Genomic DNA, 106083 nt, shown 5'->3' on the forward strand with positions numbered 1-106083 from the left:
TTGGCTAACCTGGGCTTCAACCCTGGCGGCTTTTAAAATCCGAGCCCAAAAAATAATTATAGCCCAGCCAGCCATCCAATTGAATATCCTATTATCCTAGTCCTACCCTTCTTAGGAATCCAATTGAATATCCTAGTCGTGCCTTCACGTGGGGAATAAAACTTATAAAATGGAGAATAGGAAAGCTGCAGCCTACAGCACATAGGATAAAATAAAAAAAGATTTTAATGAATGAATCGATAATTAATGATTTTAATTCTATGAAGACTCGAAGGGTGCAACTTATATAGTGTTATTTTGAGAGGTAAGGCTCATTATGTCCCCCCCTTGAGTAGGTGTATTATTAATTTTTTGTTATCAATGAAATTACATCGTAATATCGAATTTTCTATTTACTTAGTATGTTTATATGTAAGTTAAATTTAGCCCAATTAAATTTGAAATCCTAGGTCCGTCCCTAACGTGAACCTCCCATTAATTTATTAGCATAATATTAATTACACATAAAAATGAGTCCTAGCCAAGGAGCCTCAGATATTGCATCAGCTCTTATTTTAAAGTAGATATTTTAGGACATACATATCAAGCAAATAATTTATTTTGGCATTCTCCAATTGCATGCATGCAACGAGAGATTGCCATTAGTCACATGCACTCTTCTTACTCATTGCCCTTGTTCCCCTTGTTAATATATATGTTCCCACTTGTGTTGTTGTTGCCGTTGATGTTGCCAGTTTGATCCCCACCCGTATTATGTATACCACCGGAGTTACAACCTCTGCCGTTGCCACCCCCGTTGTTGGGAACACATTCTGGCTTGCACTTGTTTCTATCTTCAGGATGGGTATCGGTGGCCCAGTTTAGGATCCCTCTGGCCACGCCATGCAATGCACCTTCCAGAGGGGCAATAGGACTAGTGATGACATCGACAGCCCTGTGCGGTTTGTCGATTTTTTTCTCAACATGGTCTCTCACCTTATTTTTCAATTCAGAACTCGTCATAGTCTCACACTGATTAGCTCTCTTTTGGGATCTGTGTGTTTGCTTTGATGGTCAACTTATTGTCTCATGGTCTCCTTTTATAATCTAGACTTAATGAAAAAAAAAAAAAACAAATAAAAGACTTCATGATTGTTACTAATGGCTGGTAGTAGTTGGTTGTTGAATTAATTAGTGGAATTAAATATGTTTGGTACTGTATAAAGCCACTCTTTGTTTTTGCAGTTGGAAGTACGGAACTATTATTCTTCAGTGATATGCTAACCGGAAAAGTAAGACTATCTTTTTAACATTTTTTTTTTTTTTCGAACAGAGTAGATTCATTGATATGAAGGCAGATACAAGATTACACATGAATAACACTGCCCTTAGAGGAGGGTTCTTGCAGACTAGAAAGTAGAAATAAAACAATAAAAACAACTATTGCAAGAACAATGAGCAAACTCCATATGTAATTCAACCTCAGCTCATTCAGAGTTGAAGATGACAGGATCCATAAGAACTCAGGAACCAATGCTAAATAGAAATTGTGTGGAAAACTGTTAAGAAGGTCAATGATTTCCTAATGTTCACAGGATGGATTAGGAAACAAATATGTAATTATGTGCTGTAGAATATTTCTTTTCCTATTGTAATTTAGATTCCTAGAATAGCTTAGCATCATTACAGGAAATCTCTTGTATAAAGTTACAATCTCAGACTCAATGAAAATGATTCAGGCAAATATCTCTCTTCCTTTTTTACATGGTATCAGAGCAGGAAGACATACCCTAGCTCTTTGCCTTTTTTTAGCCGTCTCAATTTTTCTTTCCTCTGCTATTGCTCCTCATCATGGAGCGCGAGCAATCTTCAAAGGAAGACAAGAACAATGAAGGCAAGAACAATGTCGTCGATCCCTTTTTTCTCTACCATTCCGATCATCCAGGTTTGGTCCTTGTTTCCAAGCCTCTCAATGGCGATAATTATTCAACCTGGTGCCGAGCCATGACCATCTCTTTAAACGCCAAATCCAAGTTGGGTTTTATAGATGGTACAATAAAAATGCCGTCTGCCAAGAGCCGTCCGGATGATCATGCTTCATGGAGAAGATGCAACGATATGATTCTCTCGTGGATTCTCAATTCAATCACACCTGATCTTGCAGATAGTGTCATATATTCAACTACAGCCCAGGAGGTTTGGGAAGACCTTCGGGATCGTTTTTCTCAGAGCAACGCCCCTCGTATTTTTCAGATTGAGAGAGACATCGCTTGTCTTTCCCAAGCTCAGATGACTGTTGCAGCATACTATACGAAGCTGAAAGGCTTATGGGATGAACTGGGTTCTTACAATGACACCGTTTGCTCTTGTGGGGCAGATCATAAGCGACGTCAATTGATGCAATTTCTCATGGGCCTAAATGAGTCCTACAAAGCAATCTGAGGGCAGATCTTATTGATGAATCCGCTACCTGATGTTCGCCAGGCCTACTCTTCCATTGTTCAAGAAGAAAAACAGCGCAGCTTAGGTGATGCACGTGAGACAACTGAGACTGCAGCCATGGCCGTTCGACGAGATGAACCTGTAGCTCTAGCAGTTCGACCGGGACAAGGTTCTTCTTCTCGTTCCAACTCCTCCAACCGCAAGCCGTTGCATTGCTCCTACTGTGATAGGGATCATCATGTACGAGACACATGTTGGAAGTTGCATGGGTATCCACCAGGGCATCCGAAACATAAATCAAACCGGTCCAATCGCGGAGGCAATCGTTCTCAGTTCAACAACTCCGACAATTCTGCTCAATCTTCAGTCAATCATGTCAAGGAAGGTCCAACAATGCAGGAGATGCAGTCGGTGATGAATGGACTCTCTGATCTGCAATTTCAACAGATATTATCTATTATGAACAATAAAGGGGCAAATCAATCCTCCAATCCTAAGGCCAATGCTGCTGGTACTCCTTCAGGTTTGTCACAAGCACCGTTGCGCCTCCATCGATTAATCCTCGATAGTGGTGCAACTGATCATATTACCTCTTCTCCAAATTTGCTTGTCAACTGTCGTCAGAACACTGTTTTACCGCCAGTTATTATGCCAAGTGGAGAACAGGCTCCAATCACATCTACTGGAACTTTACCTTTGAACTCTGTTATTTCTCTGAAAAATGTGCTTGGTGTGCCATCTTTTAAGGTGGATTTGATGTCTGTGAGTCAAGTTACAAGAGGTCTCAATTGTTCTATAACCTTTTTTCCCTATTGGTGTATTTTGCAGGACTTGACGACGAAGACCACGATTGGTTTGGGTAAACAACGAGGCGGACTTTATTACTTGGTCGCATTGGCATCAACAACACTGAGCCCTAAATTCAAATCCTCTGCTGCCTTTGCTAGCCATCCATCTTGTTCTCATGTCACCTCCTCCACCGACTTGTGGCATCGCCGATTAGGGCATCTATCTTTCTCTAGATTAGATTTTATGGCAAAAAATTTGCTCAATTTCCCTTTCAAAACCAATAATGCTTGTGATGTTTGTGCACTTGCAAAACAATGTCGACTTCCTTTTTCTGCTAGTTCAATTTTGTCTGTTAGACCGTTTGAGTTAATTCATTGTGATATCTGGGGCCCCTACAAAATTCCTTCTTTTTCTGGTGCTAAATATTTTTTGACAATTGTGGATGATTATTCTCGTTTCACATGGGTATTCTTTATGCAACACAAAAGTGAAACACAACATTTACTTACAAATTTTTTCTCCTTTGTCAAAACTCAATTTGCTGCATCCATTGCTAACATTCGAGTTGATAATGGAGGGGAATTCTCTTCTATGAAAGATTTTTTTCAACAAAATGGCACCACTTATCAACACTCTTGTGTCTATACACCCCAACAAAATGGGGTTGTAGAGCGCAAACATCGTCATATCCTTGAGTCAGCCCGCGCCCTTCGCTTTCAAGCCCATCTCCCTTTGCGTTTTTGGGCAGAATGTGTTCTCACCGCTGTGCATTTGATTAATCATTTGCCCACACCACTTCTTTCCCAACAGACTCCTTTTGAACGCCTTTATGGCAAGGCCCCTTCCTATTCCCATCTTAAGGTTTTCGGGTGTCTTGCATATGCTACTGATGTGCATGTTCCTCATAAATTTGCTCCTAGAGCCAAACGTTGTATTTTCCTTGGTTACCCGGTCGGTCAAAAAGCTTACAAGCTCTATGACCTTACCACTCATAAATTTTTCACCAGTCGTGACATTGTTTTTCATGAAAATATTTTTCCCTATGCGTCTCCTCCATCCATTCCAACACCTCCAGCCCCCGTCCTTCCGCATTTTATATCTGACCCCCCTCTTCCAGACTCATTCCCCACACCCTCCACAACACCATTAGAACCGGTCCATCCTGTCACCCCATTTGAAATGGCCGAGCCGGATTCTCCTTCTGCGTCTCCGGATCCAGCCACCTCCACCTTTGATCAGCCCATTCCTGCCAGCGTCGTTCAGCCCCCTCCCGTACCGGTTTTACGACGTTCTTCACGACATCACAGTCCTCCACGTGCTTTACGTGATTACGTTTGCAACCAAGTGACGTCTCCCAAACCGTCGCCGCCTTCGTCGTCTGGTTCCACCAAAGGTACGCGGTATCCTCTTTGTAACTTTCTCTCTTACCATCGTTACTTACCACAGCATCATTCTTTTGTTGCTACTATTAGTCAGGATGTCGAGCCCAGCTCTTATATAGAGGCTGCTTCCCATTCACACTAGAAGGACGCGATGCAATCTGAATTGGCAACTTTAGAGGCCAATCACACTTGGTCTCTCACTCCCCTCCCTCATGGCAAGACACCCATTGGATGTCGCTGGGTTTATAAAATCAAACGCCACTCAGATGGCACCATAGAGCGTTATAAAGCTCGATTGGTGGCCAAGGGTTACACACAGTTGGAAGGTATCGATTATCATGACACTTTTTCTCCCACTGCTAAAATGATTACTGTTCGTTGTTTATTGGCTCTGGCAGCTGCTCAGGATTGGTCCCTTCACCAATTAGATGTCAACAACGCTTTCCTTCACGGTGATCTCCATGAAGAAATTTATATGTCTCCACCTCCTGGTCTTCAGCGACAGGGGGAGAACTTGGTGTGTCGCCTCAACAAGTCGTTGTATGGTTTAAAGCAAGCTTCTCGTCAATGGTTTGCCAAGTTCTCAACAACAATTCAAGTTGCCGGATATGTTCAGTCCAAAGCAGACTACTCGTTATTCACATGTCGGAATGGAAAGTCCTTTACCGCTCTGTTGATATATGTTGACGATATTCTTATTACGGGTAATGATCTCAAGGCTATATCCACTCTTAAGCAATTTTTGCATAGTCGTTTCCGAATTAAAGATTTGGGTGATTTGAAATATTTTCTGGGCATTGAAGTCTCTCGATCAAAGAGAGGTATTTCTATCTCACATCGGAAATACACTTTGGAAATTCTGAAGGATGGTGGAATTTTGGGTGCTAAACCTGTGAATTTTCCCATGGAGCAAAACATAAAGCTCTCTGATACAGGTGAATTGCTTAGAGATCCATCTCAATATAGGCGACTTGTAGGACGCCTAATTTATTTAACTATTACTCGGCCGGATATCATGTATTCGGTACATGTATTAAGCCGATTCATGCATGCACCACGCAAACCACATATGGAAGCTGCCTTGCGTGTGTTGCGTTATTTGAAAGGTGCTCCAGGACAGGGTTTGTTTTTCTCTTCTCAAAATGATTTGTCTTTGCGAGCCTTTTGTGACTCGGATTGGGCTGGTTGTCCAATGACTCGCAGATCCACTACGGGTTATTGTGTTTTTTTAGGATCTTCACTTGTTTCTTGGCGAACAAAGAGGCAGAAAACAGTGTCACTCTCTTCAGCGGAAGCCGAATATAGAGCCATGACAGGTACATGCTGTGAGTTATCTTGGTTACGTTCATTATTGAAGGATTTACGAATATTGCATCCGAAACCGGCATTGCTACATTGTGATAACAAAGCAGCCTTGCATATAGCAGCCAATCCCGTTTTCCATGAGAGAACCAGGCATATAGAAATGGATTGCCACTTTATTCAGGATAAAATACAGGATGGTTCAGTTGTTACCAAGTTCGTTACTTCAGCAAATCAGCTTGCGGATGTATTCACTAAACCATTGGGAAAGGAACCTTTCTCTACCATGATTCGCAAGTTGGGAGTTCTCGACATTCACTCTCCAACTTGAGGGGGAGTGTTAAGAAGGTCAATGATTTCCTAATGTTCACAGGATGGATTAGGAAACAAATATGTAATTATGTGCTGTAGAATATTTCTTTTCCTATTGTAATTTAGATTCCTAGAATAGCTTAGCATCATTACAGGAAATCTCTTGTATAAAGTTACAATCTCAGACTCAATGAAAATGATTCAGGCAAATATCTCTCTTCCTTTTTTACAAAAACCAACTTTGAAGCATCCTTGGGACTGGAAACACCAAAAAGTGAAAGAGCAATTACCACTCAAATTCCACCTTGACTTTCAAAAGAAGTCATAGTTCCAACAACCCATCACGATCCCACAACACCAAAGGAGCAGATCCCACCAGATCCATCAACTCCACCTCCATGGAAAAGATCTTAGAAAAGCTACCACCAAACCCTTAAAATTCAATAGCACATACAACAAGAGGGCAAAGGTGGAGATCTACCAAGATCAAGCAATATCAACCTTTTGGGCTGATCTTTTTAACTTGTTTGCTATATAAGAGCAATTAATTTCTCCTTATCTAGGTTTGATGCTCATGTGCATACGTAAGCTGTATTACGTAAGTTCGAATAAGCAAGTGTGAAGTCTTCGTCTCCGGGACCTTCAAAGTCTTTTTCAGCTACATGTTTTATATATGGAGTGAAGAAAAGAGTTAATAAAAGCATTAATTGGGGAGGACGAAAGCACATCGTACGTTTGGAAGGACGGACCCCCGGTGTTTCTCTCCTCCACACAATTATTCTTCAATAATGCTAACCGGAAAATTAATATAAGTGGCTGCGTTGCTCTCCAGGATTTGTGTAATCAATTGTATGTAATATTCTTATCTTATGTGTATTAGAGCTTTCTAGGTTTAACAAACCCTAAACACCGATCCTCTCTCTCTCTCTCTCTCTCTCTCTCTCTCCTCCTAACTACGTTTGGGTCTGAGGTTTTAGTCTTATTTTGATAGACCAATATTTACTCTCGTGTGGAAAACTTGTGGTTGCGGATATCCTTGGGTTTTGAATTTGATGTAATTTTGTTTTTGGTCTCTTAGTATTTTCGCCCTTGCTACATAAACGAAAATAAATAAATAAACCTTCATCATCTGAACATGAGAAAAAAGACACCTTTGGGTCATGGCTGGGACTTGCATAACTTATTTTGCCTCTCAGTTGACAAAAAAAGACTTTGACATCCGCTCGAATAACTTACAATATAATTCCTTTCACCACATCATGACAACAGCCTCTACACAAGTTTTAATTTATCAAAATCAAATAACTTACAATGGTATAATTTCGCTATTACATATAAAACACATAGTTTCAATGGCAAATTATGACAATCTTATATTGTATGACCTTCAAGCAACCAATCCCATTTGAGGCCTTAATGATTCTAAAACAATCTGGGTATTTTGGAACCAACACTTTCTCAAAACCATCAAGCAAACCCAGATCCCATTTCAAAGGATACAAAGATTGGAGTGGCAAAGTTTTACTTTTTGTCATCATAAGCACTCTACAAAGCTACACAGTATCACTCTCATTGGTTTGGTATATACTATGTTCTAGAGGGATGGGTCTAGATCTAGAGGCAAGGGCTGGGGGATGGAATGGGTCTGGGTCTGGGGCTGGGGGATGGATCTTGGCTGGGGAGAGAACAAAAAGAATGGGGAGGAGGGGGGAGGGATCTGTGGGGTGGGGGATTGATCTGGGGATGGAGGATTGGTCTGAGGGCATAGGGTGATGGTCACATGGGGAATGGGAGGAGAAGAAAACCCAAGGGGGGCTGGGCTCGAGGGTTTAAAAACAGGAAGGGGGAGGTCGGGGGAGGGGTCTGTGGGGTGGGGGATTGGTATGGGAGTGGAGGGTGGTGGTCATGGGGAATGGGAGGAGAAGAAAAACTCGGAGGAGAGGGGGTGTAGGCTGGGTTTGGGGGATGAAAAATACAGAAGGGGTAGGTGGGGGGAAAGGTCTGTGGGGGTAGAGGATGGTACTATTTTTCTTTAATTTGTTTCAAAAATAATAATTTTTTTTAAATGATTTAATTGAAAATTGGATGAAATGTTGAGGATTTAGACGGTAGGGGGGAAATTGACGAAAAAAAGAAGTTAATATCCTTAATTTTCTATAATAAAAAATAGATATTTATAAAAATACTCAATCCTAGACATGTATTTATAAAAATACCCAAGCACTATTTAAACATAGAAACATACCCAAAATGGGTTTTGGGTATGTGTGTAATGATGGGTTTTGGGTATGTTTATAATGGGTTTTGAGTGTGTGTAATGATGAGTTTTGGGTATGTTTATAAAGTGTTTTGGGTGTTGGGTATTTTTATAATTTCAGCCCCCATTTTGTGTATTTTAGTGAAACTCCAAAAAAAAAATGATATAGGCGGGCAAATCGAAAGTTAGGTACAAGTTTAGGGGGTAAATCACTAGTATACCCTAAAAGAATAGGATTTCTATAAAGAAGAAAAAAAATATAGACTTGTGCATACTTATTATTTGCTATGTTTTTATACCTGCAAAAAAGTGGTCTCTTCAAGCCAACTATTTCCTCTCAACCCATAATCATCAAGTAAAGCTTCCCAACTTTATTCAAATTCTTCAACAATTTCTAGATCATATATGTCACGCCCCAAAATCAGGACACGTGACAGCGGCACGTACCTTGAGGATCCCAAAACTATAACACTTAAGTCTCAGATGTTATACTTCCAAGATTCCCGAAATACGTTAAGTCCTTTTATTTAACTAAAACGAGTTGGATTAGAGTTATTAATGGCAGCGGAAAAATAAATAAAACATTATACAAAGCTTATTGAAAATAGAAACCAACACTAAGAGCATCCGCAATGATACTCTCTATTTCTTAGCTAAAATTTAGCTAAAAATATAATAAAGCTATTTTAGGAGCTCTCTAAAAAATTTCAACTCCAACCATACTCCCTAATTTGGAGAGTCATAAATGCTATAACTCTTTTTTGATTGGTCCATCTCTATTTAAAAATAAAATAAAAAATAGTTAGCATTAAATAAAGGTTTGAAATACTCATTAAATAAGGCAGAATTAAATTATAGGGAGTCACTAGGAGTACTTTCTCTCTCCTCAGATTTAGGAGCTCCTAGAGGACTCCCTATTTTAGGAGGTAGATAGGGAGCATGGTTGGAGTTGCATTTTTACAATTCCTCCCTAAAATTTGTCTAAGGAGGTGATTTAGGGGGGCCATTACGGATGCTCTAAGGTCATGGAATAGTTCCAGTAACCTCAAAAGTTATTTTACTAACCAGTAATTAAAATACACACCAACCCATCCATTATTTTTTATACAGAGAATGGACATGAACAAGAACCACCTCCGAGGAGAAGAAGTCACGAGATGTCGGAGCAGTTATTAATTACACATACAAATGAGGCCTAGCCAAGGAGCCTCAGATATTGCATCAGCTCTTATTTTAAAGTAGATATTTTAGGACATACATATCAAGCATATAATTTATTATGGCATTCTCCAATTACATGCATGCAACGAGAGATTGCCATCAGTGCACATTGTCACGGGATGACTCTTGAACCTCCAACATGCGGGCCGTGACAACATGCACTCTTCTTACTCATTGCCCTTGTTCCCCTTGTTAATAGTTATGTCCCCACCAGTGTTGTTGTTGCCCTGGAAGTTGCCAATTTGATCCCCACTAGAATGCATACCACCGAAGTTAGAGCCCTCGTTTCCTCCGCCACTGCCACCTCCGCCTTTTCCACCTTCGTTGTTGGGAACACTTTCTGGCTTGCACTTTTTTTTATACTCCACAGGGGCAATAGGACTAGTGATGGCATCGACAACCTTGTGCGCATTGTCGATTTCTTTCTCAACAAAGTCTCTCACCTGATCTTTCACTGGAGAAGTCGTCATAGTCTCACACTGGTTAGCTCTCTCTTGGGATCTTTGTGTTTGCTTTGATGATCAACTTATTGTCTCATGGTCTCCTTTTATACTCAAGACTTCATGAAAAACAAAAAAAACAAATAAAAGACTTCAGTAATATGCTAACCGGAAAAGTAAGACTATCTTTTTAACTTGTTTGTTATATACGAGCAATTAATTTCTCTTTATCTAGGTTTGATGCTCATTTGCATACGTAAGCTGTGTTAAGTAAGTTCGAATAAGCAAGTGTGAAATCCTTGACTCCGGGACCTTCAAGTGAAGATTGTAATCCGTTTTAATTGAAAAAGTCATGTCCAGTCCAGCCCACCAAACAGGGCCAAATCTTTTTCAGCTATATATTTTATACATGGAGTGAAGAAAAGAGTTAATAAAAGCATTAATTGGGGAGGACGAAATCACCGGGTGGGTTTGGAAGGACGGAACCCCGGTGTTTCTCTCCTCCACACAATTATTCTTCAGTAATGCTGACCGGATATCCTTGGGTTTTGAATTTGATGTAATTGTTTTTGGTCTGTGTGTCTTTAGCCCTTGCTTAATATAAAAGAATATAAATAAATAAACCTTCATCATCTGAACATGAGAAAAAAGATACCCAAGTTGACAAGAATAGACGTTGACACCCGCTCGAGCTTTCACGATAAGGTTCCATGGCTTTGGCATCTGTAACATTATACCTAAATGACATGTCTCCTTATCACTACACTATCATGTTCATATCATCACTACTCAAGTCTTGATCCATGAACAATAATTGAGGGATCATTTTTTCTCACAATTTTAATTCAAGGTGTATCCTCACCACTATTCTCAAATGTTGCCACATATCCACAAGTTTAACTATAGTTAATCTTTATTCTTATTTATTTGATGACATTGTTACGAGAGAGAAACGATAATTTAATAAGATTTTCCCTGATTTACCTTTATTCTAATCCAGCAAACTTTCCACTTTTCTTAATTAATTACCAAGGAAGTGAACATAAATTTTAACACGTATGGAGCTGGACCATCATTACTCAAAAAATAATTGGTTCATTCGAGACTTTGACATAAATAAATAAAAAAGACTCTTGAACACCACTTTAAAAAAAACCCATAGATTGGCCCGGTCTCCTCTCTCTGTACTCATGACAACAGTCTCTACACAAGTTTTAATTTATCAAAATCAAATAACTTACAATATTATAATTTGGCTATAACATATTTGAATAACACCAAAACACATAGTTTCAATGGCAAATTATGATAATAGCTATTAATTGCAATTGGAAATGAAAACTATTTCCGACCAAGAAAGCATTTTATCGGAAATAGACAACTACTTCCGTCACCGCCAAAATGCCCTAGGAAATGGGGAGGACGAAAGCACGTGGTAAGTTTGGAAGGACCCCCGATGTTTCTCTCCTCCACACAATTATTCTTCAGTAAGGCTAACAGGATGTAATAACATTATAGCTAAATGACATGTGTCCCTACGATCAAGGGTAGAGCTAGAAAATTCATCAAAGAGGGTCAACCTCAAATAATAAAATCATCACAAAACAAGATAAATTTATCTAATAATACAAAGTCTTTAGTAATAACTCATATATGTCATTTCAATACATTCACTATCGTTCATCTCTTGAAATATTTTCATAATCACTTCATTATCAATAATATCAAATTTCAGAATTCAAATAATAAAGAAATCATATAAATATTATTGTTCTTAATTTGAGATAATAAAGAAATCATAAAAATAAAAAAATAAAAAGTGGTTTTGGGTTAGTAATTCTTAAGTTATTAAAAAAGTAAAGAAAAAAAAAAGGAGAATTATAACAGCTTGCTGTGCCTCAGTCAGAAGGGTCAGAATTTAAGAATAAATTATAGGGGTTCTTAGATCTAGTGTCACATCCGTTAACTTCGGAGTTCCTAAAAATCCGAAGCTAGTGAGCTCCCAAAAGGCCTCGTGCTAGATGGAGGTGGGCATGTACATATAAGGCACATCACCCCCTCTCTGTTGGTCGATGTGGGATCTTACAATCCACCCCTCTTAGGGGCCCGACGTCCTCGTCGGCACACTCGCACCACACGGCAGAGTGGCTCTGATACCAAATTGTCACATCCCGGGATCGGCTCCGCCGTAGCACGATATTGTCCACTTTGGGCCCCCTTCTCTGCCCTCACGGTTTTGTTTTTGGGAGCTCACGACCAACTTCCCAGTGGGTCACCCATCCTGGGATTGCTCTGGCCCCCAACTCGCTTAACTTCGGAGTTCCTAAAAATGCGAAGCCAGTGAGCTCCCAAAAGGCCTCGTGCTAGATGGAGGTGGGCATGTACATATAAGGCACATCACCCCCTCTCCGTTGGTCGATGTGGGATCTTACATCTAGGTCCAAAACGATTAACTGTCATTGGGTCTAGTCCTCGTGTTTTTGGTTTTAGATGTAGGTCCTTTCACATTTATTACTTTTTTGTTGTGTCGATTTTACCTTTTAAGGTAAATAAGGAAAACACATTGAAAATTTAAATTTAATGCATTATTTCCTTGAAATTGAATTCCAAATTTTGAATTTTGAATTTTTTTTCCTTGATAATATTTCTAATATATAGATATAATACAATTTAATCAATAAAAAGTAAATTCTCACATATTATACCAATTGATCAGACAAGCACCCACATTAAATTATGTACCTGGCATACAGGTAAATAATGTTAATACATACAGGTATATATGTACCTGCCTTACAGGTAAGTGTTTTTTTTCTTGAGTTTTCTTAAGCAGTTTTTTTCTAGAGGTTCATATTTATATACATACGTACATGTCTTCCATGGATTTTTATCTCAGTTGAGTTTAAAGATCCATACCAAGATATTATATGAGTTCAATTAGCTGGGCAAAAGGGTATAACTACCTAGACTAGAGGTAATTTATGGATTTAATTACCTGGACCAGAGGTAATTTATGGGTTTAATTACCTGAATACTGCATACGAGGTGTATGCATAGGTACCTTACCTATTGTTAAGGTATGAAGTTTTTATGAACTCTTATTACAAATTTTGATGTCAGTATACCTTGGGAAAATTTCAGAATTCAATAAATAGATTTGCAATTAAATTCAAATCAAATATGATAATTAGTATCCTACAAATCAATAACTTACCAGTTTTAGGAATTCATAATTTACCTTATTTATGTTTTAGGTGCATAACTGGAACAAAAAATAAAAAATAAAAATAAAGTAAATATCAATAAATTAAAATAGGCATGTAATCTTATGTGCCGCAAAAGTCAAAGGACTTGGATCAACAACAATTTCTACGTGGATTGCACCCAAAGTCTCTCCTCATAATTGGACTTATGCCAAATTTTTTATAAATTATAAACAAAGGGTAAATATAAACAAACGCATGGTTATTTAGGGAACTTTAGAAGGGTCAGATGACCCTTGTGGGCCTTCATTGGCTCCACCTCTACCTACAATTACACTATCATGTTCGTATCATCACTGCTCAAGTCTTGACAAGAACAATAATTGAGGGAGCATTTTTGCTCACAATTTTAATTCAAGGTTTATCCTCATCACCGTTCTCAAATGTTGCCACATGTCCATATGTTTAATCATAGTTAACTCTTTATTCTTATTTATTTGATGACATTATTATTAGAGAGAAACAATACTTTAATAAGATTTTCTCTTATTTACCTTTATTCTAACCCATCAAACTTTCCACTTTTCTTGATTAATTACCAAGGAAGTGAACATAAAGCCACTCTTTGTTTTTTGCAGTAGTTGGGGAGGACGAAAGCACGTGTTAGCTTTGGAAGTATGGAACCCGGGTGTTTCTCTCCTCCGCACAAGTATTCTTCAGTAATATGCTAACCGGAAAAGTAAGACTATCTTTTTAACTTGTTTGTTATATACGAGCAATTAATTTCTCTTTATCTAGGTTTGATGCTCATTTGCATACGTAAGCTGTGTTAAGTAAGTTCGAATAAGCAAGTGTGAAATCCTTGACTCCGGGACCTTCAAGTGAAGATTGTAATCCGTTTTAATTGAAAAAGTCATGTCCAGTCCAGCCCACCAAACAGAGCCAAATCTTTTTCAGCTATATATTTTATATATGGAGTGAAGAAAAGAGTTAATAAAAGCATTAATTGGGGAGGACGAAATCACCGGGTGGGTTTGGAAGGACGGAACCCCGGTGTTTCTCTCCTCCACACAATTATTCTTCAGTAATGCTGACCGGATATCCTTGGGTTTTGAATTTGATGTAATTGTTTTTGGTCTGTGTGTCTTTAGCCCTTGCTTAACATAAACGAATATAAATAAATAAACCTTCATCATCTGAACATGAGAAAAAAGATACCCAAGTTGACAAGAATAGACGTTGACACCCGCTCGAGCTTTCACGATAAGTTTCCATGGCTTTGGCATATGTAATAATATTATACCTAAATGACATGTGTCCCTATCATTATACTATCATGTTCATATCATCACTACTCAAGTCTTGACATGAACAATAATTGAGGGATCATTTTTGCTCACAATTTTAATTTAAGGTGTATCCTCACCACCATTCTGAAATGTTGCCACATGTCCACAGGTTTAACTATAGTTAACTCTTTATTCTTATTTATTGGATGACATTATTAAGAGAGAGAAACAATAATTTAATAAGATTTTCCCTGATTTATATCTTTACTCTAAGTTATAGTCTAAAATATCGATAATATCGACGAAATATCAAGGATATTATCGTTTTTTCGGGTCATGGATATTTCGTAACGTATTCATACACATATCGTATAAATATCAATAATATCGACGATAATTTCCCTCATACTTCAGCAATATTTTATCAAAATATCGCTATAATATCGAAAATATCGTTGTAGTGGAAGAAAAAAAAAACACAAAGCACACACGCTAAGGGGATTCGAACCCCTGCCATTTCACTCCTCCAATGCCTTAACCACCATGTTGCTTATGTTTTTGTGATAATACGCAAAGGGGAACTCTATGTGGTACTAAGTCACTCGTGTATCTTACCATGCAATGTATAAAGTGTAAAATATTGTATCATTATGTATAAATGATTATGGTGTGTTTAATCTTCTTTCATTAATTACTACATATTTTCTATCCTCACCATGTTTGTCAAGTCGCTATATAATCAACTTAAATCAGTTAAACTCATCATGCAATGCATTTCCTTCCAATTTTTTGTGATAAACTAATAGATAATTGACTAAATAAACATCCTACAAAGTTTCAATAAAAATTTCCAAGTTTTTCTTACAATTTCCGTGGTTTATATTCAACTTTTATCAATATCGATAATGTCCCGATATTTCCATCGAAATTTCCGTATTTTTGGACTACCGATATTTCCGATACCATCGATATTTTAGACATTAATTCTAACCCGTCAAACTTTCCACTTTTCTTAATTAATTACCAAGGAAGTGAACATAAATTTTAACATGTCTGGAGTAGGACCATCATTACTCAAAAAAGAATTGGTTCATGCAAGACTTTGACATAAATAAAAAAAAGACTCTTGAACACCACTTTAAAAAAACCCATAGAGAAATTATAGAATGATACGGTATCACCACGTAAGCTGGTGATACTTCCACTCAAAATTCGCCACGTGTATAATTTATTGACAACTAGATTCACCACTCATTTTAACTCTTATTAAATAAAATTAAAGAGATATAAAAAACTTTAGAAAAAGAAAAAAGAAAACCCCCCAAAAACCACCTGCTTCATCGACGAACTCCAAAAATAGAAAAAAATTTGATTCGGCTATTGGTATATTTTGAAAGCTATGCTACCAAGATTGGATTCCTATTCACCTACCTTATTTGCTTTTCCTGTCAAACATCTCAATCGCCATATATCTTGTAGGACTTTGGAAACTTATTAGATTCCTCAAAACCTTCGTATGAAATTAAATGATTCCATAAATATCGTAAATCCACCCCATCAAATCTTCAATCTAAACCCCTTGAACCCTAATCCCATAATAGTGAGAAAATTCCTTGAACCCTAAACCCATAACAGAGGGGAGGGAGAGATTTAAAAAAAAGAAGAGAAAAACCGATGGGCAGCCATGGCAAAAAGTGTGGAGGAGGAGCTTTGGCGGCGAGCTCAGGGAAGGGGTTGCTAGGGATTTTTATTATTATTGAGTTTTATTTTTTATTTTTTAATGGTTTTAAATTATAAAATTGAACTTTTAAATCCAGCTGTATAAAAAGTTAATTTTTCTTTAAAAAGTTATACACATGGCAAATTTTAAATGGAAGTATCACCAGCTGACGTGGTGATACTGTACTACTCTATAATTTCTCCATAGACTGGCCCGGTCTCCTCCCTCTGTGCTCATGTTTTGGAGTGGTTTTGGAACCATATCCGATGTCTTGTTGGAAGACTTGATGTAGTTCTGCTTTGAAACTTAATAAACCATCGCTTTGTCATTAAAATAAATTATCGAACAAAAAAAGAAAAGACAAAAATAAAAACTTCTGGTTAGCACTTAGCATATATAAAGTCATGAACTCGTGAACTTTACTACTATCCGACTCCCAATGAAATATAGTATTTTCTAGCATTCTTTTATTTGATTTTTGTTTTATTCCTTTCACAACATCATGAGTCATGACAACAGTCTCTACACAAGTCTTAATTTATCAAAGTCAAATAACTTATAATATTATAATTTGGCTATAACATATTTGAATAACACCAAAACACATAGTTGTTTGTGAAGAAGAAGGATGACACTATTTGGTTGTGTATCGATTACAGGCAGCTGAATAGGGTGACAGTGTGTAACCGATATTCTTTTCCTCGAATTGATGACTTGTTCGATCAATTGAGGGGTGTCAAATACTTTTCCAAGATTGATATGAGATCGGGTTACCATCAACACAGAGTCAAAGAAGAAGATATTCCTTAGACGGCATTCAGGACTCGTTACGGCCCTTATGAGTTCTTGGTGATGCCTCTCGGGTTAACGAATGCCCCAGCAGCGTTTATGGATCTCATGAGCAGAGTGTTCCGACCTTACTTGGATAGCTTTGTAATTGTGTTCATAGACGACATCCTTGTATACTCACGAAGTCTAGAGGGTCATAAGAAGCACTTGAGGTTGGTACTGAAGACTTTGAGGAGGAAGCAGCTCCCCGTTGTTTGCATTGTTGGTGGTCCTAATTCGAATGATTATGGCAGTAACAGAATTCTCCACCACACCATTGGATTGTCTGACTTCAGCCAAGAGCTCAGATGCTTCCAAACTGTTACTTGCCACCAGGTTAGCCATGCGTTACGACAAATCATTCATGCATATTCAAACTAACATTCAAATACAATATGATATCCATTGATGTTACGATTGCATGATCTCTAAATGTAAAGTCTCGAGATCTCCTCTCCAAATACTATATATATATGGGTATGTCATAATAATAATATACATGTATATACGATATTATAATATATATAAGATATATAAATATGTTATACATATATAATGTATATGTGTATATACGTGTGTATATGTATATTATAATACATACATGAGTATAATATATATACACACATATATATATTACATATATACACGTATGCTATTATTATAATATTAATATGTATATGTGTATATGGGTATATTATAATAATAATATATGTGTATATACATATATATGTGTATATATATGTGTATATGTGTGTATATATGTACATTATAGTATATGTGTATGTAATTATAGTATTATAATAATAATAATAATAATAGTAATATATGTTATTAGTATTACAATATAATACATGCATTTTATACATTGGTGAGCATGGGACTAGTTAATCATCCATTTTCACATGAGGTTAGTAGTCCTCTTTTAAAGAGGTGTTTTTGGTGGGCCTGGTATTAGCAATTCCATCTAAGACTAGGATTAGATGAACCAAACATGGTACTAAATTTAGTTCAAATCAGGCCAAACCAAGCATGTGTAACAAATGACCCCAAAGTGACTTACCTATTAAATTTTGTAAGTATACAGCTAACCACCCACAAAACCCACTCACTTAGCTTTGGACATGAAACCTCTAAGACCCCTCCACAACTGAAAAGCATCAACAAACGTTTTCCACTTAGTTTTGGTGTTTTTCTAACATTAGATAACTGTACAACCGAGTTGGGACTGAAATTTTGGGCATAGTTGTTGCATGATATATTGCTTGAATTCACGTAATAATTTTGTGTGTCGGTGGTGTGCTGAATCTTGAAGGTAGAATCGGTGGCATGCTGTCAAATACACATGGGGGTTTCAATGGTAGGAGAACTTGCATTTACTATCCCCCCAGAGCCAGTCCTGAGTTTTATAAGGCCCAGGGTGAATGTTTGAAGTATGCCCCTCTATAAAGAGTTGACATATTGTAAGAGAGAGTGTTGTATCTCTAATATATAGGGCCAAGCACAATAGATTAGAGCTCGAGTTAGATCTTTTTTTAAGTACATAGATGAGCGTGGTTCCGCCCAGAAAAGAAAATGAGGCTAAGTCAACCTCTGAAATCTCTGCACAAACGGATCACAAAAACCTAAAAAGTACAAAAACTAAACAAGAACACGAAGAACAATGAAAGAGGTTTGGGAGAAAGAATACTTATATATTGCTCTCGAGAGAACTACACAACTATATGAGATGGTTTAGTCAAATGAGCTTGCTAGCTCATAGACCACGGTATTCACTTCCATGACTTAAGACCACAGACTTTCCTTTTGTTGTATGAGTCTCTCTAGTTAGGATAGCTTGGTTCATGAGAGAGTTTTTAATCCTCAAACGTCCACAAGCCCAGGCTAGAGTTCAAGTTATGTTAAAGAGAATTGTTTTGTCTTTTCTACTATATGTAATAAATCTATGTATGGAGTTCATGCCCAATAATAAAATAACCCGTATTAAAACAGAACAAATAAGATCAAATACCCTAACATAACCTATTACTGTGGTATATTGAAGGGATCATTCCTCAATGCAGCTCTAGGCATCGCTTAATGTTATTAGTTACTTATGCAGCTGTTCCTCCCAAAATAGTTCCTCATGATGCTTGAACTGTTTCTATACTCATTTCTGCTGGTGAAGAATGTATAATTGAGTGGTTCCAATACTAATATAAGAGCGAGACCTTTTCTATAAACCCCGTACCCCTTGAGTATGCATGTTGTGTTAATGTATAAGCATTGAGCTAATTGGTAGTTAGAATAAGTAAGCCCTGTTTTAATTGGATGTAATCAGTTTGTCCTAGAAGATGACAAGTGTAAGGCTGAGATGTTGTGTGTGAGTGTACAGCTAAGGCCTAACGGTCAAGAGCACAGTGCTTGTTGCGTGTTCAATATACTGAAATATACAAAAAAAAGCCTCTCTCTGACTTAGAGAGCTGTGCTGAGCAATTTTGCAGATTCCTTCTCTGCCTATTCTTTTTCATTTTCTTAGTCTGATAACACTATCTATTCTAACATGGCCTCAGAGCCAGGTTCGATCAATTGATTTGGGCGTTTTCTTAGATCTGTGGAATCAAGCTAATCGGTGCTCACTCAAGTTTGTGGAGATCGATTGAAGCTCGTTTTGACATCTTAAACAAATCGGGGTTTGGTTATCTGAGATTAGCAATGTCTGGGTCAGGAGATTCAGAGGTAAGAACTCCGATCTTCTCCGGTGAGAACTATGAGTTCTGGAGAATCAAGATGATAACCATCTTCAAGTCATATGGGCTGTGGACTCTGGTGGAGAAAGGAATTCCGATTCCAGAATCGAAGAAGAAGGCGAATGAGAAGGAAACATCTACAGAGGAAGAGGATGAGAAGATTGCTGCAATTCTTATGAAGGATGCAAAAGCTCTGGGCATTATTCAGAACTCTGTTTCTGACCAGATCTTCCCTCGAATTGCTACTGCCGATTCAGCTAGGATGGCATGGAATTTGCTACATGGAGAGTATCATGGTGGTGACCATGTCCGATCGGTAAAGCTTCAAAACCATAGACGTGAATTTGAGTATACTAGGATGCATGAAAATGAATCTTTGTCTGCATATCTTACTCGGTTGAATGAGCTAATTAATCAAATGAAAACCTATGGTGAGTCTCTGTCCAATGAAAGGCTTGTTCAAAAGGTTCTAATCAGTTTAAATAAGGTGTATGATCCTATTTGTCTGGTGATTGAGAATACAAAGAGTCTGGAAACAGTTGATTTGCAGGAGGTTATTGCTATTTTAAAGAGTCAAGAACAACGGTTTGAGTTACATGATGATGATACGGTTGAGAAGGCATTTGCCTCATTCTCGGTTAACTCTAAAGGTCAGAACAAGGGCGGTTCTTCTTCTGGACAACCAAAGTCTCAGAAAAACTGGAATGGGAAAGGAAAGAAGTGGGAGACAAGGCAGAATGCTGCACAGAATGCACAAACTCAAACAGGAACAAAACCACAGTGTAAGACATGCTCCAAGTTTCACTTTGGTGAGTGTAGATATAAGGGGCAATCCAAATGCTATAATTGTGATAGGTTTGGACATTGGGCAAGAGAATGCACAGCAGGTAAGGGAATTCAGAAGGCAAACTGTGCCAACCAAGCTGAAGTGTCTGGAAATTTGTTTTTTGCAAATAGTGCCATTTCTGATACAAAAGTGAATGGAAACTGGTATATTGACAGTGGGTGTAGTAACCACATGACTGGAAGTGCTGACTTGCTTGTTGATATAAGGACAAATGTGTGTGGAAAGGTGCAAATGCCTACTGGAAATCTGGTGGATGTTGCAGGTATAGGCTCTTTAGAAATTGGCACTAGTGCTGGCAAGAAATACATTAGGGAGGTTATGTTTTTACCTGGATTAAAAGAAAATCTGCTGAGTGTTGGTCAAATGGATGAACATAGGTATCATTTGTTGTTTGGTGGGGGTATGTGCTGCATTTATGATAGTTCCTCCCTTGATAAGTTGGTTCTCAAGGTCAAGATGAAACCTAATAGATGATATCCCCTATCGTTAATGAAATTTGATCAGTTTGCATTAAGGGCTAGTGTGACTGAATGTACTTGGATTTGGCACAAGAGACTCGGTCATCTCAATCTTAGGAGTCTTAGACAGCTTAGAGAGAAAGAGATGGTGCATGGTCTTCCACATCTTGAAGAGGTTAATGGTGTGTGTGAAGGATGCCAATTGGGAAAACAACATAGAGATCGGTTTCCTAAAGAGAAAGCCTGGAGAGCAAGCCATCCATTGGAGCTAATACACACTGATTTGTGTGGCCCTATGCAAAATGAATCGGTTGCAGGTAATAAGTACTTTATGCTGCTAATTGATGATCATACAAGAATGACATGGGTTTATTTTCTAAGACAAAAATCTGAGGCTCTATCTTGTTTTAGAAAATTCCAAGCAATTGTAGAATTACAATGTGATTTCAAAGTGAAATGTCTAAGGAGTGATAGAGGTGGGGAATTTCTCTCAACCGATTTCAACAAGTTCTTGGAGTCTAAAGGCATACAAAGACAGCTATCTATTTCCTATACTCCACAGCAAAATGGAGTAGTAGAGAGGAAAAACAGAACCGTGATAGAAATGGCTAAAACTATGCTTCATGACAAGGGCATGCCATATTTTCTATGGGCAGAGGCGGTACAAACAGCTGTGTATATTCTAAATCGGTCACCTACCAAAGCTCTTGACAATCTAACCCCATTTGAGGCCTATAGTGGCAGAAAACCTGGTCTTGGTCACTTAAAGGTGTTCGAGTCAGTTTGTTATGTGCACATACCAGCTACAATGCGACAGAAGTTGGATGCAAAGAGTGTCATTGGAGTGTTGGTTGGTTATGCAACATGTGAGAAAGGATATAGGGTGTTTGATCCAAGCACCAAGAAGCTGGTTTTGTCAAGGGATGTGGTTTTTGATGAAAACAACGCCTGGAATTGGAAGGAAGCTTCAGGACATTCTGTTGCTGTGACTTGTGTTCTAAACCAATCGGAAAATGGTAGTGAAGTGTCCTCCCAGGAGCAGATTGCAGTAGAACCAAGTCCAGCCAGCCCCTGCACTTCATCTCAAGCTGAAGAACAAGAAAATATCACTCATAAATCTGCAGAAATCTCTCAGCCTTATGATCATACTCCAGTCAAATGGAGAAATATCAGTGACATACTAGCACAATGCAATCTCTGCATTGTGGAACCCGAGAGATATGAAGAAGCTGCCCAAGACCGGGCATGGATAAAAGCTATGGAAGATGAGCTATCCATGATTGAGAAAAATGGGACTTGGGAACTTGTGAATCGGCCAAGCGATAAGCAAGTCATTGGAGTGAAATGGGTGTTCAAAACCAAACTGAATCTGGATGGTTCAGTGCAAAAGAATAAAGCACGATTGGTTGCTAAGGGATATGTGCAGAAACCAGGAATCGATTATAACGAGACTTTTGCTCCGGTTGCTAGATTGGACACAATCCGAACCTTAATAGCTCTTGCTGCACAAAAGGGTTGGAAGCTATTCCAACTAGATGTCAAGTCAGCATTCTTAAATGGAAGGCTGCAAGAAGAAGTGTATGTTGAGCAACCTGAGGGATTTGTGGTTCAAGGCAAAGAAGACAGAGTCTATAGGCTGCACAAGGCTCTCTATGGGTTAAAACAGGCACCTAGGGCCTGGTATGGAGAAATAGACAGCTATTTTGCAGAATGTGGGTTTGAGAAAAGCTTGAGTGAAGCTACTCTCTATACCAAGAAAAGGGGAGAAAACAATATACTAATCGTATCCATCTATGTGGATGATATAGTATACACATGAGACAATCAAGAGATGTTAGATGAATTCAAGAAAGATATGAAAGAGAAGTATGAGATGACAGACTTGGGCCTACTTCACCACTTTCTTGGAATGGGAGTGATCCAAACCGAAACTAGCATCTTTATTCATCAAAGGAAGTATGCCTCTTCCTTGTTGGATAAGTTTGGATTGAAAGAATGCAAATCGGTTTCCATTCCACTTGTGGCTACTGAGAAGCTAAGCAAGGAGGATGGGAGTGGAGCAGCTAGTGAAGAACAATATAGAAAAATTGTGGGCAGTTTGCTATATCTAACTGCTACCAGACCAGATGTGATGTATGCTGCCAGCCTGCTAGCTAGATATACGCACAATCCCACAAACAAGCACTATGGAACAGCTAAGAGGGTGCTTAGATACATTAAAGGGACATTAGACTATGGTTTGATGTATGAGAAGGGCAAGAGGGCTGTTTTAATTGGGTATTGTGATAGTGATTGGGGAGGTTCACTTGAAGATAGCAAAAGCACATCCGGCTATGCTTTTTCTTTTGGCAGTGGAGTTTTTTCATGGGCTTCTGTTAAGCAGAATTGTGTTGCACTCTCAACTACTGAAGCTAAATATGTAAGTGCATCTAAAGCCACAACTCAAGCTATATGGCTCAGATTTGTTTTGGAAGATTTTGGTGAGCTACAAACAGAAGAAACTACCCTAAACTGTGATAACACTTCTGCTATTTCAATCACAAAGAATTCGGTGTTTCATCAGAGGACAAAACACATTGACAGGAGATATCACTTCATCAAGGATGCTCTGCAGCAGGGTGTTATTGATCTGGTATATTGTCCTACCAAAGATCAAGTGGCAGACATATTTACCAAAGCTGTGCCCAAGGACAGATTCAACTATCTCAGAGATAAGCTTGGAGTTATATCAGCTCAAAGCTTAAAGGGGAGTGTTAATGTATAAGCATTGAGCTAATTGGTAGTTAGAATAAGTAAGCCCTGTTTTAATTGGATGTTATCAGTTTGTCCTAGAAGATGACAAGTGTAAGGCTGAGATGGCCTAATGGTCAAGAGCACAGTGCTTGTTGCATGTTCAATATACTGAAATATACAAAAAAAGCCTCTCTCTGACTTAGAGAGCTGTGCTGAGCAATTTTGCAGATTCCTTCTCTGCCTATTCTTCTTCATTTTCTTAGTCTGATAACACTATCTATTCTAACAGTTAAGTTGGAGACGGTAGGTGTTGGACCAATCAGTAGCGGACAACTCGTCCGTCTGTTTCAAGTCTTAAAAATTTATTTTGCTAAGCATCTCCCTTTGGTGTAAAGAAGGAAATTAAAGAGCATGTGGAAGTAATTGATTTTTGAATTTTTGGTACCTGGATTCCGGACTCTCATCTCTCAATTTCTGATATAACATGCACCCTGTTATTTATTTAGGCTGTTATGAAGGACTTGGAAGATGCACAGTTGCAGATAGATGAAGCTATTGCAGTTGCTTTGAAAGAAAGCAAGCCTGTTTACATCAGCATAAGCTGTAACTTACCAGCCATTCCTCATCCATCCTTTCCTCAAGAGCCTGCTCCATTCTTCTTAACTCCCAAGTAATTTTTCTGACTTCTTTAGACAGTAAATTATTCAAGGTATTCAAATACTAAATATTAATACTTTAACCTATCATTATTGTTTTTCTTTTCTTTTTTCAGACTGACTAACCAAGTGTTGGAAATTTGGCTCACATTAAGGTTGCAAGTGAAAGAGGCAGCGACCGGTCGCAATGTTTGGGCGACCGGTCGTTTTGAAGCAGATTCGAGGTCTGGAGAAGAAGTTGGAAAACGAGGCAGGCGACCGGTCGCAAGGTGCAAGCGACCGGTCGTTTTCTGGCAGAGTGCAAAGAGACTGGTCGCCATACGTGATGTGTCGTTTTTCCATGCATTTTTTCAAGGTGCCTTTCACATGTGCTTGTTCCCTACCTAACTCCAAGTGCCTCCAAAGAGTTTTATGGGTTCTAGGAAGTTGGGCAACGTGCCTTAGAAGCTGGAACACCATTTAAATGTTGTTTGTTGTCTTGTACCAAAGGGTTTTCTAGGTGGGAGACAATGGGACAAAAGGTGCATGCTTTATGGCTTGTTTTCTGATTTGCCTAACCTTGTGTTTAGGTGGGTAGCTGAAAGCAAGAACGTGAAGGAGTAATTGCAGCCCTCTACTAAGTCCAAAGATCTGCCTACAAAAGAAAAGAAGATGCAAGACAACTGTGTGGGTGTGGTTAATCTCAAGGAGTGGTCAAGTAGCTGGGAGTTATTGTGTCCAAGAGGTTGAACTTACCAAGGGAGGAAGAGAGACAGAGGGCAATCAGTTCAAGAGAGAGCTGAGTTGAGTCTTGAGTAGTCTAGACACCAAACAAGGGAAACACCAAGTGTGAGAGAGTGTTCACAAGTGCATCAAAGTGTTGAGCAAGGGGTGAGGGAGAAAAGAGAGCTTGGGAGAGAATAGAGTTCTAAGGGGGTTTCTTTGTAAACTAAAGTTGTAACTTATTCTTTCATTAGTGAATTTCTCAAGGGGATCACCAAGAGGATGTAGGCAATTGCTGAACCTCTATAAATTCTTGTGTCACTTTGTGCTTGGTTGGTTTCTCAAGTGTGTGTGTGTGTGATTCATCAATCCTTGTGTGTGTCACAAAGTCCATCAACAACAAGATCATTAGGGGAGTGAGTGAAAGTGTTTGTCCATTTTCACAACACCAAGAAAGCCTGGAGATTGCAGTGGAGGCAACAGCAAACTACTTGAACAAGGCTGTGAAACCAGTTATTGTTTCGGGGCCTCTTCTTAGAGCTGCAAAGGCCTGTAATTCCCTTATTGAGTTGGGAGATGCTTGTGGTTATGCCATGGCGGTCATGCCCTCAGCAAAAGGCCTTATACCAAAGAACCATCCAAATTTCATTGGGACTTACTGGGGTGTAGTAAGCACCCCTTTCTGCGCAGAAGTTGTCGAATCAGCTGACGCTTACCTCTTTGCCAGAGCTATATTTGACGAACTAACCACTGTCGGGTACTCACTTCATGTCAAAATGCAGAAGGCGGTAATCATACAGCCTCAGAGTGTAGTTATTGCAAATGGACCAAGATTTGGGGGCATTCAAATGAGGGACTTTCTCAAAGCACTTGCAAGGCAGCTCGAGTACAATTCAACTGCTTACAAGAACTACAGCCGGATACATGTCTCAGAGGGCCTTCCTTCTCAATGTGATCCCAAGGAGAATCTGAAAGTCAGCATTCTTTTCAAAAACATACAAAACATGTTGTCAAGTAACACCGCGGTGATTGCAGAAGCAGGAGACTCTTGGTTTAATTGCCAGAAGCTGAAACTCCCACAAGGATGCACGTAAGCAAATTGAATATACATTGACTAGTTCTGCAATTAATTTAGAATATATAATGTGGAGATTGAAAATGGATCTGCAGTTATGAGTGTCAAATAAATTATGGATCAATCGGTTGGTCAGTTGGTGCAACTCTAGGATATGCACAGGCTGCACCTAATAAGAGACTAATTAGTTGTATTGGTGATGGGAGCTTCCAGGTATAATTATTCTAACTTGAAGGTTTTCTTTAATTTTCAATAGAGCCCTTCTGTTTCTCTTCACTTCGTTACTAAACTAGATGCCATTGTACTCAAGCACATTATATATCTTACAGATGACAGCACAAGATGTGTCGACTATGCTGCGATGTGGACAACGAAATATCATATTTTTACTTAACAATGGCGGATACACGACAGAAGAAAAGTTCCATTTCGGGCCTTACAACATAATCAAGAACTGGAACTACACTGCCTTGGTTGATGCTATTCACAATGGGGAAGGCAAGTGCTGGACCACCAAGGTGAGCCATGATCTGATAACTGCATTTTCTTAATTAAGTACTACGTACTCAACTGGTAAATAGAAACCATATCCGAAGCAAACGTTAAATTTCCTCGATTTATATTCTTTTAATTTTTAGTTCATTTTGTTTGTAGGTTCATTGTGAGGAGGAGCTTGTTGAAGCAATTAAGACGGCGACTGAGGATAAGGAGGAATGCTTGTGTTTCATAGAGGTTGTTTTACACATGGATGACACAAGCAAGGAGCTAATTCAGTTTGCATGTAGAATAGCTGCCAGAGGCCGCCCACCAAAACCATGATTAAATTAACCTGCAACTAAAACTACTTCAAAACAAAACTTTCTTTTTCCCCCCTTGAAGAATTAAACTAAATAACCCGATGTCATCGGTTCATTAATGATGATGCCCTGTGCTCTCTGACAAACATCTTCAAATCTTTTAAGATGGATTAATTTCTAGCAGCATGTAACATGATATATATATATATATATATATATATATATGTGTGTGTGTGTGTGTGTGTGTGTGTGTGTGTATGTGTGTTAGAAGCTATGTATGTTATAAATCTTAGTTGGTAGGTATTACCAGGAATATGCAATTTGCTTGCAATTGCAACCAAGGGAAATTTAAGGGGTCTGATGGTATGCAGGGTGGCCTTTCCAAATATCTATGGTCTTTTTCTGCATATAATTGCCCTCTTCCAAGTTCTAACTACAGATCTAGACTAGTGCTTGGAAGTACTGTAGGCAGATAAGTGTAGGCCTGGCCTATGTGAAGGAGAGGAGGATTGTGGTTAAAATACAGGGAAGGAAGCAAACAAAAGGCCATAAAAACAGACAAGTTATAGCTCAATTGTGTGCACAAGGTATAACAAGTGTTGAAGTTCATAACCTATATGACCTAATTATCTGTTTGCTTAAACATTTGGTTTTTAAAATTTTCAATTGATAACTGGTACCGTCTTCTTAAACATGTTCTTCGAAACCATACCATTCCAGAGTAAAGGAATGGGTCAACAATGAAGAGATGCAATGAGATTGTGGAAATCAGAGAAGGGGTATGCCATCAACAAATAAATTCACACCCCCTTTTTTGTAACCAAAAAAAAAATTCACACCCAGGTCTTGAGTGTTTTCTCTTTCTTCTTTTTTGATCTTTTGAGGAGGGAAAACTGAACTTGAAACATCTTCCAACATTTTGGAAGGGAAACACTACCACTAGACCAACAAATAGTTGATTTCGCAATGTTTTATAAGTACAAAATGTGAGAATGTGAAGGTAAAGAGTCCCACATTGGAAAGTTAAGAAACCTAGCAAGGGCTTATAAGGAGTTGGGCTACTCCCCTCATTGCCAATTGGTTTTGGGGTGGAACCTCAACTTCCTTCATGGTATCAGAGCAGTTTAGCCCACGTGTGAAAGCCCAATGGTCACACGTGCTCCACGTCACCCAATATGAGTTGTCCACGTGATAGGCTTGAAAATTCGCCACACGTGCGGGGGTGTGTGAGAATGTGAAGGTAAAGAGTCCTGGTTTTGGGGTGGAACCTCAACTTCCTTCACAAAAAACATTTTCTGTTAAAAGTAAGTGACTTGATGAACTAGCTAAATTTCTCTTAATTTACTACATTTTGTTGGATTCGGTCTAGTTTGGGCCATTTTGGGCCTTTTGCTTTTCTTTCCAGTTCTAAACTAATCTTATAACCATTTGGTTGGGGAAAAAAATTTCAATTTCGGATTTTCCTATCTTAGAAAAACCCCTGTATTTGTCATGCCCCAAGATTTATAAGCTAACAAATAGCGACAACCACCACAGCAAATTTGAAAGGCACTAAATTATGCTTAGAGCCAAAGTCTCTTCACACCTAATTACCCGCCAAATCATTTTTGAAAAAAGCCACACACACCTCAATCCCCACAACCCAAATCAATACCCCTCTCTCTCCCAAAAGCTCTTATACCTCCTGAAACAATGTGTATCCACCAAAGAGTTGAAACAAATTCACACCCAAATGCTCATAAACTCCATACATAAACCCAACTTCCTCCTCCCCAAAATCATTGACCTCAAAGACTTCTCCTATGCCTCCATGCTCTTCTCCCACATCCCGGAACCCAACGACTACGCTTTCAACGTCATGATCCGTGGCCTTACCACCACATGGCATAAATACCAACTTTCTCTGGAATTCTATTACCAAATGAAGTCTTTGTGTCTGATGCCCAATAATTTTACGTACCCTTTCGTGTTCATTGCGTGCGCGAATTTGGTTGAGTTGAATCATGGGCGTGCAGCCCATTCGTCGGTGTTTAAGACTGGATTGGATAAGGATGGACATGTGACTCACTCTTTGATTACCATGTATGCTAGGTGTGGTAAATTGGGTTTTGCACGGAAGGTGTTTGATGAAATTTATCAAAGGGACTTGGTTTCGTGGAATTCGATGATTTCCGGGTATTCCAAAATGGGGTATGCGGGTGATGCTGTGCGGTTGTTTCGAGAAATGAGGGATTCGGGGTTTGAGCCTGATGAAATGAGCTTGGTGAGCATTCTTGGAGCGTGCGGGGACCTGGGTGATTTGAGTTTGGGGAGGTGGGTGGAGAGTTTTGTTGTTGAGAATAAGTTGGAGCTGAATTCATATGTTGGGTCTGCATTGATTGGTATGTATGGAAAGTGTGGTGATTTGTCCTCGGCGAGGAGGGTCTTTGATAGTATGAAGAAAAAGGATCGAGTCACCTGGAATGCCATGATAACAGGGCAAGTAACTTTCCCTTGTGTACAATCTTGTTTATATTTACTGTTTACATTCCCTTGCTGCAGGCCTGCAAATTCAATTTGTGGATATGATGGGGTCAGAGCGCACAGGGGAGAATCATGCTATCTGTGTTAAATAATTTGAATGTTAAGTTTTGATGGTTAAAAATTAAAAAGGGAATATAACATTTTGCAGATTGAACAAGGCTGAGGTTTGGAAGTCAACTGGGTTGTAATAATGTTCAGGGTATAAAGAGACTAGGGTTATGTAAAGTTGAGAATTTGACTCTAAATATTAGAAAGGAATGTGGTATCTGAAAACGAAATGTAGCAGCATTGGGATTTTATGCAAGGAAGAAAGAGAAAATAGAACCTTTCAGCGCCTCACACCTAGATACCTTACACCTAGGGCTAGGTTATATCAGGCACTTACTAGATCATGAACCATGAGTATTGCCCTCGTATTTTGATATTTGGGAAATGTCTTTAGATTATCGTATCATGGAAATTCAAGGAATAAAGACAGAAGGATATTTTCGTTAAATGAAACTAGTACTTACATTTGGTTGTGTCATTAGTTTGGAACAAATTGTGGTAGATTGATTTGGGAACACTTGCTTCTACTTATTTTTCATGGAAAAATTAACTATATAAGGGTTTTGAGGTTCCTTCTGGTTGAAAATTTTCTTCCACGGGAATGCAGCTTTTGAGAAGGTGGCTGGGCTCCTTTTGAAAACTGTTATCACTTACCAGCATTTTGGTTTAATGATAAACACAATAGTAACGACAATTATATTCATGATGGTGTTCAATTTGGTACTGCATATGCCCACCTTTCGCAGTACTTTAATAATCCCATTTATCAAAATATGTCTGCAGTGTACTTTTATTGCTTACAAAAGTTTCTTATGCATCTTTTAAACCGTTGACTCTCGAGCCTGGTCAATATTCCCCTTACAGCAACTGGTTAAAGTTAAGCTGTGGTCATTAGATTCTATGGGATGAATTGGATAAGAATGTCCAGTTAATTAACCAACCATTGTATTAATATTTGTATGAATTATCTTCTAGTACATATCTGGAAAGTATAAATCAAGTGTCCTAACTATATGTATTAATTGAGTTTGATGGTATGTTTATCATCATTTTATATACATGACAGGTATGCTCAAAATGGAATGTCCGATGAAGCAATGGTGCTTTTTGATGACATGAAAGAGAGAGGTGTTAATCCTGATGAAATTACTTTGGTTGGAATGTTGTCTGCATGTGCCTCGATCGGTGCCCTAGATTTGGGGAGATGGATTGACAAATATGCATCCGAAAGGGGCATACAACAGGACATTTATGTTGGCACTGCATTAATTGACATGTATGCTAAGTGTGGGAGTTTAGCCAATGCACTAAGAGTTTTTGAAGACATGCCCCAGAAAAATGAGGTCTCGTGGAATGCCATGATATCTGCCCTTGCTTTCCATGGGAGAGCACATGAAGCAATATCCCTATTCAAGAGCATGACAGAAGGTGCTGGGGCTACTCGGCCAAATGACATCACATTTGTGGGAGTGCTTTCTGCATGTGTACATGTTGGATTAGTGGATGAGGGCCGTCAATTGTTTAATTTGATGAGCTCGTCATTTGGTCTTGTCCCGAAAGTAGAGCATTACTCTTGCCTGGTTGACCTTTTGTCACGTGCAGGACTTGTACATGAAGCTTGGGACTTCATTAAGAAAATGCCTGAAAAACCAGATGAAGTCGTACTGGGGGCATTGCTTGGCGCCTGTAAGAAATGTAAAAATGTAGATGTCACTAAGCAGGTAGTGCAGCTGCTTCTCGAATTAGAGCCTTCAAACTCTGGAAACTATGTTATCTCATCAAAGATATATGCGAATTTAAAAATGTGGGATGAGTCAGCAAAGATGAGAGTGTTGATGAAACAGAGGGGTGTCAGCAAGACTCCTGGTTGTAGCTGGATTGGGAATGAGCATCAACTTCATGAGTTTCACTCGGGTGATGGCTCAATAGAAATTCTTCATTTACTTAAGTTATTATATGAGGATCTGAAGAATGAAGGTTACATTCCAAACATTAATTCTGTCTAGAGAAACACGGTTCAAACACTTTCTATGCATCTGGATCTTCTCAACCAAACGACAAGGTTAAAATATGAGTTGCCCGCCAGGTTGGTGAATTCAAGCAACGTTTATCTGTCTTCTGGAAATTTTAGCGACATTTTTAAGGTGTAAAATTTGTCCGATGTCTGGTCTGCAATATATTTTTATTCAAGAATAATTCACTGATTTGTTGTACTGCTTTAACAGGAAGAATTAGGTTTAGCATTACATATGAGGGTTATTAAAACCCTTTTTCTATCACACAGTTGCCCATTATGTTTTGGTTGTTAACTTTCAGCTTAGACATACGGAGAAATGGATATGCTTACTGCAGCTATGGAAGATGGAATGAGACAGGCAATGCGGCATTGCATTTAAAGCTCTAAAGGTGAGAAATGATGCAGTCATTTTTTTGGAGATCTTTATTTCATGTTCCTTTACCTCTTAGTTATGGAACCTTTGTTTAATACTTGCAGGTTACGTTTCCAGAATCGTTATTCTTCCCTCACATATACTGTAGTTTAATAGGCCATGACTGACCTAAAATGATGGTTGGTCGCAGAAATCAGCAATTGGTTGACTAGGATTTACAGGTCACTGCCCTGCAGCATTTGTACAGAGCTCTCTAAACAGATGTAATGCATGATTAAATTTCGTATTCTCATTAAATAGAAGAGGCACAAGGGAATCTTTCGAGTTTTGACGAAGCTAGCGCGGATTGACACGATCAAAACCCTAAGCTTCGTCCTTTGAATCGTAGTCATGGAGGCAGATGTCGACTGCTTGAACTTAGAACCGCACTACATTTGCACCTGGGTTCTCTTTTTGCATTTACTTACCTATTCTTTCTGTATTTTCAACCCTTGATTTACACTACATTGATTCATATTATCAACCCTTGATTAGTTTCTCAAGTCTATTTCTGCATACATAATCTCATAAATCAGAAACTTCAATTCTTGAATCCCTAAATCTCAATTCTTGACTCTCAAATGGGTGTGAGGACAGACAATGTGCTCGCAGGCTGAAAGTCTAGATATCACTACACACCCCACTCATGTCCCCTTACATCTTTATATGCTCTTATGCAGTGTTGAGCTCTTAGTACTTCTAGGTAACGTTTTGTATATCTCAACTTCATAACGAAGTTTTCAAGTTTGAAATTACAAAGATAAACATGAGATGATATTAGATGGTCTTCAAGGCCGTTATACAAGACACTTCTGATATTTTCGCCTGAATTCAAGGGTATTTCCGTACAAGGACTTTACCAATGGCATCCCCGAGGCTTTGGTGGGACCAGCTCCCCCTTCTTTTTCTTTACACCGGACTTTCTTTTGCTTTTCGAAATTCTTTATCCTATCCGCCAAAAAAAAAAACAATTATTCTTGACAACCACCGTTTATGAGAAACACAGCAGAAAGCGCCAGGTGTGTAAAACCAGAGGACCACCATTTCTTTTGCGGAAGCTCCCACTATTGAATTTACTTTCAAGTTTCATCCTAGTCTGTGAAACTGATCCGACGGTGAACAACCCACTTGAGTTTCAGCATGGGCTTCAGCCTTCAGCTTATGTGCAAGAGACAACTAGAAGACGTGCTCTGTTTTCAACTCTTTTTTTTTTATAAGAAAAAATTATAGAATCAGAGTGATTTTTAATTTTATTGTGAGCAATGCTAATTAAGCTCAAAAGATCTTGGCTCTATTAGTGGAGAAACGCTTATTCGTAACGGGTATAGTATTATTTTGCTATCTTTTTGACTAATCACGGCGTGTCACATATGATAACTTTTCAATATAGTAATCTATAATTAGTTGAGAATAACAAAACAATGTTATTCCTGTTTCATACAAGTTTTTCTGCTACTAGTGGGCGTGGCCAGTGTAAATCAATTTCATCCCTAAATCGTAACCAAACCAATTAATCATTGAGCGGTACGTTTGACTTAAAATGAGGGGATAAATCAAACCAACCCACTTGAACGGTTTGTCAATTTAGTAGCTGAACACTATTTTATTATTTTTGACAAAAATAAACAGTATTTTGTTATTATTATTATTATTTTAGTGATTTAGTGCAATTAAAGTATAAAGTTAATTTTATTTTTTTTTGGTAGTATTTTATTTTCTACAAAATACATTTACACATTTTCCAAATTTAATAGTGATTTAAAATAAAACACAACAATTTTATATTTGCAAGTTGAAACAAACACATCAAATATTTCTTACTTCTTATAACCTTATGAAGTTAAAATCATCACCGTAACATTCTCAACAATTGCAAGCACACATAAAGCCACCACCATTATAATTTCCGAATCTCTAGCATCCTATCAACATTCAACATTCCATCAAAGTAATAAATTAACTGCACAATTATATATTAAAGGTGAATGTGTGGAATGAAACACAATAGTAAATGGTCATAACCAATAAGAAAATGCCTAAGAACAAAAATAATAAAATTAACGTAGGTGGTTTGGTTTGTTTAGATTGTTACATATAAGCCAAATCAAATCAAGCCAATCTAATTACGGTTTGATGATTCAATGAAATTGATTAGATTAGTTTAATTTAGCTGATTTGAATAGTTCGACCGGCTTGATGCCCACACCTACTTCACTCATTCAGAAATGTTTGCATATGTCAATGGAAAATACTCGACTTACCACATTTATATACCAGCTTAATTTTCTATATGTATCACAAAATGCACTTTAATTTCCTTGTTTAACTATGGCGTTTTCCTTTCATTTGATTTCAGATCTGTAGGAGATTTTAAGCTGGATGCGAAAATTAATATCTTAACTCTTAAGTATGAATATAAATCACCCACAAAACAAAACTTTAACACAACTTCTTGCTGCTTTTGCCTTGTCAGCCCTCAGATCAGAAGTACAATAAAATTGAAGTGGCATTTACAGAAATATATACAACATGGAGGGCAAAGTTATTGAGCTGTCATATTCTCTACCTATCGGGCCGCTGTTTCCCCCTTTATCTTTTTTGAGTCCTCCAACCTCGAACTTTAAGTTTTGTTTTTTTATGTTTTTCTTCTCATTTGGCTTTTGACCGTTACTTTTTTCGCAACGTCTCTCTGCTTCTCTCTCTGTTTCTCTCTCTCTCTCTCTCTCTGTCTCTCTCTCTCTCAGTGATCAAAGCTCCTTCTCTTATTCCCGCCCGCAATTACCAAGGTATACTTCTTCACTGCAATCCAGTTTGTTGATTTCTATTATTTTCTTTCTATTTGTTGCAAATTATTCGTTAGAACAATCAGCCGAAGCTCGGTTTTTTTTTTTTTTTTTGAGTTTCTTGGGAAGCTGTTGTGCTGTCTTATCAGCATTTTCAGCACTAGATTTAATTTAATTTTTCAAACTATGAAATGGGTTTTCCTTTTTGAATTTCCATGTTCAAGTAGGCTTGATTGGCCTTCATCCTGTTCAAATAAAACATTTGAACTTTTCTGTTTCCCAATTTTTGAAATGGGTTCTCTGGTTTTTTGTTCATATGAACTTTAGGTGAGCATTGAGTCACTTTAATACAAGCTGAAAAAAATTAAATGGCTTCTCATGTTTGTTGTTAGTATTAATTTGGATCTCTTCAGAAAGCATTAATGATATAAATTTCTTTGATTTCCAAGATAGAGCTTTCTTTTTTCTTCTCCATTCATGAGTATTAGTTATTTCCTTTTTATTTTGAAATCTCTGTTTGTCATATCTGCATAATAACATATTGAAATTAGTTTTCTTTTCAAAAAAGAAAGAAGAAGAAAGGGTTTCTTATTTTCTCGCAAAAGTCTAAAACTTTGTTTTCCAGCTTCATATGAACAACTGAAATAAGATTTCAGAGAAGATTTTATTCAAACGTTTTGCTGTGCCCTCTCTCTCTCTCTCTCTCTCTCTCTCTCTCTCCCCCCTTTATCTCCTTTTGCTGTGCCCTTCTCTTATTTTCTCTGAGTTTTTTCCCTTTGTATTTTCCTTTATTTCTTGGTTTGAATTAATGTGACTGTCAACTCATCATAAAATTGTAAATTTTGGAAACCTTAACCTTTATGTGGTGTCCCAGATAATTTTTTTTTCTTAAATTAGCAAAAAATAAGAAAACTGAAATACTATCCCATTATACACCAATAATGAAAGATAAACCTTTCTGTTCAGGGTATGGTAGGAGGTTCTTTGGCAAGTTGTTTCCTAGCCTAGTTCTATGCTTTCTTCCCCAGCTTGACAAAAACTTGTAGCTTAATAGGCCTTTGTAGCAATCATGATTATATATAGTCGTGTGGGGTTTTGACAGAATCTCATCTTCCTGATTGTGCAAGTTTGAGATGTTCTGAAACCTTCCTTGTGACTTGAATATAAAGAAAAGAAAATTACTCAGACCTTTTCCAAGTGTTTTTAGTTCTATAGAAGAATTTAAATAAGTGACAATGTAGTTATTTAAAATTTGATTTCTATGCAGATTATTTCCGGTTGGTTTTTCGTGCTTTGCACATGTGATTGTTCTTCATGTTGGAGTGAGGTCTCTGAAGTCCTCTACTGATCAGCCTCAGAAAACCCTTATGAATCTGGCGAGAAATACACAAGACTACCCTTGTGATTTTGGTTTTGATTCAAGCCTGAAAAATTCATAGGGTGAAAGGAGAAGGTAAGAGGAAACTAGAGATGGGATGCTCTACATCAAAGCTAGATGATGTGGAAGCAGTTCAACTTTGTAAAGATCGAAAGAGATTTATTAAACAGGCTCTTGAGCAAAGAACACGATTTGCCTCTGGACACATTGCCTATATCCAGTCCCTAAAAAGAGTTTCAGCTGCTCTTCGTGATTATGTCGAAGGAGATGAGCCTCGTGAGTTCTTGTTGGAGTCATTCATAACCCCACCTTTCACACCCATTAAGAAAACAAGTCCTGGTTTTATCTCAATTTCATCAAAATCTTTCACACCTACACAAATCCAATCTGAACCCCATTCTTCTGTGAAAATATGTTATCTAAGATCAGGAGGGAACCCAGCAGTTTCAGTTGAAGAGAGGCCTCAATCACCAGAAACAGCCAGAGTTGAAACTTACTCTCCAATCCACCATTTTGGGATGGATGGGTTCTTTGGAATGCAATCTTCACCAATGAATTCTTCATTCTTCTCTTATTCCCCTAACAATAGACCCAACATCCCTCCACCTTCGCCTCAAAATTCTCAATGGGATTTCTTTTGGAACCCATTTTCATCATTAGATTACTATGGTTATCCCACTCGAAGTAGTCTTGATCAGACAGTTATGGATGATGAGATTAGAGGTCTAAGGCAGGTCAGAGAAGAAGAAGGGATCCCTGACTTGGAAGAAGTTGAGACTGAACAGGAGGAATGTGATAACGAGGCAAATGTAGCACAAGAAAAGGATAAAGTTGATCTAAACTGCAACAGAGAAGAAGTTATTATTGAAGATGTTAATGAGGAAGAGGAGGAGGAGGAGGAGGAAATGGATAGCGGAACTGAAATTGAGCATGATGCAAAAATACCATCGCATAGTAGTGTGAGTATAGAGGTGTCAAGATCTCAGAATACAAGACAAGTTGAACCTAGTAACCAAGCAACCGCTGTTGGTAACCAGGAAGCTAAGGAGGAAACGCCAGGCTTTACTGTTTATTTAGACCGAAGGCCAACAAGTATGGCAGAAGTTATCAAGGATTTAGAAACTCAGTTCATGATTGTTTGCAATGCAGCCAATGAGGTCTCAGCATTGTTAGAGGCCAGTAGAGCAGAGTACTCGTCAACCTCCAACGAACTCACAGGTTTGCTTACTTGACTTTTTACTTCACCCATACTGTTATTAGTTCTTGTTATGCCCTTGGCATTTGTGCATAGTTTCCATCAGATGGCTGTTTAGACTTTGGTCATGATATGGCTGTGGAGGGCCGAAAAAAACATGCTTCCAAATGCCTCCAGGCACAAGGATAAGTATCCTCTCTACTAAATTGAACAAGTTGGTCTTCCGAATGAACAACCTGATGGAATCTCCAAATTGAGAGGATCCTAATCCTTGCCTTGCCACTGACTGAAGTAGGGAAACCATAAACCATATGCATGTTCACAAAGTTTAAGAAACTGTTGAGATTCACAAAACGCATACTAACAAAATGTATTGTTGTATGATATGAAACATGACAGCCAATTTATTCACTAGATAATAACATACTTTTGTCAATGATTTATTTAATTTTCAAGAAGCAAAGTGGAAGACATTCCAGAATCTTGCAATCACAAAATCTTCCAAGACTTGTCCAATTAATTTTTCAATAAATAAATGAGGGAAGCCTACTTTCACAAGGAGTATATATTATGATTTTACAAACACAGCGATAACAGATTATATACAGATAATAAATAAAATATGTAGATAACAGATTAGATCTTGTCCTATCTGCTACCTTGTATGTCAATATGCAGTCCAGGGAGGTCAATGTTTCATCAAATCAACTCTTCATTTTGGTTTTCTTATTTTCTTTGAACTTTCAGGTTATTATATAGTAAGTACTTTGTTATTGCAGCCATGAAAATGTTGAACCCAGTAGCTTTATTTCGCACAGCTTCTTCTCGCTCAGCCTCTTCCAGATATTTACTGAATTCTTCGAGTTCTAAAGATGAAGGCTATGAAAGCAGTAGTGACATCTCAGAGGAGCCCTGCATGTTTTCAGGTAGTCACCAATCAACATTGGATAGATTATATGCTTGGGAGAAGAAACTCTATGAGGAAGTCAAGGTATAATTCTAAACTCTACCACATACTTTTTACATATTGCAAATAGCACCTGCTTGTGTTACAAAAATACTTGAATCGTCAAATGGAATTCTCTATGTTTTGTATGCATATGTTACAGTTCATGATATAAATATGTGTTCCCTTATTCTTAAACAAAAAGGAAAATATGAAAAATTGATCTGTGCATCACTACTTACAGTCTGGAGAAAAGGTTCGGATTGCATATGAAAAGAAATTGACGCATCTCCGGAACCAAGATGTAAAAGGAGATGACTATTCTGCATTAGAAAAAACAAGGGCAGCCATTAGAGATCTGCATACTCAGATGAAGGTTTCAATACATTCGGTTGAAGCTATTTCAAAGAGGATTGAGACCTTAAGGGATGAAGAATTGCAGCCTCAACTTTCAGAACTGATACAAGGGTATGTCCTTTAGCTCTTTATCAACCATAGCTAAAATATGTGCTCATTTTTTTCCATGCATAGAATTAGCTTTGAAGCTGACTGCATGGCAGCATATGAGCTCCCACCATGCTTTAAGTAATTATCCCTCTGTATTAATTAATTATCTCCAGGTTAGCAAGGATGTGGAAAGTAATGGCAGAGTGTCATCGGTCACAGAAACGAAGCCTGGATGAAGCCAAGGTTTTACTAGCAGGCACGCCTTCAAAACTGGAAGCTAAAAGACACTCTTCCATTTCAGTTACTGATCCAAACCGGCTAGCACGTTCAGCTGCCAATCTTGAGACAGAGCTGAGGAATTGGCGAGCTTATTTTGAGTCATGGATCGCTTCTCAACGATCCTATGTGCATGCCTTAACAGGGTGGCTGCTCCGTTGCATGAGGGCTGATCCTGATACATCGAAGTTGCCACTCTCTCCCCGTCGCTCAAATGGTGCTCTTCCAATATTTGGAATTTGTATCCAATGGTCAAGGTTTCTGGATGCCATACATGAGACACCGGTGCTGGATGGACTAGATTTTTTTGCAGCCGGTATGGGGTCCCTCTATGCACAACAGCTTAGAGAGGATTCACGCCATGTTAGGGTAGGTTCAAAGAGATTCGGAGCTGGAACACCAGATGAATTTAGTGGGGATATGAAAATTGTGGAGGTCGGTCAAGTTGAACAAGTAATGACTGCAGACAAAATGGCTGAGGTTGCAATAAGGGTACTTTGTGCTGGAATGTCAGTTACTATGAGCTCACTGACACAGTTTTCTATTGCTTCTGCTGATGGATATGCCGAACTTGTGAATCAATGGGACAACGCCAAGGCTAGAGCTGCAATGTAATTTTCTGATGTTTATGGGGTAGTTTAGTGATTAATGGATGTCAATGTAATTATAAATTAATCTATTTTGAATATTAGCATAGAGTTGCTGCCACCTTATCCCTTTTAGCTAGTGCCTGAATCCTGATATAGTTGTGATTTCGCTAGAAGAGCAGAAAAAGAACATTAATTATAACATTCCGTTACAGGAAAGATAATCTGTACATGCCAGGGTTCAGATCTCTGTTCATTGCTTTGGTAACAAAAGTTGGTCAATAACATGCTTGGTTTATAACCTCGGCAAAGTACTCAAAACATAAAGGATCGAACAGCACCACCACCACTGAACAACAAATCCGCTAGTGCAATTCTTTCTTACGTTTTCTAGGAACCTCCATGGTGCAAGGAGTTGCAAGACCCTAGTTCATTTGGACACAAAATGAGGTTCCTAGTCAAATCAGCCACCGGCACCAGAAGTTCAAAACCCTAATGCAGGTGCTCAAACACGACTGGCTAGACGTCAAGCAGATGAATATGACATAATGCCCTTCCAACCTAGCACAATCTCTTTTGTCAAAATACACCCGCCTGACGGGATGGGTTATAGTCTTAGCATTGTGCTTCCTTTTCAAGAAATCCCAATATCAATCAAGAACTTCTATTGAATAACAGCATTACAACCATAATCAATAACAAAGTAACAGGATTTATGTATCAGGACCATATTCCATGATCTCATTCAGAAAATGATGCCCAAGAGGGCCAAGACCTATAAGTATGAAGTTGCATCATGGTCCAACCCTTGAACAATTCAAATTGAACAAAATTTACACTGTCAACATTGGAATCTTACAGGTTAGGAGAATATCGTTCAAGCCCCCAAGTCTACGTTTCTAACTCGATCTTTCCAATAAATCATATCATGTATTTATAAAGGTGCTTATTTTCCAAAATTTCCAACCATATCATACTACAAAAATGAGAGAACGGGATTACAGAAAAAATCTTCCTCATCAGGCTGCTAACCCTGGCTGGTTTTCGTGCAAAAAATTGCTGTTGTTGAGAATATAACTCAGAAAGATAAACCTTTCTTTTTACCTAATCATTTACTCATATCCTTCAACATCATCAAGCTCAATTTCAGCATCATCCGCTCGGGCCATGAGAGTGACGAAAAGTACAACTGAAACCAGCTGTGCTACCAAAAAATATTTGGACCTTCTCTTAAAACTTATCTCCTCTTTTGTTTTTTCCCTTTTGGGTTTGCTTTTGGGCTTAGAACCTGAAAAATAAAATAAGCATAAGAAAATTGCATTTCAGGATAATTAAGTTTCTACTGATATAAGAATATCACATATAGGACTAAAATAATTAAACAAAATTCAATCACATAAACTTCATATGCACGAAAGGTCAAATTATATGTTACTTGATCTTTAGCTCCTGAAGAACTACAATTTACCTTTCATGACCTATCTATATTTTAGATGATATATATCACCCATGTACTGGTTAGTAAGCTCTTACATTAGTGATGCAAGAAAGAGGAATTTGGTCTCACATGATCTCAGATTGCAAACTGTAGCTTCCAGTTAAAGAGAGGCCTAATTGGAATCTCATTCGTGTTTTATACACACAAAACTAAAATACTACTTTTCTGAAAGCAAAAACAGGGTGTTGAAAACTGTTAGTGTGCAAGCCAAGTCGAATCCCAAATTTTCCAGGATACGAAAAGATTCCACTCAAGAAACAAAAATAGAGGGAATTGAGCTGGTTTGGTAAAAGCAAAAAATCCAATACATTATACCGTCCAAAGGAATAAATACAGATATACAAGTCTTGAACATGAAAGTATCTCACTCCAATTTGAAGGACCTCTTCTAGGAGCTGCTGATGAAGGGCTTGCATTAAAGTTTGGGACTGAAGATGAAGAACCTGCATCCACGATCTCCGTCTTAAGCCTATCAACATACCTAACAAGGTTTTCATGTTCTAAAAGCTTGCTCCGCAGCACTGATGTTTCCTAACAGCACATAATTTCAAGAAGCACGGTTAACAAAACTCCTTAAACTAAAAAGATGACAAAATCTGGTATACAACTTGGTGTAGCTCTTAGGCCAAGTTCATTCAGTAAAAACTAATATATTTAAGAGTAATATTAAAAACAAGTTTGGATTCATCCCTGCAATATTGCAAGATCAAATTTCATTTAACTCATGATTATCAAAATAAGCAACCATGCATGATGACAAAACAAAATCAGGAACCAACTCCAACTAAAATCATGTACATAATCACACATCTAAAAGGCGATCCAATGTCACATAGAAAACAGGCTAATGCATGAATAAAGTGAGAAGGAAAGCATTAAAGCAGGGAAATAAAAGAAAAGAAAATATTAACACCAGTGTGCCTTCATAGCATTTCCATGTGTTATAACTTATAATTAACATAGCACAGTAGCAATTGATGTAATTTTAAACTTGATATTTTGTACACTACAATATGTTGCAAATAGTAGGAATGCTGTAATTACTTACTAAAAGTGCCAACACATTGTTTAAGTGTTAAGGCAACATAATAAAAGGGCATGATACTTGAAAAACTAGGTGCTTAGAGTAACTATATAATGTCCAGATCGAACAAAATAATAAGTAACTATATAATGATATCAGTAAATCTGAAAGGGGAAGGGAGGATGGAAAGCATAATTCCAGTTGAGAGATGAACAATGAAGCTATAAATCAAGCACCGGGAAACTAAAATGAAAAGCTGCAAACTTGATTCCTACGCTTTGCTAACTAAAAAGTTCAATCATGGGGCCAAAATATGTGCACAAAACACTAACATCTGAGTGCGAGTTCAGAACCAGTGTCATCTTTCTTTAGTTTAAATTTGCTATTTGGTTCAAGCGGTTGGATTTTGTCAACTAGAACTGTGTCATTTATACACCTGCAGCACCTTTTCCTAAGCTCAAAATGTTCAGTCAGAGTTCCAGAAAAGATACAAAAGCCAATTTTCCCGTTTTGCTTGTTGACGGTTCAACTTGAACCCAAGCCTTTTTAGACAAAAATCTTAATCTCACTGGCCCAAGAAAAATAAACCGATATTTTGAGGTAGAAGCATAAAAGATACCAGTAAACAAAGGTTCACAAAACGTAAAGCAGAAGAATTCTGTTTCCCAGTGTATTATACATATTTTATTAACAGTCCCAACGAAAAAAGTAGCTTATAAAATAAATAAATTTACAGTATGTTTATTCTTTGTATTGTAAGTCACAATCCAGAAACCATTACCAAAATGAGATAATAGAAGTCCTGTTGCCAATCTATCAACATGCTCTGATTGTTGTGCGAAAAAAATGATCTTTAGCTTTATCAATTGTTTTTTGAAATGATCTGGCTTTATCATAAAATTCACTTTCTATGGAAGTATAAATGTCGTAAAATTTAAACAACACTAATGAGTTAGAAGCATTAGAATTTACACAACGTTTCTGTTCAAAAGAGTTTAAAAGCTCAAAATAATTACTAAGCTGATATAGAAAACGGTGCAAACCATAATTTTCAAGGTCATGAAATGATGCAGAATTAAACATGGCAGGCATCTTATTTTACTTTGATTTCCCATTCAAGCAATTAATACTCTATGAGTTTATATGGATTACTCATCCACAAGGAAAGCTCAAAATTCTAGCCAGAAACTGAACTTCTTACAAGATTCAAACTATTTAATTAATATAGTTTAATGTAAATGGTTCTTAACTGCTAATATAAACTTCTCCTCTCTTTGTCTGCAAATGAATAAAATGACTTACTGGTAATGCTTGAAGAGTGATAAGTGCCTGCCCAAGAAAGAGTGCATCCAAACTTGATGGCCTGCACAAAAGGAACGATACAGGTGGATACACAATCAGCAGGGGACTATTAATTGTTACATTGCATGTAAAAGGATATTAATACAAAAGAAAGAAAGTTTAGCAATAACAAGAAGTTCTAAGGACTTCATTATAAAAGGAAATGGAGTATCAATGCGATAGAAAAGCACCTGTTTTCAAATAAAAAGTTCTGTTCCTCCAACCTACTTGACAGGGCTCCAAATGCAAGGCTGGCTCTCTTGTATGTCTGTCCATCAATTTTTCAGATCAATAAAAATATTGTTTCAATAATATACATAACAATGAACAAAAAAACCATATAAAATAACTGCTAGGAGAGAGAGAGAGAGAGAGAGAGAGAGAGAGAGAGAGAGAGAATTTATTACTTAACACAAAGTAGTAGGATATGAAGAAAAAAAACCTGTTCTTCTATTTTCTCAGAATTGTCTTTAGTAATCCCAAGTTCCTGCTTTAGTTTGTGCAGTTGCTTTAAGAATAGAATCTTTCCAATTGGCCATGGGAGATCAGAATAATATATCTTTTCGGCAGAACTACCATCTGTTCCCACCCAGAGTTCATACTTGATTGCATCAGCAAGCCAGGAGCTAATCATTGCCTTTGTAGATATCCATTCCGGAACTGAGTGAAGTTCAGTGTCCAAATCAGCAATGCGATCTTCTTTCAGTCTTTCGATAATGCCACCCTTCTCATTATTATAAGTCACGTACTCACCAGATTCAATATAAGGGATTTTATCTAAAACAAAAGCCACAATCAATATCATCATTTTCGTCTAATGGTAAGATGTGTGCACACACTCACACTGTACTCAAATGTAAATGAAAAATTAAATTTGAAGCTTTTATTGCTACAACAACAGAGCTTAATCCTATAAATAAACTCATTATTATACAAATTCAAATATAATAAGCAGGTGCAAGCAACCCCTCTAGGAACCTTTGTCCAATAAAATTAGATCTGCCTAAATATACAAAGAAACCCATTTAAACTGATACCAAACCCACAAAATCCTATTTATTTTTAGCAACACACATCCCAACCGTACTGCTAATGCATAACAGACACCATCCACAAAACCAAGATATAAGCTCAATTCCCAATAATTTATAAGAAATTTGAATGAAAAACTTCAGATTAGTAGCAGATGGGAATTAGGAACTTCACATCCAAGAAACAAAAAAAAAACCCATATATTATGGAATTATCAACCCAATGCATAAAATCAGTCCGCAAAAAACCTCAATGCATAAAACAAACAAGAACCCAATGTCCAATAAGACCTCCTGGAAAAATCTGACAACCAAAATGACAAACCCTACTAAAACCCAACCATAAAATTCTCAGAAAACGAAAGAAAAACAAGAAGATGCAGAGAAAGCATTGATACCAGAGTCAGGGTAGGTAAGATTGTAATCCAAGTGAAAGGGAACATTAGCAAACTTGAGGTAGAAGAAGACCGGCAAGCATGAAGGGCAAGCAGTAGGCAAGCCAAAACAGGGCTTCCTCACCACGAGAGTGTACTCTTCCATAAAACCTACGAAACCCACTTGGGGCGTTGCCTTTCTGAGCTCAAATCCACAAGCAAAATAGGGTTTTTTTCTCGATGGGGGGTGTTGCACAAAGAGACAGGGACGCAGACGCGGGGGGTTTTTCTTGGGGGTTTTGGAAATTGGGTCTTTGTTAGCCTCTGTTTCACAAATGGGTCATGGAGTCTAAAACGGGTCGGATCCGATTCGGTCCCAAATTAAAATGGGTCAAGGCCCAATGGCATGAATTATTATTATTTTTGTAAAATAGCATAAATAAATGGTGAGCTTGACGACAAAAGACCAATCAGGTGAATTTAGGCACGTTTCTCGCTCATATACAATGTTCGTCAAACTCATGCAGTATTCTAATTTCTAATTCTTTCTATTTTAAATATAATTAAGATAATATATATATATATTTCTTGATTAGATAACTTAATACGTTTCAAATTAACACACGAATATATTCATATAAGAAGTAGCGTCCACGAAACAATTCTTTTATATTCAAAACCTTCACACAATTGTTGCTTGCGAAATAAAAATGATGTATCATATGTGTTTTCAATTGGAGAATATTCCAATTACATATATATATATAAAAGATTAAAGAGTTTTATTCAAATTCTTCAAACACCTAATACACATTTATTAGACCCAAAAAAACACGTAATGCACGTTTCTAGAGTAAATAAGATTTATAACGATATTACTTACCCTAATTTTCATAGTTGATATGCCGTTTTTTCTGTTCAAACTCACGATGTTTAGTTTTCTATTGAATTATTAATTCAATGCATACCCTTAATCCTAAAACAACGTCACTAATGGCACTCCTTTTAATTTTCTAAGAAAATATGATAGTTAAATACAATAGGATAATAATCATTTAGACTTTATCTTCTTTTGTGCATCACCAATTATGCAAAGATGTTCATTAAAAAATGGAAGATACCATTTCCTTTTTCTGCTTACATACGCAAGGTAGCATATGCAAAAGCAACATGCTCTTTAGCACACATTCTTGTTTGTCCATTTTTATTTGCCATTAAAGTCAACCAAACCCAAAGGCTCATAACCCCAATAATATTAGTGTTTTTACTTTTATTTATTATTTTTATACAAGCGATAATAAGAGGGGGAATCGAATTCGAACTTGAGTGGAGAGTGGAAAAATACACCCGCTCTAATCAATTTGGCTAAGGCCATGTTTGTTGTAGTGTTTTTACTATATTCACCTGGAGTTTGGGTTTTACTCTCCTTTCAGTTAAAATCGAAATTAAAAGATGAAAAAATAAAATAAAAAACCCGAAAAGGAAGCAAATTTTAAAAAAGAAATTGAAGTGAAACAGAGCAAAAACCTTATCTGGACTGGAATTAGCGCTTTTTCTTCGGTTTAAAGAAACAGAGCTTTAAATAGCAAATACCCGCTGAATTGAGCCAAATACATCATTTTTAGTAGACCCACAGATAGGACCATCACATCCCTCTCTCTCTCTCTCTCTCTCTCTCTCTCTCTCTCTCTCTGTGAAGAGAATCTAGGGTTTGTTTTGAACAGTGAATCTTTTGCATCAGCTGGTGGTGGTAAGGGAATCTATAACGTTTTACTCAAACTTTGCTGTGACAAAAAAGAGTCCACCTAGGGTTCTCAAAACTCAAACTGTCTTTGTTTCTTTATCTCTCTGTGTTGCTCCTATCGTTTCCAATACTTTGGTACTCTGTTCTGACCGTTTTGCTGTATTTGAATGCTTGAATTCTACTGGATTTCTTTCCCTTTCCATTTCTATGTGCTTGACTGGTTGCTGCTGATAAAGTTTGTGCTTTTCATGGTTTTGGTTGTGTAGTATGCTGGGGCTTGCTGTTGTTGATGATAATATTTGTGTCTGCCTCTGATTATCCGTGCTTTTTATTGGATTTTTTCTTGCATTTCGATTGGTTGGATAGAAATTTGGGGGAAAAGGAAGAGAGAGTTTTGAGTTTTATTATATATGTTGTTTTGGGTTCTTCTCAAAACTCAGGAACTCGTATTAGTTAGTCTGAAATGAAGTCTCTCTTTAGAGCGTCCTAAAGAGGCTGTTTTTGCTTTTCTTAACTTTTTTCTCGTCAAAGGGTTAAATTTTCATGTTATCTGCTGGTCTAAGCTCTCACTTGCATTGCAATGAAGTTTCAATTTTTTTTCCTTTTGCTGATAATTGGAAGTGAATGATAAGATAAAAAAACTTACACTTCTTAATAAGAATTGTTAGTAATTCTACAATTTGGATAATACTAATGAATCTTGCCATTTTTTGTTGTTGTTGTTGTAATTTCCTCTTTTTAAAGCTGTTATGACGCCTATGTATCAATTACTTTTCAGCATATAGTGCATTTATCTTGTACAATTTGAGAAAAGTTAGATATGAAGACCAATTATAAGTTTGAGAAATTTTAATTCCTCTGCTTTCTTAGGACTAAATATTTTCTTTGGACATTTTAAGTTCACTTGTTTCAGAAAAAAAAAATGTTATAAAACAAAAATGTACTTCTTGGCATGAAAGTACTAAGTGTTCTCAGTTTAAGGAGAAATGTTAGTAAGTTTTTCTACTAATCATATGCTGTTGAAGTACTAGGGCGCCTTCTCTCATTTCTGGTTCTTTCTATTAGCTATAGTTTATACTTAATGTCTTATTATGTTTGATCTTTACTTCGTATATTTTCTTGCTATAATCCCCCACATATTGCCTTTAATGCCCTGCATATCTTGGCTTTCTCAGGGTTCCATGTGAGGTTTCTTATACTATCATAGTAAAAGGGGGGCATATTATATTCTGTTAGCATGGCGACAGAAAGTCCAATTAGAATGTCCGAAACTAGTGGAAAATGGGCTTCCCATAAGAAGGCTGCAAAAATTGCACCATCCTCTGCTAATATGGCAGCAGAGGAGTTGAAATTGCTTCTGAGGGGCCATAGGCTTCATAGCAGTGAAAAGGATGCTTCCCCTAATCGAAGTGGAAGTGCACCCCCAACCATGGAGGGTTCATTTTTATCCATTGATAACCTTCTATCCCAGCAGGACTCTGGAAGCTTGGCAAGTCTAAGTAGTGTTATTGAAAGGTGTGAATCTGAGGAACAATTACTTGCTGATCCAGCTTATTTGGCATATTACTGTGCCAATGTCAATCTTAATCCTAGACTTCCTCCTCCACTTATCTCATGGGAGAATAGACGCCTGGTACGCCATATTGGTAGTTTCAGCCAGAATTGGGGACCTGTAGATGACAGTGGTAATGCTCCTTTGCATGTGTCTCAGGGATCACTTCCTACACACAAGGAAGAATCTGAGGATGATCAGTCACCCAAACAGGTTTCTAGTGATTGGGCAGATCAGACAAGCCAAATTTGGTCTGAAGAGGATGCAGCTTCATTGGTAGGCCAACACAAAAATGTGGGTGATTTAATACAGGTTAAAAATCGATACCTTTAAATTTTTTTTACCAAGGTGCATATGTTCCTATTTTTAGTTACCTTAAGAATTTCATTTAATATAATTTTTCTAGTTAGGTTGTCAAGTTTTGAATCATTTTCACTTATTGACAAATGAAATAATTGTTTTATCATACTGTGAATTCCAAAGAATATTAGTGCTAGCAAAACACTGGAGTTGATGTGGAATAAGTAATGACTGATTGCTTTTAGCTTGCTTTCATTACAATGTCATGGTTGTAAATACAAAACCATCTTTTATTTCCAGGAAGATTTTGGTGGTTCTCCACAACCTGTATATAATCACTCTCGTACCTTAGGCAATGAAATACCTGAGGAATTCATTGATCAAAGACCTGTTTCCAGTTCCTTGCATGATCCCCCTATTAATGTGACAGCTGCCATTAGGACCACCGTGGTTGCAACTTCTGCAGATAATACAGTACTTTCACTAAGTGATAATTCCTCACCAGCCCCTATTGCAAGTTCTTCATCTCTTGATTTTACCAGGACTACAGGGATTAATGATGCTGGTGTTGCAGTTATTGAATCTGAAATGAAGGCTCTTAATATATCTAACATGCTGGAGAATAAAAGAAATCAAGAACAATGGCAGCGCAGCTACCAGAATCATTTCCTGCAACACCAGATACACCAACAACAAAACAGTTTATCTCAACTTCAAAGTGGCAAGTCTCAAATAGCTTCCCAAGGAGCATACATTGGCATGGATCAGTATCTCCATAGCACCACCAAGTTTGCAGCGGATGTACAGCCATTACTCCAGACATCTGGGTTCACACCTCCACTATATGCAACTGCAGCAGCCTACATGAGTTCAGCTAATCCATATTACTCAAATTATCAGGCACCAGGTGTTTTTCCTCCACAATATGTAGGTGGATATGCTTTAAACCCCACTGGCTTTCCTCCGTATATTGGTGGATACCATCCTCCAGGTGCTGTTCCTGTTGTTGTTGATGGAAATGTTGGTCCAAGCTTTAATGCTCAAACATCTGGGGTTGCAACTGGTGGCAGCATTTCACCTGGTGCTGATATGCAACATTTAAGTAAGTTCTATGGGCAACTTGGCTTTCCACTGCAAACTTCTTTTTCCGATCCTATGTACATGCAGTACCATCAACAGCCTTTTGTGGAGTCATATGGTGTTTCTAGCCAATTTGATTCATTGGCTTCTAGAGGTGGCCTTGACTCAAAGAAAGTGTCCACTCATGCTACTTATTTGGATGACCACAAAATCCAACAACAGAGAAATGGAAGCCTGGTGAATTTGAACCCACAAAGAGGAGGGCCAGTAAGTCCCAACTATTTTGGAAGTGCACCAAATGTTGGTATTTTGATGCAGTATCCAACCTCACCCCTTAGTGGCCCAGTGTTGCCAGTATCCCCCATAAGTTCAGGTAGAAATACTGGCTTGTATTCCGGATGGCCAGGGCAAAGAGGCTTTGATAGTTTTGATGACCCCAAGATTTATAATTTCCTTGAAGAGTTGAAATCTGGAAAAGGCCGCAAATTTGAGCTATCTGACATCACAGGACATATTGTTGAATTCAGGTAAGTTCATTTTGTGCTCAAATTTTGATTTCTTTAATAATTTTTATTAAATAAGTAAGTCATCATGAATTTTTCAACTCCAGTGCTGATCAACATGGGAGTCGATTTATTCAGCAGAAGTTGGAAAACTGTAGTGCTGAAGAGAAGGCTTCTGTATTCAAAGAAGTTCTCCCACATGCTTCTAAACTAATGACTGATGTTTTCGGTAACTATGTGATTCAGAAGGTACGTTTCTATTTTTTCTTATCTTTATGCAGTTAAAGAAATGTCATGGTTCATGCCATTTTATTAATTTCCATTTCCTTTCATTTCAGTTTTTTGAGTACGGAAGCTCTCAGCAGAGGAAGGAACTTGCCAAACAACTTTCAGGTCAAATTCTGCCTTTAAGTTTGCAGATGTATGGCTGTCGTGTAATCCAAAAGGTATGTGAGTGTGATAAGTGTTGCTAAAATATGTGTGGCTTATTAACTTCATGTTGCAGATTTATGTTTCTATGATTCGCAATTCTATAACACGACTCAGCTTTTCCTTTTTATGGGTGTAGATAGTCGAGAACAGTTTTAGAGGGGTCTTGTGATTGAATTGATTGATATCTTAGCTTGACTTGTCTTGAAGTTTTGCTAAATTTTATCTTCATATTTTTTAGTAGTGTACCTCATTCATATATATTTGAAGGCGCTGAAGAGGTCTTCGATATTAAGTGCTATTACTAGTTATGTTTAGAAGTAAACAACTGAATGCAGGTCCATGTGGCGGTAATTTATTAGGTTCCTGTAATTTGTAAATCTACATTTTCTTGGGTAAAACACAATTTTGGTCGCTGTGTTTAGGCCTGAAAACACATTTGGTCACTGTATTTCATTCTGTTAGCAATTTAAGTCCAGCTTTTAACTTCTGTTAACTAAAACTAAAATAATTCTGTTTAAAATTAGAAAATAAGATTAAAATATAGAAGAACCTGGGAAAAAAATAAAACAATAAAACCTAGTATCCCTGCCCTGTATACCACCCACCACCCCTGCCACTCCAACCCACCAAGCTCTCTCTCGAATTGATCCTCCCTCTCCCTCAAATAGATCCTCCCTCCCCCCTCACCAGCCACCACCCCAACCTCAATGCAACCCCCATCTTCCGCACTCAACCCTACCCTCATACTAATCTTTAATAGCCACCCTCTGATTCATAATAAACTGATGGGTTTGTTTGTTTTCAAGACTGAAACTTTGTTATTATCTGATTATATGGGCTTGACTGGAAAATGAGATCTCTAACAAGCTGCCAACAATATTTGCATAATGTAACTGGAACTGGAAGCAAGTTGCATAACATAATTGCCTTACCAGCATGTTGTTCTTTCTTGTCCCAATTGTAATCCTTATATTATATACTATTTTTGTGGGTGCAGGCACTTGAGGTTATTGAGATTGAACAGAAAGTACAGCTTGTACATGAACTGGATGGACATGTTATGAGATGTGTTCGTGATCAAAATGGAAACCATGTCATACAAAAGTGCATTGAGAGCATTCCGACAGAAAAAATTGGGTTTATAATATCTGCTTTCCATGGTCAAGTTGCAACACTTTCAATGCACCCTTATGGTTGTCGTGTTATACAGGTATCACTAAACTTGAGGGGTTTTCGCACTTCTCTTCCCCCCCTTTAATGTTCATCCTTTGGTTATCATACGAAGAATGAACTTGTTTCCTGTGTTTTGTAGAGAGTTCTGGAGCATTGTACAGATGAGCTGCAATGCCAGTTTATAGTTGATGAGATCTTGGAGTCTGTTTGTGCTCTTGCCCAGGACCAGTATGGCAATTATGTAACCCAGGTTTGTCTTTGGCTCTGTACTATAATTACAATCTAATTATGACTTAGTCTGTCTCTGATGAGTTAAGGTGCCTTTCTAAAGATATTATTTGTGCATAACGGCTACTCAGTCGACTTCTTGGTGGTAATTCCTAATATAGAGCTAGCACAGTCACATGTTTATCATGAGAATTTTCGCTCTCATATAGTTTGAGGATAGCCATACATTGGCAGTTCTAGAATCCTTAATCGTTTCAGTAAGACTCCTGTTCAAATCTCTTTTCAGCTTCTGCCTAAAGATTATAGTTTATTTGTTAAGTCTTAGGTTCAAAATTTAACAGAATGACTATGTATATTGCTGAGTAAGCAATGAGATAATACACTATGCTATGCAAATAATTGTTTGGGAAACTTTTTTGACAGAGGCTTTAGTTTGTGAAGAAAGAGGCTTCCAATAGTAAGAATAATTCAGATGGTCTAAATATTTTGAAAAGGAATGCCTACTCCAGAAGTTGAGTAGTCCACGGGAAAGGGCTTGTGGGTAAGGGTGTAAGTGAGCCGAGCTGAGCCAAGCTTGAACGAGATGAAAGAACAATCGAGCTCGAGCTGTATCAAACTAATTTACAGTAATAAGTTGGCCCGCTTATATAACAAGATCTTCAAGCTGGGAAAGATTAATGATAAATAGTGAATAAAAATATAGATATTTTTTTATAAGAAATAAAAATATAGGTATAAACGTAATAATTAAGAGTTAACAGCAAGGACATTGGTCTTTAATATTTTAAAAAAAATACGTTCTTCAACATTAACTTCAAATGTAGGAGCACAACATGGTACTATAAGAACAAGACATAGCCCATATAAGCATCAAAGAAAATAAAATAAACAAAATGCTTTGATTTTGATAGAATTGCTTTGTAATCATCATTCAAAAGATCCTTCATTCCAAGTAAACTTCTTATAAACAAGATGTTCATGAGCTTTGCGCGCCGAGGCTTGGCTTGCTTTTATTACAAGCTGAGTTCAGACGACCCAAAACTCAATATGAACTCAAGTTGTATAGAGCCGATTTACAGCCGTACTTGCTGCTCAGTGTCTGAGTCTACTCCAGAAATTGCCTGCCACGCATACATACTTACACTGTTACACACACAAGTTTCTATGTGAAATGACAACAGGAGAGGTGTTGAAGTGGTCTCTCTCTCTCTCTCTCTCTCTCTCTCTCTCTCTCTCTCTCTCTCTCTCTCATGCCTATTTGGTTCCTCAAAACTCTGTATGTATGCATGTATATGTGTAGGCTTTTTTCTTCCCAAATAGCTGAAAGTTGAGACAGTTATATTGCAAATATGAAATATCCTTTGCTCTAATGTGCAATACTTATTGCCAACTAAACTTCTGGATGTACTTTGTGCTTCCAACTGCATATATGTTTTATTAATCTTTCAAGCCATTGATCTGTGTCAATTGTTGGGCTAATGAATGTTTTTGATGGTTGACAGCATGTATTAGAGAGGGGAAAACCTCATGAAAGAAGCCAAATTATAAGCAAGTTGTCAGGTCATATTGTACAGCTGAGCCAACACAAGTTTGCTTCAAATGTTGTTGAGAAATGCTTGGAGTATGGTGGTGCTGCAGAACGGGAACGGTTAGTTAGGGAGATTGTTGGGAACAATGAAGGAAATGAGAATTTGTTGGTATGAATAATTTCTCTTGATCCTCCGGTCCCAGTTCTATAAGAAGAATCCTTCAGTTATATTCTGTATGTTTCATGCGCTGGTGCACACACTCGCATACACTTATATATGTCAATTTGTAGTTTTAAGAGCGGTACAAGTAATTGGATTTTAAGCTCAGTTGCATATTTTGTGTTGCATTTGGAGCTTCCAATGTACTTTCTTTACCTTCATGTTTGATTTGTCTTAGGTAATGATGAAGGACCAATTTGCAAATTATGTGATCCAGAAGGCTCTTGAAATCTGTACTGATAGTCAGCGGGTGATATTAATTAATCGTATAAGGGCTCATACTCATGCATTGAAGAAGTACACTTATGGGAAACACATTGTGTCTCGGTTTGAGCAGCTTTTTGGAGAAGGTATCTATTCTTAAACTTCAAACCACTCTTGCTGTATTAATGCTGCATGGATTTAAATAGGGAGCATGCGTGTTGAACACTACATTAACTTGGAGAGGTAGTGGAAATGACCGAAATGCAGTTGAAGTAGCCTCAACTGCATTTGAAATTTCCTTCTTTTTTTCAGTTCATTGACTAGGAAAATCCACGCAGCCTAAGTTGCATCCTACCTTCCGGATGCAAGCATCTATGTTTAATCTGCATGTACGGTTAAATATATGGCATAATAATCTTTGATGATGAGTGTCCACTGTACCGCCCCCGGCGACTTTGCTAGTTTTGTTTTTGTTTTGTTTTTTGCTTTTGGTTGTGCTTTTTGTAACTATTCTCCAAACGTCTTTACTTGGTGATCCGGAATAATAAATGACACAGAAAACAAACTTTGCATCTCCTAGTGGTATACAGGGTCAACCTTTGCAGAAACTTCATTTGAAAGTATTTTCGTGTTTCAGTCTTTTCAGTGTACGGTTTGTTTTTCTTTGGCCTACAGAAAATCAATCAGGATCGTGATGCCACGAAAAGGGAATTAAACAAGAATTTACCTTCAGTGAATCTGTGGTTTGTCAAAGCATACAGGTAATGTGCATCCCCTGGGCAATTGAAGAGAATGGCATGAGATTGTGGCTGTGCTGCCTCAGTATGCGCGAAGTTGTCATGTGCAATTCGATAAGTGGGGGTTGATGTTGGCTGGGTTGATAGTTGCAAGTAAATATCTGTTTATCGTCAAGCAATATATACTTAAATACTTTTAGGATGATTTGATTGCAATACAACTCAATTGGATGGAGTAATTGGTAGGAAAACCTTGGTGCTGTAAATTTATGTAGCACATTATTCAGATGTGTGGCTTTCATGATAAGTTGTAGGCCTTGATCTTTTTTCTTTTTCTTGGTTTCAGATTTCAGTTGGCCTTGATCTTTATGGCCGTATAAAAATTAACAAATATTCTGTTCGTTTCCAGAGTCATGACCTTTGAAGCACTTTATCCACCTACGAGTGCCAACTTTTTGGGTCAAATATGTTTTGTACACCTGTGGATTGGGGTCTGACAATTTGCATCAAGTCTTTCAAAGTTGACTAAACTCTAAAACCTAAACCCTTTTGATGTTTCACCCCAAAAAAATAATTAGAAAACCCCTTTCGATGTAGCTTTCAGTGTCTCTTTTTGTTTATTTATAATTTTTATAATGCGTACGTGAAGGGTAAATTGGTGTTTTGGACAACAAATAAAAATCTTTTCTAAATTGAAACCCAAGCATCATTGTGGTGTAATTCTCTATTGAGATTTGTGAGTCTTCTTTAGCAATAATAAGTTGGTTCATATGGAAAAAAATAAAACCAGAGAGAACGAGGAAAACCCCTTGCAGTGTTCTCACGAGTTAAAATGTCAATGCATTTCTCAGTATGCTATCTTGGCTGTATATGATAGCTGAGATGCTGCTAACACATTCTGAACACCTTATTTTGGGGCAACTTTGATGCATGCCATTGTAGGGTGACATTTGCTGCTACAAAATTGTGTGTTTCTTTAGCCCCAAAATCCAAAACGGTGTATTGAAAAGGCTCTCAGGCTCCTCTTGCAAGTGAATATTGATAGGAAAAAGTGCGCATGGTTTCATGAGTTAGGTGCTTAAAGTTCAAGGCAAATATTAATCTTTTATCGGTGAGTTGTGTAGGGTGTCCCCTTACTCCGCTAACCAATTTTTTTTTTATTTTCATTTTTTGTAAATACTTAATCTTTCATTTTTATTATCTCGCATAGATAGTTGCAATCAATTTAAATGAATGAATTTGTTAGAACAAATCATTTCATAGAAATATTAATATTTAATTTATCTAAATTCGTGTAATTTAGTATTTATTCAATTTTTTTGTCAATTTGTAAATTGAATAAAATCGATTGAAATGAGAATCATTCTCTTTACCATCTTTTTTACTCTTTACAAGTTCAAATGCAATTTTACTCACATGACAGAATACCGTGGCCTGCACATGGTCATATTTTTTATTCTAAAAATGTCAGAAAAGTGCGAAAAATATACAAAACTTAAAAACAGAATACCGTGTATATTGTCAAGTGAAAGCATAACCCGTGTATTGTCAAATGAGAAATCTCAACTCTAGTTTTTCTCATTTTTGTTCTGGGTTTTGGATTGGATCTATGCTTTCCATCCAAGTCAAAAGCCTACCATGTTAGGAGATGATCTTGTAATGTTTTTGCAAGTATTGATGATTGAAGGAATTCTTCTTATTGTATAAATAATGCTCGAGTTAAAAAACAAACAAAAAAGCTTGGTTTGAGAATAATGAAAACAATGGGCCCAAACTGGGCTACAAAGTTGGACTTCAGAGACTTAAATCTGAGCCCATCAAGCCTGAAGGTTGTAAACCCATGCCACAGTGCTAGGGTTTAAGCTCTTTCCGTCTCCTCCCTCTCTCTTTCATTTTGTTGTGTTTTGCGAAACAAGAAACAGAACAGAAAGCAATCATGTCTCGGCCAGAGCTGCAAGCTCCACCTGAGATTTTCTACAATGAAGAGGAGGCTCGCAAGTACACTCGCAATTCTCGAATCATGGAAATTCAGTCAGAGCTCTCCCACCGAGCCCTCGAGCTTCTCGCTTTGCCTGAAGATGGCGTCCCCAGGTTGCTCCTCGACATTGGTATCTTTCGAAACCCAGCAGCTCATCTTTCAATTTTTCATAAAAAAGCAAAAGGGTTTTAGTTTTATTCACTGAACAAGTGAAAAAGCTGAGTGCTTTAGCTTTTCACTGTAGGTTGTGGTTCGGGTCTTAGCGGAGATACATTGTCAGAGAGCGGGCATCAGTGGATTGGTTTAGATATCTCCCGGTCAATGCTTGGTATGTGTTTTTTTGGGTTTTTTTTTTTACTTGTTTTTGCTTTTGAGCTTCTTTGCTTGCTCCCATGGGTTGTTTCTAAATGGGCATTTCATTTCTTTGATAATTGGAGATGTTGCATTGGAGAATGAGGTTGAGGGTGACCTTTTGCTTGGGGACATGGGTCAGGTATCACACTTCAAGCCCTTGAAATGTTTGCTTATATCTTGTTTGCAATTCAGCATAATCATTGAAAAGACAAAGAAAAGAGAAATGCATTCACACAAAGTTGTTTCTTTTTTATCAGCAAAATGTTATGGTTCAACCCAAATTTTTTATTTTTGCAGGGCTTAGGACTTCGTTCAGGAGTTATTGATGGAGCCATAAGTATCTCAGCCGTTCAGGTTGCCTTTTTTTTTTTTTCTTTTTTTCTTTTTTCTTTTTTACTCGCCAATACTTACAATGAAATGAATATTTAGCTTGATTTTTTCTATGTTAGCATGTGCCCCTCCATTCTATTTTTAATATATAAACAACCATTTTCTAAATGATTGTGGTTTGTCTAAGCCTTAAAGCTTTCCTGATTTAAAATTGCTATTTTATACCTGTTTTTTCCTCATTTGTAATTACTGATACTACCTCATGTATGGATTGTTGATAGTGTGGTATGGTCTACTTTATGAATATTTCTCCAATTTTACTTTTATCTTTTTTTTTTTTTTTGGTAATGCAGTGGTTGTGCAATGCTGATAAGTCCTCACATAATCCACGATTACGATTGAAGTATGTTTTGTTTCTTATTGGTTTTAATATCCTCATCATAATTCTATATTGTTGTATGCTTGAAATATGAAGATAGGTATCAGGATCTTGTTGGTCTTGGCCACATTAAACATAGGTTGAGCCTGTAATCTCTTCTTGATTGCAATATGAGTGTTTTGTCTTAAATTCTTTTGCAGGGCTTTCTTTGGATCATTGTACAGATGCTTAGCAAGGGGAGCAAGAGCAGCATTTCAAGTGTATCCTGAAAATCTAGACCAGCGAGAGCTGATTTTGAGTTCTGCAATGCGTGCTGGATTTGCTGGGGGTGTAGTTGTTGATTATCCCAACAGGTATGCAACCAATGAAAGAAATCTTATGACAGGCTGTTAGTTTGTCTGAAACAATGTGGTTACTAAATTGCTCTCTAAGGTCTTTGCTCATGCATGAGCCTATATATCTACTGACAAACACCTTTTAACCACTCCTCGTACATGAACCTTTTCAGGCTTTCCGCATCAGCTTTTAAAAAAACAATATTATATATCAGATCGATCCTTGCAATATACAAAAAGATCTGAACAATGCCAGTAAATATGAACAGATATGTAGTTTGGATTTTTATTCTGTATGGAAATTTGACATCCTTGACTAGTTCTTAAGGCATGCTATAATTGATAAATAAAATAATAGTAATTTCGAAAGGAGTAACAAGACCCTAATTTATGGGACATAGAATGGATTTGTTAAGAGATGTTGATGTAATAATTAGACAATTTTCAGAATAAATGAAAATATCAAAGGCTTATAGTTGCGGTTATTCATCTCTGTGTATTTCGTGTTATTTATTTTCTTGAGAATACAAAAGGCAATAAACCTGTAAAGAATGATTGCTGAACTGCTCATCATTGCTGTTGACTTGTGAATTAGCTCCTAAAGAAATTCAGGTCTTAAATAAATAAATAAATAACCTTTTTCTCTTCCATTTTACAAGTTGCACTATCATTGTATGGTACAATGGTTTTATACATTTTCTTGTCTACATGTTCATTTCATCATTTTACCTTTCACTAGTACTCTTTTGATTTCCTTTCAATCTAATTTTTCCTTGCCTGGATGATCGGAGGAAAAATTGGAATGTGTTTCCGTAACTTAACCCAATGAGTGAAGCTTTTAAGAGAGTATTGCATGAATAGGATTTATAGGAAAAAGGGTTAGTTTCTGAGTTCACATTAATTATCTTGTAACAGTTCCAAGAAAAGAAAAGAATACCTTGTCCTCACTTGTGGCCCACCATCTATTAGCACATGCACTCCCAATGGAAAAGGCGAAGATGGTGAGAGTTCCTCTGACGATGATAGTGAAGATGAAGACAATCAGACAGTAAGTTTTCACTGATGCATTTACTGTCTTCATTGTTTTGCTTAGTCAAGCTGATGTTGGCTAGCTACGTTGTCCTCCTCCGGTATAACCTTTCTATTATTCCACAAGGCTAATGTAAATTCCAAAGTACTAAACCATAGCTATTTATTTATTTTTGAATTTCTGATGTGTTATTGTTTGTGTGAAGCAGGTTTCAATCTCAGACAGGCACAGGCCCAAAAAAAAACAGAAAATAACAAAGAAAGGCAAGGGAAGAGAATGGATAATAAAGAAGAAGGAACAGATGAGGAAAAAAGGAAATGTTGTTCCTCCAGACACAAAGTACACAGCTCGGAAACGAAAGGCTCGGTTTTGATCTTACAGCAGGCCTAAATTTTTGAGTGTTCTGGCTTTGGTGTGTGCTTTAAGTGGTTTATATAGGCAAATGCATTTCCTTTTTTCTCAATAGTGCTTTAGAATACTGGCCATAAGCAATTTATATACAGATCTCTCCAGGTTATGGACGTCTGGTTGTAATATGATTATTCCTGTAACCTTAACAGTTTTGAGAAAAGAGAAACTTTGTTCTGTTTTAAGGTATTGAGCAACTTAATAAAAGCCTTGTTTGATGAATGAATATAGTTATTAATTCCTTTTCACCTCTGCATTCATCGTTTTGTGATGAAATTTTCTTGGAAGACTGGCTTGGTAAACCCTCGACATTACCATAATCCGAATTGCAATATGCTGCTTCGCATTTGAGCCAGCTTAACTCCTTCAAAGTTTTTTCCTCTTCTATTTGTTTGGCATTCATTTTTTTGGAATTTGCAGCTCAGAAATTAGGGGTGTGCAAGATCCAATCCAATCCAATTTTAATCGGTTTTGATGATTTGGTGGATTTAATTGGATCCCTAGTTTCCAAAACCGATATTATTAGATCGGATGATTGATTTGATTGGGAGAATCCAATCCAATCTAATTCAATTCAATCCAATTTAGTTAGCTTCATCCTTATTTTGCTCGTGTAAGTATTTATAATTGAAAAAGTTATGAACATTTTAAGTCATTAGATGGAGTTCTGCAATATATTATAGAATAGGGAAATTTGCATAAATACCACCTGAACTTTCAGGTATGTGCGTCATTACCACCTGAACTTTTAATTTTTATTTTTAACCACCTAAACTTTGTAAAGTGTTGCAATCCACCACTTACGTCTAACTCCGTTAAAATTTCCGTTAAGTTTAAGGGTATTTTTGTCAATTAACTATAACAAAGAATAATTATATTAAAAAACAGATTTTAAAAAAAAGTTAACCTAATTACAGCGCCTTCACCCTAACCCTGCTCCTACTTTTCCAACTTTTCCAACGTCAATTCGCTCCACTGCAAAAAAAAAACCTACGTTCCCAAAACCCACCCTCTGCATACACCATACTCTATATTCATCTTTGTCTCTTGGCATCTCTTGTGTGGGTTGTTGAAATTGAGTAGCAAACTAAGGATTGAAGTAACTGATATGGATAATAACTTTAGATACGCCGGGGACCCACCAAATTATGGTAAGCTTCGACAATTACGTATTTATACTTTTTAGATTGTGAGTAATTGTTTGGTAAGGGGTGTGGTGATTGATACGTTTGAGTTTGTAACGTTTTATGGTCAATAGTGGTTCTAAATTTATGTGTTTTTCTGAATTTCTTGATAGTTTTTGACTTTACTGTAACTTTAAAAAAATTTATTGTTGTTTAATCTTGTAGTTTGCTTTGTCTATTATGATATTTTGCTTAACAATTAGATTGCATCGAATGTCTGTGGGGCTATGTCGAATATGTCAAATTTTCACATTTATATTTTATGCTGTGACTCACACATCACATATATATGTACTTCAATAAAATAAAAAAACGTTGCCTTGTTAGTTCAACAAAAAGGAGCAGCTCCTAATATTTGTTATTTGGTTTATGAAGATGGTTCTGAAAAATTATATGTTTTGTTTGTTATTTGCATGTATAAAACTAAATTCACATGAGAATTACGATCATGTATAGTGTATTACTGTGGATATATATGTTAAATTTTTGAAATTTTAAAAATAGTGGTAACTTTTGTTTGTTCAATGTTCTATACACAGAGGGTTTAGATCCAGCATTGTGGACTGCTGAAATACACCATGGTGGTCAACTTCAAGACATAGGTAATGGATACAACTTTTATTTTGGTGGTAGTGTGGTTTGGGTAGACAACTTAAATCGAGACTACATGTCACCTTTCGATTTTGATGATTTTGCAAAGAAATTGGGGTATCAAGAACGTGTTGGATACTACTATAGAGTGCCAGAGGGAGTAAATGGGGTGGAAAGTAAGTTGGTTTGTATTACAAATGATGAGGTGTTTAATAACATGTTTGATAACTTGCTTCACAGTAGAGTTGTTGTCATTTATTTCTCTCATGGAATTTCTTGTGGGCTTCTAGAGAGTCAGGCATCTATTAATAACCATTATGTGCAGCAAATAGATATATTTCAAACTGAGAGGCAGCAAAGTAACTCACGTCAGCCAGAGAAGTCTCCTCAATCAGATGTGCTAGAATTTAATTGGGTGGATGTGGATGTACAAGAAAAGGAAGCAACCACTGAATCTGATGATGAATTTATTGATTCTGATTATGAGCAAGAGGAAGAAGGGCTTGGTGTATCATTTGAGCAAAATGAAGATGATGTCATATATGACCAAAATGTAGAAGGTTCTAACAAGGAAGATATACAAAATGAGATTGGACCAGAAGAGCAAGAGTTTGATGAATACAATTCAGAAGATCTTAAAAGCCTAGATGGGAACTCATCTAGTGATGAAGAACCAAATACAGTGAATAGGAGAAGGATGAAGAAGAAATTGCCAAAATTTAAACAATTCAGGAGAGAAACTGATATTAGAACCATAGAGTTTCATTTGGGGATGGTTTTTGCAAATGCCAAGGAATTCAAAGAAGCTGTGAAATGGCATTTCGTTAACCATTGTAGGTCTTACAAGTTCAAAATAAATGATTGGTATAAGGTTAAGGCTGTTTGTAAAGCCGAGCCATGCCCTTGGTCTGTGTATGCTTCTTCTAATGACTTGTCTGACAGACATTCCCCTTTACATGTTAAAACATTAGTTCCAAATCACACATGTGGAACTGATGAAAACAATACAAGTGTGACTAGTACTTGGTTGGCTGATAGATATGCTGACGATTTATCCATTAATCCAAAAATGGATGTCAAGACAATGAAAGCTATGGTGAGGAAAGATTATATGGCACAAATCTCAAGGTGGAAAGCATATAGAGCAAGATCAATAGTAAATGAGAAGCTTGAGGGTTCCTACCAAGAGCAGTATTCCATACTACACAAGGGTTTAGAATTGAAGCAAAGGTTGTGGGCAGCAGCAAGGGCAACAACAGTGCCTTGGTTTGATGTTGAGATGAGTAGTTTACAAAAGTTGGATGATGAAGCATATAAGTGGCTTAAAAAGGAAAATGCACACTACTGGAGCAGATCACATTTCTCTGAGCACCCAAAATGTGACATTTTGCTAAATAACTTGTGTGAGGCATTCAATAGTGCCATACTGGATGCAAGGGATAAACCTATTTTGACTATGTTGGAAACTCTGAGAATGTATATGATGTTGAGGATGGCTAAACAGAGGGAAGCATGTGACAAATGGCATGGTGATATTGGGCCAAGGATCCATACGATCGTTGAGAAGAATAAGGTAGAAAGCAGTAAGTGCATTGCTCATTTGGCAGGACAAAAAATGTATCAAGTGGTGCATATGAGTGGGGTTCAATTTGCAGTTGATCTGGCTAAGCACACTTGCACATGTAGAGGGTGGAATTTGACTGGAATTCCTTGTGGACATGCAATAGCTTGCATTTGTAGAAGGCATGAAGATCCTGTCAAGTATATACATTCATGTTATAAGAAGGCATCATGGAAAAGGGCTTATGGACCTTTTATTCACCCTATAGCCAATGAAGAGCTGTGGGAACACACTAACTTTCCTCCCATCTTGCCCCCTGTGTATCATAAGCAACCTGGGAGACCCAAAAAAGTGAGGGCAAGAGAGAAAGATGAGAAACCAGCAGCACCTACTGGATCTAAGCTATCAAGATCCTTCCATGTCAAAATAAAATGCTCCATTTGTGGGGAGCATGGCCACAACAAGAGAAAGTGCGATAAAAGAGGTGGTGCCAACAATATCAATAAGGTATTTAGCTTGATTCGTTTTCAAACATATCATTTGCAAGCACATGATATATGTTTATAATTACTGAATTTATTTGTAGGCAAAAAGACCAAGTGCATCAAGAGGCCAACCAAGCACTATCAATAAGGTATTTAGCTTGATTGGTTTTCAAACATATCATTTGCAAGCACATTATATATGTTTATAATTACTGAATTTATTTGTAGGCAAAAAGACCAAGTGCATCAAGAGGCCAAGCAGGCACTATCAGTGAAAGAACAATTCAACCAAATTTAGCAAGTACATCAACATACCAACCAAGCTCTAGCTTGCCAATGGAATCACAACCCGTTTCTTCTGTGACAACCAACACAACAAGGAAATTTAGGCTCAAGTCTCCTGCTAAGAAGACAAAGATTTAGAAATCATAGAGGACTTAATTTCTTGGTTATATTTCTGTTTTCTAATTAATTTGTAGTTTATTATATAGGCATGTCCTGTATAAGGACTGCATGCACTGGTGTTTTGGTACTTGAATTTAGACATTCCTAGAACTTGTTTGTCAATTGCAGATGTTTAGTACCTTTTTGGGATATTTATATATACTAGGAATGCAATTGATTCCTTCCCAAAACCCATGATGAAGTTACAAAATTTAAATTCTAGTTTTGATGTTAAATTTTTTGAATTTGCTGGATTGAGGGTGAGAGAGAGAGTAACTGCAGTCTGAATTTTTATTTTTTGGATATGCGAACTTCCATTGAAATGAAGGACAAGCCTTTGAACAAATAGTGCAAGCCATGAAATGAATGCAAGAAGGCTTTGGCAAAAAAAAAAAGGAAATATAGGAAGGCAACAAAATCAATGGGCCATTGCAATTTGATATGATATTTGGTGGAATAAAGACGATGGAGTAGAGAGAAGAGAGAGAGATATGGAGGTTAGCTTTATTTTTTTGTATTTTTAATTCTATTTTTTAATATAATTATTCTTTGTTATAGTTAATTGACAAAAATACCCTTAAACTTAACGGAAATTTTAACGGAGTTAGACGTAGGTGGTGGATTGCAACACTTTACAAAGTTCAGGTGGTTAAAAATAAAAATTAAAAGTTCAGGTGGTAATGACGCACATGCTTGAAAGTTCAGGTGGTATTTATGCAAATTTCCCTATAGAATAAAAATAATTTTCTCGTATTTCATTTATATTTTACATTTACGTCTATTAATATGTTTGATTAGATTAAACTAGGGGTGGGCATCTCATCCGAATTATCCGCGTACCGATTGTACCGTACCGACGGTTTGGTTTGGTTAATGGACACAATATCTCTAACCCCGACGGAAACATGTACTGATCCAATATTTATACTTATTTTATTATTTAAATACAAAACAAGAAACTAAAGGTAAATACAATCAGCAATTTGTATCACTCCTTTATCACTGCTGTATCACTACTTTATCACTATTGTATCACTGCTTTATCACAATGGTATCACTTCTTTATCACCCGGGTACTGTAGCAGTTTTTGGTCAGAGAGGAATTTCTGAACTTCCTATGTTTTACAGTTTCGACATTTGTCCTGTTTTTTACTTGTAACTTTCCAACCGTTGATCCAAATTTTATGTTCTGTATATGGTTGGATTCAACATGAAAAACTAAAGAACCCATTGCAGAACAAATGTCAAAATTAATTACAAAAATGTAGAGAATCCGGTAAAAAGAACACTCAAGGTTCAAACAACAAACACAAGTGGCTCCCAGTACATCTTGAGTACATATTGAATGATATAGTGACTAAGTTATCTGATTTCATACTTGGATGAATTAGACTATTGGATTTTTATATTTTACAAGAATAATTAGGTGTATTTGTTCAAGAACTTATGTTTTGTGAAAGTATTATGAATTGCATTTCTATTAGTATGTTTTAATTACAGTACTACCGGCGTATAGAACCAATCCGAACTAAATATTAGGTTAACCGATCCGAAGTCTTTGGTTTGGTTAACGGAAGAGAAAATGATCTACCAAAGTCTTTGATTTAGTTAACAGAAGAGCCATCTACCATTCCGAACTAATCTATGCCCAAGCCTAGATTAAACCTATGATCCAATCGGATTGGATTATAATTTTCTAATCCAATCTATATTGGATTGAATGTGGATGGCTAAATTATATTGATTTCGAACTGATCTACACCCCATGAAAAATTGTCACTACCATCAATTTTGATGTTGAACCTTCAATTTTCAAATTTATTGCCCAAACAAGTACCAAGCCATTGTGCTGGGTATTATAGGACAAACATAACTGTGGTTGGGAACCTTAAAAATCAAATTAGGAACGCAGTACATACAGGGCAGACTTCAATGGCTGCACAGTACATATATATCTGCACTGCAAAAATAAGGCTTAATAGTAACGACTCTTTTACTTGTATGGAACCTTGTAACCACCACCAAAGAGTATGTGCGGAACAATTACAGGAGCAAAAACTAAGTTGGATATAACCAGCTAAATAGATGAGAAATGCAGAAACAAAGCCAAACAGATAAAACTTTCAACAACACAACCATTTAAAGAGTGACATCAAATTGACTAACAAAAATTTCTCAAACAAAACTTCTTCATATCTCATATTCTCATCCAACAATTCACAAAAATCAAACACTACATGCAAATTGAAAACGGAAACTAGTAATATTACGACATAATATATAACCCGGAAACGACTGAGTTATGACTAGATTAATCAAAGAGAGAGAATCCCATGTCATCATCACTCTCCTCCTTCTCTTCCTTCTTCTCCTCAGCTGGGGGAGCCTCTGCAGCTGCCACACCACCTCCAGGGGCTGCAGCAGCCCCACCTCCAATAAAGGCACCACCACCGCCGCCACCACCAACGATCACCTGTACCAAAGAAGTTTCAAGTTATGGATTCGGCAATACAACACTATAACCATTGAAAAGGGATTAGCAAGAATTAACATCACATAGCAACCACAATTGGTCCTCTTTAAACCAACGGTTTCCAAGGTTTTTCTCAACACAAAACTGCCATACAAAACATATTGCAAGGGGAAGTGCTTTTAAACTTTGGCTTTTCACTACAACAGACAATATCAATAGAATTACAACAAAAACAAGCGAGAGTGCTTATGTGAACAATTTGGGCAACATAATTTTTTTAAAATTTGAAGCATAAACCCAATACATGGATGTTTGACCATTTACAGCTTATTTTCCATGTAAAACAATAATTTCATTCAATTTCTTGCAATAATCGATTGCAATTTTCAAAAATCACAAATCAAAAGAAAAAGCTCCGAAAACAATCCCATATGCACGATCAAACCAAATACGAATAAACCCATCAAAAACCAACAATAAGCAACCAAACAAATCAAAGAAAAATCCCAGATTTCAAATTTCCTTGTCTTCTCAAAACCATAACTCGAGATTTAGTAGAGAAAGACCTGGAAAACGGCTGATGTGGGAGTGACTGGAGAGTAGGAGGTCTGGACCCCACCGGAAGAGTCGGCAGAGAGAGCGGTCTGGACGAGCTTCCTCTGGAGCTCGAATGTGGAGGCAGCAGAGGCCTCAAGGTCTCCATTGTGCTGCTTCGCGCTCCACTCTCCTCCTGAGGTCCTCAACACGAAAGTGAACACTCCCATGGCGAATCGAAACACTAACCCAAAGTTTCAGATGTCAGTGCTTTTGAGACTCTTGAGACACCACGGGCATGAACGGCACTTCGTTTAGTGACTTGCTCTTTATGTAGAATGCGATGCCAAAACCCTAGCAGGCACTCGCGAAAAGTCCTATTTGTCCGTATGATTTTGGTAATTTTCTGAAAGTGATTAGGGATGGATTTGTCATTACAATCCTCCTTTTTGGTGGGTCAACTGTCAATGGGGACCCTAACAAGTAAACGGGCCCCATAACTATTTAATTGATATTTAAATATTTATTTCCTCTTTTTTTAATTGGTATTTTTTTTCCTTAATAATGATTAAAAATTGTAAATTAGTGCAATAACACATAAAATAGGATGTATAATCTTACAATTACACTATTAAAACTAAAATACAAACACAAACTAAAACCCAAATTTAAACTTGAAAATCAACGAGAAAAAAAGTTTAAACAGTAAACTGCAAGAGTAAAAAATGTGGAGTTCTATCTTCATCCCCGCCCCATTAAAGCGAAGCAAGAATTGGGTTAAATTGTCATTCCTAAATACAATACCAAACTAATACTTAACATGAACCCATAAATAAAACAAATCGGTTGGTGTCAAACATGAATAATATCAATTTGGACTTAATGAGATTTTTTGATTTTTTTTATTGGGACCTTTTCTATTGAGAAGGACGATAATATACTAAACTCATACTCACACACAGTACACGGATGCTAAGTCTCGAACTCAGGACCTTTGCCTGAAGCAATAATTGCTCCAAATCATTACACTAGTCACTTGTGGGTCCTTTGCACTCAATGAGATTTTTTACTAGCATTTTATGGTTAAGTACTTTTCTTCCATTTCTTAACATGTTATTGTATTAGCGGAAAAAGAGCTCTTAACTTATCCTAATTCTGAAATGTTACTATACTCTCCCTCTCACCAGTTGAACTCCAAGAGCGAACAACATAATCTTATATGCTTGACCAAGACCATAAAAAAGTGATGCCATTTCCACTCCCTATCATATTTCTCCACTCACCTTATCTTCTTACCCACCGTGTAAATTTGAAAAAACATAATCCTATCTTTTCACCCCCATTATTCCCAAAATACCCTTTAATTATTATTATCTTTTTATCACACGTAATAATTTAAAAGGAAAAAAAGAAGCTTAATGGAACTTAACAATTAACTCCTGCAATCGTTATTCTTCTTCTTTTTTTTCCTTTTTCTTCCTTCTTTCTCTGCAATTTCTCCGCCCAATTGTACAAGTTTTATTTGCCCTCTTCCTTTCTCTAAGTTCGGTTGGTTTTGGTGGTGACTTGAGAACATTTGGGGTTGGGACCCGAGAATGGGGCCCATGTTCACCACATCATCATTTAACAGATTCATTAACAGTTTGTATAATAGAGGGGGCAATTTGTAGGGTTTTCGGAGATTTGAGTATGCACTCATAAATGTCCCTAGAGGTGGGTATGAACTTGAAAATGACCTTATAGTTTGGGGGGTTTTATGTAGCTTTTCCTTTTCTTCTTTTTTTTTGTGTTTTTTTTTCCTGGCTTTCAAATTCTGAATTGATGAATGAAAAATATATATAAAATGTTAAGATAAAATAAAAACTGAAAATTGAAAGCAATTCAAATTGTTTTTTCTTTCAAATTTTTGTTTCATGCATTTTTCTTCACCTTTCCTTTCTCCATAGTTTTTCTTTCACGTTTGTCATTTTCATTATTTATCATGTATTTTTTTTACTATCTCCTATAAAAAGAAAAACCAAAAAAACCAAAACCGAAAGTGTTATAAACTAAATGTTTTGTAAACAAATTGGATTAATATCAGATCATATAATCTGAACAATTAATTAAATCCGTTGGATTAAGTTAAATGCAGATTAACAATGGATTCATAACTCTTATATCACATTTATCCTACAAAATATGCATTATTTTTGTATTGAACAATCAAAGTACCTTTCGGTATCACCACAGATAATATAAAAAACAAATTCAAAAAAATTGTCAATTGGCATTTGCTCACTATAAAAAATGATACATGTACAACCACCTACACATATCAAACCTGTCCCGTTGCTTAAAAAAAATAAGTCAAGAATACAAAGTTAAATTACAATGCATTATTTCTTTGAACATCCTTTCTGAACCCCCATGCTTACATCCAAAATCAAGACTTCCTTTGCTCGTATCTTATGAAGGAAGGTTTGGAATACGACAGAATAGCTACCATTGCGGTGCCGTAAGTGCCTGATATTCTGAATTTCTAAGGGCTTCTTGAGCTCACCAAAGTCTTCAAGAGAAAGAAAACATACTCATTTTTGATGTCACCATTCTCTTTGCTGGAGCCATTCCCACAATTCTCTCAAGCTAAAAAGCAATTAAAGAAAAAACCTAGTGAATATAATGTTGTTTTGTTTTTCTTCTGATATTCATGGGGTCCCAAGCCCAAACAAACAAACAAAGTAGACAATCTGATTCATATTCACTACATCAGGGAGGGTAAAAAGACAACAGGAGAAAAGTCATAAGAGTGCAATTCAACATCAGTTACATGAACAATACCAACTGTTTTCCTGGCTACAGGCTTGCTGTAATACATATTCTCAATCAGATTACACTATTTTAATGCTGGATTTTTTTTTTTTTTTAATACACCCCTCGGGTGCATGGGTAACTGCTCTTAACCACCTGAGATATAAGCTCATTGTGGATAGTTTCTTTATTTAATTGAAGAGAACCATGCTGGTTTCTAGTATAACAGATTGATCACTGAGTTCTTAAACATTTAAATCTCCTACTAAGTTCAACTCTACCCTATCTCATCCACATCACAGCAGAATTCAGCACATTTAAAAAGAGAGAGGAAAAAAAAAATTACCCGAAGGAGATCAAAATGAGAAAAGAGCACTGTGCATGCCATGTCATGGGACCCATCAAGCATATTAACAACCTGTGATAAAATCAAAAGAACATTTGGTTTACAAAAAGACCAAGTATATGGCTGTATCTGAAACTGAATGATATAAAATATCAATTATGGAAACTTATTATTATTTTTTGGATCAGGTAGCCACCCAATTGAGCTTCTTAAAGAGAAGGGGCAATTTATATCGTCTCACCTCAGGGTAAAATTCCTTTCTCTCTGGCAGTGAATAGATGATTAAATTCTGAATTCCACGAATCTACTCACCACAAAAATAAAAAGGATGTGTCAGCAAAGAGGCTATTAAGACTGATTTCAATCTTCCATAAAGTATTTTCCAATTTAAGCAACAATAGACAACAACGTAGTGTGTCCAATATAGAAGAGCACATATATACATGACCAGTGGACAAAGCACTCTAAAGAACCTACCTTATATCTGTGGTAAAAATGTGATCTCTCAGTGTAAAGCATGATCTTCCGCTTTCCTTCAAAAAACCGAACCCGTGCACGAGAAATATCACTTTGTTCTGCATATCTAAGTAGCAAAGAAACATATATTCCATCAGCACATTTGTGACCACACAAAGAAACTCATCACAATATATATAGGACAGATTCTCACTCATGAAGCAAACAGAAGGATGCACTCTGTGACTTCAAAAAATTCCGAACTCGAACATATTCCAAGTAAGAACTGATAAATATCATAATCCCACCCTGAATGAAAAATTCCAAGGAAGATATAATTCATGGAAAAATTTTAAACACTAATATTGCAATAAGTGCAAATTTTAGGCTTAAAATAATTACCTCAATAGAATCTTTTATTTTTGGGAAAACCTGAAAATAGAAAAACAACAAACATCTCAAAATTCGAGTTAAAATGGAAGAAATAAAGTAAATCAGTGAAGTGCAAAATTTAACTTTTCAAGATGCAGCAGGTTGGATGACTAGAGTGGGAGGGAACAGAGTGTATATATGGGCTTCTTTTCTTTTTGAAAAATCTTCAAATCGAATTATCAAGGTTTAAATCTTTCCCTTTTTATGCTGTTTCACAAAAAGGTAAAAACAGTACACAGGTTTAATATTTACCAATGATCTTAAATAAGTCATTTGAATTCAAAAAGTTCCATAACTATTGCAAGATTCGAGAAAATTTCTAATCAGAGTTTCCATATATTATCTAGCCATGAGTTACAAAGATCTACTTTAAGTCAAACTACGTCAATTCAGAAATCAAATTATATTTATATTTATTGCAATGAATTATAAAGTCTCATGTCATTAAGGAACACATCACGGAAAGCAGAACAAACCTTCGTAGTAAAATATTCAAAACGAGCATCATCTAAATGCTCTATTGAATCTGCATCAAACCGCTGATAAATCTGGAAGGTTGAGGAGTAACAGCATGCATTAGCTGATGAAGTCTATTCCAAACAGAAAATATCCGAGACAGAAATAATCGATAAACCCATACCTTACAATTTAATAAGTAACTGAGTATAGTGACACTTACCCTAGTATTATAAATATTCAGTCACAACATCAAAAAAGGAACACATTCCATATCCATTTTGAGATTCTATTACTACATGGAGTTATGAAACCTTGGAAGGAGCCATAATCAGGGACCTAGGATCAAATTCTGCATTTACCAGTTTGAGATTATGGGATGAGAAAGAGTTGTCTCAACCCTGTGTGACATAGCCGCAACAGGTCCGAGCGAACCCAAAGCATAAATCAATAAATAAAATATCCCTGACTAAATGTTTTCATTTCAAATCCACCTTAAAAACTAAAAAAAAAATATCCAATTATCGGCAACAAGAAAGATACAAGGAGCAGTACATAAATTGAAATAATACTTGGACAGTACACTCAGCTTCCTAACCATGCGAAGAAGGGGAAATAAAGGATGACAAATACCTGGCGGACTTGAAGTACAACTTTAGGAAGAACTCCTTTATGCTCATGCACCAACTTCACCTATGGTATAACAAAATAAGTATTTTAGACTTGCAAATTTTGCGAATCATAAAATAAGCATTAGCAGTCTGAATGTTTTGAGAAAATCACAAAATGAAGTTTTTCTTTTGCATTTTGTTGGGAAGACAACCATTATTTTTCAATTGATAGACTTGTCATTAATTTCATGTTTTCTACTGATCATTTGATCCATTGTAGGACCACTGGACAGTAGAGCACTGAACAATAGTATTTACAGGCCACTAAAGCTCAGCATATTCTGGATTTATGGTCTCTGTTTTAAAAATAGATTTGGGTAGATGAATGGACACATGTTATCAGTTTCTCTTCGAAAATCTAGCTTCAGGAGATTCAATTTCCCAATGAATCTTTGCTTCTAATGTATTTTCTCAATGCAAGCATGAATACCATATACACACACGTTACTATTGGTTTGGATTGACATACTCACCGGCTACTAGTCAGTATATAAGTTATCATGATATATAGACACAGACAAGTATGTCAGGTGTTGAAAAAGCACAAGGTGCCATCATGGAAAACAGAAAAATAAAGACCTGTTCCCACAGGTTTGTATGTTTGTAGCATAAAACAGTGGACCATTCACATTAAAGTAGTTTGGATTAGTACAGATAAGGCCCTCCTGTCCTCCTAAAATGACCAAGTCTGAACAGAGACAAACTGGTGCTGGTTTTCAAACATTCTATCTCAAAGAAATATAACATTTCATGTTTCCTGCATTACCGTTCTTGTAACTAAAAATGATCCACAACATGACAAGTGTCTCAGTTTCATTATTTTAAAGGATTAAAAGATCTGTTCTAAACAAGTTTTGAACCAAAGAGGAAAAAGCAACCACAAAAAAGTTACTTATCTGAAATCATATAGCACACTACCAAAAGGAAAGAATTTTTTTACAGAATAATAACAAGAGCAACCAAGCATGCAATGAATTTTGGGAACATTATTGTAATTTGTAGGAGGAGAAGTGCTATAGAAGATATTTTAAAGTCAAAAATCAAAATTTATGCTCTAAATATTTATTTTTAAACACACCTTCCCATGGTAATTATTGCAGTTCTTGTTGAACAAACTGTTTATATCTGCAGAAAGAAGCATCAAGATTAAAGGAGATTGAGAACTGGAATGCATATCTTTATCAAGGTAATGAATACCCTTTAACTTTAATGCATATATTATTGACTTTTTAAATTTGAATTATATCAGAAGTATACAAGAACATACAAAAAAAAAGAAATTGATTTCACAGTTGTCATCGATAGCTTATCAACTACATTTTTTCTGTATAAGAAAAGAAGAAGGCATCTTACCTGGGGTTGAATAATAACTCAAAAGTATCGTTTGCCTATAGAAGGATGCATATCCATCCAGGTACCTGATCATGAAAAGCATTGTTATGTCAATCTTCATGACATGTGATATAATAACTAGTTTTGAAGTCAAATTTGAAATTCAAAAAACAACATTTTTGTCTGTCATTGCGCTTCTTGAGATATTCATAACTATATAGGCTACATAGGAAGCATTTCTTAACTAGTAGTGTGAGGGACGACACTATAAGTAGGAAAACTTACCATGCAACCACATACCACAAAACAATGTTCACATCAGTTGGAAAAAGATTGACAAGAAAACATACCACTGTCTTATACGCATGACATCAGTTCCGTGCTGCTTAGAGGGTATGTGGTTCAATTGTTCAACAACTGACTTTAAAAAGTTCCAGTTCTGGAAATTTTTATAAGAAAAGAGACGATATAAATTTTTGCAAGTAATATATATTTCAAGTAGATAATTGATTACACTCTTTACCTGCATTGTTATAACATCTGCATGATCAACAATTAGAACCTGCCACATCAAAGAAATATATCTCCATTAGTGGAACAGAACCACGGAAGCAGGAAAAATAAAAATAAAAACTCATGAGAACCATACAGACATACTACCAAACACTGACACGTTAGTACGTTACTATGAGATTTACCTCTATGGAAGAAAGATAGTCGACATCCTTTTCCTTATTTACTTTAGCCTCATCAATTTTCTGGAAAAATAAGTCCACTCAATAATAATATAAAGAAAGTGGTAGCCAATCACATTATAATCATATCTGAGGTGTAGAAAGTGAAAAAAAAAGTCAATCAATTACCTTCAACAAACCAACTGAAGAGGCAACTATCATATCTGAGGTATAGAAATCACTGTACAACTTTATGCTCCTCCTACAAAACAAAGAATGAAAATGAGTTGAAAATCTAATTTCCTATAAAACGTTTTGACTTATTAAACACATAAGACATAATAGGATTACTATCCATGGCCACAAGCCCTGCATACTCTTGAAAGAGTTTTACATACTCTCGAGTTATCAATATTATATCATACTCATATAGTATCTTTTGTGTGTATTCTATGATACTGAGGCTCTCAATAACTCTTCTAAAGCCACCTCCAGCACCCAAAATTAACTGTTTGATTGCTCACATTGTTTGACTTCGTTAAATCTCAAAATTGGTCTACCAAAGATATACTATCTACTAAATGGCCAAAAGATACTAGTAATTCTAACCTCACATGTCAACTACTTTCTTAATACATTCCACATTGCATCGAAGATTATACAACACCCTTAGTAAAGCAACAATAAGAGCAATGCTTTCCTGAATGGTTTTTACTATAAAATTTGCAGATAAGTCATCATCGTTATAAGTTAAGTAATTTACTTTGTGAACTTGATGCCAACCATGAAGTCATCCTTGCTATTTCCACCAAAAAGTACTTGAAAGTCACCAGGTTTCGTAGACTTAAGAGGTTTTCCATTTCCGTAGTCATGGTCACCTGGGGGAATTTCTTTTTCGTCCTCATTATCATGATCCTCTTCAGTTCCGAACTCTCTAGAAAATCGATCCATGTGCTCCACATTAACCTGAGAAAGCGGACATAATGTATTAAAAAGAGGATAAACATAGGTACCTTAAGGAATCAAATCCCAGACCATGTGGGAGCAACCAACAGGCCTGACCACTTGACTAAACCCTCGTTATTTAATTCATAGGTAAATACGATCATTTTTGGTTAAGGGATTGGTTTACAAAGTTTTGCTAACATGAATTCTTGGCAATTGAGCTTTCAAGCAGCAGAATGTAGCTATGTAGCTTCCATTAAGAACAATCTCAACAATTATATCAACATCTGAGGAATTTACTACTATGCCCTTGAAAATCGCATCCAATATCAAAATTCAGGGGGGACATGGATTAAGAAGGGGCCATTATCAGACCTTTATGCGATAAAAACTTTTCCGTTTTCATTTTAACCAACATAAGTGGACCAATCTCATACAGGCAGAGTGAGTATTGGAGGATTAGTATTTAATAAAGTTTATGAAAATATTCCAAAAAAGGAGTACAGCCTAGACTCCTGGTAGAAAGGTAGTGGAATTTCCTCATAATTTTCTACTCATTGCATGCTTGTGGGGTTTACTCTTAAATCAAAGGTATCAGAGATGCCAGAAAATAAATTAATAATTTGGAAAGAAATGAAAGCCTTTTATATAGAAAAGTTGAGTAAGGTGCAGAAAAGAAAAGAAATACACAGGAAACCAGGAAAAAATAGTCCATCCAAAAGCGGCACAACACTCATAAAATCATATCATAGGATTAAATCTGACCTTCCTCACATTATTACCCCCCAGAGAAATTCTCACATATTCCTTTATACAAACTTTGTGGGGGTTAACCATTGCATAATTTATAGAAGCAGAAAAGAAAAATGAAAAGGTACCTTGTGAGCTGAAGGAGTAAGCTGTATTAGCCTCTTAACAACACGAAGTGCAATGCTCGCAATTGGCAATATGATCAAAACCTGGTGAAGAAATAAAACAAATCCACTTCACTAAGCATGCAAATTACAATGTCAGGATTTGAAGATATATGTTCTTTTCTCTATACCAGAGATATGCATCAAGTCTCAAGAGATAACTTTATATGCAACTTGATGATGATAATATTTATAATTATAGATGCACTAAGTCCATTAGAATCAATTGCAACAACTACAAGAAAAGCCAGGAGTGGATAGCCTCCAGAAACAAGTTTGATTAAATTTAAAACAGAAATTGCACGTCTACAAACAAGTGGAAAAGATACACTACAGGGCAAGTACAGAAAAAAGGATATACTATACCATATGATGATGTTACAAAAATGGACTTCTTGGGTAACTAGGATGAATATGAGTCAATGTGAATAAATGTCTACAACAGGCAATCTAAGGAACTATAATTCACCCAAGTAGTTCAACTCTAACAGTAAAAAATCTCAAGAACTCAGATAACTAAAAGCTAAAATCCTTTATAAAGTCATGCTATTTGATATAAGAATAAAATCATGACTTACGACAACCTGTTCAATAAAGGGATATTGTGAGACAATGCCACATAGGAATTGGAAAAAATACCCGACTTTTGACTTTCCTCCACTATGTGGACTAATAATACCAACCATTTAAGTATTTGGAAAATTGCACCCACCAAAGGTAATCCATCGTCCGAGCCTTCACAGAATTTTCCTTGGAAAAAATATAAGGAAAAACAAACAACAAGAGTAACAGAATGCACTTTTTCTGTCAACTCTATGCTGTAGAAATTGGGGAACCTACAAGAGTTGTATTATTCCACAAAACCAAGTTTCAAACTTATTGTACTATATGTAATTCCCATTATGAATCGACACATGCCCTAATATATGTACTGCTACCATATCCACATATGTGACAATAGTGAAACTTCTAGTACATCCAAGTTTAGATATTAAACAAAAAATAAAAATAAAAAATCCAAGTCCAATATATTATAACAAGAACATGACGCTTATATACCTTAGGACGAGTAAATCCACGATCAAGGAAATTATCATCAGCAAGAATTTCATTATTATCAGTTTCTTGACGCTTGGACGCCTTTGCATCATTCTTCGTTACAAGATCTCTAGTTCTGAAGACATGATTCAGCTGCATAATATCACTTCAATTAATCATTATAAGAGCAATATATATAATCTTAACACAAAAATATTGGTATCTTTCAAGGAATAGGGACAAGCACATACACAATGCATAATATATGCATCCATGGCACTCGAGTCTTCATCAGAGCCTCTATGATAAAAGGGTTTTTTGTTGCAATGCAATATATCCCGATAGCTGTTGACTGGGGAAATGTAGATACCAACGTAACCAGAAAATAGATGTAAAATTAGTCAACCCATACTATAATTGCAAAGCCCAAAAATTTCATGACTACAAGAATTTAGGAAAAATATAAATTTTTTTTTTAAAAAAAAGCAGAAAAATAATGCCTTTGTGTCAGGATTAACCAAACACCTCTAAGATAATACAAAAAGTGACAGTCTACTGCATTAAACAATCAAACACAAATTAAACTTCAACATAGCTCAAGAGCCATGTCCCAAGCACCAGGAACTGACAATGTCCTGATTCATAAAACTATTGGTACACTGCTGCGCTTACATACAGCTGAAGCAAGCAACACTAAGAACCATGTGACTACTTGCATATTTCTTGGTATTTTACATGAATGATTAATACAAAATAGTAAAATACAAAGTATAATAGTACCCTAATTCATGACACTTCCTCTTTTGATAAGAAACCCAACTTCCATTAATAAAATGAAAAAGATTACACCAGACAAGGTATTCATCGGAATCAAGCCAAAACAAAACAATTACTGAACAACTTAAAAATTACTTTGACACTTGGTAGTCTACATCTATAATTCAGATAGAATACTAACCATAATTTAATTCTTTTACTAAGACTTTTTTTTTTTCAGGTACTGTGATTGTTACAATGTAAGGAAAAGTCCAGATTGACTAAAATTCTGAACTAGTCATCAGATACAGTATAAAATGGCACTCCTGTCAGAAATAATAGTTGCACATAATTAGCTAAGAGTATCAAACGCCCTACTCAGTAATATCATCAATGCAGGCTCTCACAAGGATTTTCCGTTCAACTTTGAACTCTAGGCGCCCTCTCCTACACATCTACCTCAAAAACCTACGGCTGGTACGTCGTCTACTTTACCATCACCATTTTATTACTTGGGACTAGATTCTCCCTCTTTGTAAAAGGAACAGCCTACCCACTAAGCTTGAGACATACGGTTATTTACAGCCTCATGTTCACACCTAATACAGTTTTATTTAACTAAAATATAATTTGAAGGACAACCCGCTAAGGTATTTAAGTTGAAAAATTAATTTTCAATTAATGATAACTTTAGCATTCTATACTTGCTCATCTTTTACAATTGTGGGGAGTTATTGTGTTCTCCATCCAAAAGTTCAAAATGTGCATAGCTAGCTTCTTCTCTAGCCTATCGTATAGAAAGCTGAAGTATCATCCTTCTTCACCCATTAATATAGAATTATATGCTGTGGGTTTATAAGAGTTGGATTGAAATTTCAAATCAAGATAAATCCAAGTTCAGTTCAGGGTAAACAAAAGCAAACATGAGAACAGCTTTTCATGCATGAGTAACCCACTACCATTGCTGTACATGTTTATAAGGAATGCTCCAATGAACTCATAATCGGAAAGCCACTTGCCCAGTGTAAATGACAATGGCTAATTCCTACCTTCCAAATGCCAAAACATAGTAACGGATGCATGGCTGAAACACAGCGGTGTTAGTATTAAATCCATCATTTTTTTTTTTGTCTCTAAAGCAAGGACATGTATTGAGGCGGACATCATTAGTTAGTTTCCTGATTTATTAGTTTCCTAGATTCTCTAGATTTTCCAGATTTTACTAAGTTTTAGTTTCCAGTTTTTAGTAGGATTTGATTTAAGTTTCCTAGTTTATTTGGATTGGTTCCTTTGTGGATTAGGATTTCTTTTTAGTAAGGGATTTTTATCCTATTATCTCTAGGTTTTAGTTTGCTTTAAATACTCCCTATGTAGTTCTTTAAAATGGAGATTTGAGATATTAAAGAAAAGTTTACTTTCCAGAGATTGGAGACTCCTTGGTGTGAAGCCAAAACTCTACTTGGTGTGAAGCCAAACCCCTGGAGTGATTCCTGACCTATCCCTTTTGTTCTATTTTCTATTTTCCATTGTTTCCGCTTCCACTAAACTACCTAAACCTAAAATTCACCCGTGTCCTACATCATGTATCCAGTTTTAGACCAACCCAGCAGGAAATCAAATTTTATTGACTTGTGAAATTAAAAAATATGACATCAGAATCAACCCAGAGGTGTCCTGGCAGATGAAGCATGGCATATGAAAGAAATCTTATTTATTTGATCAACGAAAAGACAAACACTGGATAAACTACATAAACTACAAACCTGTACTAAATATCATTTATATGGTGAAGAAGACAAATAAAGGCTCTCATCAATTTGATTATGGATGCTAAAGCTCCACTAATGAGGAATAGGAATCAATCATTAACTGCAGTTTCAACTCAAAAGACAAGCCTAAACAATATAAAGGTAAGAACAGTCTATTTCGATTTACCTGTACTCGAGATTAATTTATTGTTTAAAGCTCCATAAGAAAAGGTCAGAGAAAAATCACATCAAGTTTAGCACATATTTAGCATAGTTGTATAATCATATCAGGGAGTGCTTTCAGAACAAAGTTGGTAGACTCAACCACACAAGATCCAAAATGGAATTATTATCAGATTAACTTTTTAAGAGAGTGGAGAACTGAGGGGAAACATGTTCTATTGAACTCAATGATATAACTCAAGAAATGACACTGAGAAGACATCAATTCAAGTAGAAATGGGTACACTTACAGAGGGAGAAGAATAATCTTTGTCTAGATGAATGAAAATTATTGCCTCCAGATGTGTTATATGCATCCAACCAGTGCTTGTACAACTTTGGCTTCAGACCACAACCAGAATTGGGGTTGTCATCCTGAAAAATATTACTCAAAGAGAAAAAGGAATATATGAATATAATTATATGAAAATTGCAGAATAAAAAGCATTTTCAATTCAACTAGCTCATTATAATGTATGCATGCTAAGTAGGTAAGACATGGACCATGTACCTAAAAGAAAAAATCAATAAGAACCTCCACTAGGTTGGGAGGAGTATGAGGATGCGAAAGGATACCTCCAGTTTGTGGATTTACATTAAAAAAAAGGAAAAAACAAAAGAGATCCTTTCAAGAGCTTTTTTACAAAGTACAGAAAAACATATGTAGCACAGTTCAAAAAAAGGAGACATACTTTTATGAAACACTCTCCTGTTCCAGCCCACTTGCCCTTTGACATCCCAACAGCAGGCACCTCCCACTCATATTTCCATTTCTTTTTTGACAGATTTTCAACATCTGCTTTTGTTAACTTGTGCCCAAAGTGTACATCAAAGGAACTGCAAGATAAAAAAAAATTAAAAAATAGGGGAATGAAGTGTATATATGCAATACAATCTGAGGTTGAAAGATAAAAACACAGATTACCAAAATGGAAATACCTAAAAAGTTCTGCCATAAAAATTCATAACCATATAGCACCAGAAAACAAAGATTCATAGACATAGAAGCATTAATGGAAGAAATTCTGAAGATATGGAAGAAGGGAAAATTTATTTGTGGGTCAGACTAAGATTCCTTGCTTCCTTGTGTATGACATTGTCTAAGAACTTTAAGGATGTAGCTTTCAGTGTGATTCAACTTGATTGGTCCCGTACTTAGTTTGGCTGTTTTTTTTCTCATTTTCTTGTTGGCCTAAGTGTGGCTTTTTCTTGTTCTGTTTATGTGCGTGTGTGCATGTATATAATATACATGTGTGTGTGTGTGTGTGTGTGTGTGTGTGCGCGCGCGTGTGTGTACAAAAAGCATTATACTTAGTTTTCTGTATCAAGAATCAAAAACCCCCTTAATACTAGTGGTAGACTAGTGGTATAATCTTTATAACAACAAAACCTGACCTCTAGGTATCAACTCTAGACTTCTAATCGGGGTCAAAATGTTATCCAATCCAAGCAGCAGGCTATGTAACACTTTTTGCTGCAGCACATTCGCAACCACCTCTATTGTCTTCCCACGGTTAACGAAAAAGGAAAATTTATGAATGTCATCCCATTTAAAATATCACATTTACTCGGTCTAAAGAAAATCCCATATTTACTGTAAGAGATCCATTTTTCATACACTCCCAAAAACACAAGTCCCTTGGTCAAATCAAAAACTATTTCGGCTAGCTAAGAAACTTGCTCTTTCCGAGGAAAGGGCAAATGAATTAGAATCTTTAACCATTTTATGTTCACTGAAATACGCTTCAACTGGGCTTCATTTATAGCATCTATCCAATTAACAAAATCTAATGTGACAATAAGTAATCATGATAAATTGTTATTTATTCTCTGTTTTCCTAAGAAAGTACGAAATATATTGATCAAAATAAATCTTATAATGGAATCATAGATAAACATAAATCAACCCTACTTCCAATTAAATAGTGTGAAACTACAGCATTCTTTTTGCCCATTCAATCCCATCTAAGGTCATATTCTCACTTAGGTCATACGTTATCATACCTCAAACTTTCTTGTTCGCTCATTCAACCAAACTGTCCTTCATCCTATATTCAGTTGGGGCATCCAACTTACACTCTTGTCTCACTTAGCACTCATATTTGGACATGAACATAGGTACTTTACAGCCACATGACACTCAAGATTGTTGGACCCTCAATTAAACTTTAAGCTAGTGGTGATTTACGTCAAGCTTAACACAACACACTGAAAATTTCAATGCATGATAAAAACATAAAAGCTAAATGAACACGACATTTCATGTAAATCCACCTCAAGCACATTGATGATTCAACAGCAGATGGACGACTGATTCCCAGGTCATGTACACCCGAGTCATAGCTCTCCTGGTCATCCAAGTCAGAGGTCTCCAGATCATCCTCAGTTTCAGCATCTTCACTCTGTTCCTCAATACCAGCTATTTCAGGGTCTTTGGGTTTTCCTTTCATAGGAAATTCATCATCAACTCCTATGTACAAACATTACAAGGATTAAATAATATGCAGTGTAGAGCAAGCTAACAAATAAGGACAAGACAAAAGGTCAAGCTGACTTGCGCTTATACATCTTGTTTATTAAGTTAACCTGACAATAAAAGAGCAAAACACAATGGTGGATAGTAAACCATGTTTACAAGAGCAAGGCGTTCTTCGGCATCAAAACCCAAAAGAATTCATCAAGTGTAGTACAATTGTGGAAATCATTTTGTCATTCGATTGCTCTTCTATTGTGCAAAGGATGTCAGCTAGTATATATAACAGAACACCAATACTAAAGTACTTCTTTTCTTCCCTCAAACCTAGAATTCCAATTACTACTTACTACATTCCTTTAGTCTCCATGCAGTAGTGTGATCTTTATGAGGAAACATTGCTCACCAAACCCTTGCTCCACATGGCTCAGTCCCTAAAACTAATTAACCCAATCCATAGTGACGGAATCGGGATTAAAAAAAAAAACTAATCCATCTCTACAACACCATAACTCAATTACATAAAGGGGAACACCAATACGCCGCATAAGAAAAAAAAACAATGTACTGTAAAGAAGATAGACCTCATCTTAATTCATATTGCATAGGAGATGGAAAGGTAATTAAGCATTTATGCAGACTACAATAGTGTCTTCCTTCCATAAAAATATTGATATATGACTATATGAACCTTAATTAGGGGCTTTCGGTTGCTTACATAAAAAGAAAAGGAAAAAGAACGAAAAAAGATATGGGGTTCTAGAGACCAAATCATTACGAAATGAAAATGCACTAGTAAGCATCATTTAAAGGGATTTAATATAAATGGGCTGAGACTGCAAACATATTTACTAATATTTGAATGAAAATCATAAATGCTCTACCTTCTTCACTATCATCCTCTTCATCTGAGTCACTAGAAGATTCAGTCCCATCATCTTCATCCTTTTCTGAGTCACTTAAACCTTCTTCTTGTCTTTTTCTACACAGGAAAGAAGCAGATGGTAACATGTTACTTGTAAATTTCTTGAATAAATCAACCCGTTTTAAATAAATGACATTCAGAAAAGAGCATGCGTATAAATTATACTGCCCAATAATAACTCCAGAAAGTTACATTGCTATCAATTAAATGTAAATGTAGCTCAGCTGAGAATCCAACTTGGTTGAGCTTTATATTTTTCTTAAGCACAAAGTGTTGACATACCTCATCAAACAAGCATATAAAAGAACAAAAAAATGAATTCCTTAATGAGTTACAGAGGACGGCAGGGTCTTTTTTTTCCTCTTTTTCTTTTGCTAAGTAAAGAAGTCGACAACATATGGAGTAGCTGATTCCTAGAGTACGCCCTCAAAAGGAGTACTTGACTCCTAGAGGCGCCTAGGAACCTTATAAACCATAATTCAGATCCTAAGCTTAGATCTGGCTGAGTAGAACATGACACACTAATAAGTGAATACAAGAGCCAAAACATACTTGAACAACCAAAAGTCACTGCCTTATGTACACTTAATACTGGGGCCACAAAATTTCTTTTAATTACATACAATAAGCACACACTAACAGACTGAAATTGAATTCAGGGCTTTGAGAAGAGTGTTACCTTTGTTTATATGCAGCGGCAACAGATTTACTAGATGACCCCAGCGTCATTAACAATTTATCATACATGGATGGCTCTTTATAAACCATTTCGTCTTCAGAGGACACACCATTAGATTCTTCCTTTGGTAGTTCCCCTGTATTAGAAAAAGTACCCTGATCTTGAATATTCCAATAATTAGGCATCAACATCAACTAAATATCGAAACTCCCTTATGATAGTAATTGGATGCAAACCCTCAATGGTACAACAGGAATCAAACTAACTTGAAGGAAAACAGTGATTATCTCAAGTACTAATTTTAAGGAACAAATTCAGCCCACAAAACAGCTAAAAGGGAAAGAAAAAAGAAAAGAAAATTTATTATCAGATTAAAAGTTAAAACTAACACACATTCGGAATCTCCCAATTCACTATAAAGTTCAAATATGTAACATGGCTGAGGAAGTAGAGTTATTATTAAATTAAAAGTTAAAACTAACACACATTCGGAATTTCCGAAAACACTCTAAAGTTAACATGCCTGAGGAAGTAGAGGAGGGGCGATGTGCAACATTTTCTTCCTCAAGACGACGAGTTTTCCTGCCTGTGTTGAACTTGTTGGGTATTTTGCGTTTCCCAAATCCTGCTAAAGAAAGAAAAATAATAAAAAATTGTCTCACCAGTAATTATTGTTTCAAAGAAGAAACAAAAAATATAAGCACAACGCTAAACTGAAGAATAATACTGAAAGATTGAAGCTTCTAAGATAAGAAAAACATAACAGATTGAATTATAGTAAATCAACAGGTACTTGGGTCATTGGCAGCCAAACAAAAAACTTACTTGGGTTCTGAACTGATTGTTTTCCCATATTAAGAACAAAACAGAAACTTCTCTCCAACAAAATCAGTCCAATTTAAACAAACAACCCAATTCTATTGCAGACTTGCAATGCTTGTGGCTTGGTTTTGGGTAGGTGAGGATGCTTCGGCGGAGACCCTGAGCTGCTTGAGTTTAATGCGTTGCATAAGAGAGGGGAGGAGTTGTACGGAAGGTTTATGGGGGTTTAAGGTTTTTTTTTCTCTCGTTTTTTTCTTGCTGTATTCTGGCGGGGTTTAAGGATTGGGCAACAGGGTTAAGATTCTAGGGTTTAAGGGTGGGTTTGGTATTGCGGTTCTTTTTAAAAAATTCAAAGATGAGGTGTTTGGTAAAACAGAGGACGACAAGAAAGGGGAAAATAAAAAAGGAGTGCTGATATTTCCTAAAATACCCACCTTCTCTTTCCACCCACAACATAAATTTTAAAAATACAGTCTTATTTTTCCACCCGCCATTATTCCTAAAATACCTGCCCTATTTCAGTGTTTTCTGAATACACGGAATGCATCCCAGCTACACCAACTCTCTCTTGACAACCGAGAAAACCACCATGAACAACACCCATCTCCGCCGACTTAGAAAAAATTAGGACCAACTCCGATCAAAACCAACACGAACTCTTTTCACTATCTCTTTCCACATCATCACAATTCTTTGGTGGAATAGCAGATTTGACATGCAAATTGAGAACTTTTTATCCCTCTATTTCATTGCTTTGTTTTTACCTCTCTGAACTTTCTTCTGTCTTTAGCCTTCATAGAGACCACAATCCTTGCCGAAAAAGACCAGAAAATTTATCAGAGAATTGAGAGGCACTATAGATCTAGAGATTGCGACCAACAAAACTCACTACCAAATTAGGAGGCGGTGCAAGTTGGATATCACTGTGCAGCTTTGATAATGATAAAAACAGAAGAAAAGAAAAAGGTTTCCTATGAGACCTGAGTTGTTTAGGTGGCGTTTGGCCCCGCTGAAATTTTTTAAAAAGCAGCTTTAATAAAAATTTGGCATGAATTGGGTGTTTGGTAAACCCAAAAAAGCAAGCTTATTTTAAAAACACCCATCATAAAAAGCAAAAACTCAAAGCAGCCGATACCCAGCTTTCAAAAGCTGCTTAAAAAAAGAGCCGGTTTTTTTATTAATGAAAGTTTCATTATTCCTATAATGCCCCTAAACATTTTACGAAAGGACAACGTTTGTCCCTCTCACAAAATATCTCGCGACCTTCACTCTCTCTGAGACCTTCACTCTCTGCTCTTCTCACTTTTCTTCTTCCTTCGCTATCTCAAAATTCCAGTCTCAATCAAGGAAGTTCATTGCTAACAACAATCAGCTACTCATCAGTAAGTTCATCTTTTCATTACATTTATGATTTTTGGGTTTATATATGTAATGAAATTAGGTTTTTTTTGGTTTCTATGAGATTGGGGGCTTTGTGTTCTTGGGGCTTTAGGAGGAAGACACGGGAGAGAGACAGAGACAGAGACAGAGAGATAGAGAGAGAGTTTTTTGTACTGGGTTTGTCTCTCGTTGCTTTTTGGCAAGGTTTTGTTTTCTCCCTAGCTTGGTCTGGGGTTTTCAATTGGCCTTTGGGTCAGATACTTCTGTCTCTGTTTCTCTTTCTCTGAAACATGTCTGTCCTAGATGCCTTTTTTCTCTAGATTACCCAAACCATCATTGTTCATAGCTCATTGTATAGTTTGGTACAGTTCCAAAATCTCAACAACAAAACCCGCTAGGCCAATCTGGTTCATTATATACATACATCTATATATATACACACACACATATATATATAATTGCAACCCCAGTCCCCAAAAGTCAAGTCCCGTGTTGATTTTTCCATTGTCCTAACCTTGTTTCAACTTTCCATCAGTTCTGATATTTTTTACAACTTTGTTGATTATGAGTTTTCTTTCCTGCAGTTGCGGATGCTTCATTGCTGTGAAGGAAGTTTCCTTGCTGGATAAAGGAAGTCAGGGGGTGCAAAGAGTTTATCAACTTGAACAGGTGAGAGGCTTGCGTTGTGTCTGGTCCTATGTCCTGGTTTTGCATGCCTATACTAATTGATTCAGTAATAGTTTGTGAGTGGAGCCTGGCTTTACTGTTGTTTCTGAGATCCTTTTCTTCTCATTCAGTGTTTGCTTGTTTGGTTTTTTTTTTTCTCTTCCAGGAGATTGCTCTTTTGAGTCAGTTTGAACATCAAAACATAGTTCAATACTACGGAACCGCTAAGGTACTACTTTTTATTTTCTTGTTGTTCTTGAGCTTGAATCTATGCCCCTTAAAATTGTTTGTCATGCTATTCCCTTATCTGCCATGATAAGTAATTATGCATATCGGAGTCATTTATTCGCGTATTTAACTTGCTACAGATTCTGGCCATTTATTCGGAGTCATTAGATACTTCATTTTTATGTTGGTTTGACACTTGGTGACATTGCAACGAGAATCATTAATGACAATTACAGAAAAATCCACCTTAATGTATAAATAAGGGGATGAGATATTCTCATACATTGGTGTATTTTGTCTATCTGAGGTGGAATTTGTTGTATGCGTTATTGCTATGACTTTATTTTGTTTAATTTTCTTATTTTCATTCACATACGAAATCACTGTAAATAAAAGTAAATAACAAAAGTGATTGTAACAAAAGTGTTTAATTTTCTTCCTTTTATTTATATTTTTTTGTGTTGGTGGGCTTTATCAAAAGTGATTATAGCATGCTGATCATTGTGGTAAGCTGGAAATTTTGGCTAAGAGATTCAATAACAATGTTCCCTAGTAAGCTGGAAATATTGGCTAAGACTTTTATGTCATCTTTGTCTCCTCTTGGCATAATAGGCTAGCTAGTTCCTCAAGTAATATATATTAAAGATTAGGAAAATTATATAGTTCTTGTTCTTATGTCAATTGTCAAGGTGATCAATTTATTTTCATGTGTGGATTCTTCTTGTTCTTGGTTTTCTTTCATGAATCATTAGGAAAACTCCATGCTTGGACTCTTTGTCCCTTGTTGAGATTGAGAAGTGGGTTTAAGGGATGTTTTGTTTTAATTAGTATTATTTGTTGTTATTACATGAATAATATAGATGAATATTCATACATGTAGGAAAAGGAAAGTTTGCTTTTTTTATGCTTTCAGTATAATATATATTGGGATAATTATTTGCTATTATCTATTTCTCATACTCAACACATATTGGTTTAGTAAGGATGGGAAAGAATGTGGGAAGTTCATCAAAAGCTCCAGCTACATGGAATAACCATAATAATATCAACGTGGTAGACATTTTGATGCTTCAAATGATATCTTAAGTGAAGAGATAGGTGAGGATATTGATGTACAACAAGAAGATAGTCTTCATGACAATGGAACACAAGAGATGGAAGCATTGAGAAATAGGATTGCTACAAGTTTAATGAATGCATCTAATTAGCTTCTTTTATATTGTAGTGATCTATTTGGGCATGTTAAAATTGAACAAGTTTTGTATATTCGTTATGCTAACCCTCTCCGAAGCCCTCAAAACACATTGTTATTATTAATATAACAATATTTATAACTACTTTTGTTACAATATTGATTTATAATTTATGGTAATATATGTGTGCTAATTGTAGATTACAATTTTTGATAAAAACAATGTGTAAATTAAATAAAGAAAAAAAAATTATGTAGTGAAGTTTGTTTTCTTTTTTTTAAAGTAGAAAAAGAATGAAGAAAAAAACAAACAATTTCATCATCATGCCCTTTTCGGTCATTATACATACTAAAAGCACTTCTGATAAAATTTTACCAAACACTTCGACTACTCACAGCAGTTTTTCTAATATAGTTTACCAAACGCCTAACTGCTTTTTTTCACAGCTGATTATTTTCGCAGCACAGCAGAAGCAGTTTTTTTTAAAAGCACAGCAATGCCAAACTAGCCCGCAGTTTTTCTAATATAGTTTACCAAACGCCTAACTGCTTTTTTTCACAGCTGATTATTTTCGCAGCACAGCAGAAGCAGTTTTTTTTAAAAGCACAGCAATGCCAAACTAGCCCTTAGACGGAGAAAGTGAAGAAAGAGAAGATGAGACTTTCTTAATTTGTTTGGTTCAATTTGTGTTTGGCAGCGTTGCTGTTAGATTTGGGCTCTATGTTTGGTTGCCGCTTCTTTTTGTCTCCTTTCCCTTTCAATGAAAGTGTGTTTCGATTGTTTTCACCAAAAAAAAGTAAAATGACAAAGACATTTACAAATAAATAAAAGTAAAATGACAAAGACATTTACTTAAATGTTGGAGATGAAAATAAGGTAATCTGTATATTGGAGATGAAAATAAGGTAATCTGTATAGTACCAAACCCATTTACTTTGAACCCTAATAACCTACAGCACAATATATAATGTAAACATTCGTCAGCTCCTTTCTCTCTCAGTCTCCGTCTCTGCCTCCCATCCTCTGCATCTCTCAGTCTCCGTCTCCGTCTCTGCATCTCTCTCTCAGTCTCACCATCTCATCTCTCAGTCTCCGTCCCTGCCTCCCATCCTCTGCATCTCTCAGTCTCCGTCTCTGCCTCCCAGAGAAGAAGAGCTAAGCCTGAGACTGCTTTCCTCTCGGGAAATAATTATGGGTATTTTTTGGGCTTTGAATTCGTGTTCATTTAGATTTCTTTTTTGTTCTTGTTCCGAAGTTTTCTGGGCTTTAAACTTTTCAATTTATTATTAGCTTATCAATCGATTGGGGGTTCTATCATCAAGGCTTTTTATTCTGTTGTTATTAATTAAAACAAGGATTTGGGTGTTTAATCCACAATGAATATGCTAATTGATTCTCTACCAACAGATTTATTTCTTGAAAATATTATTACTCTTAGAGTTTTGCATTATAGATTCCCTTAAGAAATCCTTTTCTTTTGTTCTTTCTATTCTTTCCGCTCTGTTCTTTGATCTAAATTTTTGTTTATTCTATTCATATATGATTACAGTACGGCTGCCTTCTGCCAAGCTTGCCTTCAGATGCAACTTATGATATAACTTCGGGAATCAACTTCATTTGTGATCTTAATGACAACATTACGGCTCCGTGGCCCTCTTCCTCTTCTGAACATCCATCATCAATTTGCCGAGTTCTTTAATACCATCATTAACAATGGTGGCTGAATATTTGAGTTGGGAATGTGATGTTGTATTTGAGTTAGGAATGTGATGTTGTTTAGTAAACGGGTTACAAATGGGTCGTGTCGTGTCAACCTGTTTATAAACAGGTTGGGTTTGGGTTTGCATTTCCTGACACGATTAATAAATGGGTCGTGTTTGGGTTGGGGTTTTTTGACACGTTTAAAAGTTTGACACGACACGAACCCGACACGACACGACCCATTGCCAGCCCTAGTTTCGACCCCAAAAAAATAATTTCTTTTACTGTTATTAATTATTGAAACGTGAAAATTTAATCTCATGTAGGTAATTGAAAGAGCACATCTCAAAGGTTTTTATTCCTTTCGTTTTTAATACAAGCGATAGTTCAAATAAAAAAGAGGAGTTTCTCACACACTACCACAGTACCTTAGAGGTCGAACATGAGACCACTGATGTGCAAGTCAAGGCCTTTTTTTACTGGGCTAGACCCTGTTGACAAATGTTATTTATTTTTAACTCAAAGTTGAGGAGAAGAAAAATAATACCAAGTTTTAAGTTTTATACTACTTTGCTGTTTTATCCCTTAATCCTTATGAAACAGAGAACTTGTTATCAGTATCTTCTGAATAAATGTCATGCATGCTTGCTTTTGCCGGTAATGCATTATTTGCAATTAGCAGAAATGTGTGTCAATTAATAAAATAATATCCAAATATTTTTCCTTAATTTGTTCTTCTCTTATCATGTTCACATTGGCTTCATGTCAAGATTGGGAAAATGAATTGGAAAGCTCATATGCTAAGAGTTCATCCTAACAATACAACCATAATAGTTTAATTGCTGGTTAGGATAATGTGGATCCAAATCATTGGGAAGACTGGTAATGGATGAATTGTCATATTTTGGTGAGAGAGAGGGAGAGATTTTGGGGATTCATAGTTTCAAAGTATGAAGCATATACCCATACTCATGTCCAAAATTGTGAAACAATATACAAAAAATTATATATTTAATTTTTATATAGGACAAGACAAAAAAAACATTTGGTCACCTATTTAATTTCTTACATTTGATTCGAAGGTAGGCAGGCAAAACAAAAAGCTCAAAGCCAAAAATTGTTCAAGCAGAATTTTGAGATTTTTTAAGATTAAAATTCATAACTGCACTACTAAACTTTTAACCCTGAATGAATCGCAACCACTCCTCCAACAAGATTTTCATATTCCACCTTCTGGAAACCTGCTTCTGCAATCATTGAAGCAAATGTCTCCTGCAATAATCAATTAAGATAAATTCTAAGGACATTTAACAAAAGTTACAAAAGAACTACTAGCAATATCCAATCAATTTGCAGATAAAACTGAAATGGAGTATTAAAATATGGAAGCTGAAAATCAAACCTGTGAGGGGAAACGGCGGATACTCTCTACCAAGTACTGATAAGATTCTCTATCTCCTGCAATGAGCTCTCCCAGTGTGGGAATGATTGAGAATGAGTAATAATCATAGCTGCATGAAGAAATAAGGAAACCTTAAAATACAAAACCTATACAAACACACAAGAAAGAAAGAACAAGGGTTCATCAAATGACAACATAATCAAACATTGATACAAAATAGTGCGTGACACATGCTCACACTATGGTGAGCAAAGCTGCCATCTGGTGCCGTGCTAAATCCCAACCATGTGGCACTTCACGATTGTCCTACATCCTCAATTGCAAGTTGCAACCAATAACATGGAGCAATATATTGTTCACTAAGCTCGAGCCTAGTGAATATTAAATGATACACAAATGCACATTCTAAGTGTCTACGCATTTGCATATGGTGCTTGTAACAAGAGAGAAAAATAAATTTAACGTAAACTTCAAGTTAGCATTTCCTTTTCCTTTTCTTTTATGGGATAAGGAACTTCAATATAACATTTCGAGTAAGCAGCTGGAGCGTCAAACGTTCCTAACAGCAGGATAAAGTTCACGGAAAATCATTTTCTAAAAATTTCTTAGAAAAAGATCTATGCAGCCAACTATGAGACTTCAATATTGCTTGTACAAAGATGATGAGGATAACAATACCCATGATAACTAAAATGAAATTCTGACATAAGTAAGCAAGTGGTTTACCAAGTCTTACTTTAACCAAACTAAAGGATCAATAATGCGCAAATGTGGGAGTTGGCCAAGGCAGTGTGCCCCTGCCCCCCAAGGTACATTATAATAGTTTAGAATATCACTTTTGTCAACAAGAAAAAAGTGCCAATAATGCTTACAATTCTTTAAAGACAGGAACATCTACATGGCTCAGTTCAAGACACAAGAACCTTCCTCCATGTTTTAGCACCCTATTAACAAGATCATAAAAACCAAACACCATAAGCATATCAATTTGACTTAAAAATAAAAAGACCAGCATAAGAAATGATACATAGATCTGCTGTAGAAATGCCCTAGCAGAAGATTGTTTCACAGGTCACTGCATATTTTAGTACTAATTCTTAGAGTGCAGAATATAAAAAAAAGCAGAAGTCAGTTATATACCTGTAGTTTCATTTTGGTCAAGTGCTATACCAGTAGTTTCATCTCACTTTTCATCCCCTCAGTAATATACACTCACCATATTAGCTTTCATAGTTTGGTCATTTAAAACTGCATGTGCATACAAATAACAAGATCGGTAACAGGCTTTGGCCCACACCAATAAAAAATGCCTCTTAAGGCTTTCATCTGGTTCTCTTTACCTACTGTAGCTCTAGATATTGGTTCATCTGTTGTATGACATTGAGCAAATATGATTCTTTCTAAGGGAACATATTCAAATATCAAACTTTGGAAACCATTTTAGATATTTGTATTCTTCTTATGGAAAAGCCAAGAAATAGATTATCAATTGTCTCAAAAATGTTTTATAAGTTTTCCTAGTTGTATATAACATCTCATAGAGACAAGGAGGTAGATGTCTCACAATCCTTCCCTCCATTTTTAAAAGCTCCAGCATGAGAATAAGCAATTTGAGACAACCAAAATAGCAGTCACAAGGAGGGACAATTTAACTACTCAAGCAGTATCACTAGAGTTATAAATCCAAAAATAAAATAAACCGCTGGACACGATGTGCTTAAAAAAATTCAAATTACATATTCAACAGTAGACCATATAATGCATTGATTCAGTCTTGATGCAAGCCTAACAACTAAAAGCCACATTCATATGCACGGAGTGATAGCCTGTTCAAGAGAGACCACCTACCAATTTAATATGATGATAATTTTCCATGTATTGGTTATTAACTATTAGAATAGGTTAACCAGTATAAAGGTTTGACCTTACCTATAAGCTTCAGAAAGCACTTTCTCTATGTGTGTAACATTCCTAATCCCAAATGCAATTGTGTAACCATCCATTGTATTATCTCCAAAGCTCAAGGCTTCTGCATCTCCCTCCACCCATAGCAGGGATTTGTCTCCTCCAAGACCTATAAATTTCAGTACACGATCTTAAAAGTAGAAACTTATTTGTCCTTTAAGGAGAATGTCTAATCCAACAAAAGTCAAAGTTCACAGCATTAATTTTACCTCTATCCAAGGCCCGCTTTTTACCAACATTCAACATGTTAGGGTTTATGTCAGATACATAAACCTTAGTCTCTTCTTGTAAATCATCTTCAAGAACATCTTGCATAGCTCTCCGTCTGATGCTGTTTATAGAGTCTAGTATCCTGAAAGCAACATCACCTGACAAAATAATAATATTTTTTAAAATAACAGTAAGATTGACATATATAATCCAAAGATTCTCAGAAGAGCGTAAAACTAGGTTAGACCAAAGCAGTTCATTTCAATACCATTCCAGGCAAGGAAAACACATTGTCATGTAGCAGCTACATTCAGGTTAGGAATAGGAGATCTCTGAAAAGGAGAATGGTTAAGAATTCTATTTTTCAATGGTAGATGCCCTCCTGCACCCAGCAGGTAATGTACCCACAAGATCACCATCCACCCCATAATACAGGATGGGATGGTGTCATTTGGACCCAAGGGCAATTCCAGTCCATTCTGGTCTGACGGAAGTTTTTGGATACCTACTAACTCTGTCTGGCTAACTGCATCCTTGGCCCACTCCATAAGTCAGATCTCTACCCAACCCCAACTGGATTCAATATTTAGCGATAGGAATGTAAGCTTTATTTTAAAATACCCAAAACTGAACCAAGTACATTAATACCACTTGTTACTACAGAAAAATACCTGATAAAATACATGTGTCCCAAAGTCTTATGGTTCGCATAATTTGATGAATTTATCATATATAAATGCATATCACAAGCTCACCTGTCCCACCAGCCACATCAAGATGCTTCATTCCAGGAAAAGGATTTAGTTTGGAAACTAACCTGAAAATTTGGGCAGATGTATAGTCATGGAAAGGAAAAATACAGTAATATGCTTGTTTGATAAAAGTTTAGATAGACAAAAACAAAGCATAAAGGTAAATCTGCAAGATGCTAACCTGTCCTTCCATAATCTGTGTAATCCTGCACTCATTACATCATTCATTAGATCATAGTTTGAAGCAACATTGCTGAAGACATCACCAACCATTCGCCTTTTTTCGTCTTCTCTTACTTCTTTAAATCCTGCAAATCATACACTGATCGATTATTATTTACCAACCAACTGAACCAGGGTAATTTTTGTTTGAACTAATACAACATTCACTGTGCCACAACACAAAATTAGAAGTTAGGGTTCAATATTCATATTTTGCACACACTACGCTAACCACTGACTCCTTTTTCTTGAATAAATTATACATTAAAACATGCACACGAACACAACTGAGAAAGGGGAGAGAGAGGACGAGAGCTAACCGAAGCTTGTGGCATGTGAATGCAATAGAGACGCAGGAGAAAACCTGGGTAATAGTTTACTCCCTAACTTCCTCGTCACTGTTCTCAAGGCCATTACTGTAATTTAAAGGGAAAAAAAAAAGTCATAATTCAGCATCAATTGTTGTGAAGCTGAACATATGAATGTCTAGCAACATTGTCATAGCCATTATCCATGAACCCACTCATATATCATCCTCATGAAAATAATGTCTTCAAAGATGCAATGCATATAAAAAGGAAACTGAAATGTGAAAAAACTTATTCATAGATAATGAAAGTGCGTAATGCGTATTAAGGCAACCAACGATACAATATAAGTAGCAAAATAGTTTAAAGGAGCTAAAGCATTGGGTAAGCACGCCATGATGTGTATTGGAGCAAATCATTTGACAAATATAGGAGTATTTGTCAAACCACGCCATGAGTCATGAGCACCATACACATATTCATCATTTTCTAATTTGGTCCGAGATAATATTTATGATCAAAGGCAATGGGCCCAATCATCATATTACCAAATGAGCATTTAAAGAATTGTATGAACCACATCGAAGTTTAAACCACTTAAACAGAAAAAAGTGGCATTCAAGGTTAATACGACGGAAACTAAGCCTGTGGCTGTGTTTTCTCAATCTTTTTCTAAAGATCCTGAAGGAAAATATGGTTTGGCAAAGAATGGGATTTTGGGGCATGCAGAAGCAGGAAGATCAAGCTATGTTGCATTAACGTCGGAAAAGAGTAATGATGGCAATGTGGCATTGTCTGACTCTGAGAAGCAAAGCAAACAAACTGCGCGCACCCCTGCTGCTTCATTGCAACAAATCGTCGAACACATGGTGGGCACGCCTTGCCCAGCCACCCAACAACTCAGGTGCTCAACAATTTCGGCTTAGGCGGCAGTTAAGTCACAAAATATCAATTATTAAACAAAACCCAGTTCATCAATTCTTTATTCGACAAACAATAAACGGAGAAATTGAGAAACACGCGAACGAGAAAGACACAAAGAGATGCGAATGAGAGAGACATATAGAGATGAGACTAGATAGAGAGTCACCTGATACGAGCTCGCCGGAGACGGCCGGAATTTGGACGGGGGCGACAGTTATCGGCTGGGGATTTAGCTCTGCTCAAGCGTCGGTTGGGATGGGTGAAGCTGAAAGACTCGGGCGTGGAAGTGGTTTACTAATCCGGACATAATCCGATCCGGTTATTTTTGGGCCTCGGGCTGTGAATCTATGTGTTGCCAAAGACCCGGTCAAAAACAAAGAACTATAATTTATATACTATTTAACTGCAACTACTAGCAACAGCCCGTCTAGCTCAGTTGGTAGTGCCAAGGCTCTTAACCTTGTGGTCGTGGGTTCGAGCCCCACGGTGGGCGTTTAACATTGGTTTTGTTTTGCAACTTTTTTTTTTTTCCAGCATTGGATGAACATTCTTTCAGTATTTTTAACAAAAATCCATGTGAGGCTAGGAGAAGTTGAAAAGAAAGCAAAGAGGGAGTGGTGGGAAAATCTTATTTATTTTTTGGGGTTTTAGGTAATTGTCAATTACTATATATTTTGCCTTTATTATATTAACTCCTTTTTATTTAGTTTAATATTTTTTTTGTTACAAGCAATAGTCTAAACTACTTTAAATTACTTTAATATAAGGAATGGGGGACTCAAACTTGGGTGTAAAGAGAATGGGCTCACTATCTTAGCTAACTAGAAGCACATCAATTTTTATTTTATTTTTCTTCAAACAGCTACTAAACCAACCATATATGGTTGAGGCCCCCTCAAGGACAATCCATCATTGTGTCCCCTCGGGTTTTGTCTGCTCAAAGAGACATATAGATAATGTATATTAAATAAGCCCTCGGGTTTAGTACAAGCGGTCAAGGTGTGTGATTAGCTTAGAATCAAAGTCTAAAATATTTATGGTTTCGGAAATATCGATAGTCCAAAAATACAGAAATTTTGATGAAAATATCAGGATATTATCGATATTCAAATTGAATAAAAACCACGGAAATTGTAAGAAAAACTTGAAAATTTTTCTTGAAACTTTGGAGGATATTTATTTAGTCAATTATCTATTACTTTATCACAAAAAATTGGAAGGAAATGCATTGCATGATGGATTTAACTGATTTAAGTTGAATATATAGAGAACTGACAAACACTAGAAGTGTAAAAAATATGTAGTAATTAATGAAAAAAGATTAAACACTCCATAATCATTTATTTATAATGATTTACTGCAATATTTTACACTTTATACATTGCATGGTAAGATACAAGAGTGACTTAGTATCACATAAAGTTCCTATAAGGTTCAAATTTGAGTTATTTACACTAACACCTCCTGAGGTTTTCGTTTTTTTTCACAAAACTCCTTGCGGTTTTAGAAATTACAAGAACACCCACTGAGGTTTTAAATTGTTTTCACAAAAATCATTTTCTTTGATTTTCATCTAAAGATTGATGATTTTATACAAAACCACCAACTCATTTTATACACTTCTGCAGAATTGGACTGGCTTAAGCAACTCTTAGCTTTTTTGCATATTTCTTCCCCTTCTGCACTTGTTTTGTTATGTGATAATCTGTCAGCGATTGTTTTGTCTTTTAATCCTGTTCAACATCAACGCACTAAGCATATTGAGGTTGATGTTCATTTTGTGAGGGAAAGGGTTGCAAAGAAACAGCTCTCTGTTCAGTTTGTCTCTTCCAAAGAGCAGTTTGCTGACATTCTGACTAAAGGTCTGAGTTCTCCGTTGTTTCACACTCACTGTCACAATCTCATGCTCCGATCATCCAAGCATGAGTTTGCGGGGGATGATAGAGTATATAGATTGATGTGTAGGATGTGTTGTGCGCAGCGGAAGCGGATTGCACAAGGACGGAGGATATGAAACCGTAGAAACAACAAGAGCAAAATATGAAATACATAAATTCAAAACGACACAAGAATTTATACTGGTTCGGCCCGTGTGTAGCCTACATCCAGTTCGAAGACAGCGAGAAATTCCACTAGTATCCCAAAAGAGATTACAACCAAAGGAGATTAACCCTCTCACCTATCCTAGGAATTACATAATTTAACTCTCACAACCGAAATCCCAAATACACCCAAGTCACTCACACACCGATACCAAATAGAGAGAATAAATAGTGCCACACCCAAAGACCAGTAGAGAAATAGATTTTTCTCTCACTGATCAGACAAGGAAACTATCTTCAAATGTGCAGCCACAACAAAGAGGAGCAGCAGCTCCTTTATCTCTCTCTCTCTCGCACATGGTGCAAACGGCACCTCCAAGATGGTGAGGCACACTGCCCACACACACACCTCACTTGCATGCTCCCTTTCTCCCTTTTATAAACCCATGCAGCAACTCTCCAAATGAGAGAGAAACCGCATGCCGAAGAAAGCCACGTGATGGTCAGTCAAAGAAGCCTTGAGACATGCACAATTAGCAGCCCATAAAGATGCCTCGAGCCATGCTCCTTGTTCCTCTATCTGACAAAAGACCATCCCTTTAACAGCATGCCCACGTGAGTTGCTGCACTCCAATTGCTTTAGGTGCAGACCCCACTTCATCTCCTTGTCTCTAGCCTTTCAACAAAGATGGCATGTGCCATCATTTCCCATTTGAATAGCCACGGCATGACAAATGAAGAAAGCTAGCAAACAACAATAAAGTGGTCCTTACACAATTAATTAATCAATACAATTTGGGCCAATTTTAACAGGATGTTGCCACTTGTCATTAGATTAGAAGGTTGATAGTTAAGGCAATTAGCTTTGTTGTTAAAGGTATATAAAGCCTTAGCCTTTGGGTTACTGATTAATAAAGAAATATACGAAGAACATTCACTTTCTCTCTCTTCTCTTTGAGCTATTTTCTCTCTCTTCTCTTTGAGCTATTTTCTCTCTAAACCTTCTGAATACATTCTCTAGATTTGCTTACATTTACAGGAAGCACTCTAGATATGGCATGGAATTTGGATTTTGTTTATATATAGATCCGTTTTTATGGCTGTAGATATCTTCTCTGATTTCCTTTCATATATGTCACCGTGATGTTTTGGTGCCTTTGGTTCTATAAAAACACACACGCTTTACAAGAAGTGACAATTAGACGAAAAGCGAAAATGAGCCAACAAGAAGACAGTAATTTTTCCAAGATGGCCAAGCCCTCCTCAACCACTTATTTCATTCTCCTCCTTGCGTTAACCACAGGTGCCTATATACACTTTTTGTTCCTAAATCGTGCCCTAATATCTACTTTCTCTTTTAAATGAATCCACTGTGTGCTGGTCAATTTATCATTTGGCTTTGTTAATGCTAATTCCAATTCATTATGGAGATTCAACGTTACTCTTTGGTACGTTCCAGAGAATCGAACTCTTGACATATCCTAAACATAACCCATTATCCCAAATGTCGTCCCTCGCCACCAGTACTTGGGCTAAACCCCAAGGACTTGATATTGAACTTTTTCTTTTCTTAATATTATAAAACGACTCTAAATGAGATGGAAGAATGCGTATGGATTTTTAATAAAGGACTTGGGTAATAAAGCAAGGATTTTCAAGACAATAAGAGGGTTAATTAATCCATTGCTATATATAATATATGCCTTTTTGCAGTTTTTGACAACAAGGTAAAGGGAGACTTATGCTCTGAGGTTTTGGGTGGTTGTCTCGACTGCCAATCAAGGTGTGAATCCCAATATCAAAGTGGCAATGGGGCTTGTGATCGCTCTTCTAATCCTCCATAATGCAGATGCTATCACAATTTCCTTGAACAACAGCCAAATGGCCTTGAACGATGGTCGTCAAACGGAAAGACATGCAACGTGGGTTTAGGTCCATCCAGCAATGAATATGCAACAACAATTCTTGTAGTTTGAAATGTGCTTGTAAATTCCCTGGAGGTCAGGGACTTTGTTCTCCCAATCCTTACTCTCAGTGTGTGTGCACGTTCAACTGCTAAGGTGATATAATTAGGGGAAGTCTCTCAATGTATTTGTGCACAACTCATGTCATTGAAACGCCAAGTTTCACAATAAGCGCATTGATAAAAGATAAAACATAAACTTTTAATAAAGACCCTCTCTCTCTGTCTCTCTCTCTCTCTCTCTGTCTCTCTCTGCATGGAGTGTTGCATCAGCACCCAAATGGAGTGTGAACGATTGAAAACTGAGTAATTAAGTGTTCTCTCACTATTGCTGTTCGATTGTGGGTAACGAAGTTGGTTCAAGATAAATATACACCAGTCCCTCAAATTAAACTCTTCCGGGAGAGTGATCTACGACATTTGCTCTGGCTCACGATGTGAGACCCGCCGCGTTCCCCCCCCCCCCCCCCCCTCTCCCCATCTCAGGCAGCTTCCCTTCTTTTCTAGCGGGCCTCCTTCCCCTATCCAACGCCTCCCCCTGTCTTGCTATTCACTATTCCAGACCTACCCCACACCCAACTTCTCTTCCTTTTCTCAATCCCACTTTTCCCCCCCTCCCTAACCCAGACTCGCTCCCCATCTCTTTTAACCTCCTTTACTGGCGGGCCCTTCCCCTCTTTTTCAACTCTTTCACCCTTTCTGCTTTTCCTCTGCCAGATCCACCATCTAACCCCTACCCCCCCTTTTTTTCTTCTTTTTCTTTGGATGCCCTCTTTTCTGTCTGCACTCCCGCTTTGTCGGCTCTGTGTGTAGTAAATTTTTCTACATTGTTACTAGTTTGATGCTATTTTCCCTTTGCTTTTTGCAATTGGGTTATCTGCTTGCGACGGGCTTCAAGGTTTTTTCCTAAGTCGGTCTGTGCAGTGTGGCTAGTGAAGAAGCACGCCAGGTGTTTGTCAGTGTTCCTCTGTCAAGTAGCTGATGCATGTTTTCTGACTCTTGTCCAACTCGTGAGGAACCTTTTTGGTTCTTTCTCGTTAGCCTCTATTGGCTGTGGTCTGTGCTCTATTTTGGGAAGGCCCCCTCTCGTCGAGCTTCATGAACCTTTTGAGCTGGAATTGTCAGGGGCTTGGGAACCCTCCGACTGTTCAGGCGGTGGTGAACCTCATTCACCAAAAAAGGCCAAAAGTGATTTTTCTTAGTGAAACAAGATGTAGCATGGCGAAGATGGAGCAAATTAAATTCCGGTTGGGGTTCTCGAATTTGTTCGTTGTTCCAAGCAGGGGCAGTGCTGGTGGCCTTTGCCTCCTGTGGAGGGAGGAAGTGAATATTGTCATCAAATCTTCCTCTCTCAATCATATTGATGCTGAGTGCGATTCGGGTGACTCGGTAGGAGTTTGGAGACTGACTGGGTTCTACGGCTGCCCCCAAGTGTCTGATCGTTCTTTCTCTTGGAATATCCTATCTCGTTTGGGTCAGCAGTCCTCCTTACCGTGGTTGTGCTTTGGGGATTTCAACGAAATCCTAAGTAATCAGGAGAAGTGCGGTGGTCTCTTAAGATCTGAATGGCAGATGGATAACTTCAGAGATGCCCTCGCTGATAGTGATCTTTCTGACCTTGGCTTCGTAGGGAGTCCTTTCACTTGGTCTTCATCCAGGTCTGGTGGGATTTCTTGCAGGTTGGATCGTGCTGTTGCTAACTTTCCTTGGCGGGACAAGTTCCCCCATCATCGTGTGGTGCATTTGGCTCCTAGTAAATCTGATCACTTGCCCGTCCTTATCGAGGTGCGAACTGGAGTCTCTCGGACTGCTTCTCAATCAAGGCGCAGATTCCGTTTTGAGGAGTTTTGGCTCCAGCATTCGGAATGTGAGCAGATAGTTCGGTCTGGCTGGAGCACAGCTGCTCCCGGAGTGCCTATGGCTCAAGTGTGTGAGAAACTCAAAGCAACCAGGTTTGCTTTACTTCACTGGAACAGGCACACCTTCGGTCATTTTAAGGCTGAATTGGAAGGAATCCAGAACTCTCTTGAGGTCCTTTGGAATTTGCCCCCTTCTAGTCTGGTGCATGCTCAGCAGAAGGCCTTGATGGGGCAGCTCGATTCCCTCCTTTCTCGCGAGGAAATTTACTGGCGACAACGCTCTCGCTCTCTGTGGCTTAAGAATGGGGATCGGAATACTCGGTACTTTCACCAGCAAGCCTCAAATCGGAAACGTAGGAATTGCTTAAAGGGGCTTAAAGATGCTCAAGGAGTTTGGCACGACGATGAAAAAGGCATTAAGGTCATCGTTCTGGATCATTTCAGGAAGATTTTCTTGGCGCAGGGAGAGAATACTTCCGCTGTTCATGAGGTGTTAAAGGTGGTTGAGCCCAAATTCACTAGTACAATGAATGATGCTTTGTGTGTAGAATTTTCAGCCGAAGAGATTAGGTTGGCTCTGTTTTCCATGGCCCCCTCCACTGCCCCTGGCCCTGATGGTATGGCTCCAGTCTTCTTTCAAAAATTCTGGAATATCGTCGGTGATGATGTGGTCTGTGCAGTTCGCTCTTTCTTGTTGGGGAATGGCTTTCTTAAACAAATCTGCTTCACTCATGTGGCCCTGATTCCTAAAACTCAGTCTCCTCAGGATATGTCGCAAATCCGCCCTATCAGTCTCTGTAACGTGCTTTATAAGATTGCTGCTAAGGTTTTGACGAACCGACTGAAACCAATGATGGATTCTATTATATCTCCCTTTCAGAGTGCCTTTGTCCCTGGGCGTTTGATTTCTGATAACTCTCTTGTTGCGGCAGAGGTTGCGCACCATTTGCATGGCAAGCGTGGTGGGAATTCAGGTTCCATGGCTATTAAACTAGATATGAGCAAGGCTTACGACCGGGTTGAATGGTCTTTTTTAAGGGCTATGATGTTGCGGCTGGGTCTGAATCTCCAGTGGGTTGATATGATCATGAGATGTGTTACTTCTGTCTCTTATTCCTTTTTGATTAATGGAGTCCCAACAGGCTTTGTGGTTCCCTCTCGCGGGTTGAGACAAGGGGATCCCATATCCCCGTATTTGTTCCTTATGTGTGTGGAAGGGTTGTCTGCTCTGATTTCTAGTAGAGAGCGGGATGGTTTAATCCAGAGGGTTAAAATTTGCAGGAACGCCCCAAGTATACATCATTTACTCTTTGCAGATGACAGCTTCATTTTTGCTAGAGCTTCTAGGGATGAATGTTCTCAAGTGATGAAAATTCTGCGGTCTTATGAACTAGCCTCAGGTCAGGTTGTCAATCTCCTAAAAAGCAGCGTGGTCTTCAGCAAAAATGTGAAGGAACACACTCGTGCTGTGCTTTCTAGTATTTTGGGGGTGCTCTGTGTCTCGGTCCATGAAAAGTACCTTGGTTTGCCTACTTTTGTGGGTCGGGCCAAACGCATGGTCTTTGCTTCCCTCAAAGAAAAGTTGTGGAATAAGCTTAAAGGGTGGAAAGGTAAGCTTTTGAGTGGGGCTGGTAGGGAGATTTTGATTAAGGCAGTGGCTCAATCTCTGCCAACTTACACCATGAACTGCTTTTTGCTTCCTAAAGGCTTTTGTGATGAATTAAATAGTGCTGTTGCCAAATTTTGGTGGAGTGGGGATAAAGACAAACGTAAGATTCATTGGCTGCCTTGGAAGAAGTTGTGCAACTTCAAGTTGGAAGGTGGTCTGAACTTCCGTGAACTCCGTGCTTTCAATTTAGCTCTTTTGGCCAAACAAGGATGGCGGCTTTGTCATCAGCCAAACTCTTTGGTGGCTCGCTTATTCCGGGCTAAGTACTACCCTGGTTCTGACTTCTTATTGGCCCCAGAAGGAAACAACCCTTCCTTTTGTTGGCGTAGCATCTTTGCTGCCAAACAGGTTCTGGAGAGAGGGATGCGTTGGCAAGTCGGCAATGGGTCTTCCATTAGGGTGTGGTTTGATAAGTGGATCCCTAGACTTCCTTCTTTCCAAGTCCTCTCCCCCCCACCCCATGACTCTTTCCGAAATCTGAGAGTGGATGCCCTCCTTGAGGTTGACGGAAACTGGAATTTTCGACTCCTCCATGATCTTTTCCCGGTGGGGGAGGTGGAGGCTATTAGTTCGATCCCTTTGAGCTTTCGCAAGCCTCAAGATCGTCGGATTTGGCACCACGAGCCAAATGGTTGTTTCACCGTTCGCAGTGCCTATGGTGTTGCCCGGGATTGGCTGATAAGTGGGGAGGTGGCCCTCCCTCAATTTCCTGCTGCTGTTGTTGAGACTGATAAGAAGTTTTGGTATGCGATCTGGCGTGCCAAGATCCCTCCGAAAGTTAAAATTTGTGCTTGGAAAGTTGCTTGGGACATTATTCCTACCCGAGTAAGGTTGTATCATCGGAAAGTGGATATTGGTACAGACTGTGTGAGGTGTATCTCTTCTGAGGAATCTTCCCTGCATCTTTTTGTCCAATGCCCTTTTGCTACCGCTGTCTGGTCGGCTTCTCCTCTGGGCCCGAAGTTGTCTCGTCTCCGTGCGTCGAGCATGTCAGATTGGTTAAAGGCTGCTTCTATCCTTCTCTCTAAGCAGTCGTTTGCTCTAGCTCTTATGCTTCTTTGGGCTCTTTGGAAAGACCGTAATTCTCGTATCTGGGAGTGTGTGGGTACTAGTCCCACGGGTTTAGTGTTTCAGGCCTCTTCGTGGTTGCAGGAGTTTCATAGTCTGCTCTTGGGTCAATCACCTTCAGTCCCCCTTCAGCCTATTCACAGATGGATTGCGCCTAGGGACGGTTTTGCCAAAGTCAACGTCGGTGGGGCGTGGCTTGCTGCCGATCGTTGCGGGGGTATTGGGGTGGTGATCCGCAACGAGTCAGGGAGCGTTCTGGCGGCTTGTTCTAAAAAAATTAGGAATATTGGGTCTCTTGATCATCTTCACGCTGTGTCTTTGCTGGCGGGCATCCGGTTGGCTGTGGAGTTGAATCTCCAACGGGTTTGTTTCGAGTGCGGCTCCGCCAAGCTTGCTATAGCTGTCTCGCAAGATACCTCTGTTGCTTCTAGTGGGGGGTTTTGATTGATGACTGTTGTGTGCTCCTCTCTCACTTCCAGTCATCTTCCGTGGCCAATGTGCCTAGGCTTTGTAACCGTGTCGCTAACAGGCTTGCCTTGTTTGCTTTTCATTTGCACCAAGATTGTTTTTGGTTTGGTGAGGCCCCTGAGCTTGTTCAGGAACTCCTCACCCAAGACTGTTGCCTCAGCTAATCTTCTTTGCAATGAATCGGTTTATTTCAAAAAAAAAAACTCTTCCGGGAGAGAAAAACACAAAATCATCAATTGTAATATTAGTTTCTATATATGCATTGATCTAATGGCTCCGACCCCCTCCCTGTAATGTACATTAGAGTAGCTAAAATATCGCTTTGTCAAGACAGAGAAAAGGATAAAGCCACAATTTTTGTCAAAATTCAAGGAACATTAAGAGAGAGTATTCATACGACTATAGTAGAGAGATTTTAAGTAGTATTGGTGTAACTTGAATCGATTCAGCATATCACATCCTCAGCTTAGCACCTGAATACGCATAGACACTCATTATAAGGATAGATAATGCTGTAACAAAATCCATAACCTTTCAGAGGTCCAGCAAATTTCATGGCGCATTTCGAATTGCAACATTGATCGTTGCAGGCAAAGCTGCATGGACCTATACCCGCATTGCATGCATGTCTTTGTATTTTGGTGGCGGTTGAGAGCATTTGTAGAAGCATTTGCATGATGGAGGATCAGAGGTTTAATCACAAACCCCTTTGCCACGAGGATGCTGGGACTTACATCTTTTCTTGCAACTTTTATCACGTGCTCCCAAATCTTCAGAGCACAAGTCTCCCTTAATCATGTGATCAAAATGTAATAAAAATGAGATACCAAAGTCAGCACAACTTTCAAAAAAATCTACTAGTTTGTTTAACTGAACCATCAAAATGTAATAAAAAAGTAATCCAAGTAATCAAATTCATTCTATTTTTAAGATCTTATTCTCACTTCTACTCACAGTCTAGTCTTTATTAGAATGTCAATATCCAATCCATAACCAATTGGTAATTGGTGCGGGGGCCCAAGACATCACAAGGTTCTACTAGATGACTCTACTACTACTAGATGACTTGTACTCCAACACTTTTTATGTGCCAACACATAGTGAAAATTTTCTCCCCTAGCAAGATGGAAGGTTTGGACCAAAGCCACCACACCTACCTTCAAAACCACCAACTCATCAATCTCTCTCTTTCGCAAAACATGACAAGATCAAATAAGTATAGGATAGATGATATTGCATGCGCTTCTTATGTACTAAACAGAGTTACAAATATTTTCGCTCCGTCATTGTGGTGGCACATGCATTGTTAGGCCAACCACGCATATAATTTGGCTCTGATATATACCATATTAAATTGTGAGCATCCAACTCAAAATCACGTTGGCAATGGATGAAGATACTGTTAATATTCTTAACATAGACTATGCTAGGCTTCTATCTTTCGATGTGCGATATAATACTCTTAATAGTCTTGACATAAACTAGTGAAAGGTTTCTGGAAAGCATTTTTGGCACTATTGCGTGTTACATTTTTTTGTTAGCCCATCCCTAAACCATTG

The 106083-nt window shown here is 37.2% G+C and overlaps 10 protein-coding genes, 2 long non-coding RNA genes and 1 other non-coding gene across 19 annotated transcripts; 9 read left to right on the forward strand and 4 right to left on the reverse strand.

Annotated features, from left to right (window-relative positions):
* Positions 1 to 23026: 23026 nt before the first annotated feature.
* LOC110758412 (pyruvate decarboxylase 2-like) lies at positions 23027 to 27341 on the forward strand. Its single transcript, XM_088253629.1, has 6 exons — positions 23027 to 23953; positions 24435 to 24531; positions 25758 to 26376; positions 26457 to 26574; positions 26691 to 26879; positions 27016 to 27341. The coding sequence occupies exons 1-6, from the start codon at positions 23027 to 23029 to the stop codon at positions 27178 to 27180; spliced, it is 2115 nt and encodes a 704-aa protein (XP_088109755.1). The 3' UTR covers positions 27181 to 27341.
* Positions 27342 to 28635: 1294 nt separating this feature from the next.
* Positions 28636 to 32661, forward strand: LOC110758342 (Pentatricopeptide repeat (PPR-like) superfamily protein). Of its 2 annotated transcripts, none has more exons than XM_021960174.2 (4): positions 28636 to 29636; positions 30796 to 31873; positions 32046 to 32135; positions 32224 to 32661. In XM_021960174.2, the coding sequence occupies exons 1-2, from the start codon at positions 28717 to 28719 to the stop codon at positions 31733 to 31735; spliced, it is 1860 nt and encodes a 619-aa protein (XP_021815866.1). In that variant the 5' UTR covers positions 28636 to 28716; the 3' UTR covers positions 31736 to 31873; positions 32046 to 32135; positions 32224 to 32661. The 2 variants fall into 2 exon arrangements, with proteins under 2 accessions (XP_021815866.1, XP_021815865.1); XM_021960173.2 differs by having other exon boundaries at positions 30796 to 31815.
* Positions 32662 to 34785: 2124 nt separating this feature from the next.
* On the forward strand, positions 34786 to 40000 carry LOC110758475 (nitrate regulatory gene2 protein-like). Of its 2 annotated transcripts, none has more exons than XM_021960348.2 (5): positions 34786 to 34944; positions 36209 to 37537; positions 38294 to 38505; positions 38705 to 38928; positions 39081 to 40000. In XM_021960348.2, the coding sequence occupies exons 2-5, from the start codon at positions 36412 to 36414 to the stop codon at positions 39796 to 39798; spliced, it is 2280 nt and encodes a 759-aa protein (XP_021816040.1). In that variant the 5' UTR covers positions 34786 to 34944; positions 36209 to 36411; the 3' UTR covers positions 39799 to 40000. The 2 variants fall into 2 exon arrangements, with proteins under 2 accessions (XP_021816040.1, XP_021816041.1); XM_021960349.2 differs by having other exon boundaries at positions 38333 to 38505.
* A 567-nt stretch (positions 40001 to 40567) lies between these two features.
* LOC110758476 (metaxin-like protein) lies at positions 40568 to 45337 on the reverse strand. The gene is made up of 6 exons (XM_021960350.2): positions 45063 to 45337; positions 44076 to 44410; positions 43825 to 43901; positions 43595 to 43655; positions 41637 to 41799; positions 40568 to 41058 (listed from the first exon to the last, which is right to left on the reverse strand). Exons 1-6 carry the CDS (start codon positions 45202 to 45204, stop codon positions 40883 to 40885), a joined length of 954 nt encoding a protein of 317 aa, XP_021816042.1. The 5' UTR covers positions 45205 to 45337; the 3' UTR covers positions 40568 to 40882.
* A 1288-nt stretch (positions 45338 to 46625) lies between these two features.
* LOC110758360 (pumilio homolog 6, chloroplastic) lies at positions 46626 to 55140 on the forward strand. 3 transcript variants are annotated; one of them, XM_021960197.2, is made up of 10 exons: positions 46626 to 46788; positions 47958 to 48646; positions 48935 to 50241; positions 50325 to 50466; positions 50556 to 50663; positions 51647 to 51859; positions 51962 to 52072; positions 53553 to 53747; positions 53977 to 54148; positions 54678 to 55140. In XM_021960197.2, exons 2-10 carry the CDS (start codon positions 48020 to 48022, stop codon positions 54695 to 54697), a joined length of 2895 nt encoding a protein of 964 aa, XP_021815889.1. In that variant the 5' UTR covers positions 46626 to 46788; positions 47958 to 48019; the 3' UTR covers positions 54698 to 55140. The 3 variants fall into 3 exon arrangements, with proteins under 3 accessions (XP_021815889.1, XP_021815891.1, XP_021815890.1); XM_021960199.2 differs by having other exon boundaries at positions 47958 to 48628; XM_021960198.2 differs by having other exon boundaries at positions 46782 to 46917.
* A 1466-nt stretch (positions 55141 to 56606) lies between these two features.
* RID2 (S-adenosyl-L-methionine-dependent methyltransferases superfamily protein) lies at positions 56607 to 59775 on the forward strand. Its single transcript, XM_021960154.2, has 8 exons — positions 56607 to 56847; positions 56962 to 57045; positions 57155 to 57210; positions 57369 to 57425; positions 57755 to 57804; positions 57981 to 58133; positions 59031 to 59163; positions 59354 to 59775. The coding sequence occupies exons 1-8, from the start codon at positions 56676 to 56678 to the stop codon at positions 59516 to 59518; spliced, it is 870 nt and encodes a 289-aa protein (XP_021815846.1). The 5' UTR covers positions 56607 to 56675; the 3' UTR covers positions 59519 to 59775.
* Positions 59776 to 62784: 3009 nt separating this feature from the next.
* Positions 62785 to 63797, forward strand: LOC148297194 (uncharacterized). The gene is made up of 2 exons (XM_088253649.1): positions 62785 to 63396; positions 63603 to 63797. The coding sequence occupies exons 1-2, from the start codon at positions 62785 to 62787 to the stop codon at positions 63795 to 63797; spliced, it is 807 nt and encodes a 268-aa protein (XP_088109775.1).
* Positions 63798 to 65989: 2192 nt separating this feature from the next.
* LOC110758463 (60S acidic ribosomal protein family) lies at positions 65990 to 67150 on the reverse strand. Its single transcript, XM_021960332.2, has 2 exons — positions 66858 to 67150; positions 65990 to 66291 (listed from the first exon to the last, which is right to left on the reverse strand). The coding sequence occupies exons 1-2, from the start codon at positions 67053 to 67055 to the stop codon at positions 66130 to 66132; spliced, it is 360 nt and encodes a 119-aa protein (XP_021816024.1). The 5' UTR covers positions 67056 to 67150; the 3' UTR covers positions 65990 to 66129.
* Positions 67151 to 69074: 1924 nt separating this feature from the next.
* On the reverse strand, positions 69075 to 85567 carry NOF1 (U3 small nucleolar RNA-associated protein). Of its 2 annotated transcripts, none has more exons than XM_021960322.2 (25): positions 84508 to 85567; positions 84206 to 84307; positions 83683 to 83818; positions 82963 to 83060; positions 81880 to 82075; positions 80298 to 80442; positions 79857 to 79980; positions 77131 to 77231; positions 76901 to 77032; positions 75806 to 75886; positions 74746 to 74948; positions 74172 to 74244; positions 74007 to 74066; positions 73832 to 73870; positions 73659 to 73747; positions 73330 to 73394; positions 73055 to 73101; positions 71939 to 71998; positions 71326 to 71397; positions 70820 to 70849; positions 70632 to 70726; positions 70439 to 70544; positions 70203 to 70265; positions 69962 to 70033; positions 69075 to 69450 (listed from the first exon to the last, which is right to left on the reverse strand). In XM_021960322.2, exons 1-25 carry the CDS (start codon positions 84533 to 84535, stop codon positions 69376 to 69378), a joined length of 2292 nt encoding a protein of 763 aa, XP_021816014.1. In that variant the 5' UTR covers positions 84536 to 85567; the 3' UTR covers positions 69075 to 69375. The 2 variants fall into 2 exon arrangements, with proteins under 2 accessions (XP_021816014.1, XP_021816013.1); XM_021960321.2 differs by having other exon boundaries at positions 84206 to 84310.
* Positions 85568 to 85708: 141 nt separating this feature from the next.
* On the forward strand, positions 85709 to 88140 carry LOC148297195 (uncharacterized). Of its 2 annotated transcripts, none has more exons than XR_015836069.1 (4): positions 85709 to 85886; positions 86469 to 86553; positions 86717 to 86779; positions 87762 to 88140. It is a non-coding gene; the product is annotated as an uncharacterized LOC148297195 (long non-coding RNA). The 2 variants fall into 2 exon arrangements; XR_015836068.1 differs by having other exon boundaries at positions 85718 to 85886; positions 87758 to 88140.
* Positions 88141 to 88491: 351 nt separating this feature from the next.
* Positions 88492 to 90008, forward strand: LOC110758347 (uncharacterized). The gene is made up of 2 exons (XR_002526931.2): positions 88492 to 89166; positions 89521 to 90008. It is a non-coding gene; the product is annotated as an uncharacterized LOC110758347 (long non-coding RNA).
* Positions 90009 to 90666: 658 nt separating this feature from the next.
* On the reverse strand, positions 90667 to 95779 carry LOC110758319 (S-adenosyl-L-methionine-dependent methyltransferases superfamily protein). Its single transcript, XM_021960146.2, has 9 exons — positions 95622 to 95779; positions 94544 to 94639; positions 94183 to 94309; positions 94005 to 94066; positions 93249 to 93407; positions 93004 to 93148; positions 91947 to 92018; positions 91075 to 91183; positions 90667 to 90944 (listed from the first exon to the last, which is right to left on the reverse strand). Exons 2-9 carry the CDS (start codon positions 94635 to 94637, stop codon positions 90843 to 90845), a joined length of 870 nt encoding a protein of 289 aa, XP_021815838.1. The 5' UTR covers positions 94638 to 94639; positions 95622 to 95779; the 3' UTR covers positions 90667 to 90842.
* Positions 95780 to 95876: 97 nt separating this feature from the next.
* Positions 95877 to 95948, forward strand: TRNAK-CUU (transfer RNA lysine (anticodon CUU)). Its single transcript has one exon. It is a non-coding gene; the product is annotated as a tRNA-Lys (tRNA).
* The last annotated feature ends 10135 nt before the right edge of the window (positions 95949 to 106083 follow it).

This window comes from Prunus avium, chromosome 1 (assembly GCF_965620075.1).
Source record: "Prunus avium chromosome 1, drPruAviu1.hap1.1, whole genome shotgun sequence".
Lineage (NCBI taxonomy): Eukaryota > Viridiplantae > Streptophyta > Magnoliopsida > Rosales > Rosaceae > Prunus > Prunus avium.

What these genes read in the sequence shown, in the direction of transcription:
- LOC110758342 (XM_021960174.2), top strand. Translation starts at nt 28,717, where the DNA reads ATGCTTAGAGCCAAAGTCTCTTCACACCTAATTACCCGCCAAATCATT. An exon ending in TGGAATGCCATGATAACAGG is followed by an intron (nt 29,637 to 30,795) that starts GCAAGTAACTTT and finishes TATACATGACAG; the next exon opens with GTATGCTCAAAATGGAATGT.
- LOC110758412 (XM_088253629.1), top strand. Translation starts at nt 23,027, where the DNA reads ATGTTAGATGAATTCAAGAAAGATATGAAAGAGAAGTATGAGATGACA. An exon ending in GCTTAAAGGGGAGTGTTAAT is followed by an intron (nt 23,954 to 24,434) that starts GTATAAGCATTG and finishes TTATTTATTTAG; the next exon opens with GCTGTTATGAAGGACTTGGA. An exon ending in TGTTTACATCAGCATAAGCT is followed by an intron (nt 24,532 to 25,757) that starts GTAACTTACCAG and finishes TGGAGATTGCAG; the next exon opens with TGGAGGCAACAGCAAACTAC.
- RID2 (XM_021960154.2), top strand. Translation starts at nt 56,676, where the DNA reads ATGTCTCGGCCAGAGCTGCAAGCTCCACCTGAGATTTTCTACAATGAA. An exon ending in AATCCACGATTACGATTGAA is followed by an intron (nt 57,805 to 57,980) that starts GTATGTTTTGTT and finishes ATTCTTTTGCAG; the next exon opens with GGCTTTCTTTGGATCATTGT. An exon ending in GTTGTTGATTATCCCAACAG is followed by an intron (nt 58,134 to 59,030) that starts GTATGCAACCAA and finishes ATCTTGTAACAG; the next exon opens with TTCCAAGAAAAGAAAAGAAT.
- LOC148297194 (XM_088253649.1), top strand. Translation starts at nt 62,785, where the DNA reads ATGTTGGAAACTCTGAGAATGTATATGATGTTGAGGATGGCTAAACAG. An exon ending in GTGCCAACAATATCAATAAG is followed by an intron (nt 63,397 to 63,602) that starts GTATTTAGCTTG and finishes ATTTATTTGTAG; the next exon opens with GCAAAAAGACCAAGTGCATC.
- LOC110758463 (XM_021960332.2), bottom strand. Translation starts at nt 67,055, where the DNA reads ATGGGAGTGTTCACTTTCGTGTTGAGGACCTCAGGAGGAGAGTGGAGC. An exon ending in CCACATCAGCCGTTTTCCAG is followed by an intron (nt 66,292 to 66,857) that starts GTCTTTCTCTAC and finishes TCTTTGGTACAG; the next exon opens with GTGATCGTTGGTGGTGGCGG.
- LOC110758475 (XM_021960348.2), top strand. Translation starts at nt 36,412, where the DNA reads ATGGGATGCTCTACATCAAAGCTAGATGATGTGGAAGCAGTTCAACTT. An exon ending in AACCTCCAACGAACTCACAG is followed by an intron (nt 37,538 to 38,293) that starts GTTTGCTTACTT and finishes TTGTTATTGCAG; the next exon opens with CCATGAAAATGTTGAACCCA. An exon ending in AACTCTATGAGGAAGTCAAG is followed by an intron (nt 38,506 to 38,704) that starts GTATAATTCTAA and finishes CACTACTTACAG; the next exon opens with TCTGGAGAAAAGGTTCGGAT.
- LOC110758476 (XM_021960350.2), bottom strand. Translation starts at nt 45,204, where the DNA reads ATGGAAGAGTACACTCTCGTGGTGAGGAAGCCCTGTTTTGGCTTGCCT. An exon ending in CTGAGAAAATAGAAGAACAG is followed by an intron (nt 43,902 to 44,075) that starts GTTTTTTTTCTT and finishes ATTGATGGACAG; the next exon opens with ACATACAAGAGAGCCAGCCT. An exon ending in AACTTTTTATTTGAAAACAG is followed by an intron (nt 43,656 to 43,824) that starts GTGCTTTTCTAT and finishes CCTTTTGTGCAG; the next exon opens with GCCATCAAGTTTGGATGCAC.
- LOC110758319 (XM_021960146.2), bottom strand. Translation starts at nt 94,637, where the DNA reads ATGGCCTTGAGAACAGTGACGAGGAAGTTAGGGAGTAAACTATTACCC. An exon ending in CACAGATTATGGAAGGACAG is followed by an intron (nt 94,067 to 94,182) that starts GTTAGCATCTTG and finishes CCAAATTTTCAG; the next exon opens with GTTAGTTTCCAAACTAAATC. An exon ending in TGATGTGGCTGGTGGGACAG is followed by an intron (nt 93,408 to 94,004) that starts GTGAGCTTGTGA and finishes TTATTTTGTCAG; the next exon opens with GTGATGTTGCTTTCAGGATA.
- NOF1 (XM_021960321.2), bottom strand. Translation starts at nt 84,535, where the DNA reads ATGGGAAAACAATCAGTTCAGAACCCAA. An exon ending in GTTGGCATCAAGTTCACAAA is followed by an intron (nt 74,245 to 74,745) that starts GTAAATTACTTA and finishes TTTGTTTTGTAG; the next exon opens with GAGGAGCATAAAGTTGTACA. An exon ending in TCCTTCTGTTTGCTTCATGA is followed by an intron (nt 70,545 to 70,631) that starts GTGAGAATCTGT and finishes TTTGCTACTTAG; the next exon opens with ATATGCAGAACAAAGTGATA.
- LOC110758360 (XM_021960197.2), top strand. Translation starts at nt 48,020, where the DNA reads ATGGCGACAGAAAGTCCAATTAGAATGTCCGAAACTAGTGGAAAATGG. An exon ending in ATGTGGGTGATTTAATACAG is followed by an intron (nt 48,647 to 48,934) that starts GTTAAAAATCGA and finishes TTTTATTTCCAG; the next exon opens with GAAGATTTTGGTGGTTCTCC. An exon ending in AAGGAAATGAGAATTTGTTG is followed by an intron (nt 53,748 to 53,976) that starts GTATGAATAATT and finishes GATTTGTCTTAG; the next exon opens with GTAATGATGAAGGACCAATT.